Source organism: Lygodium microphyllum, unplaced genomic scaffold (genome assembly GCF_053477565.2).
Source record: "Lygodium microphyllum isolate KBCC unplaced genomic scaffold, Lygodium_microphyllum_v1.1.10 scaffold_31, whole genome shotgun sequence".
In the NCBI taxonomy this organism is placed as follows: domain Eukaryota; kingdom Viridiplantae; phylum Streptophyta; class Polypodiopsida; order Schizaeales; family Lygodiaceae; genus Lygodium; species Lygodium microphyllum.
This window is the reverse complement of record NW_028229514.1, coordinates 6,914,909-7,059,087: the sequence shown is the minus strand read 5'-3', so window position 1 is coordinate 7,059,087 and position 144,179 is coordinate 6,914,909.

Here is a 144,179-nt window from a genome sequence, read left to right as displayed (position 1 = left end):
CAAACTGCTAAGGAATGAATCCTTCCTTTCAAATGCGTCCAGCACTCAATCCAGGATGACTTGCAACTTGGAAATATCCCCTATATCCTGGGTTAGGGTGTACCCTATTAATCCAACTTGGTCAAACCTTGAGTTCATTGGTTACTTCAGTCAATCGACTGGTCTTTAGTTTCTAAACAATCTTCCTTACTCAAGAAGGATACTAAAGTATTCATCCTCTTGCAAGATAACTTTCGTAAGGATCCACCAACCCCATTGCGAGAATTTGGCCATTCTCTTGTGATCCAATCACAAGATCATATGACTCCGCATTTGCTATGCAAGCATCGCATAGAACTATGAGACAATGGAGTCATGAAACAATCTGTTTCACGTTCTTTAAGCTGACGTTGTTAGACCTAGGGTTTCCAAGCTTCATCTTTGTAAGATTCTGAGGGACAAACCCTAGTTCCTTTTACGATTACAATTCAATGTCCCTACGTTCAGGGAATGTGGGCAAGTATTTAAGGTATAGGCATTTCTTGGAATTTAACTCATTCCCAACAAGTATTTCGCAGCATAGGTGTTTTAAGTTTATGTCAATTTGGTTAACTCTAGAAGATAATTTCAAGATTACTTCCACATGATTCGTTGTCTATGCATAAATTGATTTTTCAATCCTAAACTTTATCGAATTGAGGTTAGGTCAATTCCAAATAATCTTCCTACACTTTGCGAACAAAAGTCATGCTAAACAACAACCTTTTACTTAATAATTTATGTTGTTGACAAACGATATTTTCCTAGAGTTTATGCATCATAAGAATCATTTTTTGCTTGCAATTTCCATGATGATTCATTGCAAAGAGGATATGGATTAATAGTAGGAGATGCAGTTTATAATTCTAGGCTTAATCGAAGTATACTATTTCAATGGATAATAATCTAATCTTATAATTCAGTTCAATGCATAAGCTATTTACTAGAAATGCTTTTATGCTTTCTTAATTCGCATGTTTCATTTAACCATATTGATGACTAAGTTCCTTCGTCGTGAACAACTAGAACGAGAATATATCCTATTTCTAACACTTAACCTTGCATGATTGAATTACAAAAATATCAAATAAAAATTAGGAAGGAAAACCTGGGTTTGGGGTGAGATATCCACATGGGTACCGGGAGATGACCCTCCCGTGGCTACGCCTTGGACTTTCTTAGGAGGCATCGCAATTGTAGTCTTTCGGACGTGGAAGCAGCTTTACACTCCTTTTCGGAATTCCACCATTGCTCCCTTGCACTTCAATACTCTTCTTCTCTTTTTCGAGTGGGGAAAAAACCAAAGTCCCAAGGGTATTTTGAAAAGGGCAAGGAACGGCTAAGGGGTTTAACCATGAGGAGGGGGGTAATAAGACCTTTTAAGGCCTTAGTACTTTTGGGGGGAAAAGGGACTTAAAAAGCCCAAGAAAAGGGGCTTATAGGTGGTTAAAGCATGGGGGGGGGGGGGTGAAAGGGTTTAAGCACGGGGGGTGAAAGGGCTTAAGGTTTAAACTCGGGGGGGGGGGGGGGGGGGGGGGGGTGATTCCAATATCCACGAAAAGGGGCTTAAGGGTTTATAAAAACACGTAGGGGAGCCCAAGGAAAGGGAGCCTAAGTGAACTTTACAATTCCGAGGGAGGGGTAAAAAGACCTTTTAAGGCCTTAAATTTTTTGGGAGGGCAAGGGGTGTTTCCAATATTCATGGGAAAGGGCTAAGGGCTTATGATGGTTTCAAACATGGAGGGGGGGGGGGAGGGAAAGGATTTCCAAGCCCATAAGAAGGGCCTTAAAGTTTTAAATCACAGGGGTTCCAACACGCATGCAAGAGGGAGCTTGAAACACGAGGGGGTGGTAATAAAAAGGGTTTCATACTGCACAAGAAGGGGGTGAAAGGCCCTTAAGAGGATCAAAACCAGGGGGGAAAATAATAAGGTATAGGAAGGGGGGTTAAGGACGCCCCCTCCTTGGAAGCTTCTGAGCTTCCAGACTTCCACGTGTGGGGGGGGGGGGGTAATTAGGCCGTGTGTTGACGGCGGTGACTCGGTGACTGGCGGCAGCTCACGGCAACTTCCCTTCCTGACCGTCGCAGCATCTCCGTCAGCAATTCGGAGACCTCCCTCCTCGAGGCATAGCAGGCGACAGCCTCTACCTCGTCCTCCCCGATCTCTGCTCCCCTTCTACTCAGGACGGTGTTGAGGTGGCCTTACTCCCTCCTCTTCGGTAGCAGCGGCAATGCCGACAATGGAAGCCCCTCCTCCTTTGTGATGGGCGGCAGCAACATCTTCTCAATCTCTACCCTTTCATCCCGTTTCAGCTTGCAGCCCCCCCCCCCCAATTATATAGGGGAGGGGATAAGGTCCTCCTCACCCTTGCGTGTCTGCATGCATGGCACTGCCACCTGTGAACCCCCACCGAGGAGCTTCAGCATGGTTTCTATTCCCCTCCCCTTCCAGCACGACAGTCGGCTGGGGAGGGAAATAATTTTTTTTTGCATTATCCTAAAAAAAAGAGCTATCTCATTATCCCCTTTACACAGAAGGGGGTTCAAGCGAAAGATAGAGTTTAGAATGTTACATTCTCTCCCCCCTAGAGGAATCAAGATGTCCTCATCTCGAGATAAACTGGGGATATTGATGGTTGAGAGTGCCTTCATCTACCCAAGTGGCATCCTCTTTGGGATAATATTTCCACTGGACGAGGCATTCTCTCAGGGTTCTAGATCTTAATTGTCTCTCCCTAACGTCTAAGATCTTGTCAGGCCTTAGCTCAAGGACTCCTTGACTAGGCATTACAATTTGTTGATCGTCAAGTACATGGTTAGGATTAGATACATACTTTTTCAATAAGCTGATATGGAATACATTGTGAACCCTTAGGTTCTCAGGGAGTAGCAATCTATAAGCATTAGGTCCTAGGCATTTGAGGATCTTGTACATCCCACAATACCTTGGACTTAGCTTCTTGCAATCTCCTAAGGATAGGGAACTCTTTTTAGGGCATACGCGAATGAAGACCATGTCTTCTTCTTCGAAGATTCTATCTTGATGCTTCAAATCCGCGTATGCCTTCTGTCTATCCTTGGCCGCTTGGATGTCCTATCTTATTGACTTTATTTGGTCATCCATCTCTTCCAAGCTTCAACCCTTAAGGTTGGATCTGAAAAGTTTAGGGGACTTCGACAGTCATGACCATATCATGCTTGAAAAGGGGTCATCCGAATGCTTTGTTGGTAAGAAGCATTGTAGGAAAATTCAACCAAAGGCAAGTATTGAATCCACCTCTTCGGCTCACGACAGCAGTATGCCCTAAGCATATCCTCGATGACTTGATTTACTCGCTCTGTTTGGCCATCCGTTTGGGGATGGTAAGCGGTGCTAAAATAGAGTTGAGTCCCAATAGCTTCAAAGATAGCTCTCCAGAAGTTTGATGTGAAGAGAGAATCATGATCACTAATGATTCTTCTGGGTAAACCATGTAGCTTGAATATCTCCTTGATAAACAATCTTGCAATGTCTGAGGCCTTATAGTTTGTCTTTACTGGAATAAGGTGTGCACCCTTAGTAAGCATGTCAACCACAACCATGATGGAGTTGTATCCTCCCTGGACTTGGGGTAGGCCTACAACAAAATCCATACTGATGAGTCCCCATTTCATTTGGGGAATGTCAAGCGGTTGCAGTTTCCCTGGCATCATGACATGTTTGGCTTTGATACGTTGGCAAGACAAACACTCGGTGACATATTTGAGAATGTCACCTTTGAGCCTCTCCCAATGGTAGCTCTTCCTAACTGCATTAAGATTCTTGGCATAGCCAGGATGTCTTGAGAAAGGGGAATCATGAGCTTCCCACAATATCTTCTGCTTAAGTGTCTGGCTTGCTGGTATATGTAGCCTTGTCCTATAATAGACAAGTCCATTATTGATAGAAAATTCATGATACTTAGCCTGCAACTTTTGATTTTGATCTTTGATAGAGATCTCCCTTAGCATTGTTTGGTAGGCCAAATCATGGCATGCATCCTCTCTAGCTAATTCAAGTATTGGATTGTTTGGCATAGATACTTTTGTAGCTAGAGATCTAGCTGTTGATGGGTTCTGCAAGATTAGGGAATTAAGGAACGCCTTGCGACTAAGTGTATCGGCAACTATATTCTCTTTCCCTGGTTCGTACTTAATTTCAAAGTCATATTCCTCCAACACTTCAATCCACCGACGTTGCCTCATGTTGAGCTCATTCTGGGTAAAGATCCATTTGAGACTCTTATGGTCAGTTACTAGAGTAAACTTGTTACCCAACAGGTAGTGTCTCCAAAGCTTTAGAGCATGGATGATAGCTAACAATTCTAGATCATGCGTAGCATAATTCTTTTCATGACTCTTCCATTTCCTTGAAGAGTATGCTACTGGATGACCTTCCTACATGAGTATACACCCCAAGGCAAGAATGCTAGCATTAGTTACTACCTCGAACTTCTTATTGGGGTCTGGAAGTTTTAGAATAGGTGCTGATACCAAACTTTGCTTCAATCTATCGAAGCTATTTTGTTCGGGAGTTTACCATATAATGGAAGTTTGCTTCTTCAGTAGGTCCGTCAGAGGTGCTGCAATCAAAGCATAGTTTTTTATGAAGACCCTATACCATCCTATCAATCCAAGAAAGCTACGTATCTCTTTGACAAATGTTGGTATTGGCCATTCAAACACATCTTTGACCTTGGCTGGGTCCACTGAGATTCCTTTTGCTGATACTATGAATCCCAGGTATTCAATCTGACGCTTGAAGAATGCACATTTATTCATCTTGGCATATAGCTTATGTGACCTCATTGTCTCAAGGACAATCCAAAGTTGGGGTTCATGATCTTCTTCTTGTTTGGAATAGAATAAAGTGTCCTCGAAGAAGACAAGCATGAAATCATCAAGATATGGCCTAAAGATATCCTGCATTAACCTGTTGAAGGTGGCAGGTGCATTCGTAAGTCCGAATGACATAACTAGGAACTCAAAGTGCCCATATCTTGTATTAAAGGCTATCTTTGGGATATGTTCTTCCGTGATCCTTATTTGATAATAACCTGACCTGAGATCAATTTTGGAGAAGATCTTTGCACTCTAAAGACGATCAAGAAGCTCATCTATTCTAGGGATAGGGTACTTGTTCTTGACCGTTGATTGATTCAATCCTTAGTAATCAATACATAGTCGAAGTGTCCCATCTTTCTTTTTCTGAAATAGTACTGGAGCTCTGCATGGTGAACTGGATGTAGCCCTGATCTAGCAGTTGCTTGAGTTATTCTTTCAACTCAATTACTTTTGGTATGGACATTCTATAAGGTCTCTTTGGAATTGGTGTAGCTCCTGGTACTAACTTAATCTCATGATCCACTTCTCTTTGAGGCGGGAGTTTAGTCAACTCTTCAGGGAATATGTCTGCATATTCCTTTAGCCAAGAAGGTCCTTCATTAGACTCTTGCTTTTGATCTAACTTGTTGAGTTTGATCAAGTGAACATGTAATCCTTTTCTGACTCCTTTTATGATCCGAGATACTTTGGCCAATTGGATTCTTGGCACTCTAGCATCACCTTGAGTTGTGACTAATTCCCTTTCAGAGTTTCGAAAGGAAACTTGACCCTTTCCACAATGAATGTGGGCGTCATTAGACCTAAGCCAATCCATTCCGAGTAGACACTCATGGATACCTAAATTCATGACTCTGAATTTGATCGAAGTCTTCTTTCCCCCTAGAAAGAATTCCACCTTAGCAGTTTGCTTGGTACAAGTAACCTCACGACCATTTGCCAATTCCACAAGCAGGGTAGGTGCTTCTACTGTGGCTATTCCTAATCTTTTTGCACATTTGGTGAGATAAAGGAATGTGTACTGCCACAATCAGTCAAGGTCTTGAAACTTTTACCTTGATAGTCCGATGGTGTCTGAATCATCGAGAACTAGCGATTCAGTCCTTTCTTGTGTAGAGCGGCATGGACTGTCGCCCTTTCAAATTCTGCTTCCATGGTTGGATCTTCTTCTTCTTCTTCTTCGCACATTTGCCTATTGGCAATGCAGGCAGTTCTTCCTCTTCCTCGGGTAATGGCTCCTTGACCACGGCCTATTCCTTGGAAAGGCGCTTGGCGATGTCCTCCACCAAGCTTGGGACATTGCCTCTTGAAGTGACCGGATTCGTTGCAATAGAAACAATGGAGATTTCAGACATTGCTTTGAGTAGGAACAAAGTTATTGACATTGTTAGTCCTTGCTTTCTTTCTTTGCCCCTGATTATGACCTTGAACTCTCTTCATTTGAGGTCTGAATGCTCCTCTGTTCGGGTCATTATAAGACCAAGCTTTGTTACCCCTTGGTCTAGCCTGCACCTCTTAAATTATAGGTGCCGCTCGAATGAGTGCGCTGCTCGAATGAGTGCGTCTTGAAGATCTGATGGACGCATAGATTCGAGACGGGTATTGACTGGTGGATTTAAACCCGCACAAAATTTAGATACCTGCTGTGTCATGTGCATCTGTGGTGCATACTTAAGAAGTGAGACAAATTTAGAATAGTATGCATCAAGCATGACCCCCAGCTGTTTTAGCTCGTAGAACTCATTCATCTTCTGCGTGCGATATGCAGGTGGCAAGTATCTTCCCTCCACGGCTTTCTTTAGCTTCTCCCAGGTAACGGATCCCTCCGCGATCCCTTGATCCTTGCACCATTGCTTCCACCAAAGCCTGGCTTCGCCAATGAGCTTTAGCTTGGCGAGCATAGCCTGATTGGCGGGTGCAATATTGGCTGCTTTGAAGTAATCCTCCATGGATTCAATCCCAATTTCAGCATCAACTTGGGTGATTCTGCCTCTCCCGTCAAACTCGGCTGGCTTAATCTGCTTGAGAAGAAACTTCTTCTCCTGGATTACAACAGTACTTGATGTAGGAGGCAAATTAGGAACCTGTACCTAGGGTTGTGCTTGGATAAAGGTTTCTTAACGTTATTATATGATAATCATTATTGATTTATATTACATCTTTAATTCAGCTATTACGTAAACAATGTAGCTATTTAACTTTTTATCAACTCTTATGCACAATCAGACATTGATAAAAAAAAGTTTTTATTTGTATTTATATGGCCATAGCCCTTTCGAATACAACATTTCTTGTGATGATAAGCCAATTGTTACATTTAGTTTGGGGAGAACAACGCTGTATTACATTTATCTATAGGAACTGTATAATAGTATGGTTTTGGGTCATGGATCTTCAGGGATCGGTAAGTCATTGGAAGTTCAGGATATCCTTTTCGTTGGAATCCATACTTCTCATGGTGGCCCAACACTTTAATCCTGTCAGCGGGGATTACACGGGTTACTTCCTCATATACATATGAGTTCATCTCAACCCTTCGACCTCGAATATGTAAAGTTGAGTTTATGTGAGCTTCCACAAAAATGAATAGCTTCACGACTTTCAGGTCTTCCAACCACTTGATCCTCTTTAGGTTGGTTTGTAGATAAGCAAACCGGTGGGCGGCTATATAGTACATTCCTGAAGCACCCGTCCATCTTTGTTCCATGTACAAAGGTGGTGGATTATAGATTTGCTCCAGGATGTTCATCATCCCAACACTTTGTCTATAATGCGGAGAATGCATTGCAGTCATAAACATGACTCGAAATACCAAGAACTTGTTCCACGCTTCGTAATTCTGCAAGACAACATTGAAGGTAAGGAAATGTTTGGACATCAATATTTTCTTTACTTCAACTTATTAAGATTTCAAAAAAAACAATTCCGTTGTTGGTCGGCTTTGATACCAACTGTAACATGTCCACTTGTATCTTCAGGACACGTCTTAGCAGTCCATCAGAAAGGGTATCTAGAAAGCTCCGCCCGGCACTCCCATGGAATGTTACAAGGTTTGCGATCTAGGGCTTTCTGCGTCTACCACGTAGCGGAAGCATTCTGGCCGTTCCCACTTAGGATCGACCTAAATTAGGGTTTTTCTTATTGGTCATTTCCTAACGGCAACTAGTGTCGGACCCAAGCAAACTACTTTACGCAAAAACGCCAGGTCCGAAGTGGATTCACGCTACACTTGGCTCAAGGAGAATGGGAAATGAGAGGGATGCAAAGCTCAACCTCGTTGCCATAAGGCATAGTCCCATTCGGTTCCCCTAAAATAGCGTAAATTGGGTTTAATAATAACTCTAGGTCAACGCTTTAGTTGTTCATATTCTTTGACGATCTTCCTGCTGTCCATCGTGATTTTGAGAAAAGTTCCTGGCCAACCGGGACCACCCATCTGTAGGACGGACCTATCGTCCATCCTCCACACTTTCCTGGGGTTGTTTTAGTTACTTAATTACCTAACACATTAGTTGGACATGTAACAACCAACTTCTTTAATTAACTCGTTACGCACTAGTTCCTTCACGTAATCCTATCACTTGACATAGAAAAACAATATCAAACAAGTTCCTTATTAACATGTTATCATATTTATCTTTGAAATACAAAGAGTCCAGCCCGTAGGCTTATCCACAATCCGCCCGAAGGCTATCCAGCAATCCATAGGGATCACTATTCCAAGTTTCTGCCCGTAGACTAGTATGCGGGCCTCGAGATCGAATACTGAGTCACGTTAGCCTCTTGTGCAGGACCTGGAAGGCGAGGGATTTACAGTCAGAGCCCCCCCTGGCACCCAAGCATCCTCCTGCTTCAAGTAGCGCTCAATGCAAAGACCTCTCACGGCGGATTCGGTCCACTATCCAAGGGCGGTCAACAACCCCCTTGGTTAGGGTCAGGCAGGTAGTAGGGGGTAACTGAAGCTGCCTCTCCCTTCAGGACTTCAACCTGAAGTATAGATATCCATTTATCTTTTAATTCATTGATCACCGAACAGTGCTTTAAAATCTATAGCAAGCACAAACATTTCCATTGATATTTTTTTGTTGTTGGCAAACTGCTAAGGAATGAATCCTTCCTTTTGAATGCGTCAAACACTCGATTCGGGATGACTTGCAACTTGCCAATATCCCCTATATCCTGGGTTAGGGCGTACCCTATTAACCCAACTTGGTCAAACCTTGAGTTCATTGGTTACTTCAATCAATCGTGTAGTCTTTAGTTTCTAAACAATCTTCCTTACTCAAGAAGGATACTAAAGTACTCATCCTCTTGCAAGATAACTTGCGTAAGGATCCGCCAACCCCATTGTGAGACTTTGGCCATTCTCTTGTGATCCAATCACAAGATCATATGACTCCACATTTGCTACGCAAGCGTCGCATAGAACTATGAGACAATGGAGTCACGAAACAATCTGTTTTAGATTCTTTAAGCTGACGTCATTAGACCTAGGGTTTCCAAGCTTCATCTTTGTAAGATTCTTAGGGACAAACCTTAGTTCCTTTTACGATTATAATTCACTGTCCCTACATTTAGGGAATGTGGGCAAGTATTTAAGGTATAGGCATTTCTTGGAATTTAACTCATTCCCAACAAGTATTTCGCAGTATAGGTGTTTTAAGTTTATGTCAATTTGGTTAACTCTAGAAGATAATTTCGAGATTACTTCCACATGATTCGTTGTCTATGCATAAATTGATTTTTCAAACCTAAAATTTATCGAATTGAGGTTAGGTTAATTCCAAATAATCCTACACTTTGCGAATAAAATTCATGCTAAACAAGCAATCTTTTACTTAATAATTTATGCTATTGACAAACGATATTTTCCTAGAGTTTATGCATCATAAGAATCATTTTATGCTTGCACTTTCCATGATGATTCATTGCAAAGAGGATATGGATTAATAGTACGAGATGAAATTTATAAATCTAGGCTTAAACGAAGTATACTATTCAATGGATGATAATCTAATCTTATAATTAATTTCAATACATGCGGGGGGAGGGGGGTGATTCCAATATCCACGAAAAGGGGCTTAAGGGTTTATAAAAACACGGAGGGGATCCCAAGGAAAGGGAGCCTAAGTGAACTTTAAAATTTCGAGGGAGGGGTAATAAGACCTTTTAAGGCCTTAATTTTTTTGGGAGGGGAAGGGGTGTTTCCAATATTCATGGGAAAGGGCTAAGTGCTTGTGATGGTTTCAATAATGGGGGGGGGGGGAAGGAAAGGGTTTTTCAAGGCCATAAGAAGGGCCTTAAAGGTTTAAATCACCTGGTTCCAACACGCATGGGAGAGGGGGCTTAAAACACAGGGGGTAATAAAAAGGGTTTCATATGGCACAAGAAGGGGGTGAAAGGACCTTAAGAGGATTAAAATCGGGGGGGGGGGGAAATAATAAGGTATAGGAAGGGGGGTTAAGGAGGCCCCCCCCTTGGAAGCTTTTGAGCTTGATGACTTCCACGTGGGGGGGGGGGGGGTAATTAGGCCGTTTGTTGACGGCGGTGACTCGGTGGCTGGCGGCAGCTCACGGCAACTTCCCTTCTTGACCGTTGCAGCATCTCCATCAGCAGTTCGGAGACCTCCCTCCTCACGGCATAGCAAGCGGTAGCCTCTACCTTGTCCTCCCTTATCTTTGCTCCCCGTCTGCTCAGGACGGTGTTGAGGTGGCCTTACTCCCTCCTCTTCGGTAGCAGCGGCAACGCGGACAATGCCAGCCCCTTCTCCTTTGTGATAGGTGGCAGCAACATCTTCTCAATCTCTGCCCTTCCATCCCGTTTCAGCCTCCTGCAGCCCCCCCTCAATTATATAGGGGAGGGGATAAGGTCCTCCTCACCCTTGTGTGTCCGCATGCATGGCACTACCACCTGCGAGCCCCCACTGAGGAGCTTCAGCATGGCTTCTATTCCCCTCCCCTTCCAGCACGACAGTCGATTGGGGAGGGAAATAAAAAAGATTTGCATTATCCTTAAAAAAATGCTATCTCATTATCCCCTTTACACAGAAGGGGGTTCATGCAAAAGATAGAATTTAGAATGTTACAGTATAAAAATAAAGAAATAGAGAGTAAGAGATAAGCAAAGAGAGAGAGAGAGAGAGGGAGGGAGGGATGCAAAGATATAGATAGATGGAGAGAAAAATAGAGAGAGGAAAGGAAGAAGGAGAGGAGGGAGGAGGGAGGGAGAGGGGAGGGGGGAAGAAATGAGAGAAGTAAAGATAGGGAGGAGGAGAGAGAAAGAGAAATAGATAGGGAGAGAGAAAAATAAAGAAAAGAGGAGAAAATGGAGAAAGAGAGAGGAATAGAGAGAGAAAACATATACACATACACACACACACACAAATATAGAGAGGGAGAGGTAAAAGAAAAGTAGAGAGAGAGAGAGAGAGAGAGAGAGAGAGAGAGAGAGAGAGAGAGAGAGAGAGAGAGAGAGAGAGTCTTCTTTCATGCATGATGGTAGAAAGAAGAGCCTACATGATATACTACATGTACCTTCTATTACCAAGAATCTACTGTTAGTTGGAGAGATGGTAGAGTAGAATCTGCAAGTCAGATTCAACATGGATGGTTGTTTTATTGAGTAATATGGCAATGGCTGTAAATTTATTGACAAAGGCAAGAGAGATGGCAACTTTTTTTCCTTGGATGCATCTATCTTGAAATTGAAGGCACCCATGTTTTTCCATGATATTGGAGCGATTTGTGATTTAGAAATCTGGTGCAAATGCATTGGTCCTGTTAGTGTACAAAAGATGAAACATATGTAGCAGAAAGAAGTTGTACTTGGCTTATTGAAGTTCAAGTAGATTGATCTTGGACATGTATGACATGTTATACAGATGCTGATTAGGCTGGTTGTGTCTATGACAGGAGGTCAACTAGTGGTTATGCTTTTAGTTTGGGTAGTAGTATGATCAATTGGAGTTGTAAGAAGAAACCTACCATTGCTTTATCTAGTACAGATGTAGAATATAGGGGTACAGCCTTAGCGGCATGTGAAGTAGTTTGGCTTGTGAAACTGCTATATGATTTGGGTATCAAGTTGGACAGCAAAGTCACAATGCATTGTGACAATCTCACAGTAGTGTGATGCTAGCTAGCAACTCCATCTATCATACTTGATCCAAACACATAGAGGTCTATTACCACTGTATCAAGGAAATGATACTTGTAGAACAGATTGATCTACTTCATGTGAAGACAGAAGACCAGGTAGCGGATATCTTTACCAAATCACTTGTGGTAAAGAGAAATTCATTCGTTTCAAGGAGCTACTTGGAGTACAATAGCTAGTTTGAGCTTGAGGAAGAGTGTTAAGACTTCAAGCTCAACTCATGTACATTGACATGACACCTAGTGTCCATATCTTTCTAGCATGTGAGTCGTAGTCAATAAGTCGAGTACACTTAACTTTGATAGAGTTAGTTAGTATGAGTGGTCATCAAGTCACTTAGACCTAGTTCTTTATAGCCATTCAGTATATGTGTGAAGTATATGGAATAATGAAGAATATGGGGGTTCATTGCTCTTCTTCTTCTCAGGCCTAATAAAGTGATGAAAAAGCTCCTTGAGTAATACCTTTTTGAATTGATTATACCTAGCTTTTGAAATAAGAGGATTCTTTTTTCTTTGTTGAAAATCTAATGCACAATTTTAAGACATTATGTGTAGGTGACATTGGCAAACTAATTATATAAGAATTACTGCATATAGCTAGAAGGGTAGCAGGGCTGCATGCCCTGCCACCTAGTTTTTTTCCCTATGTAACTCTCGCTATTTGCATTAGAAATTTACTTTGCAATCATTGCTATTGTGTCTCTATTATCATCGCTCTATGCATTTCTATTAGAATCACTTTTAGCATCTCTATTAGCATCGCTATTAGCGTATCTTTATGCATCGCTATTAGTGTTGCTAACCGAATTAGGGACGCAAATAGTGATGCTAATAGCAATGCATATAGCTACACTAATAGCAACAAATTTATTGTTTCAGTAATAGCAATGTGAATATAGCAATGCCAAATTTGTCCATTAATAATTCTTTCACTTTAAACGTCGCTATTGGGTCTATATGTTGTAGTGTATTTTTCAATAAGAAATATCATTACACAAAACTTCCATGATGGGTAGTTATCCTTTTCTATATTCTCAATAATAGGATTTCCACTATTCTTAGCATTAGGAAAAAGCTGAATATTAAGCACCAAGTAACTCTTGTGCAACCCTATGTTGGAAGAGAGGGAGAGAGATAGAGTGGAGCAGAAGATGAGTCTCAACTCATTGTTGTTATTCTTCCATTATTCTTCCATCATACACACTGAAAGAGACTTCCACACATTAGTATGACTAACCAAAAAACTATGGTTAAGTCACCGACTACACTGACTTATTGAATGTCACACACGTGTACAACTGTATCCAACTAATGTTGGTCACACACATAAAGGCAGACTGACTGAAGAGTAACGGGAGCTTGATATTCTAACACTCCCCATTGTAATATTCCCGTTTGAAAAACATTGCTAGTTCGACTTTCCACACCCCGCATGAAATTCATGCAAAGGTTAATTCCGACATTGGAGTTACCGGCAATTGATCTATAACCATACGCGAGAAATGGAGTACTCCGCATTGATCAACCGGGACCGAGGATCAAAAACCACATCATCTACGGGGAAACATCCTCTTGGGAGGAGGTTAAGAGGATAATGATGGAATTATTGCAAATTTTTTTATTTATCTTCCCCAGCCAATGCGTGACTAAGGGAAGGGGATGGGCTAGTAAGGGCAACATGAGGAGGTGGAAGGGAAGAAGCCATGCAAGGTACCATGTGGGGGGGGGGAGGTCCCCTCTCTCCCAGACTATAAAAGCCCCCTTTGTAGGGGGGGGGTAAAGGTAGATGTGGAAGAGGGGAGAGCTCCGATAGGCTACACGAGGGAAAAAAAGGAAGGGCGAAGCTACAAAAATCCGTGCGTGGAGGAGGAAGGAGCTGCCGCCGTGCTAGAGGGAGCCGCCAACTGAGAGAACGCCACCGCTTGAGGCCTAATAGCCGCCCCCGTTCCAAAAAAAAGAAAGCCACCATCAAGCCCTCCAAGTCGCCGTCTCCACGCCGCCACATGCTGCCAGAAGCTGTTAAAAGCTTCTTAGAAGCTTTTAAGGGGGCTTCTCTAAGCCCCCTTCCCATTGCATCCCCTAGAAGCCATTTCCCAGCCTCGGTTTTAAAGTCCCCCTTCCCGTGGATTCCCCATAAATCCCATTTCACCCCCAGGATTTAAAGGCCCCTTCACATTGGATCTCCATCAGTTCATTTTATCCCCTGAGATTTAAAGCCCTTTCCCATTGCATCTATCTCAAGCCCATTCCCTTGCCAGGTTTAAAGGTCCCTTCAAATTGAACCCACCAAAAGCCAATTCCCCCCCCCGGCGAGCTTCAAAGAGGAAGCCTATAAGGCGTTCCTACAAAATCCCTCACAAGCCCTCAATGCCTTGGGTCTTGTAGAGAAGAAGAGGGTTTCCTTAAACCCACTTTTTCATAAGATCTTTACCCTGATATTTTTAAAGAAAATAGGTATAAAGCCTTTTTGGGATTTAGAGTTCCCTTTTTCCGCAAGGCCCACAAAACCATTCCTAACCTAGGAATTTCAAGGTGAAGAATAGCTCTCAAGCCTCCATTGCCCAAGGGCCTTCACAAGAACCCTAAGGCCTTCCAAAGCCAAATTTTGCAAGTCAGTACTTCGGTCAAGGAAGCGGTACCTCAAAGGGAATTGCGTCTACGAGGGAGACGGGCCAAGAACATAAGACTGGGAGCCAAGGCAAGAAGTTCGAGATCCACAAACACAAACCGGAAGTCGAATTCACGATGGCCCTAAAAAGTCACAAGGTGCAACCACAGGAGGATCATCTCCTAATATTCATGTGGACATTTCACCAAACCCAGAAGTCCAAGTTTTCTTCCTATTTTTGATTTACGCGGAAGTATTGCAATTATGCATGGTTAATTCATGGAATTAGGATGCACTTATGCTTATCAAATCTACTTAGTTTGATGCGATTGAAATTCATTGGCTATTTTAAAAGAAGTAACTCACAATTAAAGATTGGTCATTTGTATTTTTTTATGGAATGAACGGAAAAGAACATAAGATGTCTATGCATTGTTAGCAAGTTGCCTTTGTGCATTGCAAAGTAACGAATCTAGAACAACTAATAACTATCATTACAAAGTCGAAATTATTGTAATACACTTTTGATTATGCATGGAAAGATTAAATCGCATGTCGCATTTTTAGACAAATCTTCTTCATGATTCATTAAAAAGTCGTTATCAACCATACGAAATTACAAGGCATGGAAATGATTCGAAGGGTTGCATGAAGTAGGTTAACTCTAGTTTCAAATGGCATAAATCTGATTTAACTACGTAGTAGTTAGGAAAGGTTGCGTAATGCTCATTCAGCGTATGAATATTTCATTCAAAAATGTAGTTAGGGAAAGGCTGCATGGTTCATTTTAACATAAAACCTTAAAAGCTTAGTAGCATGAATCGTGAATCCAGGTCCTAGTAGGATCAATGGAAGTTATGTGAATTTTAATAGGTGCTTGGTCTTAACAAGAAAAGTTAGGGATTGCGAATCTAGAGGAAATGAATCGTGTGCTTACGTGAATTATGATGCAATGCAACTAGTTTTTCCCCTTTTAGATCAAGACAACCTCTTTAGGAATGGCTCATCCTTGTCGTAAGACAAGTAAATTGGTTTACCCAAAACACCTAAACCACAAAGGATTTATTTAGGATGGTAAAATCGATACAATACACTCCAAGTGCTAACTAGGGTTTAGCACATTAAGGAGTTGACCTAGTCGCACTTATTGCCAAGTCGAAACTCTCATACCCTAAAGTCCTTCCCACATTCACGGAATGTAGGGACAGTTGGACGTACTTGCAAGAAACGAATTAGGGTTTTTGCCCTAAAGATCACTTGTTAAAAAGATGAAACTCGGATTGAGTGGAACCCCTAGGACCGACGATGTCGGCCTAGTGCAATCAGGAATGGATTGGATATGAAGACAACCTAAACATGTTTCGTATCTAATCATGATTCCGTGATTAGAAGACATCGTTTGATGGGTGAAATAGTCCCATGGATTAGATGTGACACTTGTGCAACAAGTTGCAACGTCGCATGATCTTGTGGTTTGATCACAAGAGAATGGCCAATTCCTCGGAATGAGATTGGCAGATTTTTGCGCAAGTTTAACTTGCAAGAGGATGAGTAGTCATCCTATTATATCACCTTTCTTGGGAGAAGTTGCCAAGATAAGGGAATTAGATATTTGCTTGGAAGCTAAGCACCAATCAATAATTTGGAGCAACATAGTCGCCATGATTTAGTGTTAATAGAACCTAAGGTATTGGTTAAGTTGGGTTAATAGGTTACGGCCCTAGCCCAAGGACATAGGGTTAACAAACAAAACCTTGGGGATCTTTCCGAGTCGCAATTGATCCCGGATCGAATGCTGGATGCATTCGGAGAGAAATATTCACTCCTTAGCAGTTGGCCAATTAACGACCATTGGAAATGATTGTGCTTGTAACATTTTAGAGAGCACTGTTTACTTTGTTTGCTCAAGGAACTATAGGATAAAAAGATATCTAATGCTTCAGGTTGAAGGCCTGAAGGGAGAGGCAGCCTCAGTTACTCTTGACTGTCTACTTGACCCTAACCAAGGGGGTTGTTAGCCGCGCCGAGAAGGTGGACCGAACCCGCCACGTGAGGTCTCTCTGTTGAGCGCTACTTGGAGCAGGAGGATGCTTGGGTGCCAGGGGGGGCTCTGGCCATAAATTCCTCACCTTTCGGGCCCTACACAAGAGGCCTGTTAGAATATCAAGCTCATTTAGTGTGTGTTGACCGACATGAGTTGGACACAGCTAGTATAGCCATAGTAGTTAGATACGTTAAATAAGTTGGTGCCTTTGGTGTGAATGGTCTTATGACCGTAGGTTGTATCTTTCACTATTGAGTGTGGTATGAATAATGGAGTGTGAGAGAGGAAGCTAGTTGCTTCACTCTGTCTGTCATCTATCTGCCTCTTTGAATTTGAACATGGTATCAGAGCCATGAATGGGCTCACTGATGGAATGCACTCAATAGAAGAAGGGTTGTGGCTTGCTGAGAAGTCTTCCAAGGACTGATTGAGCATCAGTGAGTGTATCATTGTCATGGTAATGAGCAAGATGTGCAGCAGCACAGATCTGTCTAGCCAGCGTGTTTGCGCCTGTTTCCAAGCTGAACTCCATGGCTGAGATTCAGCACATGGACTGCTTACCAAGGCTCTATTGAGCATCACTAGGAGTATAGCTTGTCTGGAGATTCACCAAAGCTCCGTTGAGCATCAACAAGTGGGCAAATCTGATCTGAATGTACTCTGAACAGTCTGTGTGGACTGTGCCTATGAACAGGCTGCTCTCATTGGCTGAGATTCAAGGAGTATAGTACTTGTCGGGTTGCATAGAGCTTGGATACATACCAAGGAAGGTTCTTGAAGGGTCTATCTTACTATTGCTCTTGTGGGAGCTCATGTGGGAGCTGTAATAGAGGTGTACAGATCTGAATACACAGGGCTGAACTGTCAGTGAACTTACAGTGACATTGTACACTTGGGAAGTCTGCATATTTGGATGCTCTTTGGCATGTACATTGAACTTGGATGTAGCACTTGATGCTTGGTAGAAGACATGTCATACTTCTTGGGTATTTTGACATAAACTTGGAGCTTGAAATGGCCTGATCTGAGAGCTTGTGATAGGCTGAAAAATTGAAAAAATTTGCAGACATAAAGCACAAATTGGTTATTTCTGAAGAACTAGTTGGCTGGGTTTGTTCCGTAGGCACTTGAAGACTCGGTCTATGACTGTTGAATGATTGAGCATTGGAAACAGAAGTAATGCAAATGGTTTATGGATATTTGGGACTGAAATTAATCCCTGTTGGCAGTGCATTGGCTATTTGAAATCTGGGAATTTATTTACAATATTCATATATGCTGGTTATATACTATTTTGAGGTTCTATGCCTATGCATGGCTTGACACATGTACCCGCAGTCAACTAAGCAGTTTTGGAACATGCATTACGTGTATCCAGGTAGAGTTTGACTTTGGAAAGGCTGTTGTAATTGCAGTTTACACGTTTGGACTGCATGCTTTTGAACCCTGGCAGTGGGTCTGCAAGAGTTAAATCTGAACCGAACATTAGGCATATGTATTGGTAGTTGTCTTTATGAGTTGGATCAATCGATTGTGACTTTGTTTGGGCTGATATTTGACTGAAATTTACTAGTTTTTTTCTACAATTAATTGCAGAAAACTGTCATAAACAGTTCCGGACTGAAGTTGAACTGTTAAGAAGATCTTGGTTTGCAGGTAGCTAGGCAAGGTCTGCAACATGGCAAATGCTGATAGAACTGATAATGTAACCCAGATTGTGGGACAAAAGCTTGATAGTAACAATTATGCAATATGGAAGTTCCGCATGGAGAACTTTCTGATAGGCAAAGGATACTGGGACTTAGTGACAGGTATTGAGGCTGAACCTGAAGTTCCAGATCGGAATCCTACCGCTGATCAAAGACGAGCGCATCGAGCTTGGACGGAAAGAGCTCGCAGAGTTTTACATTGGCTGTCATTATGTATCTCGGATGCTATGGTGATGCAGATCATGAACTGTAAATCCCCAGCAGATGCATGGAATATATTGGTCAGGTACTATGGCACAACTACGAGTGCTAGGAAGATACAACTGAAGCAAAAATTCAACAACATAGAGAGGAAGAACAGATCCATACAGGACTATGTCACGGAGATTAAAACCTTAGCAGATCAGTTCGCATCTGTTGGCTCACAGGTAGAATATGAGGATATGGTTGCAGTGACCTTAAATGGCTTGGGTCCGGAGTACAAGTCTTTTGACACTTCAGTATCTGTGCGGGCTGAGATGCCTGATTTTAATGAGCTAGTTGCATTATTGATTCATGAAGAGGTAAAGCTTGGCTTAGCTACAGGGTCAAGCAACTCAAAGAATAAGGATGCAATTTTTTATTCAAATCAACATGGTCGTGGTAGCCCTAGTAGAGGCTATGGATCTAGCAGAGGAGGCCAACAGAATGCATCCTATAGTAATAGCAATCAGCAGTCATCAAATGCAAGAGGTAGTGGCAACTTTCAAGGCAGGGGGAGATCGAACTCCCATGGCAGAGGCTCATGGCAGCAGCTGCGTCAGTTAGACAATCCAAATAAGGACAAGGATTGTCACTACTGCGGAAAGTATGGGCATATTGCAAAGGATTGCTGGAAGAAGCAGGGAAATCAGAAGGGCAAGCAGCATGGACATTATGCTACGTCCAGTCAGGCAGATGACTCTGGTGATAGACTGTTTGCCATGCAATATGTCAAAGATAAGGCTGCTAAAAATTCATTGGATGATGTAGTGTGGTACATTGAATCGGGGGCGTCGAATCACATGACCCCTCATGGTGATTGGTTCACGGATATGGTGGCTGAAAAGTATGGCTATGTATGCACAGGTGATGACACACAACATAGCATTGAGCATAAAGGCAAAGTGCCTCTGGTTGTACATGATGGCAGGAAGAAGAATCTTCATGATGTTTTGCATGTTCCTTCGATTACGAAGAACCTATTGTCTGTGGGCCAAATGACAGAGCAGAACTTGCAGGTTCGCTTCAATAAGCATGGTTGCTTTATTGAAGAGTTTGGCAATGGATGCAAGTTGATCGCGAAAGGCCACAGAAATGGAAGAATGTTCACTCTTGATGCTACACTGCCAAAGCTAAATTCCGCTATGTTTGCTCAGGGTTCTGGCACTATCAGGGACTTAGAGATTTGGCACAAGAGAGTGGGGCATGTCAATTTGCAGAGGCTGCAGACCATGCAGAAGAAGCAGCTGGTAACAGGGCTACCTAGATTCCAATATTCAGATATTGGTCATGTCTGCGAGGCTTGCCAGTTTGGTAAGCAGTCACGATTGCCGTCTGTCAGGCATGTAAGACAGAGTACACGACCACTGCAGTTAGTGCACTCTGATGTTTGGGGACCAGCTCATAATGCATCTATGGGGGGTTCCAGATACTATGTATCTTTCATTGATGACTACAGTCGATATACCTGGCTTTACATATTGAAAACAAAAGATGAGGTCTTTGCTATTTTTCAGAAATTTAAGGCACAGGTTGAGAAGGAATTTGAGTGTTACATCTCTTGCTTGAGATCTGATAGCGGTGGGGAGTATGTCTCCAATGAATTTGCTGATTTTTTGGCTGAAAATGACATTCGTAAGCAGCTAACCTGCAGCTACACTCCACAGCAAAACGGAGTAGCTAAAAGGAAGAACAGGGTTCTGATGGAAGCTGCTAGGGCCATGATGAATGAGAAGCATATGCCGCTTTACTATTGGGCAGAGGCTGTTGTGACAGCCGCATATATTCTGAACAGGACTCCCACTGCAGGCATTCATGACATGACACCGTTTGAGAGGCTCTATGGCTATAAGCCGGATGTAAGACACATGAAGGTCTTTGGCTGTCTTGCTTATGTGCACATTCCAAATGAGAAAAGGAAAAATTTGGATCCCAAAGCGCATAAGAGTGTGTTCATTGGATACTCGCAAGAGAAAAAGGCATACAAATGTTATGATCCCTCTACCAGGGAGACTTTGGTAAGCAAGGATGTCATCTTTGATGAGCTAGGCTCTTGGTATGTCTCACCAGTTGCAGTGCCATCTGATCTGCCTTCCACTCATGTCTCTACAGTTGATATGCAGCAGAGCACTGCTATGACAGGACCTATCAGTCAGACAGTATCCCCATGGACAGGGAGATTGAGGAGCTCACCGTCCACTGACATGGGTATGTCAGTGAGGGGGAGACATGATGTCTTGGACAGCAAAGGAAAAGAGAAAGTTATTGAGGATGGTATGATGACACCTGGCAAAATGACTTCGGGCTTTGAGTCTAGTGATACTTTAGACAACGAACTTGGTATTCCGACTGTCTATACGCCTGGCACGAGGCAAAACAGGTACATTCCACCTCATGAGAGAGGTGAATCGAGTAGTGCACCACAGCCTAGACGATCACAGAGGGTCAGATACCCTGTTGACAGGTTGATGTACTCTGGTTATTCTGCAAAGCATTATGCATACATGACAAAAGTGATGGAGATCAAAGAACCAGGTACTTATGCTGAAGCAGCAAAGGATGAAAATTGGTGCATGGCTATGGACGAAGAGATGAAAGCCTTGGCTGAAAATCAGACTTGGGATTTGGTACCACTGCCTGAAGGGAAAAAGCTTGTTGGCTGCAAATGGGTTTATAAAATCAAATGTAAGTTTGATGGTTGTGTGGAAAGGTACAAAGCAAGGCCGGTTGCTAAAGGATATGCTCAGTAGTATGGGTTGGATTATGATGAAACATTCAGCCCGGTTGCAAAAATGGCAACCATACGAATTGTTATTGCCTTGGCTACTGCCAAAGGCTGGAAATTGCAGCAGATGGATGTTAAGAATGCATTCCTCAATGGTGATTTAGTAGAGGATGTATACATGGTTCAGCCGGAAGGGTATGTGCACCCTGATTTTCAACATTATGTATGCAGGCTGAAAAAGGCATTATACGGGCTGAAATAGGCTCCGAGAGCCTGGCATGCTAGGATCAGCAGTTACTTGCAGAGTCTTGGATTCGTTGTTGGCAGGGCTGATCACAACCTGTTTACAAAGAAGACTGACAATGGCTTGGTAGTGCTGGTCATATATGTTGATGACCTGATAATCACTGGAGATGATGACATGGGAATTCAGCATGCTATGAAGATGCTGAAATCTGAATTTGACATGAAAGATCTGGGAGATCTGAAGTATTTCTTGGGTATTGAGGTCATACCAGCTGAAAATGGCTTATGGCTGATGCAGAAGCACTATGCCACGGAAATGCTTAAGAAGTATGGCATGGCTGAATGCAAACCACTGGATACACCTCTGGACCAGAATGTAAAGCTAGACATGAACACTGGGGCTGAAGTAGAAGATGTGACTATGTACAGGCAGATGGTCGGTAGTCTGATTTACTTGACCATCACTAGGCCTGACTTGAGCTATGCAGTAGGACTGATAAGCCAGTTTATGCAAAAGCCGAGAAAGCCGCACTTGGATGCAGTTAGACGCATCATGAGGTATGTTAAGTCCACTGTAGACTATGGGCTGTTCTATGTCAGAGATAAGTTCTTGATACTGATTGGATACACAGATGCAGATTGGGCAGGATGCTCAACTGACAGACGATCTATGAGTGGCTATGCCTTTGGCTTTGGTAGTGGCATGATCAGTTGGAGCATCAAGAAGCAACCTACGGTTGCTTTATCTAGTACTGAGGCAGAGTACAGGGGGGCTGCATTGGCAGCATGTGAGATTGCTTGGGTGCTCAAGCTTATGGCTGACTTGGATATTCAGGTTGATGCTCCAGTGAAACTGTTATGTGATAATCTGAGTAGTGTACTCCTGGCCATTAATCCAGTTTACCATGCCAGGACAAAACACATAGAGGTACACTACCACTTTATTCGTGAGATGGTCCTTGCAGGAAAGGTTGATCTTATGCATGTGAGGACTGATGAGCAGGTAGCAGATATCTTTACCAAGTCTTTGTGTAAAGATAAGTTCTATGGTTTTAGACAGCTACTTGGAGTACATATGCTGTCTTGAGCTTGAGGGGGAGTGTTAGAATATCAAGCTCATTTAGTGTGTGTTGACCGACATGAGCTGGACACAGCTAGTCTAGCCATAGTAATTAGATACGTTAAATAAGTCGGTGCCTTTGGTGTGAATGGTCTTATGACCGTAGGTTGTATCTTTCACTATTGAGTGTGGTATGAATAATGGAGTGTGAGAGAGGAAGCTAGTTGCTTCACTATGTCTATCATCTATCTGCCTCTTTGAATTTGAACAAGGCCAACGTGACTCCAGATTGGATCTCGAGGCCCACGTACTAGTCTACGGGCAAAATCTTGGATTAATACTCCTTGTGTATTGCTGGATAGCCTTCGGGCGGATTATGGATAAGCCTACGGGCTGGACTTTATGAATGTATTCCAAAGATAAATATGATAACCTGTTGAAAAGGAACTTGTTTGACACTGCTTTTCTATGTCAAGTGCTAAGATTTCGTGAAGGAATCGGTACCTAACGGGCTAAGTAAGGAAGCTGCTTGATGCATGCCCAACTAGATGTGGTAGGTAATTAGACAAGTAAAACAATCTGAGGAAAGTGCGGTGGATGTGGCCATGGGTCCGTCCTACGGATGGGTGGTCCTGGTTGGCCGGGAACTTTTCTCAATCATAATGGACAGCAAGGAGATCTTCTTAAAGGAAATGAATAGCAAGGGCGCTGACCCAGAGTCTAGGTTATAATAATCCCGGTTTATGCTATTTTAGGGGAATGGAATGGGACTATGCCTTATGCAGGGAGGTCGAGCCTTGCATCCCTCTTGTTTCCCATTCTCCTTGAAGAAAGTGCAGCGTGAATCCGCGTCGGACCTGGCATTTTTGTGTAAAGTAGTTTGCTCGAGGTTCGACCCTAGTTGCCATTTAGGAAATGACCATTAGGGGAAACCCTGATTCAGGTCAATCCTAAGTGGGAATGGCCAGAATACTTCCGCTACGTGGCAGACGCAAAAAGTCCTAGATCGCAAACCCTGTAACATTCCATGGGAGTACCAGGCGGAGCTTTTTAGACCCCCTTTCTGATGGATTGCTAAGAGTGTCCTGACAGGAACAGGTGGACACGTTACTGTTGGTATCAGAGCAAACTAATGAAGGATTTATTTTTAAGAAATCTTAATAAGATGAAGTAAAGAAAATGTTGCTATTGAGAACATTTCTTTACTTTCGATGGTGTCTTGCAGAATTATGAAGCATGGAACAGGTTCTTAGTGTTCCGAGTCATGTTTATGACTGCTATGCACTCCTCAGATTATCGACAAAGGATCGATATGATGAACATCCTAGACTGTATTTATAATCCATCACCTTTATACGTGGAACGGAGATGGATGGGTGACTCAGGAATCTACTACATAGCTACCCACTAGTTTGTGTACCTTAGAACCAACCTAAAGAGGATCAAGTGGTTGGAGGATCTGAAGATCGTGAAGGTGTTCATTTTTGTGAAGGCTCACGTAAAGTCAACTTTACATATCGAAGGTCGGAGGGTTGAGCTGAACTCATATGTATACGAGGAAGTGACCCGTGTAATCCTCGTCGACAAAATCAAGGTGTTGGGATGCTATAAGAAGAATGGGTACCAAAGGAAAGGATACCCTAATCTTCCGATGACTTACCGATTCCTCAAGATCCATGACCCGAAACTATACTATTATCCAACTCTCGTAGCTAAATGCAACACAACATTATTCTCCCCAAACTAATGTAACAGTTGCTTTACCATCCCAAGAAATATTGTACTCTGAAAGGGCTAGGCCCATATAAATGGAATAAGACTTCTTTTTATCAATGTCTGTCTTGTCTATGAGAATTGATAAAAAGTTAAGTGGCTAGGTTTCTTGGTTGATAGTTGAATTGGGTATGAAATATAAAATCATAATGATTAGCGAGTTATAACGTTAAGAATCCTCTATCCAGGCACAACCCCAGGTACAGATTCCGAGTTTTCCCCCTACATCAAGTACTACCGTGATCCAGGAGAAGAAGTTTCTTCTCAAGTAGATCAAGCCGCCAGAAATTGACGTGAAAGGTAGGACTGTCCAAGCGGATGCTGAGATTTGGATAGAGTCTATGGAAGATTACTTTGAAGCAGCCAGTACTGCACCTACCAACCAGGCTATGCTCGCCAACATCGACAAAGCAGGATTTGGTGGAAGCAATGGTGCCAAGATCAAGGGATCTCAAAGGGACCGTTACCTGGGAAAATATGAAGAAATCTGTGCAAGGAAGATACTTACCACCTATGTATCGCACGCAAAAAATGAATGAGTTCTACAAGATGAAACAGCCGGGATTCACTCTTGACGCATACCACTCAAAATTTTTCTCACTTCTTAAGTATGCACCACAGATGGACATGACATAGCAGGTGTCGAAATTTTGTGCTGGTTTAAACCCACCAGTGAATACCTGCCTCGAATCTATATGCCCAATAGATCTACAGGATGCACTCATTTGAGTTGTGCCCATAATTCAGGAGGTGCAGGCTAGGCCAAGAAGCAACAAAACTTGGTCTTATAATGACCATAACATAGGAGCATATAGGCCCCAAGTGAAGAGAGTTCAAGGTTAAAACCGGGGACAAAGAAAGAAAGCAAGGACTAATAATGCCAACAACTTTGTCCCTACCCAAAGCAATGGCTGAAATCTCTATTGTTTCCACTACAACGAGCCCGGTCATATCAAGAGGCAATGTCCCAAGCTTGGTGAAGGGCATTGTCAAGCATCTTTCCAAGGAACTAGCTATGGCTAGGGAGCCGTTACCAAAGGCACAGGAAGAACCACCTGTGTTGCTAATAGGGAAATGTGCAAAGAAGAATATCCGAGCATGGAAGCATAGTTTGAAAGGGCGACAGTCCATGCCGCTCTTCACAAGAAAGACCCAAATCGCCAGTTTTCGGTGATTCAAACACAATCAGACTATCAAGGTAAAGGTTTCAAAACCTTCATTGATTGTGGCAGTACACATTCCTTTATCTCACCAACTTGTGCAAGAAGATTAGGAATAGCCACAGTAGAAGCACCTACCTTGCTTGTGGAACTAGAAAATGGTCATGAGGTCACTTGTACCAAGCAAACTGCTAAGGTGGAATTCTTTCTCGGAGGAAAGATGACTTCGGTCAAATTCAAAGTCATGAACCTAGGTATCCATGAGTGTCTACTTGGAATGCATTGGCTTAAACCTAATGACACCCACATTCATTGTGGAAAAAACCAAATTTCCTTTCGAAACTCTGAAGGGGAATTGGTCATAACTCAAGGTGAGGCTGGAAAGTCGAAAATTCAATTGGGCAAAGCATCTTGGATTATAAAGGGAGTTAGAAAGGGACTATCTGTCTACTTGATTAAGCTCAATAAGTTAGATTAGAAGCAGGAGTCTAGTGAAGAACCTTCGTGGCTAAAGGAACACGCATATGTATTTCCTAAAGAGTTGACAGAACTCCTGTCTCAAAGAGAAGTGGATCATGATATCAAGCTAGTGCCAGGAGCTACGCCAATTGCAAAGAGACCTTATAGGATATCCATCCCGAAAGCAATTGATCTGAAGGAGCAACTCAAGCAACTGCTAAATCATGGCTACATTCGTCCTAGTAGTTCACCATGGGGAGCTCCAATACTGTTCCAGAAAAAGAAAGATGGAATGCTTCGACTGTGTAATGATTACAGAGGGTTGAATCAATCAACTGTTAAGAACAAGTACCCTATTTCTAGAATAGATAAGCTTCTTGATTGTCTTCAGGGTGCGAAGATCTTCTCCAAGATTGATATTAGGTCTGGTTACTATCAGATAAGGATCAAGGAAGAAGATATCCCAAAGATGGCCTTCAACACAAGATATGGACACTTTGAGTTCCTAGTTATGTTATTCAGGCTCACGAATGCGCCTGCCACCTTCAACAAGTTAATGCATGATATCTTTAGGCCATATCTTGATGACTTCCTACTCGTCTGCTTCGATGAAACCTTAGTCTATTCCAAACAAGAAGAAGATAATGAATCCCAACTTCGGATTGTCCTTGAGACAATGAGGGCACACAAGCTCTACGCTAAGATGAAGAAGTGTGCATTCTTCAAATGTCAGATTGAATATCTGGGATTCACCGTATCAGCCGAAGGAATCTCAGTGGATCCATCCAAAGTTAGAGATGTTCTAGAATGGCCAATACCAACAACTGTCAAAGAAATACGTAGTTTTCTTGGATTGATAGGATGGTATAGGGTCTTCATCAGAAACTATGCTTTGATTGCACCACCTCTGATGGATTTACTGAAGAAGCAAACACCCATTGCATGGTCAGCTATCGAACAATTTAGCTTTGATAGATTAAAGCAAAGTTTGGTATCAGCACTTATACTGAAACATTCAGACCTCAGTAAGGAATTCAAAATGGTAACCGATGCTAGCACACTTGCCTTAGGATGTGTGCTCATGCAAGAAGGTCATCCTATAGCATAAGAATTATGCTACCCATGATCTAGAACTGTTAGCTATCATCCATGCTCTAAAGCTTTGGAGACACTACTTGTTGGGTAACAAGTTTACTCTAGTGACGGATCATAAAAGTCTCAAGTGGATCTTTACCCAGAACGAGCTCAACATGAGGCAACGTCAATGGATTGAAATGCTGGAGGACTATGATTTTGAAATCAAATACCGACCTGGGAAGGAGAATGTAGTTGTCGATGCACTCAGTCGCAAGGCATTCCTTAATTCTCTAATCTTGCAAAATCCATAGATCTCTAGCCACAAAGGTATCCATGCCAAATAACCCAATAATTGAGCTAGCTAGAGAAGAAGCATGCCATGATCCAGCCTATCAAAATATGCTAAGGGAAATCCCCATCAAGGACCAGGACCAAAAGCTAAAGGCTAAGTAACATGAATTCTCTATTAGTAGTGGACTTGTCTACTATAGAACGAGATTATGTATATTGGCAAGCCAGTCACTTAAGCAGAAGATACTGGGGGAAGCTCATGATTCCCCTTTCTCAAGACATCTTGGCTATGCCAAGACTCTCAATGCAGTTAGGAAGAGCTACTATTGGGAGAGGCTTAAAGGTGATGTTCTCAAATATATCACCAAGTATTTGTCTTGTCAACGTATTAAGGCCGAACATGTCAAAATGCCGGGGAAGTTGCAACCACTTGACATTCCCCAAATGAAATGGGAATTCATCAGTATGGACTTTGTTGTTGGCCTACCCCAATTTCAGGGAGGATACAACTCCATCATGGTTGTGGTTGACATGCTTACTAAGGTTGCACACCTTATTCCTATCAAGACAAACTATAAATCCTCAGACATAGCAAGGTTGTTTATCAAGGAGATATTCCAGCTACATGGGTTACCCAGAAGAATCATTAGTGATCGTGATTCTCTCTTCACATCACACTTTTGGAGAGCTATCTTTGAAGCCATTGGGACTCAACTCTGTTTTACTACAGCTTACCATCCCCAAACTGATGGCCAAACGGAGCGAGTCAATCAACTCATCGAGGATATGCTAAGGGTACACTGCTGCAGTGCACCAGAAAGGTGGATTCAATACTTGCCCTTGGTTGAGTTTACCTATAATGCTTCTTACCAACAAAGCATTCAGATGACCCCTTTTCAAGCATTGTATGGTCATGACTATTGAAGTTCCCTAAACTTCTCAGATCCAACCTTGAGGTTTGAAGCTTCAAGGCAAATGCTGGAAGAGATGGATGACAAAATAAAGTCAATAAGGCAGGACATCCAAGCCGCCAAGGATAGACAAAAGGCATACACGGATTTGAAGTGTCAAGATAGAACCTTCGAGGAAGGAGAAATAGTCTTCATTCGCGTACGCCCAAAGAAGAGTTCCCTAACCTTAGGAGATTGCAAGAAGCTAAGTCCAAGGTATTGTGGACCATACAAGATCCTCAAGTGCCTAGGACCTAATGCTTATAGACTGCAACTCCCTGAGAACCTAAAGGTTCATAATGTATTCCATATCAGCCTATTGAAGAAGTATGTACCTAATCCCAGCCATGTACTTGATGACCAACAAGTTGTAATGCCTAGCCAAGGAGTCCTTGAGCTACGGCCTCACAGGATCTTAGATGTTAGGGAGAGACAACCAAGATCCGGAACCTTGAGAGAATGCCTCATCTAGTGGAAAGATTATCCCGAGGAAGACACCACTTAGATGGACCAACAATATCCCCAGTTCATCTTGAGATGAGGATATCTCGATTCCTCCAAGGGGGAGAGAATGTAATATTCCCGTTTGAAAAACATTGCTAGTCTGACTTTCCACACCCCGCATGAAACTCATGCAAAGGTTAATTTGGGCATTGGAGTTACCGACAGTTGATCTATAACGGTACGCGAGAAATGGAGTACTCCGCATTGCTCAACCGGGACCGAGGATCAAAAACCACATCATCTGCGGGGATGTAATGTGTCCACTTGCATCTTCAGGACATGTCTTAGCAGTCCATTGCAAAGGATGTCTAGAAAGCCCGCCCGACACTCCCATGGAATGTTACGGGGTTTGCGATCTAGGGCTTTCCGCGTCTGCCATGTAGCGGAAGTAATCCGGCCGTTCCCACTTAGGATCGACGTGAAGTAGGGTTTTCTTGATTGGTCATTTCCTAACAGCAACTAGCGCCGGACCCAAGCAAACTACTTTACGTAGAAATGCCAGGTCGGAAGCGGATTCACGCTACACTTGATTGAATGAGAATGGGAAACGAGAGGGATGCAAAGCTCAACCTCTCTGCCATAAGTCATAGTCCCATTCCGTTCCCCTAAAACAGCGTAAATCGGGTTTAATCATAACTCTAGGTCAACGCTTTTGTTCTTTGACGATCTTCTTGCTATCCATCATGATTTGAGAAAAGTTGCTGGCCAATGGGGACCACCCATCCATAGGACAGACCTATGGCCCATTCTCCGCACTTTCCTCGGGTTTTTTTAGTTATTTAATTACCTAACACATTAGTTGGACATGTAACAACTAGCTTCTTTAATTAACCCGTTAGGCACTAGTTCCTTCATGTAATCTTATCACTTGACATAGAAAAACAATATCAGACAAGTTCCTTATTAACAAGTTATCATATTTAACTTTGAAATACAAAGAGTCCAGCCTGTAGGCTTATCCATAATCCACCTGAAGGCTATCCAGCAACCCACAGGGATCACTAATCCAAGTTCCGCCCGTAGACTAGTATGAGAGCCTCGAGATCCAATCCCGAGTCACGTTAGCCTCTTGTGCAGGGCTCGGAAGGTGAGGGATTTACGGCCAGAGCCCCCCTGGCACCCAAGCGTCCTCCTGCTCCAAGTAGCGCTCAATGGAGAGACCTCTCGCGGTGGGTTCGGTCCACTATCCTGGCGCGGTCAACAACCCCCTTGGTTAGGGTCAGGCAGGCAGTCTGGGGTAATTGAAGCTGCCTCTCCCTTCAAGCCTTCAACTTGAAGTATAGATATCCATTTATCTTTTAATTCATTGATCAAACAAAGCCAAACAGTGCTCTAAAATCTATAGCAAGCACAAACATTTCCATTAATTGTTTTTGTTGTTGGCAAACTGCTAAGGAATGAATCCTTCCTTTCGAATGGATCCAGAACTTGATCCAAGATGACTTGCAACTTGGCAAGATCCCCTATATCCTGAGTTAGGGCGTACCCTATTAACCCAACTTGGTCAAACCTTACGTTCATTGATTACTTCAGTTTATCGGCTAGTCTTTAGTTTCTAATCAATCTTCTTTACTCAAGAAGGATACTAAAGTGTTCATCCTCTTGCAAGATAACTTGCGTAAGGATCCGCCATCCTCATTGCAAGAATTTGGCCTTTTTCTTGTGATCCAATCACAAGACCATATGACTCTGCACTTGCTGCGCAAGTGTCGCATCGTACTATGCGATAATGGAGTCATGAAACAATCTGTTTCAAGTTCTTTAGGTTGACGCCGTTAGACCTAGGGTTTCCAAGTTTCATCTTTGTAAGATTCTCAGGGAAAAACCCTAGCTCCTTTTACGATTACAATTCACTGTCCCTACATTCAGTGAATGTGGGCAAGTATTTAAGGTATAGGCGTTTCTTGGAATTTAACTCATTCCCAACGAGTATTTCGCAGCTTAGGCGTTTTAAGTTTATGTCAATTTGGTTAACTCTAGAAGATAATTTCGATATTACTTCCACATGATTCGTTGTCTATGCATAAATTAATTTTTCAATCCTAAACTTTATTGATTTGAGGTTAGGTTAATTCCAAATAATCTTCCTACACTTTGCGAACAAAATTCATGCTAAACAAGCAACCTTTTACTTGATAATTTATGCTATTGACAAACGATATTTTTCTAGAGTTTATGCATCGTAAGAATCATTTCATGCTTGCACTTTCCATGATGACTCATTGTAAAGAGGATATGGATTAATAGTACGAGATGCAGTTTATACTTCTAGGCTTAATTGAAGTATACTAATTCAATGGATAATAATCTAGCTTATAATTAATTTCAATGCATAAAGCTATTTGCTAGAAATGTGTTTATGCTTTCTTTATTTTGCATGTTCCATTAAATCTATTAATGACTAAGTTCCTTTGTCGTGAGCAACTAGGACAAAAATATATCCTATTTCTAACAATTAACCTTACATGATTGAATTACAACAAGGAAAACCTGGGTTTGGGGTGAGATATCCACGTGGATGCCCGGAGATGACCCTCCCGCAGCTACGCCTTGGACTTTCTTAGGAGGCATCGCAATTGTAGTTTTTCGGACGTGGAAGCAGCTTTACAACTCCTCTTTGGAATTCCACTGTCTCTCCCTTGCACCATCTATCGAAAGTAGTTTTAGAAGGCTCCCTTGAGGCTTTTGGCTGGGAAAGGAAGGTGTTAAAAAGCCCTCAACACTCTCTTCTCTTTTATGAGTGGGGAAGAAGAACAAAACTCCAAGGTATTTTGCGAGTTTGAAAGGAAAGGCTAAGGACAAATTCTCTTGGGGGAAAAAGGGCCTTATAGAATCCTAAGGGAGGAACTCCAAGGGGGGAAAAAAGTAGCCTTAAGGCTTTTGGAAAAAGGGGTGGTTCCAAAGCCTAAAGAAACAGGTTTAAGAATGATTAAATACCCGGGGTTAATAAGACCTCTACGCCCAACTCTTATTGGGGAAAAGGGGGCTTATAGAGCTTAACACGCGGAGGGGGATGATTCCGAGGCCAATGAGAAAGGCCTAAATGAAAATTAAAAACGGGGGGGTAATAAGACCTTTAAGGTCTTAATTCTTTTTGGGGGGAAAGGGCTTACAAAGCCCAGGGAAAAGGGCTTATAGGGGGTTAAAAACCGGGGGTGGGGGGTGGGGGTGGGGATGTGGTTCCAAGGGAAAGGGGGCTTAAGGTTTTAAGCACGGCGGGGGGAAAAGGGACTTATAAAGCCCAAGACAAAGGCCTAATGAGTTTAACACGTGGGGGGGGGGGGGGTAAATTCCAAGCCAAGGGAAAAGGGGGCTTAAGGGTTTTTAAAACACGGGGGGTGTGTGGGGGTATCAAGAGCACAAAAACGGGGGGCTTGGAAAGCCCAACCAAGGCCTCTTGAAGTAGCACGTGGTAGATGTGGAAGGCATCAATGATGGCAGCAAATAGCAGCTGGGGCACACGGACTGACGGCAGAGGTGATGCCGTCCTGGCTCAGCGGCAATCAGCGCCTCACCCCTCCCTCTCACAGTGACGACTGCTTCAACGTGGGGGGCAGCACTCCCTTTCACCTCCTCCAAGCGTCACGACTGCCCTCTCTCTCAGCCTCTATATCAATGGTCTCACACGCGTGATGGCAATCCCCTCCCTTCAGCAACACGACGGCGCTCAGCGTCCTCCCTTTTTCCATTTTCGACAGCAACCCCCCTTCTAGTTAAATAGGGGGGAGGGGAGGGATCCTCCCTCTCCTTCGTGTCAGCATGCATGGTCACTACCACCTGCGAGCTCCCATCGAGGAGCTTCTGACTCCTTTCTATTCCCCTCCCCTTCCAGCACAACATTCGGCTGGGGAGGGGAATAATAAAATTTTTTGCATTATCCTTAGGCAATTTTCAAAATTGATATATCATTATCCCCATTACCTAAAAGGGTTAGTTCATGCGAAGAAGAAATTTAGAACTTTACAGGGGAAACATCCTCTTGGGAGGAGGTTAAGAAGATAATGATGAAAATATTGCAAATTCTTTTATTTAGCTTCCCCGGTGGCTGATGCGTGGTTGAGGGGAGGGGATGGGCTAGTAAGGGCAAGATGAGGAGGTGGAAGGGAAGAAGCCATGCAAGGTACCACATGGGGGGGGGGGGAAGTCCCCTCTCCCTCAAACTATAAAAACCCCCTTGGGGGGGGGGGGGGGTAAGGTAGGTGTGGAAGAGGGGAGAGCTTGGACAAGCTGCACGAGGGAAGAAAAGGAAGGGAGAAGCTGCATAAATCCATGGGTGGAGGAGGAAGGAGTTGCCGCTGTGCTTGAGGGAGCCGCCAGTTGAGAGAACGCTGCCGCTTGAGGCCTGATAGCCCCCGCCATTCCAAAAAAAAAAAGCAGACATCAAGCCCTCCAAGTCGCCGTCTCCACGCCGCCACGTGCTGCCAGAAGCTGTTAGAAGCTTCTTAGAAGCTTCTAAGAGGGCTTCTCTAAGCCCCCTTCCCATTGCATCCTCCACAAGCCATTTCCTAGCCCCCGTTTTAAAGCCCCCTTCCCGTGGATTCCCCATAAAGCCCATTTTACCCTCGGGATTTAAAGCCCCCTTCACATTGGATCTCCATAAGTTCATTTTACCCCCGGGATTTAAAGCCCTTTCCCATTGCATCCATCTCAAGCCCATCCCCTTGTCGGGTTTAAAGGTCCCTTCCCATTGAACCCTCCAAAAGCCAATTTTTCCCCCTCGAGCTTCAAAGAGGATGCCTATAAGGCCTTCCTACAAAATCCCTCACAAGCCCTCAACGCCTTTGGTCTTGTAGAGAAGAAGAGGGTTTCCTTAAACCCCCTTTTTCACAAGATCTTTACCCTGAGATTTTTGAAGAAAATAAGGATAAAGCCTTTTTGGGATTTAGAGTTCCCTTTTTCCGCAAGGCCCACAAAACCATTCCTAACCTAGCAATTTCAAGGTGAAGAATAGCTCTCAAGCCTCTGTTGCCCAAGGGCCTTCACAAGAACCCTAAGGCCTTCCAAAGCCAAATTCCGCAAGCTTGTACTTTGGTCAAGGAAGCGGTACCTCAAAGGGAATTGCATGTATGAGGGAGACGGGCCAAGAACATAAGACTGCGAGCCAAGGCAAGAAGTTGGAAATCCACAAAGGCAAACTGGAGGTCGAATTCATGATGGCCCTAAAAGGTCACAAGGCGCAACCGCAGGAGGATCATCTCCTAATATTCATGTGGACATTTCACCGAACCCACAAGTCCATGTTTTCTTCCTATTTTTGATTTACGTCAAAGTATTGCAATTATGCATGGTTAATTCATGGAATTAGGATGCACTTATGCTTGTCAAATCTACCTAGTTTTATGCGATTGAAATTCATTGTCTATTTTAAAAGAAGTAACTCACGATTAAAGATTGGTCATTTGTATTTTTCAATGGAATGAACGGAAAAGAACATAAGATGTCTATGCATTGTTAGCAAGTTGCCTTTGTGCATTGCAAAGTAACGAATCTAGAACAACTAATGACTATCATTACAAAGTCGAAATTATTGTAATACACCTTTAATTATGCATGAAAAGATTAAATCGCATGTTGCATTTTTTGACAAATCTTCTTCATGATTCATTAAAAAGTCGTTATCAACCATAGGAAATTGCAAGGCATGGAAATGATTCGAAGGGTTGCATGAAGTAGGTTAACTCTAGTTTCCATTGGCATAAATCTCATTTAACTGCGTAGTAGTTAGGAAAGGTTGCGTAATGCTCATTCAGCGTACGAATATTTCATTCAGAAATGTAGTTAGGGAAAGGCTGCATGGTTTATTTTAACATAAAACCTTAAAAGCTTAGTAGCATGAATCGTGAATCCAGGTCCTAGTAGGATCAATGGAAGTTATGCAAATTTGAACAGGTGCTTGGTCTTAACAAGAAAAGCTAGGGATTGCGAATCTAGAGGAAATGAATCACGTGCTTACGTGAATTATGATGTAATGCAACTAGTTTTTCCCCTCTTAGATCAAGACAACCTCTTTAGGAATGGCTCGTCCTTGTCGTAAGAGAAGTAAATTGGTTTACCCAAAACACCTAAACCACGAAGGATTCCTTTAGGATGGTTAAATCGATACAATACACTCCAAGTGCTAACTAGGGTTTAGCATGTTAAGGAGTTGACCTAGTCGCACTTATTGCCAAGTCGAAACTCTCATACCCTAAAGTCCTTCCCACATTCACGGAATGTAGGGACAGTTGGATGTACTTGCAAGAAACGAATTAGGGTTTCTGCCCTAAAGATCACTCATCAAAAAGATAAAACTCGGATTGAGTGGAACCCCTAGGACCGACGATGTCAACCTAGTGCAATCGGGAATGGATTGGACATGAAGACACCCTAAACCATGTTTCTTATCTAATCATGATTCCGTGATTAGAAGACGTTGTTCGATGGGTGAAATAGTCCCATGGATTAGATATGACACTTGTGCAACAAGTTGCAACGTGTCATGATCTTGTGGTTTGATCACAAGAGAATGGCCAATTCCTCGGAATGAGATTGGCAGGTTCTTGTGCAAGTTTAACTTGCAAGAGGATAAGTAGTCATCCTGTTATTTCACCTTTCTTGGAAGAAGTTTCCAAGATAAGGGAATTAGATATTTGCTTAGAAGCTGAGCACCAATCAATAATTTGGAGCAACATAGTCGCCATGATTTATTGTTAATAGAACCTAAGGTATTGGTTAAGTTGGGTTAATAGGGTACGGCCCTAGCCCAAGGACATAAGGGTTAACAGACAAACCCTTGGGGATCTTGCTGAGTCGTAATTGATCCCGAATCGAATGTTGGATGCATTCGGAGAGAAGGATTTACTCTTTAGCAGTTGGCCAATTAGCGACCATTGGAAATGATTGTGCTTGTAACAATTTAGAGAGCACTGTCTACTTTATTTATTCAAGAAACTAAAGGATGAAAAGATATGAGGCAGCCTCAGTTTTCCTCTACTGTCTTCCTGACCCTAACCAAGGGGGTTGTTAGCCATGCCGGGAAGGTGGACCGAACCCACCGCATGAGGTCTCTCCGTTGAGTGCTACTTGGAGCAGGACTATGCTTGGGTGCCAGGGGGGCTCTGGCCATAAATCCCTCGCCTTCGGGGCCTTGCACAAGAGGCCAACGTGACTTCGGATTGGATCTTGAGGACATCATACTAGTCTACGTGCGGAATCTTGGATTAGTAATCCCTGTGGATTGCTGGATAGCCTTCGGGCGGATTATGGATAAGGCTGCAAGCTAGACTTTATGAATGTATTCCAAAGATAAATATGATAACCTGTTGAAAAGCAACTTGTTTGACACTGCTTTTCTATGTCAAGTGCTAAGATTTCGTGAAGGAATTGGTACCTAACGGGCTAATTAAGGAAGCTGCTTGATGCATGTCCAACTAAATGTGGTAGGTAATTAGATAACTAAAAGAACCTGAGAAAAGTGACGTGGATGTGGCCATGGGTCCATCCTATGGATGGGTGGTTCCAGTTGGCCGATAACTTTTCTCAATCATAATGAACATCAAGGAGATCTTCTAAAAGGAAATGAATAGCAAGGGCACTGATCCAGAGTCTAGGTTATAATAATCCCAGTTTATGTTGTTTTAGGTGAACCGAATGGGACTATGCCTTATGGCAGGGAGGTTGAGCCTTGCATCCCTCTCATTTCCCATTCTCCTTGAACCAAGTGCAGCATGAATCTGCTTCAGCCCTGGCATTTATGGATAAAGTAGTTCACTCAAGGTTTACTGCTAGTTGCTGTTTAGGAAATGACCATTATGGAAAACCCTGATTCAGGTCGGTCCTAAGTGGAAACGGCCAGAATACTTCCGCTACGTGGCAAACGTAGAAATTCTAGATCGCAAACGCTATAACATTCCATGGGAGTGCTGGGCAGAGCTTTCTAGACCTCCTTTCTGATGGACTGCTAAGACTGTCTTGGCGTGAACAGGTGGACACGTTACACCCCTCAAGCTCAAACCATCTGATAAACTCCAAGGAGCTGTCTAAAGTATATAAACTTTTATTTACCAAGTTACTTAGTAAATATGTATGCTACCTAGTCTTCAGTCTTCACATGAATCAAGTCAATCTGCCCTGTAAGAATTGTTTTTCTGATGAAATGGTAGTAAACTTCAATATGTTTGGATCAAGCTGTAAAGTTCTAAATATCTTCTTCGCGTGAACTAACCCTTTTAGGTAATGGGGATAATGATATATCAATTTTGATAATTGCCTAAGGATAATGCAAATTTTTTTATTATTCCCCTCCCCAGCCGATTGTTGTGCTAGAAGGGGAGGGGAATAGAAACGAAGCGGAAGCGCCTCGGTGGGAGCTCGCAGGTGTGGGAGATGCATGCCCATCGACACGTATGAGGGGGGAGGATATTATCCCCTCACCTATATAACTGAGGGGGGGGCCGCACAGCTGATAAGGGGGACGGGAGGGCAGAGATCAAAAGGACAACGCTGCCGCCATAACGTCGTGCAGTGCCACTGTCGTGAGAAGGAGGAGGAAGAGAGTGGGCTGCCGTGACGACTGATGGAGGAGGAGAACTCGAAAAGAAGGGAGGCTGCCGCTCTACTGCCACGTCCTGCGTGCCCAGGGAGGAGCTGCTGCCGTCATTTGCCTTCGTCGTCGACAGACCGTCCTATCACACCCCCCCACGTAACCTTCTAGAATTTTGGAAGCTTCCAAAGGGGGGGGCCTTCTTAGCCCCCTTTCCCCCTGGCTTTATTACCCTCTTCCCCGCCCCCCCCCCCCCCCCCCCCCCCCCCCCCCCCCACCCCCCCCCATGTTTTAAACTTTTTAAGCCCCTATTCCCCCCCAAAAGATCTAAGGCCTTAAAAGGTCTTATTATCTTCCCCCCTCCCCCGGTTTTAACCCCTATAAGCCCCCTTTCTCTTGGGCCTTGGAACCCACCCCCCTCCGTGTTGTATAAACCCTTAAGCCCCCTTTCCCATGGATATTGAAACTCCCCCCCCCCCCATGTGTAAAATCCCTTATCTCCCTTCCCTTGTGATGTATTGAAACCCCCCCTTTTTGTTTAAAGCTCATAAGCCCTTTTTCCCCTTAGCCTTCCATTGCTTCCTGTAGGCTTTGAAAACCCCGTGCTTATAAATTTCCTTAAGCCCTTTCCCTTGGACTTAGGGATTACTCCCCATTTCCCTCGGGGTTAAACCCCTTAGGCCGTTCCTTGCCCTATGCAAAATACCCTTGGGCCTTTGTTCTTTTTCCCCACTCGTAAAAGAGAAGAAGAGTGTTGAAGGTCTTATCGGCAAAAGATTTTGGAACACCCCTTCGTTCAAAATCCCTACTTTAAGGAGGGAGCCTTCTAAAACTACTTCCGACTGACAGTGCAAGGGAGCAACGGTGGAATTCCAAAGAGGAATTGTAAAGCTACTTCCATGTCCAAAAGACTACAATTGCAATGCCTCCTAAGAAAGTCCAAGGTGTAGCCGCGGGAGGGTCATCTCCGGGCATCCACGTGGATATCTCACCCCAAGCCCAGGTTTTCCTTCCTAATTTTTATTTGATATTGTTATAAATCAATCATGCAAGGTTAATTGTTAGCAATAAAATATATTTTTTTCCTAGTTGTTCATGATGAAGGAACTTAGTCATTAATACATTTAATGGAACATGCAAAATAAAGAAAGCATAAATGCATTTCTAGCAAATAGCTTTATGCATTGAAATGAATTATAAGCTAGATTATTATCCATTAAAATAGTATACTTCACTTAAACCTATAAGTATAAACTGCATCTCGTACTATTAATCCATATCCTCTTTGCAATGAATCGTCATGGAAAGTGCAAGCATGAAATGATTCTTACGATACATAAACTCTAGGAAAATATCGTTTGTCAACTACATAAATTATCAAGAAAAAAGTTGCTTGTTTGGCATGAATTTTATTCGCAAAGTGTAGGAAGATTATTTGGAATTAACCTAACCTCAAATCAATATAGTTTAGGATTGAAAAAATCAATTTACGCATTGACAACAAGTCATGTAGAAATGATCCCGTAATTATTTTCTAGAGTTAACCAAATTGGCATAAAACCTAAAACACCTAAGCCGTGGAATACTCATTCGGAATAAGTTAAATTCTAGAAAATGCCTATACCTTAAATACTTGCCCACATTCACTGAATATAGGGACAGTGAATTGTAATCGTAAAGTGAACAAGGGTTTGTCCCTGAGAATCTTACAAAGATGAAACTTGGAAACCCTAGGTCTAACGACGTCAGCCTAAAGAACCTGAAACAGATTATTTCGTGACTCCATAGTCTCATAATTTGATGCAGCACTTGCACAACAAGTGCGGAGTTATATGATCTTGTGATTGGATCACAAGGGGATGGCCAAGTTCTCGCAATGAAGTTGGCATGTCCTTACACAAGTTATCTTGCAAGAGGATGAATAATCATCCTAATTTAGTGGTCTTTCTTGAGTAAAGAAGATTGATTGGAAACTAAAGACCAGCTGATAAACTGAAGTTTCAATGAACTTAAGGTTTGACCAAGTTGGGTTAATAGGATACGCCCTAACCCAAGATATAGGGGATCTTGCCAAGTTGCAAGTCATCCCGGATCGAGTGCTGGATGCATTTGAAAGGAATGATTCATTCCTTAGCAGTTTTCCAACAACAAAAACGATCAATGGAAATGTTTGTGCTTGCTATAGATTTTAGAGCACTGTTTGGATTTGTTTGATCAATGAATTAAAAGATAAATGGATATCTATACTTCAGGTTGAAGGCCTGAAGGGAGAGGCAGCTTCAGTTACCCCTAACTGCCTGCCTAACCCTAACCAAGGGGGTTGTTGACCTCACTGGGAAAGTAGACTGAACCCATCACAAGAGGTCTCTCCGTTGAGCACTACTTGGAGCAGGAGGACGCTTGGATGCCAGGGGGCTCTGGCTGTAAATCCCTCGCCTTCCGGGCCCTACACAAGAGGCTAACGTGACTGTGGATAAGCCTATGGGCTGGACTCTTTGTATTTCAAAGATAAATATGATAACCTATTAATAAGGAACTTGTCTGATATTGTTTTTCTATGTCAAGTGATAAGATTACGTGAAGGAACCAATGCCTAACGGGTTAATTAAAGAAGCTGGTTGTTACATGTCCAACTAATGTGTTAGGTAATTAAATAACTAAAACAACCCGAGGAAAGTGCGGAGAATGGGCCATAGGTCCGTCCTACAGATGGGTGGTCCTAGTTGGCCAGTAACTTTTCTCAAATCACGATGGACAGTAGGAAGATCGTCAAAGAACACGAACAACAAAAGCGTTGACCTAGAGTTATGATTAAACCCGATTTACGTTGTTTTAGGGGAACGGAATGAGAATATGCCTTATGGTAGAGAGGTTGAGCTTTGCATCCCTCTCGTTTTCCATTCTCCTTGAACCAAGTGCAGCGTGAATCCGCTTCGAACCTGGCATTTTCTGCGTAAAGTAGTTCGCTTGTGTCCGACACTAGTTGCCGTTAAGAAATGACTAATAAGGAAAACCCTAATTCAGGTCGATCCTAAGTGGGAACGGCCAGAATACTTCCGCTACGTGGCAGACGCGGAAAGCCCTAGATTGCAAAACCCGTAACATTCAATGGGAGTGCCGGGTGGAGCTTTCTAGACACCCTTTCCGATGGACTGCTAAGACGTGTCCTGAAGATACAAGTGGACACATTACACTAGTATGGTAGACAGGATTGCTAGCCAACATAACACTGCTGAGGTTATCACAATGCAATCTCACTCTACTTTCTAGATGTATTTCCAAGTCTTTCAACAGTTTCATTAACCAAACTGCTTCGCAAGTCGCTAAGGTAGCTCCTCTCTACTCAGCTTCTGTACTAGACAATGCAACAGTAGGTTGTTTCTTACTCTGCCAACTAATCATACTACTGTCCAATCCAAATGCATAACTACTGGTTGACCTCCTGTCATAGGCACAACTAGCCCAATCAGCATCAGTAAACCCTGTTAAGTCAAGGGATTTTCCATATGCATAAAACATCCCATAATCTGTAGTACCCTTTACATATCTGATCCTCCTCACTGCATCTAAATGTGGTTTTCTAAGGCTTTTTCATGAACTGACTAATCATCCCCACTTCATAACATAAGTCAGGATGGCAAGTATATCAAGCTGCCCACCATCTGTCGATACATGGCCACATTCTCTATGTCATTCCCAACATCAATCTACAGCTTGACATTCTGATCAAGAGGTGTCTCCATAGGCTTGCATTCAGCCATACCATACTTCTATAACATATCATGAGCATACTGCTTCTGTAGCAACCATATACCTTGAGGCATAGAGACTATCTCAATCCCAAGAAAATACTTAACCTCACCAAGGTCTTTGACTTTGAATTCAGCCTATAAACATGATTTAATTTTAGCAATTCCTTCTTTATCATCTGCAGTGATAATAAGATCATCTACATAAACCAGTAGAAACACATATCCATGATCTGTCTTCTTCGTGAACAGACTGTGATCTGCATCACCCAATCTAAATCCATGTTGCTGTAGATAAGTATTGATCTGAGGATTCCGTGCTCTAGGTGCTTGTTTTAGTCCATATAAAGCCTTTTTCAGCTTATATACATGTGTAGGAAAGTCCGTGTGAACATAGCCTTTAGGCTGCTCCATATATAATTCCTCAACCAAATCACCATTAAAGAAAGAATTCTTGACGTCCATTTGCCATATTTTCTTGCCTTTGCATGCTGCCAAAGCAATGAAAGTTCTGGCTATTGCCATTTTAGACACCAGACTAAAAGTCTCCTCATAGTCAAGGCCCTATTGTTGTCCATACCCTTTTGCAACCAGGATAGCCTTATAACGTTCTAACAAACCATTTGACTTGCACTTAGCCTTGTACACCCATTTGCATCCAATGGGGACTTTGCCTTCAAGCAACTCAACTAATTCCCATGTCTCATTTTCAGCTAGGTGTAATGTGTCCACTAGAATCCTCTAGGACACGTCTTGGCAGTCCATCGGAAGGCTGTCTAGAGAACTCCGCCCGGCACTCCCGTGGAATGTTACGGGTTTTGTAATCTAGGTCTTTCCGCATCTGCCACGTAGCGGAAGTGTCCTGGCCGTTTCCCACTTAGGATCGACCGGAATTAAGGTTTTCTAGTTTGGTCATTAGCTAGCAGCAACTAGCGTCAGACCCGAGCGAACTACTTTACGCAGAAACGCCAGGTCCGAAGCGGATTCACGCTGCACTTGGTTCAAGGAGAATGGGAAACGAGAGGGATGCAATGCTCAACCTCTCTGCCATAAGGCATAGTCCCATTCAGTTCCCCTAAAACAGCGTGAATCGAGTAACAGGTAAATCTAAGTCATCATTCTCGTTATTTGCTTTGGCGATGATGATCATTCCTCTGTTCGTTGAAGATTTTTGAGAAAAGTTCCCGGCTAACCGGGACCACCCATCCATAGGACGGACCCATGGTCCATCCTCCGCACTTTCCTCGGTTTGTTTTAGTTATGTAATTACCTACCACATTAATTTGACATATAACAAACAGCTTCCTTGATTAACCCTATTAAGCACTGGTTCCTTCACGTAATCTTATCACAGGACATAAAGAAAACAATGTCAAACAACTTCTTTATTATCATTTTATCCTTTTATCTTTGAAATACAAGGAGTTCCGCCCGTAGGCTTGTTCATAATCCGCCCGAAGGCTATCCAGTAATCCACCAGGGATCACTAATCCAAGCTTCTGCCCGTAGACAAGTATGCGGGCCTCGAGATCCAATCCCGAGTCACGTTAGCCTCTTGTGCAGGGCCCGGAAGGCGAGGGATTTACGGCCAGAGCCCCCTCTGGCACCCAAGCGTCCTCCTGCTCCAAGTAGAACTCAACGGAGAGACCTCTCACGGCGGGTTCGGTCCACGTCCCCGGTGCGGTTAACAACCCCCTTGGTTAGGGTCGGGCAGGCAGTCGGGGGTAACTGAAGCTGCCTCTCCCTTCAGGCCTTCAACCTGAAGTATTTAGATATCATTTCATCCTTTAGTTCATTGAGCAAACAATGCAAACAGTGCTTTCTAAACTGTTACAAACACAATCAATTCCAGTGGTCGTTTTAGCTGGCAAACTGTTAAGGAGTGACTCCTTTTCTCCGAATGCAACCCGCATTCGATCCGGAATCAATTGCAACTTGGCAAGATTCCTATCGTCCTTGGGCTAGGGTCATACCCTGTCAATACTTTAGGTTTGGTTTATGGTAAATTCTGGCGACCATGTCGCTTTAGTTTATTGATTAATCATTTTCGTCCAAGCAAATGCCTAGCTTCCCTTAACTTGACAAAGTTTCCCTAATTAGGATAGAGTAAGAGGACGACTACCCTTTTCCCCTTGCGAGTTTAAACTGGCGCAAGAACCTGCCAACCTTAATCCACGGAATGGCAAAACTTCTCACGATCAAACTGCAAAGCTATGTGACATTGCAATTTATTGCACAAGTGTCGCCTCCATTCTAAGAGATCATTTCCCTTAATGAATGGCGTATTCAGGTCACGGAATTAACTTCAGGTGAGAAGGAGGGTTTAGGGTGTCTTTTACCCACCCATCCTAATTTCACTAAATTGACAGCGTTTAGTCCAACTCAAATCGAGTTTCATCATCTTGAACGCTTGGTCCTTAAGGTAGGAATCCTAGATTATTGTTTACATGAGCATCCAATTAGCTCAACATTTTGGGAATGTGGTTAGGACTATTGGCTTGAAAGTTTCGACTTCGCGACATTTGGAAAACTTGGCCGAATCCTTAACCTAGTTAGTGTTCGGGGTGTCTATCGTACCATATGATTCCTTTGTGGTTAGGTGATTTGGATAATTCATTATGCTTGTCTTGCGACAAGGATGAATCCTTCCTAGAGACAATAAACTAGATCTAAAAGAGGAAAAATAGTTGCAACTAACATATTACATGTAAACATGTGCTTCATTGCTCCCACGCATCACATGGTTCACAATAACTCTATCTTTCCTTGGTATAGTAAAAATGCATGATAATCTGGATACTAACCTTCCTAGGACATACTAGGACTTACATCAAATAATCATGCTTACAACCTTGTTGTCTACACTTTAGAATCTCATGCTTTGATAAACCATGCGACCTTTCCTAAATACGGCTCCTGATGAATGGAATTCCTGCACGATGACTACGCAACACGCAACTTTCCCCTAGCTACAATGTAGCTAATGAAGTTCATACCAACTAAAACTAGTGTTAACTTATTCCATGTTACATGCTACTTGCAAGTTCATAAGATCATTTTCGTATTCCTCTATTTCTTTCCGGATAATATCTTATGGGTGTTAACTTTTCCCCACAAATCATTACAAGGAAGATATTACCCAAAATGCGGCACACGCTTATTCCTACCATGTCTAGTAACCAAATGCACTTATTCAATTTCATTTCTTTGTCCTATATGTTTAGACTCATTACTTTGATAATGTACCAAAATAGCTACATGCAGCTAGTCTTCTAAGGCGGACAACTCGTTTCAATTTCATGTCATGCTTCAACCTTGCCTAATGTTTCAAGAGATACTTTATCCAATGTATTTTTACCACTGCCACATGCCTTAAAAATAAGCGTAAAATGCATTCTTCCTTATGGAACTAAGCGCACCTAATCATTTCTTTATGCGAAAATAAACTTGAAAGAACCTGGACTTGTGGGCTCGGGGAGATATCCACTTGTATGCTCGGAGATGAACCTTCCGCAGTCGCACCTTGTGTCCTTTTAGGGGCCATCGTGGGCGTGGTCTCGGCTTCTGGTTAGCCTTTGCGGTCTAGGAATTGACTTGCCTTGGCATGCAACCTCCCGACCTTTGCCTTTTTCCCTCGTACGCAGGAGATTCCTTTACGAGATTTTGGATAGATGGTGCTTGCGGAAGAGGGCTTTATGAGTTCTTTAGGGAAAACCCGGGTTGGCACGGAATTGATTCACGGATGGCTTGTGGGCTTTGAAGTCTTTTTGCGAAAAGCCTTTTACGAAGGTCTTGTGGGAGGTCTTTATGGGCTTCACCTTCTCCTCTTCAAAGTCCCGGGGAGGGGGGGTATGAATGGGTCTATGGGGGATGTAGTGGGAAGGGGGCTTAAGGAAGCCCCCCCTTAGAAGCTTCTTAAGAAGCTGCTAAGAAGCTTCTGAGCTTCTGCAGCGACGTCGAGGGGGGGGGGGGGGGAATCGTAATCCAGCGCGCGGCGACGGACTGAGGTGGCCTGGCGGTCTGGGGCGGCAGCTATGGCGGCTAGCGACTGGCGGCTGGCGGACTGGGGCGGCAGCGTGGCGGCTTCACGATGGCGACCTCCTCCTTCTCACAGCCCGCCCTCCTCTCTCCCTTCCTCCCTGGGGAGGGGGGGGGTTTTATAGGCCTTGGGGGGGTGGGGAAGAGGGCCTCCACACACGTGGAGGACTCCCCCTCATGCAGTCCAACTCACTCCTCCTTGGCCATTCCCCCCCCACACTCCCTCTCCTCCAGCCATGCATCGGCTGGGGGAAGGGATAATAAATTTTAAAAAATTTGCCTTGGATTTATCCAATTGCCCCTTCAAAAAGGGTGTTCCCATGCGGTTTTTACGGTCCTCAACCCCAACCTCTAATTTACAATGTGGCGGCCTCATTTTTGAGCGTGAATGGTATGGATTAAGCTACCAATAATACGATGTAGGTGATACCCTTGCACAGGATTTACACGGCGTGCGGGAAGTCAATATTTGCGGTACGCAGTGTGCGAAAATATTACATTCTCTCCCCCTTAGAAGAATCGAGATGTCCTCATCTCGAGAAAAACTGGGGATATTGAAGACTGAGAGAGCTTTCATCCATCCAGGTAGCATCCTCTTCGGGATAATCTTTCCACTGGACGAGGTATTCCTTCAAGGTTCTAGATCTTAGCTGTCTCTCCCTAACATCTAAGATCTTATCCGGTCTTAGTTCAAGGTCTCCTTGACTAGGCATTACAATTTGTTGGTCATCAAGTACATGATTTGGGTTGGGTACATATTTTTTTAAGAGGCTAATATGGAATACATTGTGAACTTTTAGGTTATCTGGAAGTTGCAATTTATAAGCATTGGGTCCTAGGCATTTGAGGATTTTATACGGTCCACAATACCTTGGACTTAGCTTCTTGCATTCACCTAGAGATAGAGAACTCTTTTTCGGCCGTACACGAATGAAGACCATGTCTCCTTCTCCGAAGACCCTCTCTTGGCGTTTCAAATCCGCATATGCCTTTTGTCTATCTTTGGCTGCTTGTATATCTTGTCTTATTGACCTTATTTGGTCATCCATGTCCTCCAACATTTGTCTTGAAGCTTCCACCCTTAGGGTAGGATCAGAAAAGTTTAGGGGACTTCAACAATCATGACCATACAATGCCTGAAAAGGCGTCATTTGAATGCTCTACTGGTAAGAAGCATTGTAAGCAAATTCTACTAACGGCAAGTATTGAATCCACCTCTTCGGCTCCCGACAGCAGTAAGCCCTAAGCATATCCTCAATGATTTGATTTACTCGTTCTGTTTGTCCATCCGTTTGGGGATGGTAGGCAGTGCTAAAACAGAGCTGAGTTCCAATAGCTTCAAAGATAGCTCTCCAGAAGTGTGAAGTGAAGAGAGAGTCTCGATCGCTAACGATCCTTCTAGGTAGCCCATGTAGCTTGAATATCTCTTTGATAAACACCCTTGCAATGTCGGAGGCTTTATAGTTTGTCTTTACTGGAATCAGGTGTGCAACCTTAGTAAGCATGTCAACTACAACCATAATGGAGTTGTATCCTCCTTGGACTTGGGGTAAGCCCACCACAAAATCCATACTGATGAATTCCCATTTCATTTGGGGAATGTCAAGTGGTTGCAATTTTCCTGGCATCAAGACATGTTCAGCCTTGATACGTTGGCAAGACAAACATTCAGTGACATATTTGAGAACGTCACCTTTGAGCCTCTCCCAATGATAGCTCTTCCTAACTGCATTAAGAGTTTTTGCATAGCCAGGATGTCCTGCGAAAGGGGAGTCATGAGCTTCCCATAATATCTTTTGCTTAAGTGACTGGCTTGTTGGTATATATAACCTTGTTCTGTAATAAACAAGTCCATTATCAGTGGAAAATTCCCGATACTTAGCTTGTGACTTCAGATTCTGCTCTTTGGTAGCTATTTCTTTTATCATGGTTTGGTAGGCCAAATCATGGCATGCCTCCTCCCTAGCTAGTTCGAGTATAGGGTTGCTTGGCATGGATACCTTTGTAGCCAGAGATCTGGCCGTTGATGGATTCTGCAAGATTAGGGAGGTTAGGAATGCCTTGCGACTGAGTGCATCGGCAACTACATTCTCTTTCCCTGGTCGATACTTGATCTCAAAATCATACTCCTCCAATACTTCGATCCATCGACGTTGCCTCATGTTGAGCTCGTTCTGGGTAAAAATCCATTTGAGACTCTTATGATCTGTTACTAGAGTAAACTTGTTACCTAACAGGTAGTGTCTCCAAAGCTTTAGAGCATGGATGACAGCTAATAACTCCAGATCATGCGTGGCATAATTCTTTTCATGACTCTTCAATTTCCTTGAAGAATATGCTACGGGATGACCTTCCCGCATAAGAATACACCCCAAGGCAAGAATGCTGGCATCAGTTACTACCTCGAACTCCTTATTGAGGTCGGGAACTTTCAGAATAGGTGCCGATACCAAACATTGCTTCAATTGGTCGAAGCTATTTTGCTCGGGAGTTGACCATGTAATAGAAGTCTGCTTCTTTAGTAAGTCGGTAAGAGGTGCTGCAATCAAAGCATAGTTTTTGATAAAGACCCTATACCATCCTGTCAAGCCAAGAAAACTGCGTATTTCTTTGACGGATACTGGTATTGGCCATTCAAGCACATCTCTGACTTTGGCTGGGTCTACTGATATTGCTTCTGATGATACTATGAATCCTAGATACTCAATCTGACGTTTGAAGAATGCACACTTCTTCATTTTTGCATATAGCTTATGAGACCTCATTGTCTCAAGGAAAATCCGAAGTTGGGGTTCACGATCTCCTTCCTGTTTGGAATAGTCTAGAGTGTCATCAAAGAAGACGAGCACAAATTTTATCAAGATATGGTCTAAAGATATCCTTTATTAACCTATTGAATGTGGCAGGCACATTCGTAAGCCCTAATCCAGTAGTTGCTTGAGTTGTTCCTTCAACTCAATTGCTTCCGATATAGACATTCTATAGGGTCTCTTCGCAATTGGCGCAACTCCTATTACTAGCTTGATCTCATGATCTACTTCTCTTTGAAGCGAGAGTTCTGTTAACTCTTCAGGAACTACGTCCACGTATTCCTTCAGCCAAGTGACCAAATCACTTTACTTCTTTATCAATATTCATAGTCAAGACAATCGGAAAAAAAAGTTTTATTCCATTCATATCAGCATAGCCCTTTCGGGGTACAATTATTTCTTGGGGTGATGGAACAAGTTAATACATTAATTCGAGGAGAATAAGATATTATTGCATTCAGCTACAGGAACTGAGTAGTAGTACGGATTGGGGTCATCGATTTTCAGGAATCGATAGTTCATTGGAAGATTAGGGTATCTTTTCCTTCGATATCCATTCTTCTCATGACGCCCCAAAACCTTGATTCGGTCGGCAGGGATTCTTTGAATCACTTCCCTGTACACATACTTATTCTGGTTAACCCTTCGACCTCCAACCTGTAGGGTCGCGTTTGCATGAGCCTCAACAAAGACGAACAGCTTTATGATCTTCAAATCCTCCATCCACTTGATTCTCTTCAAGTTAATTTGAAGGTACGCAGGTTGATAGGCAGTTATGTAATAGATCCCTCTAACACCCATCCATCTCCGTTCCACGTACATAGGCGATGGATTGTAAATGCGGTCTAGGATGTTCATCATCTTAACCCTTTGTCGATAATCCGTGGAATGCATCGCGGTCATAAACATGACTCGGAACACTAAGAACTTGTTTCATGCTTCATAATTCTGCAAGACAACATTGAAAGTAAGGAAATATTTGGGACAGTAGCATTTTCCTTACTTCGTAGAATTTTCTAAAAACAAATCCTTTGTTGGTTTGCTCTGATACCAACTGTAACGTGTCCACTAGAATCCTCTAGGACACGTCTTGGCAGTCCATCGGAAGGCTTTCTAGAGAACTCCGCCCGGCACTCCCATGGAATGTTACGGGTTTTGTAATCTAGGTCTTTCCGCGTCTGCCACGTAGCGGAAGTGTCCTGGCCGTTTCCCACTTAGGATCGACCGGAATTAAGGTTTTCTAGTTTGGTCATTAGCTAGCAGCAACTAGCGTCAGACCCGAGCGAACTACTTTACGCAGAAACGCCAGGTCCGAAGCGGATTCACGCTGCACTTGGTTCAAGGAGAATGGGAAACGAGAGGGATGCAATGCTCAATCTCTCTGCCATAAGGCATAGTCCCATTCCGTTCCCCTAAAACAGCGTGAATCGGGTAACAGGTAAATCTAAGTCATCGTTCTCGTTATTTGCTTTGGCGATGATGATCATTCCTCTGTTCGTTGAAGATTTTTGAGAAAAGTTCCCGGCTAACCGGGACCACCCATCCATAGGACGGACCCATGGTCCATCCTCCGCACTTTCCTCGGTTTGTTTTAGTTATGTAATTACCTACCACATTAATTTGACATATAACAAATAGCTTCCTTGATTAACCCTGTTAAGCACTGGTTCCTTCATGTAATCTTATCACAGGACATAAAGAAAACAATGTCAAACAACTTCTTTATTATCATTTTATCCTTTTATCTTTGAAATACAAGGAGTTCCGCTCATAGGCTTGTTCATAATCCGCCCGAAGGCTATCCAGTAATCCACCAGGGATCACTAATCCAAGCTTCTGCCCGTAGACTAGTATGTGGGCCTCGAGATCCAATCCCGAGTCACGTTAGCCTCTTGTGCAGGGCCCGGAAGGCGAGGGATTTACGGCCATAGCCCCCTCTGGCACCCAAGCGTCCTCCTGCTCCAAGTAGAACTCAACGGAGAGACCTCTCACGGCGGGTTCGGTCCACGTCCCCGGTGCGGTTAACAACCCCCTTGGTTAGGGTCGGGCAGGCAGTCGGGGGTAACTGAAGCTGCCTCTCCCTTCAGGCCTTCAACCTGAAGTATTTAGATATCATTTCATCCTTTAGTTCATTGAGCAAACAATGCAAACAGTGCTTTCTAAACTGTTACAAACACAATCAATTCCAGTGGTCGTTTTAGCTGGCAAACTGTTAAGGAGTGACTCCTTTTCTCCGAATGCAACCCGCATTCGATCCGGAATCAATTGCAACTTGGCAAGATTCCTATCGTCCTTGGGCTAGGGTCATACCCTGTCAATACTTTAGGTTTGGTTTATGGTAAATTCCGGCGACCATGTCGCTTTAGTTTATTGATTAATCATTTTCGTCCAAGCAAATGCCTAGCTTCCCTTAACTTGACAAAGTTTCCCTAATTAGGATAGAGTAAGAGGACGACTACCCTTTTCCCCTTGCGAGTTTAAACTGGCGCAAGAACCTGCCAACCTTAATCCACGGAATGGCAAAACTTCTCACGATCAAACTGCAAAGCTATGTGACATTGCAATTTATTGCACAAGTGTCGCCTCCATTCTAAGAGATCATTTTCCTTAATGAATGGCGTATTCAGGTCACGGAATTAACTTCAGGTGAGAAGGAGGGTTTAGGGTGTCTTTTACCCACCCATCCTAATTTCACTAAATCGACAGCGTTTAGTCCAACTCAAATCGAGTTTCATCATCTTGAACGCTTGGTCCTTAAGGTAGGAATCCTAGATTATTGTTTACATGAGCATCCAATTAGCTCAACATTTTGGGAATGTGGTTAGGACTATTGGCTTGAAAGTTTCGACTTCGCGACATTTGGAAAACTTGGCCGAATCCTTAACCTAGTTAGTGTTCGGGGTGTCTATCGTACCATATGATTCCTTTGTGGTTAGGTGATTTGGATAATTCATTATGCTTGTCTTGCGACAAGGATGAATCCTTCCTAGAGACAATAAACTAGATCTAAAAGAGGAAAAATAGTTGCAACTAACATATTACATGTAAACATGTGCTTCATTGCTCCCACGCATCACATGGTTCACAATAACTCTATCTTTCCTTGGTATAGTAAAAATGCATGATAATCTGGATACTAACCTTCCTAGGACATACTAGGACTTACATCAAATAATCATGCTTACAACCTTGTTGTCTACACTTTAGAATCTCATGCTTTGATAAACCATGCGACCTTTCCTAAATACGGCTCCTGATGAATGGAATTCCTGCACGATGACTACGCAACACGCAACTTTCCCCTAGCTACAATGTAGCTAATGAAGTTCATACCAACTAAAACTAGTGTTAACTTATTCCATGTTACATGCTACTTGCAAGTTCATAAGATCATTTTCGTATTCCTCTATTTCTTTCCGGATAATATCTTATGGGTGTTAACTTTTCCCCACAAATCATTACAAGGAAGATATTACCCAAAATGCGGCACACGCTTATTCCTACCATGTCTAGTAACCAAATGCACTTATTCAATTTCATTTCTTTGTCCTATATGTTTAGACTCATTACTTTGATAATGTACCAAAATAGCTACATGCAGCTAGTCTTCTAAGGCGGACAACTCGTTTCAATTTCATGTCATGCTTCAACCTTGCCTAATGTTTCAAGAGATACTTTATCCAATGTATTTTTACCACTGCCACATGCCTTAAAAATAAGCGTAAAATGCATTCTTCCTTATGGAACTAAGCGCACCTAATCATTTCTTTATGCGAAAATAAACTTGAAAGAACCTGGACTTGTGGGCTCGGGGAGATATCCACTTGTATGCTCGGAGATGAACCTTCCGCAGTCGCACCTTGTGTCCTTTTAGGGGTCATCGTGGGCGTGGTCTCGGCTTCTGGTTAGCCTTTGCGGTCTACGAATTGACTTGCCTTGGCATGCAACCTCCCGACCTTTGCCTTTTTCCCTCGTACGCAGGAGATTCCTTTACGAGATTTTGGATAGATGGTGCTTGCGGAAGAGGGCTTTATGAGTTCTTTAGGGAAAACCCGGGTTGGCACGGAATTGATTCACGGATGGCTTGTGGGCTTTGAAGTCTTTTTGCGAAAAGCCTTTTACGAAGGTCTTGTGGGCGGTCTTTATGGGCTTCACCTTCTCCTCTTCAAAGTCCCGGGGAGGGGGGGTATGAACGGGTCTATGGGGGATGTAGTGGGAAGGGGGCTTAAGGAAGCCCCCCCCTTAGAAGCTTCTTAAGAAGCTGCTAAGAAGCTTCTGAGCTTCTGCAACGACGTCGAGGGGGGGGGGAATCGTAATCCAGCGCGCGGCGGCGGACTGAGGTGGCCTGGCGGTCTGGGGCGGCAGCTATGGCGGCTAGCGACTGGCGGCTGGCGGACTGGGGCGGCAGCGTGGCGGCTTCACGATGGCGACCTCCTCCTTCTCACAGCCCGCCCTCCTCTCTCCCTTCCTCCCTGGGGAGGGGGGGGGGGGTTTTATAGGCCTTGGGGGGGTGGGGAAGAGGGCCTCCACACACGTGGAGGACTCCCCCTCATGCAGTCCAACTCACTCCTCCTTGGCCATTCCCCCCCCACACTCCCTCTCCTCCAGCCATGCATCGGTTGGGGGAAGGGATAATAATTTTAAAAAAATTTGCCTTGGATTTATCCAATTGCCCCTTCAAAAAGGGTGTTCCCATGCGGTTTTTACGGTCCTCAACCCCAGCCTCTAATTTACAATGTGGCGGCCTCATTTTTGAGCGTGAATGGTATGGATTAAGCTACCAATAATACGATGTAGGTGATACCCTTGCACAGGATTTACACGGCGTGCGGGAAGTCAATATTTGCGGTACGCAGTGTGCGAAAATATTACATTCTCTCCCCCTTAGAAGAATCGAGATGTCCTCATCTCGAGAGAAACTGGGGATATTGAAGACTGAGAGAGCTTTCATCCATCCAGGTAGCATCCTCTTCGGGATAATCTTTCCACTGGACGAGGTATTCCTTCAAGGTTCTAGATCTTAGCTGTCTCTCCCTAACATCTAAGATCTTATCCGGTCTTAGTTCAAGGTCTCCTTGACTAGGCATTACAATTTGTTGGTCATCAAGTACATGATTTGGGTTGGGTACATATTTTTTTAAGAGGCTAATATGGAATACATTGTGAACTTTTAGGTTATCTGGAAGTTGCAATTTATAAGCATTGGGTCCTAGGCATTTGAGGATTTTATACGGTCCACAATACCTTGGACTTAGCTTCTTGCATTCACCTAGAGATAGAGAACTCTTTTTCGGCCGTACACGAATGAAGACCATGTCTCCTTCTCCGAAGACCCTCTCTTGGCGTTTCAAATCCGCATATGCCTTTTGTCTATCTTTGGCTGCTTGTATATCTTGTCTTATTGACCTTATTTGGTCATCCATGTCCTCCAACATTTGTCTTGAAGCTTCCACCCTTAGGGTAGGATCAGAAAAGTTTAGGGGACTTCGACAATCATGACTATATAATGCCTGAAAAGGCGTCATTTGAATGCTCTGCTGGTAAGAAGCATTGTAAGCAAATTCTACTAACGGCAAGTATTGAATCCACCTCTTCGGCTCCCGACAGCAGTAAGCCCTAAGCATATCCTCAATGATTTGATTTACTCGTTCTGTTTGTCCATCCGTTTGGGGATGGTAGGCAGTGCTAAAACAGAGCTGAGTTCCAATAGCTTCAAAGATAGCTCTCCAGAAGTGTGAAGTGAAGAGAGAGTCTCGATCGCTAACGATCCTTCTAGGTAGCCCATGTAGCTTGAATATCTCTTTGATAAACACCCTTGCAATGTCGGAGGCTTTATAGTTTGTCTTTACTGGAATCAGGTGTGCAACCTTAGTAAGCATGTCAACTACAACCATAATGGAGTTGTATCCTCCTTGGACTTGGGGTAAGCCCACCACAAAATCCATACTGATGAATTCCCATTTCATTTGGGGAATGTCAAGTGGTTGCAATTTTCCTGGCATCAAGACATGTTCAGCCTTGATACGTTGGCAAGACAAACATTCAGTGACATATTTGAGAACGTCACCTTTGAGCCTCTCCCAATGATAGCTCTTCCTAACTGCATTAAGAGTTTTTGCATAGCCAGGATGTCCTGCGAAAGGGGAGTCATGAGCTTCCCATAATATCTTTTGCTTAAGTGACTGGCTTGTTGGTATATATAACCTTGTTCTGTAATAAACAAGTCCATTATCAGTGGAAAATTCCCGATACTTAGCTTGTGACTTCAGATTCTGCTCTTTGGTAGCTATTTCTTTTATCATGGTTTGGTAGGCCAAATCATGGCATGCCTCCTCCCTAGCTAGTTCGAGTATAGGGTTGCTTGGCATGGATACCTTTGCAGCCAGAGATCTGGCCGTTGATGGATTCTGCAAGATTAGGGAGTTTAGGAATGCCTTGCGACTGAGTGCATCGGCAACTACATTCTCTTTCCCTGGTCGATACTTGATCTCAAAATCATACTCCTCCAATACTTCGATCCATCGACGTTGCCTCATGTTGAGCTCGTTCTGGGTAAAAATCCATTTGAGACTCTTATGATCTCTTACTAGAGTAAACTTGTTACCTAACAGGTAGTGTCTCCAAAGCTTTAGAGCATGGATGACAGCTAATAACTCCAGATCATGCGTGGCATAATTATTTTCATGACTCTTCAATTTCCTTGAAGAATATGCTACAGGATGACCTTCCCGCATAAGAATACACCCCAAGGCAAGAATGCTGGCATCAGTTACTACCTTGAACTCCTTATTGAGGTCGGGAAGTTTCAGAATAGGTGCCGATACCAAACATTGCTTCAATTGGTCGAAGCTATTTTGCTCGGGAGTTGACCATGTAATAGAAGTATGCTTCTTTAGTAAGTCGGTAAGAGGTGCTGCAATCAAAGCATAGTTTTTGATAAAGACCCTATACCATCCTGTCAAGCCAAGAAAACTGCGTATTTCTTTGACGGATACTGGTATTGGCCATTCAAGCACATCTCTGACTTTGGCTGGGTCTACTGATATTGCTTCTGATGATACTATTAATCCTAGATACTCAATCTGACGTTTGAAGAATGCACACTTCTTCATTTTTGCATATAGCTTATGAGACCTCATTGTCTCAAGGAAAATCCGAAGTTGGGGTTCACGATCTCCTTCCTGTTTGGAATAGTCTAGAGTGTCATCAAAGAAGACGAGCACAAAGTTTATCAAGATATGGTCTAAAGATATCCTTTATTAACCTATTGAATGTGGCAGGCACATTCGTAAGCCCTAATCCAGTAGTTGCTTGAGTTGTTCCTTCAACTCAATTACTTCCGATATAGACATTCTATAGGGTCTCTTCGCAATTGGCGCAGCTCCTATTACTAGCTTGATCTCATGATCTACTTCTCTTTGAAGTGAGAGTTCTGTTAACTCTTCAGGAACTACGTCCACGTATTCCTTCAGCCAAGTGACCAAATCACTTTACTTCTTTATCAATATTCATAGTCAAGACAATCGGAAAAAAAAGTTTTATTCCATTCATATCAGCATAGCCCTTTCGGGGTACAATTATTTCTTGGGGCGATGGAACAAGTTAATACATTAAATCGAGGAGAATAAGATATTATTGCATTCAGCTACAGGAACTGAGTAGTAGTACGGATTGGGGTCATCGATTTTCAGGAATCGATAGTTCATTGGAAGATTAGGGTATCTTTTCCTTCGATATCCATTCTTCTCATGACGCCCCAAAACCTTGATTCGGTCGGCAGGGATTCTTTGAATCACTTCCCTGTACACATACTTATTCTGGTTAACCCTTCGACCTCCAACCTGTAGGGTCGCGTTTGCATGAGCCTCAACAAAGACGAACAGCTTTATGATCTTCAAATCCTCCATCCACTTGATTCTCTTCAAGTTAATTTGAAGGTACGCAGGTTGATAGGCAGTTATGTAATAGATCCCTCTAACACCCATCCATCTCCGTTCCACGTACACAGGCGATGGATTGTAAATGCGGTCTAGGATGTTCATCATCTTAACCCTTTGTCGATAATCCGTGGAATGCATCGCGGTCATAAACATGACTCGGAACACTAAGAACTTGTTCCATGCTTCATAATTCTGCAAGACAGCATTGAAAGTAAGGAAATATTTGGGACAGTAGCATTTTCCTTACTTCGTAGAATTTTCTAAAAACAAATCCTTTGTTGGTTTGCTCTGATACCAACTGTAACGTGTCCACTAGAATCCTCTAGGACACGTCTTGGCAGTCCATCGGAAGGCTTTCTAGAGAACTCCGCCCGGCACTCCCATGGAATGTTACGGGTTTTGTAATCTAGGTCTTTCCGTGTCTGCCACGTAGCGGAAGTGTCCTGGCCGTTTCCCACTTAGGATCGACCGGAATTAAGGTTTTCTAGTTTGGTCATTAGCTAGCAGCAACTAGCGTCAGACCCGAGCGAACTACTTTACGCAGAAACGCCAGGTCCGAAGCGGATTCACGCTGCACTTGGTTCAAGGAGAATGGGAAACGAGAGGGATGCAATGCTCAATCTCTCTGCCATAAGGCATAGTCCCATTCCGTTCCCCTAAAACAGTGTGAATCGGGTAACAGGTAAATCTAAGTCATCGTTCTCGTTATTTGCTTTGGCGATGATGATCATTCCTCTGTTCGTTGAAGATTTTTGAGAAAAGTTCCCGGCTAACCGGGACCACCCATCCATAGGACGGACTCATGGTCCATCCTCCGCACTTTCCTCGGTTTGTTTTAGTTATGTAATTACCTACCACATTAATTTGACATATAACAAATAGCTTCCTTGATTAACCCTGTTAAGCACTGGTTCCTTCACGTAATCTTATCACAGGACATAAAGAAAACAATGTCAAACAACTTCTTTATTATCATTTTATCCTTTTATCTTTGAAATACAAGGAGTTCCGCCCGTAGGCTTGTTCATAATCCGCCCGAAGGCTATCCAGTAATCCACCAGGGATCACTAATCCAAGCTTCTGCCCGTAAACTAGTATGCGGGCCTCGAGATCCAATCCCGAGTCACGTTAGCCTCTTGTGTAGGGCCCGGAAGGCGAGGGATTTACGGCCAGAGCCCCCTCTGGCACCCAAGCGTCCTCCTGCTCCAAGAGAACTCAACGGAGAGACCTCTCATGGCGGGTTCGGTCCACGTCCCCGGCGCGGTTAACAACCCCCTTGGTTAGGGTCAGGCAGGCAGTCGGGGGTAACTGAAGCTGCCTCTCCCTTCAGGCCTTCAACCTGAAGTATTTAGATATCATTTCATCCTTTAGTTCATTGAGCAAACAATGGAAATAGTGCTTTCTAAACTGTTACAAACACAATCAATTCCAGTGGTCGTTTTAGCTGGCAAACTGTTAAGGAGTGACTCCTTTTCTCCGAATGCAACCCGCATTCGATCTGGAATCAATTGCAACTTGGCAAGATTCCTATCGTCCTTGGGCTAGGGTCATACCCTGTCAATACTTTAGGTTTGGTTTATGGTAAATTCCGGCGACCATGTCGCTTTAGTTTATTGATTAATCATTTTCGTCCAAGCAAATGCCTAGCTTCCCTTAACTTGACAAAGTTTCCCTAATTAGGATAGAGTAAAGGGACGACTACCCTTTTCCCCTTGTGAGTTTAAACTGGCGCAAGAACCTGCCAACCTTAATCCACGGAATGGCAAAACTTCTCACGATCAAACTGCAAAGCTATGTGACGTTGCAATTTATTGCACAAGTGTCGCCTCCATTCTAAGAGATCATTTCCCTTAATGAATGGCGTATTCAGGTCACGGAATTAACTTCAGGTGAGAAGGAGGGTTTAGGGTGTCTTTTACCCACCCATCCTAATTTCACTAAATCGACAGCGTTTAGTCCAACTCAAATCGAGTTTCATCATCTTGAACGCTTGGTCCTTAAGGTAGGAATCCTAGATTATTGTTTACATGAGCATCCAATTAGCTCAACATTTTGGGAATGTGGTTAGGACTATTGGCTTGAAAGTTTCGACTTCGCGACATTTGGAAAACTTGGCCGAATCCTTAACCTAGTTAGTGTTCGGGGTGTCTATCGTACCATATGATTCCTTTGTGGTTAGGTGATTTGGATAATTCATTATGCTTGTCTTGCGACAAGGATGAATCCTTCCTAGAGACAATAAACTAGATCTAAAAGAGGAAAAATAGTTGCAACTAACATATTACATGTAAACATGTGCTTCATTGCTCCCACGCATCACATGGTTCACAATAACTCTATCTTTCCTTGGTATAGTAAAAATGCATGATAATCTGGATACTAACCTTCCTAGGACATACTAGGACCTACATCAAATAATCATGCTTACAACCTTGTTGTCTACACTTTAGAATCTCATGCTTTGATAAACCATGCGACCTTTCCTAAATACGGCTCCTGATGAATGGAATTCCTGCACGATGACTACGCAACACGCAACTTTCCCCTAGCTACAATGTAGCTAATGAAGTTCATACCAACTAAAACTAGTGTTAAATTATTCCATGTTACATGCTACTTGCAAGTTCATAAGATCATTTTCGTATTCCTCTATTTCTTTCCGGATAATATCTTATGGGTGTTAACTTTTCCCCACAAATCATTACAAGGAAGATATTACCCAAAATGCGGCACACGCTTATTCCTACCATGTCTAGTAACCAAATGCACTTATTCAATTTCATTTCTTTGTCCTATATGTTTAGACTCATTACTTTGATGATGTACCAAAATAGCTACATGCAGCTAGTCTTCTAAGGCGGACAACTCGTTTCAATTTCATGTCGTGCTTCAACCTTGCCTAATGTTTCAAGAGATACTTTATCCAATGTATTTTTACCACTGCCACATGCCTTAAAAATAAGCGTAAAATGCATTCTTCCTTATGGAACTAAGTGCACCTAATCATTTCTTTATGCGAAAATAAACTTGAAAGAACCTGGACTTGTGGGCTCGGGGAGATATCCACTTGTATGCTCGGAGATGAACCTTCCGCAGTCGCACCTTGTGTCCTTTTAGGGGCCATCGTGGGCGTGGTCTCGGCTTCTGGTTAGCCTTTGCGGTCTACGAATTGACTTGCCTTGGCATGCAACCTCCCGACCTTTGCCTTTTTCCCTCGTACGCAGGAGATTCCTTTACGAGATTTTGGATAGATGGTGCTTGCGGAAGAGGGCTTTATGAGTTCTTTAGGGAAAACCCGGGTTGGCACAGAATTGATTCACGGATGGCTTGTGGGCTTTGAAGTCTTTTTGCGAAAAGCCTTTTACGAAGGTCTTGTGGGAGGTCTTTATGGGCTTCACCTTCTCCTCTTCAAAGTCCCGGGGAGGGGGGGTATGAACGGGTCTATGGGGGATGTAGTGGGAAGGGGGCTTAAGGAAGCCCCCCCCTTAGAAGCTTCTTAAGAAGCTTCTAAGAAGCTTCTGAGCTTCTGCAGCGACGTCGAGGGGGGGGGGGAATCGTAATCCAGCGCGCGGCGGCGGACTGAGGTGGCCTGGCGGTCTGGGGCGGCAGCTATGGCGGCTGGCGACTGGCGGCTGGCGGACTGGGGCGGCAGCGTGGCGGCTTCACGATGGCGACCTCCTCCTTCTCACAGCCCGCCCTCCTCTCTCCCTTCCTCCCTGGGGAGGGGGGGGTTTTTATAGGCCTTGGGGGGGGTGGGGAAGAGGGCCTCCACACACGTGGAGGACTCCCCCTCATGCAGTCCAACTCACTCCTCCTTGGCCATTCCCCCACCACACTCCCTCTCCTCCAGCCATGCATCGGCTGGGGGAAGGGATAATAATTTAAAAAAAATTTGCCTTGGATTTATCCAATTGCCCCTTCAAAAAGGGTGTTCCCACGCGGTTTTTACGGTCCTCAACCCCAGCCTCTAATTTACAATGTGGCGGCCTCATTTTTGAGCGTGAATGGTATGGATTAAGCTACCAATAATACGATGTAGGTGATACCCTTGCACAGGATCTACACGGCGTGCGGGAAGTCAATATTTGCGGTACGCAATGTGCGGAAATATTACACTAGGGTTGCATACTCCTCATCCATGGAAGCACAACAATTATCATCTGCAACTGCATGGGTTGCATACTCCTCATCCAAGGAAGCACACCAATTATCATCTGTAACTGCATCATCAAATTTGTAGATTCTTTGGAACTTGTAACACTAGCGATATATGCATAATGGTGGGCTGAATAACCAGTGTATGTGAACTTGTCAACTAGTTTTTTGACTCTCTCAGATCTCCATAACTGTGGCTCACTTTGAGCTTGCCTCTCATGAGGCGGTACATAACGAATCTCCCTTGCTCCAAGCGTCATAACAGACGGAAGGCCCAACTCACTATCCAAACTATCACTACTGGATTATTCATAACCTGCTGTAAGTGAACCTGTCACATCCTCAAGTATATTTTCTTTTCCCTTATCCGATCTCCCCCTCATTGACATATATGTGTCAATGGATGTAGGACTGCGACTCTGCAAGCATCCTGACCAAGGACTTACTGTAGGTGACCCATCACGTATAGGACCACTCATAGATGTACTCACTATAGGTGTATTTTTAGCATTACTAGTGTTGGCTCATCCACTACAATAGGATTACCATACCACGATGCTAGCTCATCAAAAACAACATCTCTACTAATCAATGTCTCATGTGTAGATGGTACATAACATCAGTAGGAGCCATTGCAATAGGATTACCATACCACGATGCTAGCTCATAAAAAACAACATCTCTGCTAATCAATGTCTCATGTGTAGATGGTATATAACACTTGTAAGCTTTCTGGTCTTGTGCATAACCAAGAAACACACTCTTGACGGATTTAGGATCCAATATCTTTCTCTTTTCATCAGGAACATGCACATGTGTAATGCTGCCAAATACCTTCAAGTGTGAAATGCCAAGCTTATGACCGTACAACCTCTCATATGGAGTTACATCATGAATTCCTATTGTAGGGGTTCTATTCAACACGTAGACAATAGTCACTACTGCTTCAACTCAATAACCATTTGGCAAACTCTTCTCATTAAACATAGCTCTTGCCAATTCCATTAGTACCCTATGTTTCCTTTTTGCTACACCATTTTGCTCTCATTTTGCTGCAGTATATAGCTACAAGTAAACTATCTTCTGATCCCATGTTTAGCAAGATACCTGTCAAAGTAATTAGAGACATATTCTCCACCTCCATCTGATCTAAGACATAAAATTTTACAGCTCAACTTATTTTCAGCATGCTTCTTGAAGTCCTTGAATGCATCAAACACATCATCCTTATGTTTCAGTATGTAAAGCCAAATATGCATGCTGGCTGAAATCATCAATGAAGGATACATAGTAATGATCACCACCAAATGAAGCATTATGAGATGGACCCCATACATCTGAATGTACCAACTGCAAGGGTCGTGAGCTATTCTGTACATGTCTCATAAATGGAAACTGTGCTTGCTTTCAAAACTGACATGCATCACATACATGTCCAAAGTCATGATGCTTGAACTTAGGCAGTCCAAGCACAATCTCCTTTTGTTTTATATATTTCAGCTTTTATACATCCACATGGCCAATCTGCTCATGCCATATCTCAATATCCCATATAGCACCACCATCATGTGCAAACATGGCTGCTTTCAATTCTGGAATTGATGCATCAAGAGTAAATATTCTGCCATCTCTTCGGCCTCTAGCAATCAATTTGCAGCCATTACCATATTCTTCAACAAAGCATCCATCTCTATCAAATCTCACTTGTAGATTTTATTTTGCCATCTATCCATCGACAAAAGATTCTAGGTTATTTTAGGTACATGTAGTCCATCATGCAGGCTCTTTTTCTTGCCATCAAGCATCAACAATGGAATAATTCCTGTGTGTTGAATGTCATGTTGGGTGTCATCCCCAATACACACATACCCATGTGAACCTGCAACCATCTCATCAAACCATTCTCCATGGGGTGTCATATGATTTGAAGCCCATGAATCAATGTACCATGACTCATTTGTGTTTTGCCTAGATGCATTCTTAGGGACATGCTGCATGGCAAACAACTTGTCACCCTGATCATCAAGAAATTCGCTAGATGAAGTATAATTTCCATGCTATCTACCCTTGGCTGTCATGTCAGCCTGCTTCTTATGAAAATCTTTGGCTATATTCCCATATCTAGCACAATAATGATAGTCCTTCTCTCTATTTGACTGATCATTTGATTGGCATGAACCAGATCCACCACCTCTACCATGGGGTTATCTTCCCTTGCCTCTGAAGCCGCCAAATCCATACTAGCCCTATGTATTTGTGCCATGCCAGGCATTCTGCTAATGTTGTCTATAAGTGGTTCAAGTGTCTCCTTGACCTTGAAAAGAGCCACGACCTCTGCCGCCTCTACCATGCTAGCTAACATAAAGAACACTATCTCTACTTTGAGATGTACTAGAACCTGTATTTAGCCCAAGCTTAACTTCCTCATGCAGTAGCAAAGGAATCAGCTCATCCTAATCAGGGGATTCAGCTCTCATAGAAATAGACGTATCAAATGCTTTATAATCTTTGCCAAGTCCATTCAATGCCATTGCAATCATATCATCCTCAGACACTGAAGATCCAATGGTGGAAAGCTTGTCCATTATATTCTTGATCTCTATAGTAGTGTAGGCCTGAATGCTTCTGCCATTTCTAGAAATGTTATTGAATTGTTCCTTCAGTTGAATCTTTCTTGCATGTGTTACATTTTCATAATTCTTCATGAATATGTTCCATGCATCCTTTGGGGAACTACATCCAGTAATCTGTATAACCATAGCATCTTATATACATAAGGAAAACCAATGTAACACCTTGCATTCTCTCTCAATCGATAGCTTATGAGCCATTTTCTAGTCATTTGTTGGATTCCTTTTAGGCATTTTAGGTTCAACCTCATCACCTGTACATAAGTCCCAATAACCTCTACCAACCAAAAAATTCTTCATACGAAATTTCCATAAAGAAAAAAATTTGTTGTCCAGCTTTTCTCCCACAATTTGAATGATATTGTTAGTGCCTTGAGCATTTTGCCATAGTTGCAGCTTAGGTATTCATTGATGTATACAACCTGTAAGTATCTGACTCCTTTTCCTACAGTTCAGGACCAGTTTCATGCTATTCATGATAGTTTCCTGTAATTCAGGACAGTTTACTTGACAACCTACTTGCTATAAATTGCATTCCAACAATGAAAAAACACAATCAATTGAGCATAAACCAAGCTCAAATCAGTTCCAAACATTCTACAGTAGTGGCAAAACATCTCAGCAACAAACTGTCCATACAAGTATCAACGTTTGTACTGTATGCAAGTAGCAGTACCAAATACAGCCTGCTATAGCAGTATTTTCTCTGTTAAAACAAGATTATTCAAACCTCAAAAATCCCCCAAAACATCTCATTCAATTGTCACTCTATCCAAGAGTTGATACATGTTCAACCAGTTAGAATATATTGCATGTATGTCAAGTGAAGATGATAGGTATCCTTCCTACAGACAATAACTCGTCAATACCCTTGCATAACCAGCAACAAATCAGTCCCTACTTTGGACTTTTAGCACTCACAATATCCCAAAAAGCATCTACCACTCAAGTAGTATAATCCAAGAATTTTTCAGTAGCAAATAAGCATCGCAGATACTTCAACCCTATAAATATATTGTTTCCAAATTCAGGACATCAACCAGTTCACTGTTTCCAGCTTGCAAATAAGCTCCAAAACTGAGCATTTAACACTCCAATATCATGCTTAAATGCATGATAATAAGGGCTTATACATTGTTAGGATGAAAGCCACCAGTGCCTTGGAATCACCTAATGTTTACTGCAGTAAATAGCTAGTCTACACAGGTATGTGCTGAATATCTTAAAATCTGTGAGGAATTTGAAAAAGCTTTCTTCTGCAAAGTTGTAGACCACGTCGAAATGGCTAGGTTTCAAGGCCATTTCTCCAAAAACCATTTTAGTAGCAAGATATAGGTTTTGGAAAAAAACGGGCTGCAAACATAGTCTCCTTTGATGATGTTTTCTTCAGATATGATGTCTTGATGTCGAATAGCCACTACCAAGCCTCCATGCTTCAAGTGTTCAAGCTCTAATACCATGTTGGAAGAGAGCGAGAGAGATAGAGTGGAGCAGAAGATGAGCCTCAACTCATTGTTGTTATTTTTTCATTATTCTTCTATCATACACACTGAAAGAGACTTACACACATAAGTATGACTAACCAAGACTAACTATGGTTAAGACACTAACTACACTCACTTATTGAATGTCACACACATGTGTAGGTGTATCCAGCTAATGTCAATCACACACATAAAAATAGACTGACTGAAGAGTAATGGGAGCTTGATATTCTAATACCCTACACATAATATGCACAATAATAACTAGGGCAATCTTTTTTATCGAGTGCTCAATAATACATACAATTTTCAACCTATTTGCAAATAAACCTTTTGTTTTACTTCATGAAAAATACCTCAAAACTTTTAGATTTGAAATTCTATGCACCAAAGAACGGTTGATAGAGCCAAAATTACAATATGCCTTGAAATTGTTATTCTTTGCAACTCTATAAAGCTAAAATGGGATGTGAAATAACCTCATATGGCTGAAAATGTAGGAGCTAAGTCCTAAGGGGCTAGTCTTTCAAAATATGCGTCATTCTACTTGCTCACCAATTCTCATAGAGTGATTTGGGATTTTTGCTTTGCCTTATTTTCTATGCCTCCATAGATACTATCCAAATAAAAGAGAGAGAGAACGAGAGCTTCTTACTGATCACTTCCTTGCTTGAATCCTTGCACCTTGTCATTCATTTAAAACTTTAAAACAAACCTATCTCAATGGTGCATCTCTACTGATACCATGTCATGAATCATGTGCTAATGTAACGTGTCCACCTATTCCCTTTCTGGACACGTCTTAGCAGTCCATCGGTAAGAGAGTCTAGAAGGCTCCGTCTGGCACTCCCATGGAATGTTACGGGGTTTTCAATCTAAGACTTTTTGAGTCTTCCAGGTAGCGGAAGTATTCCGTCCATTCCCACTTAGGACTGACTTGAATCAGGGTTTCCCCTAATGGTCACTTTCCTAAACAGCAGCTAGCGCCGAACCCCAAGCGAACTACTTTACAAAGAAACGCCAGGGACAAAGCGGATTGACGCTGCACTTGGTTCAAGGAGAATGGGAAACGAGAGGGATGCAAGGCTCAACCTCTCTGTCCATAAGGCATAGTCCCATTCCATTCTCCTAAAACAGTGCCCTTGCTGTTCATTTCCTTTTAGAAGAGCTCCTTGCTGTCCATTCCGATTGAGAAAAGTTCCCAGCCAACCGGGACCACCCATCCGTAGGACGGACACATGGCCACATCCACTGCACTTTCCTCAAGGTTGCTTTTGTTGTCTAATTACCTATTACAATTAGTTAGACGTGCACCAAACAGCTTCCTTAATTAGCCCGTTAAACACTGGTTCCTTCACGTAATCTTAGCACTTGACATGGAAAAAAAATGTCAAACAAGTTCCTTTTAACCAGATTATCATATTTATCTTTGGAATACATTCATAAAGTTCAACCACAGTAGGCTAATCCATAATCCACCCGAAGGCCACCCGAAGGCTATCCATAATCTGCGCGAAGGCTATCCAGCAATCCATAGCGATTACTAATCAAAGATTTCACCCGTAGACTAGTATGCGGGCCTTGGAGATCTAATCCCGAGTAACGTTTGCCTCTTGTGCAAGGCTCGGAAGGCAAGGGATTTATGGCTAGAGCCCCCCTGGCACCCAAGCGTCCTCCTGCTCCAAGTAGCGCCCATCGGAGAGAGCTCTCGCTATGGGTTCGGTCCTCATTCACGGCGTGGCTAACAACCCCCTTGGTTAGGGTCAGGTAGACAGTCAGGGGTAACTAATGCTGCCTCTCCCTTTAGGCTTTCAACTTGAAGCATTAATTATCTTTCCATCTTTACTTCCTTGAGCAAACAATGCAAACAGTGCTCCTAAACTGTTACGAACACAATCAATTGAGTGGTCGTTTATTTGGCCAACTGCTAAGGAGTGAATCCTTCTCGCTGAATGCACCCAGCATTCGATTTGGGATCAATTGCAACTTGGCAAGATCCCCAAGTGTTTGTTTGTTTTACTCTTTTGTCCCTAGGTTAGGGTCATACCCTGTCAACCCAAATTAACCAACACCTTAGGTTTCTTAAGTTAAGATAGTAAATCTTGGCGACCATGACTAACTTGATTGATCCTTTGCTTATTAAGCAATGCATAGCGTCCCTTAACTCGGCAAATCAGCCCAAGAAAGGTGATGTAACAGGATGTCTACTCATCCTCTTGCAAGTTAGACTTGTGCTAGAACCTGCCAACCTTATTCCAAGGAGTGGCAAATTTAGATTGTGGTTAAACCACAAAGCCATGTGACGTTGCAACTTATTGCACAAGTGTCGCATCTAACCCATGGGATCATTTCACCCATCAACGGTGTTTCTTGACAAGGAGTATGTTTAGTCAAGATGTAGGGTTTGGGATGTCTTGTTACCCAACCCAACCCTAATCCTACTGGGACAATAACGTTTGGGCCTAGGGTTTCAAACTCAATTGGATGTCGTTCGATCCTTAGGGTAAAACCCTAGATCGTTATTACATGGGCGTTCACTTAACCCAACCATTTCGTGAGTGTGGGTAGGATCCTTTAGGTTTGAGGGTCTTGACTTGGCGACCAAGTGCGATACTAGGCAGAATTTCTAATGCGCTAAACCCTTCCTATGTAAATCCTTTGCGGGTTAGGTGACTTAGGTAATTTGATCTACTTCTCTTGCGACAAGGACGAACCATTCCTAGAGATGTTAACTTGATCTAAAAGGGAAAAACTAGTTGCATTACGTCACAATTCATGTAAGCACATGATTCATTGCCTCTACGTACGACTAGATTCACAATCCCTAACTTTTCTTGTTAAGACCAAAACGCATGTTAAATTTTGGCATAACTTCCATTGATCCTACTAGGACTTGCATTCATGAATCATGCCACTAAGCTTTTAAGATTTTATGCTTAAATGAACCATGCAGCCTTTCCCTAAATACAACTCTTGATGAATGAAATTTTTCGTTGTACGATGAATGTGCAACATGCAACCTTTTCCTAACTACTATGTAGTTAGATAAGATTCATGCGAATTGAAGCTAGAGTTAACCTATTTCATGCAGTCCTTAGAATCTTTTCCATGCTTTGCAATTTCCTACGGTTGATAACAACTTCCTTAATGAATCATTACAAAGAAGATTTGTCTAAAAAATGTGACATGCCATTAGTCTTTCCATGCCTAATCAAAGTGCTCTTTCATAATTTTGACCTTATAATGATAGGCATCAATTGTTCTAGGCTCGTCACTTTGCAATGCACAAAAGGCAACTTGCTAATAAGGTCCTAAAAATGCATAGACACCTTATGTTTTTTTCGTTCATTCCATTGAAAGTACAAATGACCAATTTTGTATCATTAGTTCATTCTAGTTAATTCTAGTTAATTCTAAATAGTCAATTTATTTTCAATTGCATTTAACTAGGTGGATTTGACATGCATAGGTACATCCCAGTCCATGAAATTATCGTGCATAATGCAATATTTTTATGTGAAATCAAAATAGAAATAAAACCTGGACTTGTGGGCTCGGGAGATATCCACGTGAATACTAGGAGATGAACCTCATGCAAGCGCGCCCTGTGACTTTTTAGCGGCCATCATAGACATGATTTTGGCTTCTGGTTTGCCTTCGCAGTTTACGAATTACTCGCCTTGGTGCACAGCCTCAAGATCTTTGTCCTTCTCCCTTGTACGGAGGAGATCCCTTTTAAAGTACGGATCCTTGAAAAAAATATTAGCTTGCGGGATTAGGCTTATGGAAGGCCTTAGGGGTTGGAGCTTGGGCCTTTTGTGGGAGAGCTGTGGAATTGTTGGAACTTAATGAGTGCTTGCGGGAGTTGGGTTTTCCACGAGTAGGCTTGAGGGAATTTAAGCTTGTTTGCGGGAATGGGGTCCCTACAAAGTTCTTGGGAATGGGGCTTCTATGAATGGAGTTTCGGAAATTGAAGCCTTATGAGGGGGTTCGCGAAAAGGGCTCTTGTGAACGGCCTTGCGGAAATGGAGGCTTTGAGAGTTCTTCTTCTTCTTCTCTTAAAATCCCGGGGCTAGGAATGGACTTATGGGGGGAATTAGTGGGAATGGGGATTAAGAAAGCCCCTTAGAATCTTCTTAAAAGAAGCTTCTAAGCTTCTGGCTGCTCTGGTCAGCCCCCACGTGGAAGAGGGAGGGGGTAATAAATGGCGGAAGATGAGGTCGCTTTGGGGGGTTGATCGACTTCCTGTAGTGACGTGGATCCTCAGCGCTACCCAATGCAACGGTGGCAGAAATAGAGAGAGTGGCGACAGTGTGCTCGCGTGGCGGCTGGTGGCGGACTTGGTAACGGTAGCAGCGGCGCCCTCCGACTCGTAGCAGCCTCCCCCTTTGGCCAAGGCACAGTAGCCTCTCGGTCCTTAACTTCTTCTACCCTCTCACAACTTCTCCTGCAGCCTCCTCCTTCCCACCCACTAAGGGGGGGTTTTAATAGGCCAAGGGGGGAGAGGGGACCTCCCCCACGTGGCCACTGCATGGCATCCCCTCCTCCTCATGCAGTCCACATCTCACTGCATGGCATCGGCTGGGGGAAAATTAGTAAAAAAATTTGCAATTATTTGCACATTATCCACTTAACACCCTCCCAAGAGGGTGTTTACCCGCGGTTTTTGGATTTTGAACCTTCGGGCTCGCTTTGCTAATGCGGAGGTCTCGATTTCTCGCGTGCGGGTTATAGATTACCCTGCTGGAAATAACAATACGGAAGATAACCTTTGCACTGGGTTTATGCAGTGTGTGGAAAGTCGGGTTTAGTAATATTTTTCAAACGGGAATATTATATTCTCTCCCCCTTAGAGGAATCAAGATGTCCTCACCTCGAGAAGAACTGGAGGTATTGTTGGTTGAGAGTGCTTTCATCTATCCAAGTGGCATCCTCCTCGGGATAATCTTTCCACTAGACGGGGCATTCTTTCAAGGTTCTGGATGTCAGTTGTCTCTCTCTTACATCTAAGATCCTTACAGGCCATAGCTCAAGGACTCCTTGGCTAGGCATTACAACTTGTTGGTCATCAAGTACATGGCTAGGATTAGGTACATACTTCTTCAATAGGCTGATATGGAATACATTATGAACCTTTAGGTTCTTAGGGAGTTGCAATCTATAAGCATTGGGTCCTAGGCACTTGAGGATCTTTTATGGTCCACAATACCTTGGACTTAGCTTCTTGCAATCTCCTAAGGATAGGGAACTCTTCTTTGGGCGTACGCGAATGAAAACCTTGTCTCCTTCATCGAGGGTTCTATCTTGATGTTTCAAATCAGCGTATGCTTTTTGTCTATCCTTGGCAGCTTGGATGTCCTGTCTAATTGACTTCATTTGGTCATCCATCTCTTCCAGCATCTGCCTTGAAGCTTCAACCCTCAAGGTTGGATCTCAGAAGTTTAAGGGACTTCGATAGAGTCATGCCCATACAATGCTTGAAAAGGGGTCATCTGAATACTTTGTTGATAAGCAGCATTGTAGGCAAACTCAACCAGTGGCAAGTATTGAATCCACCTTTTTGGTTCACGGTAGCAGTGTGCCCTTAGCATATCCTCGATAACTTGATTGACTCACTCCGTTTGACCATCAGTTTGGGGATGGTAGGCTGTACTAAAATAGAGTTGAGTCCCAATGGCTTCAAAGATAACTCTCCAGAAGTGTGATATGAAGAGGGAATCATGATCACTAATGATTCTTCTGGGCAACCCATGTAGCTTGAATATCTCCTTGATAAACAACCTTGCAATGTCTGAGGCTTTATAGTTTGTCTTAACAGGAATAAGGTTTGCAACCTTAGTAAGCATATCAACCACAACCATGATGGAGTTGTATCCTCCCTGAACTTGGGGTAGGTCAACAACAAAGTCCATACTGATGAATTCCCATTTCATTTGGGGAATATCAAGTGGTTGCAACTTTCCTAGCATTTTGACATGTTCGGCCTTAATACGTTGACAAGACAAACACTCGGTGACATATTTGAGAACGTCACCTTTAAGCCTCTCCTAAAAGTAGCTCTTCTTGACTACGTTGAGGGTCTTGGCATAACCAGGATGTCCTGAGAAAGGGGAATCATGAGCTTTCCACAGTATCTTCTGCTTGAGTGACTGGCTTGCCGGTATACATAATCTGGTTCTATAGTAGACAAGTCCACTATTGACACAGAATTCATGATACTTAGCTTGTAGTTTTTGGTCCTGATCCTTGACAGGGATCTCCCTTATCATCTTTTGATAGGTTGGATCATAGCACGCTTCTTCTCTAGCTAGCTCAAGTATTGGGTTGTTTGGCATGGATACGTTTGTGGCTAGAGATCTAGCTATTGATAGATTTTGTAAGATTAGAGAATTAAGGAATGCCTTGCGATTGACTGCATCAGTAACTACATTCTCCTTTCCAGGTCGGTATTTGATTTCAAAATCATACTCCTCGAGCACTTCAATCCACCAACGTTGCCTCATGTTGAGCTCGTTCTGGGTAAAGATCCACTTGAGACTTTTATGATATGTCACTAGAGTAAACTTGTTACCCAATAGGTAGTGTCTCCAAAGCTTTAGAGCATGGATGACATCTAACAATTCCAAATCATGGGTAGCATAATTCTTCTCATGGCTCCTTAGTTTTCTTGAAGAGTAAGCTATAGGGTGACCTTCATGCATGAGCACACATCCTAAGGCAAGAGTGCTAGCATCAGTTACTACTTTGAACTCCTTACTGAGGTCTGGAAGTTTTAGGATAGGTGCTAATATCAAACTTTGCTTTAACCTATCAAAGCTAGATTGTTCGACAGTTGACCATGCAATGGATGTTTGCTTCTTGAGTAGATCCGTCAGAGGTGCTGCAATCAAAGCATAGTTTTTTATGAACACCCTATACCATCCTGTCAATCCAAGAAAACTGCATATTTCTTTGACAATTGTTGGTATTGGCCATTCTAGAACATCTTTGACTTTGGCCGGATCCACTGAGATTCCTTCCGCTGATACGATGAATCTCAAATATTCAATCTGACATTTGAAGAATGCACACTTCTTCATCTTAGCATAAAGCTTGTGTACCCTCATTGTCTCAAGGACAATCCAAAGCTGGGGTTCATGGTCTTCTTCCTATTTAGAATAGACTAAGGTGTCATCGAAGAAGACGAGTACAAAGTCATCAAGATATGGCCTAAATATATCTTGCATTAACCTCTTAAAGGTGCCAGGTGCATTCGTAAGCCCGAATGACATGACTAGAAACTCAAAGTGTCCATATCTTGTGTTGAAGGCCGCCTTTGGGATATCTTCTTCCTCGATCCTTATCTAATAGTAACTAGACCTGAGATCAATCTTGGAGAAAATCTTCGCACCTTGAAGACGATCAAGAAGTTTGTCTATTCTAGGAATAGGGTACTTGTTCTTAACAGTTGATTGATTCAACCCTCTGTATTCAATACACAGTCAAAGCGTTCCATATTTCTTCTGGAACATCACTGGATCTCCTCATGGTGAACTGTTGGATAGATGTAGCCCTGATCTAACAGTTGCTTGAGTTGCTCCTTCAACCTCAGCTTCCATGGTCGGGTCTTCTTCTTTGCACATTTTCCTATTGGCAACACATGCGGTTCTTCCTCTGCCTTGGGTGACGGCTACCTGGCCACGGCCAATTCCTTGGAAAGGAGCTTAACGTTGTCCTCTGCCAAGCTTGGGACATTGCCTTTTGAAATGATCAGGCTCATTGCAATGGAAACAACGGAAACTGCGGCCACTACTTTGGGTAGGGACAAAGTTATTGACATTATTGGTCCTTGTTTTCTTTCTCTGTTCCCGGTTTTGACCTTGAACTCTCTTTGCTTGGGGCCTATATGCTCCTCTGTTCTAGTCATTGTAAGACCAAGTCTTGTTACTTCTTGGCCTAGCCTGCACCTCCTGAATTATGGGCGCAGCCCGAATGAGTGCGTCCTGTAGATATGTTGGGTGCATAGATTCAAGGCAGGTATTCACTGGTGGGTTTAAACCGGCAATAAATTTTGACACCTGCTGTGCCATATCCATCTGTGGTGCATACTTCAGAAGTGAGACGAATTTTGAGTAGTATGCGTCAAGAGTGAGACCTAGCTGTTTCAGCTCGTAGAACTCATTCATTTTATGCATGTGATACGTAGGTGGTAAGTATCTTCCTTGCACAGCTTTCTTCAGCTTTTCCCAAGTAACGGATCCTTCGGAGATCCCTTGATCTCTGCACCATTACTTCCACCAAAGCCTGGCTTCGCCAGTGAACTTCAGCTTGGTAAGCATAGCCTGGTTGGCGGTTGCAGTACCGGTTGCTTCAAAGTAATCTTCCATGGACTCTATCCAAATCTCAGCATCAGCTTGGACAGTCCTTCCTTTCCCATCAAATTCCAGTGACTTGATCTGCTTGAGAAGAAACTTCTCCTAAATCACAGTTGTACTTGATGTAGGGGACGGACTGGGAACCTGTACTTAGGGTTGTGCTTGAATAGAGGATTCTTAACATTACAACTCGCTAATCATTATGATTATATTTTGTACCCAATTCAACTTTCAACCAAGAAACCTAGCCACATAACTTTTTATCAATTCTCATAGGCAAGACAAACATTGATAAAAAGAAGTCTTATTTCATTTATATGGGCCTAGCCCTTTTCAGAGTACAATGTTTCTTGGAATGGTAGAGCAATTGGTACATTAGTTTGGGGAGAATAATGTTGTGTTACATTTAGCCACAGGAACTGGATAATAGTATGGTTTCGGGTCATGGATCTTCAGGAATCAATAAGTCATTCGAAGATTAGGGTATCCTTTCCTTTGGAACCCATTCTTCTCGTAGCGTCCCAACACCTTGATCCTGTCGGCAGGGATTATGCGGGTTACTTCCTCGTATACATATGAGTTCAGCTTGACCCTCCGACCTTTGACATGTAAAGTTGTGTTTACGTGAGCCTCAACAAAAATGAACAGCTTCACAATCTTTAGGTCCTCCAACCACTTGATCCTCTTTAGGTTGGTTCGAAGGTACGCAAACTCGGTGGGTAGCTATGTAGTAGATTCCTGAGTCACCCGTCCACCTTCGTTCCACGTACAAAGGCGGTGGATTATAAATATGGTCTAGGATGTTCATCACATCGATCCTTTGTCAATAATCTAATGATGCATTGTGATCATAAAAATGACTTGGAACACTAAGAACCTGTTCCATGCTTCATAATTCTGTAAGATAGCATCGAAAGTAAGGAAATGTTCTTAACAGCAACATTTGCTTTACTTCTTGTTAAGATTTCTTATAAAGACAAATCCTTTGTTGGTTCGCTCTGATACCAAAACTGTAACGTGTCCACCTGTTCCCTTTCCGGACACGTCTTAGCAATCCATCCAGAAGAGAGTCTAGAAGGCTCCGCCCGGCACTTCCATGGAAGGTTACGGGGCTTGCAATCTAGGACTTCCTGAGTCTGCCACCTAGCAGAAGTATTCCGGCCGTTCCTGAATCACGGTTTCCCCTAATGGTCACTTTCCTAAATGGCAGCTAGCGTCGAACCCCAAGCAAACTACTTTACGCAAAAACGCCAAGAACGAAGCGGATTCACGCTGCACTTGGTTCAAGGAGAATGGGAAACGAGAGGGATACAAGACTCGACCTCTCTGCCCCTCTGCCCATAAGGCATAGTCCCTTTCCGTTGCCCTAAAACAATATAAATCAGGATTTTTGTAACCTAAACTCTAGGTCACTGCTCTTGCTGTTCATTTCCTTTGAGAAAAGCTCCTTGCTGTCCATTCCGATTGAGAAAATTTCCCGGCCAACCAGGACCACCCATCCATTGGACGGACCCATGGCCACATCCACCGCACTTTCCTCAAGGTTGCTTTAGTTGTCTAATTACCTACCACATTTAGTTGGACATGCACCAAACAACTTCCTTATTTAGCCTATTAGACAATGGTTCCTTCATGTAATCTTAGCACTTGACATGGAAAAACAATATCAAACAAGTTCATTTTCAACAAATTATTATATTTATATTTGGAATACATTCATAACTTCCAACAAGCATGCTAATCCATAATCCACCCAAAGGCTATCCATAATCCGCCCGAAGGCTATCCAGCAATCCATAGGGATTACTAATCCAAGATTCCGCTGGTAGACTAGTATGCGGGCTTGGAGATGAAATCCTGAGTCACGTTGGCCTCTTGTGCAGGGCCCGAAAGGCAAGGGATTTACAGCCAAAGCCCTCCCTGGCACCCAAGCATCCTCCTGCTCCAAGTAGCGCCCAACAGAGAGACCTCTCGCGGCGGTTTCAGTCCACGTTCCCAGCGTGGCTAACAACCCCCTTGGTTAGGGTCAGGTAGATATTCGGGGGTAACTGATGCTGCCTCTCCATTCAGGCCTTCAACCTGAAGCATTAATTATCTTTCCATCTTTAGTTCCTTGAGAAAACAATGCAAACAGTGCTCCTAAACTGTTACAAACACAATCAATCGAGTGATCGTTTATTTGGCCAACTGCTAAGGAGTGAATCCTTCTCTCCGAATGCACCTAGCATTCGATCTGGGATCAATTGCGACTTGGCAAGATCCCCAAGGGTTTGTTTGTTTTACCCTTTTGTCCCTGGGTTAGGGTCATACCCTGTCAACCCAAATTAACCAACACCTTAGGTTTCTTAAGTTAAGATAGTAAATCCTGGCGACCATGTCGCTCTAACTTGATTGATCTTTTGCTTATTAAGCAATGCATAACTTCCCTTAACTTGGCAAATCAGCCGAAGCAAGGTGATGTGATAGGATGTCTACTCATCCTCTTGCAAGTTAGACTTGCGCTAGAACCTGCCAACCTTATTCCAAGGAGTGGCAAATTTATCTTGTGGTTAAACCACAAAGCCATACGACGTTGCAACTTATTGCACAAGTGTCGCATCTAACTCATGGGATCATTTCACCCATCAATGGCATTTCTTGACAAGGAGTATGTTTAGTCAAGATGTAGGGTTTGGGATGTCTTCTTACCCAACCCAACCCTAATCCTGCTGGGCCAATAACGTTTGGGCCTAGGGTTTCAAAACTCAATCGGATGTCGTTTGATCCTTAGGGTAAAACCCTAGATCGTTATTACATGGAAGTTCACTTAACCCAACCATTCTGTGAGTGTGGGTAGGGTCCTTTAGGTTTGAGGGTCTTGACTTGGCGACCAAGTGCGATACTAGGCACAATTTCTAATGCGCTAAACCCTTCCTATGTAAATCCCTTGTGGGTTAGGTGATCTAGGTAAGTCGATCTACTTGTCTTGTGACAAGGACGAACCATTCCTAGAGATGTTAACTTGATCTAAAAGGGGAAAACTAGTTGCATTACATCACAATTCACGTAAGCACGTGATTCATTGCCTGTATGTAAGACTAGATTCACAATCCCTAACTTTTCTTGTTAAGACCAAAACGCATGTTAAATTTTGGCATAACTTCCATTGATCCTACTAGGACTTGCATTCATGAATCATGCCACTAAGCTTTTAAGATTTTATGCTTAAATGAACCATGCAGTCTTTCCCTAAATACAACTCTTGATGAATGAAATTTTTCGTTGTACGAGGAATGTGCAACATGCAACATTTTCCTAAGTACTACGTAGTTAAATGAGATTCATGCGAATTGAAGCTAGAGTTAACCTATTTCATGCAGCCCTTAGAATCTTTTCCATGCTTTGCTATTTCCTACGGTTGATAACGACTTCCTTAATGAATCATTACAAAGAAGATTTGTCTAAAAAATGCGACATGCCATTAATCTTTCCATGCCTAATCAAAGGTGCTCTTTAATAATTTCGACCTTATAATGATAGGCATCACTTGTTCTAGGCTCGTCACTTTGGAATGCACAAAAGGAAACTTGCTAATAAGGTCCTAAAAATGCATAGACACCTTATGTTTTATTCATTCATTCCATTGAAAGTACCAATGACCAATTTCGTATCATGAGTTAATTCTAGTAAATTCTAAATATCAAACTTATTTCCAATTGTGTTTAACTAGGTGGATTTGACATGCATAGGTGCATCCTAGTCCATGAAATTATTGTGCATAATGCCATACTTTTACGTGAAATCAAAATAGAAAGAAAACGTGGACTTCTGGGCTCAAGAGATATCCACGTGAATACTAGGAGATGAACCTCCTGCAAGCGCGCCTTGTGACTTTGTAGGGTCCATCGTAGGCGTGGTTTTGGCTTCTGGTTTGCCTTCACGGTTTACGAATTACTCGCCTTGGTGCACTGCCTCAAGATCTTTTCCCTTCTCCCTGGTACGCAAGAGATCCGTTTTAAAGTACGGATCCTTGAAAAAAATACCGGCTTGTGAGATTAGGCTTATGTAAGGCCTTAGGGGTTGGAGCTTGGGCCTTTTGCGAGAGAGCTGCGGAATTGTTGGAACTTAATGAGTGCTTGCGGGAGTTGGGATTTCCACGAGCAGGCTTGTAGGAATTTAAGCTTCTTTGTGGGAATGGGGCCCCTACAAAGTTCTTGAGAATGGGGCTTCTATGAATGGAGTTTCAAAAATTGAAGCCTTACGAGGGGGTTCTTGAAAAGGGCTCATGTGAACGGCCTTGCGGAAATGGAGGCTTTGAGAGTTCTTCTTTTTCTTCTCTTAAAATCTTGGGGCTAGGAATGGACTTATGGGGGGAATTAGTGGGAATGGGGGTTAAGAAAGCCCCTTAGAATCTTCTTAAAAGAAGCTTCTAAGATTCCGGCTCTGGTCAACCCCCACGTGGAAGAGGAAGGGGGTAATACATGGCAGAAGATGACGTCGCTTGGGGGGGTGATTCAATTCCTATAGCGACGTGGAGCCTCAGTGACACCCACTGCAACGGCGGCAGCAACAGAGAGAGTGGTAGCACCATGCTCGCCTGGCAGCTGGTGGCGGACTTGGTAATGGCAGTAGCGGCACCCTCCGACTCACAGCAGCCTCCCCCTTTGGCCACGATGCAATAGCCTCTCGGTCGTTAGCTTTTTCTTCCCTCTCAGGATGTCTCCTGCAGCCTCTCCCTTCCCACCCACTAAGGGGGGGGGGTTTATAGGCAGAGGGGACCTCCCCCACGTGGCCACTGCATGGCATCCCCCTCTCCTCATGCAGTCCACATCTCACTAAGCCCATCCCCTTCCCTCAGCCACGCATCGGCTGGGGGAAAATTAGTAAAAGAAAATTTGCAATTATTTGCACATTATCCAGTTAACCCCCTCCCAAGAGGGTGTTTACCCGCGGTTTGTGGATTTTGAACCTCCAGGCTCGCTTTGCTAATGCGGAGGTCTCGATTTCTTGCGTGTGGGTTACAGATTACCCTGCCGAAAATTCCAATACCGAAGATAACCTTTACACTGGGTTTACGCGGTGTGCGAGAAGTCGGGTTTAGTAATATTTTTCGAACGGGAATATTACAGATAAGGAGACATGCTTGAGTTGATATGCCAAACACACATAGTATATACAAGAGGAACCTCACTAAAGAACACAAGAAGAGAGAGAGGCCTTTTTTTTTTGCTAGTTTTTTCTTCTTTCTTCCTTTTAGAATACAATTTACAAAAAGTGTAGAGAAGATACAATATAAAGAAAAGTGGCCAACTAAGTCAAAGAGTGCATAATTGATTATATTAATCAACTAGCACTATAGTTATTCCAATTGTAGGTAGGTGCAACAAACCAAATCTAATAAGTGATACATATAGACCGCTGACATACTGAGTATAGATTTGCAAACCCAACTAACTAGATAGTTCGTCATCAATATTTTCATGTATTGATCTTGTGATCCAAACATGTTGTGTTTATAGATATCCACCCACCTGGCTGTAGTACTAGGTGTTAGCCATGGCTTAACACATCGAAAAGAAAGTGGAAAATATTCTTCATTAATTTCAATTAAGGTATTTTAAAAATTATATTCTTTTCTTTTTCTTGCTCCTCTAGTTCTTGTTTCTTAAGTTCCCTGAACACCATGAATGTTTAATGTTCATTCTCTGTCTTTTAATAATTTTGGTAATTGTATTCTATATTCTATTTCCCTTTCTTGCATAAGAGTATATATTAGAATATAGGCTACACAAGTGCATAAGCCAATGTAGGCTAGCCATACACATTATCTAGGCATAACCAATAGCTGCACTAGGCATAGACTTGGGTAGATTAGGCTAGGCTATGCTTAGGTTTCATGAGCAATACTATTAATAGAAGAAACCCAAACTCAAAATTGCATGTTCAACTTGTTGGTATTGTAGAGAACATGATATGTGCAAAGAGTATGAAATATATACTTATGCGAGCTTAATTTTGCATAATCATGTTTTTCATTTGTTTATAATTGGAGCAATAGTTATTCATATAATGTTATGGTGAGAGCAATCCTTCTATGCGGGATCATTTTTTGTATCTTTGAATTTTTTGCAAATAACACTCTACAATTTGCAAAATTAAGGAAATGTTAGGAATCTAATAGTTGCAACATTGCTCAAACTAGTAGCTCCGTAGCTTTGTTCAATATCAGTGGATAGCATGTCTATAAACATGTTATAAGCACTATGATAGGCACTTTTATAATCACATTTATAAAAGTGTTTAGATAGTGTTTACTTACTTGCTTGATATATGTAAATAAATGCAATTTTAAATACGGTTCACTTAATACATGCATAAGAAAGCTAATAGATAGTTCATAAACTTTGTCTACTTAGTCATCTATAAGGCTATGCCACAAACTAAGATATATGTTATACATTAATTATATTAAATATACTAGTGCATTTGTGAAGCAATAGGCATGCATATACTAATGTAAAAGATTAATAATAACAGGCAAGTGTGTAAAAATGAAGCATAAACCGTGTAAATTCTGTTAAGGATACCTTTTCTCTTTTGGATACTTCTATGATCCAAAACATATACATCCCAACATTATGAGAAGTAATAAGTAATTAAAGTTCTAAACTATGGCTAAAGTAATGAATATCCAAGGAGTAATTGATCCAAAAATACAACTACAAAGGGACATAAATATGTCACTTATGACTCCAAAAGAAGGATTAGTTGCAAAAGAAAATATAAGATTAAGATCACAAATTCAAAATTGGATAAATGTTTATCATAGAGGCACTTGCTTACCTTATCTAATACTATTGGTTGATGCTTATAGAGTCAATAAAAAAGTTCAAGGCCATTTGGGGTTACATCAGGCCAAGGGTTGTTATATCACCAAACATATGGAGCTTTTAAAGCATTCTTATGACATCTGAGATGATCAAGCTATCCAAAAATCTTGCCTCATTGATCTTCATGCATGCACTTTTGCACCTCCACAAAGAGAGAGAGAGAGAGAGAGAGAGAGAGAGAGAGAGAGAGAGAGAGAGAGAGAGAGAGAGAGAGAGAGAGAGAGAGAGAAGGTGAGTTGTAGAGAAGGGGATTGTAAGATGTTAACTTCAAAGGAAGAAATGGATGGAAGATAGTGAGATAAAGTAACTTACCCTATCTTGGAGATATTTTGCAATGAAAGAAACTCAAATAGAACCGTCCCCACCTTGAAAATTATTTTAAATCTTCTAGAGGCAATGACTTGGATTGTGGAAGTTTTGACATAATCACAACCACCTCACACTACAAGCCTAGTTCTAGCCTATATCTTAGCTCATCTCAAACCACAGAGGTACTTCCTAACTTCTTTCCATCATTGATCATGCACTTGGGGAATGATTGATAGAGCTAAAGGGCCAAATATGCATGGCTCTTTATTTCTTGTACATGATACAAAATCTTTGAAAATGGTTTCTCCTTTAAATACTCTATCTCTTATATTGTGCAAAAAGGGCAAGAACATAACATCGGACTCAATCTTATCATCATGATTCACACTCTTATATTCAACATGACTGATTTATTATCAAGACTTTGATCTTCACATCACTCACACCATTCTCTCTTCCATGACTAGTTATTGTTGTTGGACACAATAGGCCTTCATGACTACATCATTAAGATGGAATAGTGTCTATTCATGCCATCATTAATGATTATGATTCAAACTAAACATTATGAGGTGTCAAGAATACCAATACATTTCCTTAGCATAGGTTAATGGGGCATTATCATCCTACAATACTTTTATCTCATAGCAAAGTTAATATCTTCATGGTAATGTTCACACATGTAATTTTGTTTATACACCTTATGTTCACATTAGGATTGCTAGATTTTTCTTAAGTTTATCCATGAAGCAATTCAAGTTCTTATGAATCCCATGTTAAAGGACTAGAATTTGAATCATACAACAATTACTAATGTTGCAATTTTCTTTATGTCGATTCATAGTGGTGCCAAAACTGTCGACATTTCAAAAAAGTCTAAAATAGTCAAAATTTTCAATGTATGTAGAATTCTATTGATTTTAGAAATTCTAGCCAATGTGATACTAGTACTTCTAGATTTTAGAAAAATTAATGTTTTGGAGTTATGTACTGTTCACATTCATACTAACATTTTTTACTTCTATGCACATTATTTATGGACCAAAAGTACTGATGAGAATGCAAGTTTTAGGCCCATAAAATATGGCTAGAATAATCTATGCAATTGGAATCTCAAAGATATGTAAATATAGATCAATACCTCACTAATACAATAAAGAAAAATCCTTGTTTCCCTTCATATTTCAAATTGAAAATGTGTTGAACTTGGGCTATCATGCATGAACTTAACCATCTTGATTCTACAAACTTAGGCTATGCCACAAACTTGCTCAAAATCTATAAGAGTAGCCGTAAACTTATATGTATTAAGCCAAAAAAATTTAAAATTTTTTAAATATACTTCAATGCCATCATTTAAATTGTGTATATTGAAGACTCGATCAATAGTGCTAGAACAACAACTTTGACTTGTCAAAAGCATAGTGTAATTCACCTTCAAAGGCTCAAATTGCAACGTCATCCATATCTGTACTTCAGTGCCATTAACCCATACAACCTCAATGAGGCTAACTCCATTGCCACTAGGCAAATCCTCTATAGAGCCTTACCTCTTTGAAGTATTTTTTTCGGCCCATCATCGTGCTAAAGATTATTCCCTTGCACACGTGGTTAACAGGACCTAGTTGTCTACTACCTCATTGGAGAGAGCTAATCTTACTTCAACAGGTAGCAACCAAATGGCCAAACTTCCCACAAATATCACATTTAACATTTGGAAAATTTATAGGGTAGTGCTGGCCACCACACGATTTACAACTAAATCTTGAAGGTGCACCCTCTTCAGGGTGCCTACTTCCTATCAGATTCTGTTGTTTTTTAAGGAAACTTACATCAACAACTATTTGCTGATATTGTTTGGAAATCATGTTTGTGTAGTGCTTCATCATATCCTTAACTTTGTCAAGGACATTCAATGCACTTGACTCATAGCCATGATCCTATATCTGTCATTCCATTGGCCTAACAATTTTATTGGGCATTGGTTGTTATTGACTCATAGGAACAACGTTAGGGTTCGATGCTTGGCCTCCAACATTTGGTGGAGCCATCTGACTAGCCATAGGCATAGTCATCGTGGGAGGAGCTAGCAATAAAGACACATTTTGGACCATGCTTTCTCTAACATTCGGGTTAGTCATAGTAGCTATCCCTTTACTTCCATTGCCATTGGTCAATACCAGATTATTTTCCAAAACTAGAACCATATTAACATTGGTTCGAGAGGCATACACCGCTTGTAGTTGGGATTCTACATCTTGTGCTTGTCTAATGGGAGTGTTTACATCTGACAAAGTGAAATTACTCAGCTGCACGTGAATATTGAAATCCATACCATGTAAAAAATATTGTAGTTGGGTAGTTGTTGGGATAGGGATAGATGCTTGCAATTTGCGAAAGAGCTCTTTTAACTTCTTGGCATATGCTCGAATATCCTCATGTGGCTCTTCGACATGTCACATTTAGTACACGTAGCCAATATTGACCACCCCTTTCAAGGGAAAACTTCCTTTGAAAGGCTTTGAAAAATAAATCAAAAGTGGTTATGGTTCCGGCTTCTAGGCCGTGGTACCATATGGCAACTCTTCCTTTGAGAGTCATGTTAAAGAACATCATTAAATGTCCTTCATCCTCGATAGGATAGTTGAACATCAGCTTCTAGAATTCATTAATGTGCACTTCCACATCCTCCTCCACTAACCCATTAAAGATGGGCAGGGGGAAATCTAAAGCTGGCAAATCTGCCATTCTAATAGGTATAGAAATAGGTTTGTTGCCATGGTAACAATCAGATTCGCTACTACAGGAATTCGAATAACCAGAACTAGAGCTTTACTCAACATGGAGTGACTAACTAGAAGGGGGGAAGAACTAGAGCTTCCTCCCCCTAATGGACTATAAGTCGAGCTAGGGTTATTAAAACCCCACCCTTGCAAAGATATCGGCCACTCCTTTGTGGAGAGTATCTTTTGTTTATCTCAGTCGGACATCTAGCTCGTTTAGCCCTTTCTTGATTTTGGAGCTCCACTTCATAGTTTGGTGAGTCTAAATCACTAATTTTTGGCATACACTAGAAAATAGGTCCCAATCAACCAAGGCACGGAAACTGCCACTTGTAGACAACTCCCAAAAAATTCACGAGCTGTTGAGACCTAAAACGGCCTAACATATGCTATAGGCACTAGCCGGTCTCTAACATTCACAAGACAACCCCACACAGCCTCACGACTAGGAGTGTCCAAGGGACACACTACCCTAATTGCTAATGTAGATATTGTGTCTGTAATAGAACATAGTCCAACAATTGTCCTCCTTACTTCTCAGAGGAAGATCCCACACATCTTGGTGTAGTATACCAATGTAATACAAATATAAAGGAGGCACCCCTCCAGCTGAATGCCGTGGCCCCACTGCAACAGCTCTCCTACACCGAGAGCATTGGCCCCCCGATATGCAGCTCTCACATAAAGAACATAGAAAAAATCTCTACTCTTATATATTTTGAATGATCTAGGAGATTTGATATTTCCTTACCAAGCTTATACCACAAAAGTGTTCGTCTACCCTACAGCTCGGATTTTCTTTCACACTCCACGTAGATCATGTAATTGGCAATCAATTTCTATGCATCCAGGAGTTACCATGTTATATGCATAACCCAATTGTGGATGACCATTGTGCTCAAGAATTTTTATCATTAGAAACCAGCTGAGTGAAGTGCGAAAACAATCCTTCAATGATTTTTCAACTAATCGTATGTGCCGCATTGATAGAGACTCACACCGAAATTCTTCGTGCTACTAGTCCCCTTAATTCAAACAATAATCCATTCTATATGTTGTGCATAGACAAATCAATCAGAATTTGAAACATTTTCAACAAGTAACCACTTTCACAAACCCTCTTTCCTCCTACCGATTAGGTTTTGCATTCGTTGGGTAGGTGTAGGGTTCATTTTTATGCACTTTTTCATATAAAAATCTATAAAAACACACTATAACATAGAAACAAGGCTTGACTGAGGCTTAATCCTCATTCTCCAGCCTTATTATGAGGTCACAAACATAAAATGTATTTTTTTCTAAATTTTTAGGTGTAAAAATTAAAATTTTTCTTTTTTTCCTATTTTTTCATATATTTCTTCATTAAAACGAGATATTTGAGAATTATGAGTTCTTAATAATCAAGGACACTCAACATTATTTTCATATCAATTTCTGTCCCATATGACCCCAAAACACTTAACGAGAACCCTAAATTTCATTATTTTAATAAAAACCATAACTTGCGAGTTTTGTGAGAAATTATTATATCATTGTATTTTTTAGTTTTCTTTCATATTTCAGAAAAAATGCAATATGAAAAATCAAGAACAAACAAAATCAAGCACTTTCTCCAACCATTTTTCATAAAACAAAAGAATCACTCACTTATGCATAGAAACTGCTATTCCGAGGCTCCTAGCTCATAATGGGAGCACGCTTCTTCTTTGCTATTGACTTACTCTCTTAGCTTGCGGATCTACATTCTCCATCGCTCCAACATCATCATTTTCTCTAGATTCTTCATCAGAACCCTCCCTCTTCTCTCTTGGATTGATGCATACGAACAACCGCAAAGAGGAGAGAGAAATATTAAAAATTTAGATTTCTTAATCCTCCATGAAAATGGGCAAGATTACAACCCTCTCCTTTCTCTCTCTATTTGGATCGAGAATCTTTCTCTCTCTCTCTCTCTAAATGGATGTGAATCAAAGATGCATCGATGTGATTTTAAGAGGGCGCAAAAAAATTTTGCACCCCCCTGTTCCCTAGTTTTTCTATTAATTTGAGGCTTCTTATTAAGCCTAAGGTTAAAACCTTTAAAATACCGGTTCATCTCTTTATGTTCACACTGTCCAGCAAGTGGATATTTTGATTTTGTATGGGCAAACAGACTCAGATTCGAGATCCATCTAGACAGATGGCTTTGTGACTTTGAAATCTATAAACTTGAGACCCGCCACACATTTTTGGTTCTTGTATCCAGTAGCTGCTTCATACCGCCAAACCTTGTAGTAAATGGGGGGGTCAAATGACCTCTGATCAACGAACCAAGACTTGTCAAAATGCATCTAGGAAAACTCTAGCACCGCCATCTGCCACTATTTTATTTTTCATGAAAATTTGGTCTTTGACATTTTCTGAGTACTTGCTCCAAAAATGGCCTCAAATGATTCTGGATGTCAAAATGCATCTAGGAAAACTCCAGCACCACCATCTGCCACTATTTTTTTTCATGAAAATTTAGTCTTTGGCACTTTCCGAGTACTTCTTGCTCCAAAAACGGCCTCAAATACTTCAAGTACGGCTCAAAATCGGCTCCCAAAATCCAGCTCTCAATGTGTCAGCCACAACTAAATTCCATTGTGTGTTAGTACCTTTCCATGGTGTTACATCTTTAGCATGATCGTTGGTTGATGCCATGGCTGCCACCACAAGTTCCAACATGCATGTTGCATATCCTCTAGGTTGATGGATGGTTGTGCACAACCTTTCTTGAATAGAGACTGCACTGAGGTAAACCTTGGTCCTTGCCATCATACTAGAGGATGGACTGCCAACTAGGGACTTACTTTCCATGTTATATATAAGTCATCTCTTGTAGAGGATTCAATCTTTATGTAATTAATTAGGTCTATTAGGAGATTTTGAATAGGGCACGCCAAGTATTTGAGAACCTAGGAAAAACCCATTTTACAAATACTTTAGTGCAGCCCTCATAGATGAGGTTATAAATTTTAAGTCCCTTTTGAGTCAAGGTTCAAAAAGTGCCACTTATTAGTGGCTCCCGACAAATGCACAACCTATTGGGACTTAAAATGGGCCATGCTCCGAACAAAACTTTGCATTTGTATACTTTTGAAATCCAACAGATATCCTTCTCCACACTCCTCAAAGGGAGTCCCTACACATATTGGTGTAGTACACAACCTAAACACATACAAAGGGAGGGCCCTCATCTAATTATTGTGGGTCTGCTATAACAGCTATTCTATACCTCAAGGATTGGCCACAAGATGCATTGTGAACACATAGAACACATTCTAAATATAATAGATAATAAATAGTCCTCACTAAATATCCCCCAAGGAACCAAACCTCTAACCCTATGGCTTAGGGGACCTCACATTCTCAAAGTAGGTCATTCCTCATAAAAAACAAGTGCTATGCATCTAGGATGATACCATATGGTGCGTGCAATGCAATTGTGTATGGCTGCCATACTCATACAAGTTTATTCATTAACAATTAGTATTGTGAAAGTGCAAAAACAATTCTTTTCATGTCTTTCTTCTAAATCATGATTGCTATGTTGCTTAGGGCTAGCATTGAGCATCCTCATGCTACTAGACAACAACATACCCTATATGCCATGCATCATAATACATCATAATTTAGAGTATTTCAAACACTCAACAATCCCCTTCTCCCTACCATTTAAAGTTGTATATTCAAATAGTTTTAAGGCATATTCTTCATGTATTCAACAACCCCCTTCTCCCTACCATTTAAAGTTATATATTCGGGTAAGTTTAAGGCATATTCTTCATGTATGTTTCTTTCAAGAAAGAAATAAAAACCTACTTTAACATAGAGATAAGGCTGAACTGAGGCTAAACCTTATGCTTTAGCTCTATCATACATTGAACAACATAAATCTTTTTTCTTTTTATTTTTTAGATACAAAAATCAAAATTTTCTTACTTTTTGCTATTTATTTATAGATAATTATTGATTTACTAGTTTAGATTGATTAATATTATTGAGAATGATTTTCTTATCATATTTCAACCGATAGGAACACTATACACACGATAAAACTGCAATATTGCGTGTTTTACGTGTTAAGCATAAAATTATTATACGGCCGATTTTTCTTGATTACTTTAGCATTGCTAATAAACTAGAGCATTCGTAACCAGATAGAATCATTTTCAACCATTTTCAACAAAAACTTATCATAAAACAATGAAATCTATGACTTACTCATGACATCACGTCTTATGATGTACATATTTCGTAATTGGAGGTCCGTTGATGCTTCCCAATAGCTGTCGCACAATCCTTTCAACACTGATCTATGCTTCTTTGCACTCCCATATCATCACATGATCAAAATCTTTCATCTCAACTCACCCCCTTCTCTCATACATTAACCCATATAAACGTACAACAATAGGAAAGAGGAGAGAGAGAGAGGAGAGAGAATGACTAAAATCAGATCTCTTAATTTAATGCATCATTTTCTGATTAATTTGTGGTGATGGATGGTGAAGAAGTTGAGTATCTTGCTACCCTCTACATTTCTCTTAGTTCCACTATATGAAAATGTCATTTTTAATCATTTTTTGGGACGCAAAAAAAAAGGCGCTCCCCCCCCCCACACACATTTCATATTTGTGGCCTTTGGATTCTCATTAAGCCTTAAACAAGGCTTACGCTTTACACACAATAACTAGTTCAAAGTTTTTCATGTTCACACTTAGAAAAAGTGGATTTTCATTGAATGGAGCCCCAAACGAACTTCGATTCAAAATTTGACTGGTTGGCCAGCTTCACAGCATCAAAATATATATACTTGGCCTTTGTCATACACTTTGTGGCTCTTCAATCACATAGTTACTTTATAATGTTAAACTTTGCGAGGATTAAGTGGGGTGTCAAATGAACTCCAATCGACGAACTGAGACTTGGATTGGACTCCTGACATTGAACTCCATCTAGGAAAAATCCAACTCATCAATCCACAATGCTTTTGTTTTGCATTAAAGTTGGTCTTTCACATCTCCTCGGGCCACTTTTCTGCTCAAGAACGTGCTCTAAAGAATTCACTCTCATGCCCAAAGTTGGAGAGACTCTGTAGTCTTGAACAAGGAAGCATTGTGCTCATAGTTCTAACTCGATAGGATCGATGCCCAAAAGTTGGAGAAACTCGGTAGTCTTAAACAAGGTGATGCTACATTCTAGATCTATATAGCTTAGTTTAAGGTCTTGAGTGAATGGATGTTTTCAAACACACAACCCGTTGGTGAAATGGTGCACTCTCTATATGTGCAAGGCTTTAACTAGGATATCCATAAAGCTCTCGCTTTGAAAGATCTATTTGAGTGCAACATGAAGTGTTTCTACCAATACACCATTTGCATTGAGATGTTTTTGGCTAAAGAAAAGTCAAGAAAAGGAAAAAATATTAGCCACTAAAACCATTGATAAGCCATGTCATATAGAGTCGAGTGACTTTAATATGGATTTAGAAAGAGAGTAGCAATAAGGAGGAGAAATCTAAGGATGACAATTTTCGAAGCTCATAAATTCTAAAAAGAACGACAAGTCCCACAAACCCTCATAAGGCACTCGAAAACCTATAGCTAAAACTATCGAGTATAAATTTGAGCTTTGATTTAAGCTTAGGACATTTGACATTGGTTGTTAGTTACTTCATTGAATACTTCAAAGGTCTATGACCTTATGGGCTTGAGGCTTTTATTGGGTCTTATGCTCTTGGCTTTATACTTGATGTATCTTGGATGCTTGGATGTCACTCACATGAGGATTTGAGCTTTGTTTGCTTATCTGACATCTGATTTTTGTTCCATTGGGAGCTCCTTACTTGATCCTTGGATGCTACATTGAGCTTTGGATTTTATTCATAGTTGAGCTTGAGCTACTTCAACTTGTACGTGTGGTGTGTTGTAGACTTTTGTATTATCTACGAGAGCAATCCCCTCCACTTAATGCTATTTTGATCATTTTTTGTGGATAGCTCATTATTTGGTCCGTACCTCTTATTTTTAGCTTGTTTTGGCACTGGTTTTGGGGCTATTTGCAAGTGTTACAATAGCTTGTTTGGTCTGTATTGTGCCTCTTTTTCCTATAGTAGTATGGTTGGTCATTCAAATGATAGTGCCATCTTCAACATTGAAAATTTGGATGGTAGCAAGTAGCCTATTGGAAAACCCAAATTTGGTAGGTTTAGATGTAGATATCTCAGATTAGGCTGATCAACATTTGGTAGGTTTAGTTGTAGATATCCCTTGAGAAGCAGCTTTATTATAATGTTGTCACACATGGGTAGTTTTCATGGGATCTTTGGGAGAAAATTTGTAATCTCTATGATAATGAGCATAGCCCTACTTATCAGATGTATAGGCTAAAGTAGCTTATGGACCTTTGTATGAAGGAAGATACTAGTGTTTCTCAACATTTAAGCACGTTTTATGCTATCATTGGTTAGGTGTTATCATAGGATATTGACTTTAAGGGCAATCTTCCACCTTTTTTCTTGTTGGTCATGTAGCTTAAGTTTTGGGACACATTTTTTACTACTATGTGTGTAAATATGCCTAAGAATGGACTCAAATTGTTTGATGTAGAGGATGCACTCCTGACCAAAGGAGATAAATAGGAAGAACGTGGATGCTTCTCATACTTCTTATGCTTTGATTGTTTGGGGTCATTGTGATGGCAAGAGCGGGAATGATTGTTGTTGTAGAGACTTGCAAAAGTCTCATTCTAAGTCTGTGGATAGTCTCGTTGTAAGTCCCATGGATGTAAGTTTGATTCCACATGCTATTATTGTGGGAAAGCATGACATATCAGGCCACACTATCATAAAAGGCCACACTATCATAAAATGCACGATGATAAGCACAAAGAAAAGAGCAAAGGGGAGTCACATGATAAGTTTGATGATTGTAGCATTGTCCCTACTAAGTCCAATGTTAAGATCGAAGAGATCAATGCTAGCATCCCCTACCAAGTCTTGCTCTTCTTGCCCAAGTAGTGCACCAATTGACTCTTATGATGATTACGTACTCACAGCTTCTTCTTTGGATGAGTCATTGCTTGACTGATGCCTCACCTGGTTTTACTTAGTGTTTGTTGGTTGATGGATTCAAGGGCTCCTTTTCATGTAGCCCCTCATAGATAGTGATTCTACTGTAGATAGTTGGTATTGCTGATATGTGATTGCAGTTTGGTTTAAGCACTATGTTTACTTTTCATAATGTTTGATATGTAGCAACTCTTACAAAGAGTTTTATCTCTACTAGCACACTGGATGATGAGGGTTGCTTTGTTTATTTTGAGGATTCTTCTTGTTTAGAAGATCACCCATCGGAACCTTGTTCTAGCATGTGGTGTTAAGGCTAGCACTTTATATCCCTTGGTTGTAATTGGATCCATAGATCATGTTTGTATGTAGTTAGTGAGATCTGTAGTTAGCTATAATTTCACATGTATCTCTTTGTCATTGTCATCTTGGGCACATGTCCTTAAAGGGAATGAAATTACTTACTCATTTGTAGTATCTTCTTTCCCTTGACTATAAGTGTTTTGAGTCATGTGATCATTGTTTGTATGCCAGGTAGACATGTAGTATGCATAAGAAGTCTAGCATTCTTTCTATGCATGGGTGAGTCTCTTACTGTAACGTGTCCACCTGTTCCCTTTCAGGACACATCTTAGCAGTCCATCGGAAAGAGAGGACTTCCCACGACCTGAATCAATGTTTCCCCTAATTGTCATTTTTCCTAAACGGCAGCTAGCATTGAACCCCAAGCGAACTACTTTATACAGAAATGCCAGGGACGAAGCGGATTCATGCTGCACTTGGTTCAAGGAGAATGGGAAACGAGAGGGATATAGGTCTCGACCTCTCTGCCCATAAGGCATAGTCCCATTCCATTCCCCTAAAACAACATAAATCAAGATTCTAGTAACCTAAAATCTAGGTTAAGCAGTGCAAACAAGTTCCTTTTCAACATGTTATCATATTTATCTTTGGAATACATCCATAAAATCCAGCCCGCAGACTAATCCATAATCCACCCGAAGGCTATCCATAATCTGCCTGAAGGCTATCTAGCAATCCACAGGGATTACTAATCTAAGATTTTGCCCGTGGACTAGTATGCAGGCCTTGAGATCCAATCCTCTTGTGTAGGGCCCAGAAAGCAAGGGATTTATGGTCAGAGCCCCCCGTGGCACCCAAGCGTCCTCTTGCTCCAAGTAGTGCTCAACAGACAGACCTCACGCGGCGAGTTCAGTCCACGTTCCCGGCGCGGCTATCAACCCCCTTGGTTAGGATCATGCAGACAATCGGGGGTAACTGAAGCTGCCTCTCCCTTCAGGCCTTCAACCTGAAGCATTAAATATCTTTCCATCCTTTAGTTCCTTGAGCAAACAATGCAAACAATTCTCCTAAACTGTTACAATCACAATCATTTCTAGTGGTCGTTTATTTGGCCAACAGCTAAGGAATGAATCCTTCTCTCCGCATGCATCCAGCATTCGATCTGGGATCAATTGGGACTTGGCAAGATCCCCAAGGGTTTTTTTTTTCTCCTCTTTGTCCTTGGGTTAGGGACATACCCTGTTACCCCAACTTAACCAATACCTTAGGTTTTATTAACAGTAAATCCTGGCAAGCATGTCACGCCAAATTATTGATTGGTCCTTTGCTTCCAAACAAATACCTAATTTCCCTTAACTTGGAAAATTTTCCCCAAGAAAGGCGATGTATCAGGATGGCTACTCATCCTCTTGCAAGTTAAACTTGCGCAAGAACCTGCCAACCTCATTCCAAGGAATGGAAAAACTCTCTTGTGACAAAACCACAAGACCATGCGACGTTGCAACTTGTTGCACAAGGTCGCATCTATTCCAAGGGATTATTTCACCCTTTAACATGTGTTTTTTGGTCAAGGAATTATGATTGGACAAGAAGCAGGGTTGAGGGTGTCTTCTTACCCAATCCAACCCTAATTGCACTAGGCCGATTCCAAACTCAAATTGAGTTTTAATATTAGGTCGAATGATCCTTAGGGTAGAAACCCTAGATCGTTATTAGCATGCACGTCCAATTGTCCCTACATTCCGTGAATGTGGGTAGGGCCTTTGGGTATGAGGGTTTTGACTTGGCAACAAGTGCAAAACTAGGTTGAGTCCTTAACGTGCTAAACCCTAGTTAGCACTTAGGGTATTTATTGTATTGATTGAACCATCCTATGCGAATCCCGTGCGGGTTAGGTGATTTAGATAATTTGATCTACTTGTCTTGCGACAAGGACGAACCATTCCTAGAGATGTTAACTTGATCTAAAGGATAAAGCTAGTTGTAACATCTTACAATTCTCGTAAACACGTGATTCATTGCTTCTATGTATTGCTAAATTTGCAATAATCCTGACTTTTCTTATTAAAATCAAAACGCATGATAAATTTCAGAATAACTTCCATTGAACCTACTAGGTCTTACATTCAAGAATCATGCCCACAATTATTTTTCTAAGCTTTTAAGATTTCATGCTTCTAATGAACCATGCAGCCTTTCCCTAAATACACTCTTGATGAATGAAATTTTTCGTACGACGAATGTGCTACATGCAATCCTTTCCTAACTACAACGTAGTGAAATTCATGCCAAAAGAACTAGAGTTAATCTATTCCACTTTACAATCACATGCCACATGCAAGTTCATAGAATCATTTCCGCGCTCTTCTCTTTCCTACGGGTGATAACGACTTTGCCTAATGAACCACTACAATGAAGATTTGCCTAAAAATGCGACCTACGCTTAATCTTTCCATGTCTAGTCAAAGGTGCACTTAACAATTCAACCTTATAATGATAGGCAACAATTGTTCTAGGCTCATCACTTTGAAATGCAAAATGCATAGACAAATTATGTTTTTTTTTCGTTCATCCCATTGAAAATACCAATGACCAATTTCATATCATGAGCTAATTCTAGTAAATGTTCAAATAGCCAATTTATTTCCAATTGCATTTAGCTAGGTGGATTTGGCATGCATAGGTGCATCCTAGTCCATGAAATTATCGTGCATAATGCAATACTTCTACGTGAAATCAAAATAGGAAAAAAAAACATGGACTTGTGGGCTCAGGGAAATATCCACATGAATACTAGAGATGAACCTCCTGTAGGCACGCCTCATGACTTTTTAGGGGCCATCGTAGGCATGATTTTGGCTTCCGGTTTGCCTTCGCGGTTTACGAATTTACTTGCCTTGGTATGCAGCGTCAAGATCTTGTCCTTCTCCCTCGTATGTAGGAGATACCTTCACGGAACTTTGGATCTTAAAAAAGCTGGGCCTGTGAGACCTGGGCCTATGGGATTGGGTGTATGGGATTTGGAGCTTTGCGAGGGGGTTTGCGGAAAGGCTCTTAGGAATGGTGCTTGCGGAAAAGGAGACTTTATGAGCTTCTTTAGAAAAAATCAGGGTGGCTAGGAATGGGATTACAGATGGCTTGTTGGATTTGAAGCCTATTTGCGGAAAAGGGCTCTTACAAATGAAGCTACGGGAAATAAGCCTATGGAAAATGGGCTTTAAGGGAGGCCTTTTAACCCCCAGAATAGACCGGGTGTGCACAAGGTCTTAGGCCTTGCTTTTTCTAAAGAAGCTTCCAAAGCTTTAGGAAGCTTCTACTTCCCCAGGAGAACATGGATCAGCGAAATGATTGGGGGGAGGGAAAGGAATCTCACGACAGCAATGCCGGCTTCAAGTCATGAGGTGGCGGCGGATTCGTAGGCAGCAGTGGTGATCCTTGGACTCGCAGCAACCTCCCCCTTTGGCAACGACGTGGCAGCCTCTCCACCTCACAGCCTTTTTCTCTCTCTCTCAACACCCTCAGCACGGGTTCAACTGCTTCCTCCTTTCTCACTCCATGCAGCCGGCAGATCTGTGCTTCCTCCTTCTTACCCCCCCGCAAGGCTTAGGGGGGGTTTATATAGCCCAAGAAGGGGAGAGGGAAGCTCCATCACGTGGCCATTGCATGACATTCCCCTCCTCCTCATGCAGCCCACATCTCTACTAAGCCCATCCCCCCACACTCCCTCTCCTCCAGCCATGCATCGGCTAGGGGAAGGGGATAAATATTTTTAAAAAATTCTTTAATAATATCCATTTTTCCCCTCCCAAGAGGGTGTTTACCCACGGTTTGCAGATTTGAACCCCCGAGCTCGCTTTGCCAATGGAAAGGTCTCGATTTCTCATGTGCGGGTTACAGATTACACTACTCGAAATTCCAATACGAAAGGTAACCTTTGCACGAGGTTTACGCGGTGTGTGGGAAGTCAATATTCATGAGAGGGAATATTACATTCTCTCCCCCTTGGAGGAATCGAGATGTCCTCATCTCAAGAGGAACTCGGGTATTGTTGGTTGATATTTCTTTCATCCATCCAAGTGGCATACTCCTCAAGATAATCTTTCCACTGGACGAGGCATTCTCTCAAGGTTTTGGATCTCAGTTGTCTCTCCCTAACATCTAAGATCCTGTGAGGCCGTAGCTCAAGGACTCCTTGGCTAGGCATTACAACTTGTTGGTCACATCAAGTACATGGCTAGGATTAGGTACATACTTCTTCAGTAGGCTGATATGGAATACATTATGAACCCTTAGGTTCTCAAGGAGTTGCAGTCTATAAGCATTGGTTCCTAGGCACTTGAGGATCTTGTATGGTCCACAATACCTTGGACTTAGCTTCTTGCAATCTCCTAAGGATAGGGAACTCTTCTTTGGCCGTACGCGAATAAAGACCATGTCTCCTTCCTCGAAGGTTCTATCTTGACGTTTCAAATTTGTGTATGCCTTCTGTTTATCCTTGGTGGCTTGGATATCCTATCTTATTGACTTCATTTGGTCATCCATCTCTTCCAGCATCTGCCTTGAAGCTTCAACCCTCAAGGTTGGATTTGAGAAGTTTAAAGGACTTCGACAGTCATGCCCATACAGTGCTTGCAAAGGGGTCATCTAAATGCTTTGTTGGTAAGAAGTATTGTAGGAAAATTCAACCAGTGGCAAGTATTTAATCCACCTTTTTGGTTCACGGCAACAATGTACCCTTAGCATATTCTCGATGACTTGGTTGATTCGCTCTATTTGACCATCGGTTTGGGGATGGTAGGCTGTACTAAAACAGAGTTGGGTCCCAATGGCTTCAAAGATAGCTCTCCAAAAGTGTGATGTGAAGAGGGAATCATGATCACTAATGATTCTTCTGGGCAACCCATGTAGCTTGAATATCTCCTTGATAAACAACCTTGCAATGTCTGAGGCTTTATAGTTTGTCTTAACAGGAATAAGGTGTGCAACCTTAATAAGCATATCAACCACAACCATAATGGAGTTGTATCCTCCCTGAACTTGGGGTAGGCCAACAACAAAGTCCATACTGATGAATTTCCATTTCATTTGGGGAATGTCAAGTGGTTGCAACTTTCCTGGCATTTTGACATGTTCGGCTTTGATACGTTGACAAGACAAACACTCGGTGATATATTTGAGAACATCATCTTTAAGCCTCTCCCAATACTAACTCTTTCTAACTGCATTGAGGGTCTTGGCATAGCCACGATGTCCTGAGAAAGGGGAATCATGAGCTAGTATCTTCTGCTTGAGTGACTGGCTTGCCGGTATACATAATCTCGTTCTATAGTAGACAAGTCTACTACTGATAGAGAACTCATGATACTTAGCGTGTAGGTTTTGGTCCTGATCTTTGATAGGGATCTCCCATAGCATCTTTTGAAAGGTTGGATCATGGTATGCTTCTTCTCTAGCTAGCTTAAGTATTGGGTTGTTTGGCATGTATACCTTTGTGGCTAGAGATCTAGATGTTGATGGATTTTGCAAGATTAGAGAATTAAGGAATGCCTTGCGACTGAGTGCATTGACAACTACATTCTCCTTTCTAGGCTGGTATTTGATTTCAAAATCATACTCCTCCAGCACTTCAGTCCATCGATGTTGCCTCATGTTGAGCTCGTTCTAGGTAAACATCCACTTGAGACTTTTATGATCTGTCACTAGAGTAAACTTGTTACCCAACATGTAGTGTCTCCAAAGCTTTAGAGCATGGATGACAGCTAATAGTTCCAGATCATGGGTAGCATAATTCTTCTCATGGCTCTTCAGTTTTCTTGAAGAGTATGCTTCAGGGTAACCTTCTCGCATAAGTACACATCCTAAGGCAAGCGTGCTACCATCAACTACTACTTCGAACTCCTTACTGAGGTTTGGAAGTTTCAGGATAGATGCTGATACCAAACTTTGCTTTAATCTATCAAAGCTGGATTGTTCAGCAGTTGACCATGCAATGGATGATTGCTTCTTTAGTAGATCTGTTAGAGGTGTTGCAATCAAAGCGTAGTCTTTGATAAAGACCCTATACCATCGTGTCAATCCAAGAAAATTGCGTATTTCTTTGAGAGTTGTTGGTATTGGCCATTCTAGAACATCTCGGAATCCATAGAGATTCCTTCCACTGATACGATGGATCCCAGATATTCAATCTAATATTTGAAGAATGCGCACTTCTTCATCTTAGCATAAAGCTGGTGTGCCCTCATTGTCTCAAGGACAATGCAAAGCTGGGGTGCATGGTCTTCTTCCTCGTGGAATAGACTAAGGTATCGTCAAAGAAGACGAGTACAAAGTCATCAAGATATGGCCTAAAGATATCGTGCATTAACTTGTTGAAGGTGGTAGGTGCATTCGTAAGCCCGAATGACATGACTAGAAACTCAAAGTGTCCATATCTTATGTTGAAGGCCGTCTTTGGAATATCTTCTTCCTTGATCCTTATTTCATAGTATCTAGACCTGAGATCAATCTTGGAGAAGATATTCGCACCCTGAAGACGGTCAAGAAGCTCATCTATTCTAGGTAAAGGGTACTTGTTCTTAATTGTTGATTGATTCAATCCTCTGTAATTGATACATAGTCGAAGCGCTCCATCTTTCTTTTTCTGGAACAGCACTAGAGCTCCCATAGTGAACTACTAGGACAGATGTAGCCTTGATCTAAGAGTTGCTTGAGTTGCTCCTTCAGCTCAATTGCTTCTGGGATGGACATTCTATAAGGCCTCTTTGCAATTGGCGCCACTCCTGGCACTAGCTTGATCTCATGATCCACTTCCCTTTGAGGCGAAAGTTCTGTCAGCTGTTTAGGAAATACATCTGTGTACTCCTTTAGCCATGAAGGTTCTTCACTAGTCTCCTACTTTTGATCTAGCTTATTAAGCTTAATCAAGTAGACAAGTAGTCCCTTTCTAACTCCCTTTATAATTCGAGATGCTTTGGCCAATTGAATTTTTGGTTTTCCAGCCTCTCCTTGAGTTGTGACCAATTCCCCTTCAGAGTTTTGAAAGGAGACTTGGCCCTTTCCACAATGAATGTGGGCGCCAATAGGTTTAAGCCAATCCATTTCGAGAAAACACTCATGGATACCTAGGTTCATGACCCTGAATTTGACCGAAGTCGAGTTTTCTCCCACGAAGAATTCCACCTTAGCAGTTTGCCTGGTACAAGTGACCTCATGACCATTTGCTAATTCCACAAGCAAGGTAGGTGCTTCTACTGTGGCTATTCCTAATCTTATTGCACAAGCTGGTGAGATAAAGGAATGTGTATAGCCACAATCAATCAAGGTTTTGAAACCTTTACCTTGATAGTCTGATGGTGTCTGAATCACCGAAAACTGGCGATTCGGGCCTTTCTTGTGAAGGGCGGCATGGACTCTTGCCCTCTCAAACTTTGCTTCCATGATCGGGTCTTCTTCTTCACACATTTCCCTATTGGCAACACAGGTGGTTCTTCCTTTGCCTCAGGTGGCGGCTCTTGGCCACATGCATTTCCTTGGAAAGGAGCTTGACGTTGTCCTCCACCAAGCTTGGGACATTTCCTTTTGAAATGAGCGGGCTCGTTGCAATGGAAACAAAGAAGATTTTGGCCATTACTTTGGGTAGGGACAAAGTTATTTACATTATTAGTCCTTGCTTGCTTTCTTTGTCCTTGGTTTTGACCTTAAACTCTCTTCGCTTGGGGCCTATATGCTCCTCTGTTCTGATCATTATAAGACCAAGTCTTGTTACTTCTTGGCCTAGCTTGCACCTCCTAAATTATGGGCGTAGCTCGAATGAGTGCGTCTTGTTGATCTATTGGCTGCATAGATTCGAGGCGGGTATTCATAGGTGGGTTTAAACCGGCATAAAACTTCGACACTTGTTGTGTCATATTCATTTGTCGCGCATACTTCAGAAGTGAGACGAATTTGGAGTAGCATGCGTCAAGAGTCAGATCCAACTGTTTTAGCTCATAGAACTCATTCATTTTCTGTGTGCGATACACAAGTGGTAAGTATCTTCCTTGCACAGCTTTCTTCAGCTTTTCCCAGGTAACGGATCCTTCCGAGATCCCTTGATCTCTGCACCATTGCTTCCATCAAAGCCTAGCTTTGCCGGTGAGCTTCAGCTTGGCGAGCATTGCTTGGTTGGCGGATGCAGTACCGGCTGCTTCAAAGTAATCTTCCATGGACTCTATCCAAATCTCAGCATCCGCTTGGACTTCCTTTTCCATCAAATTCTGGCGGCTTGATCTGCTTGAGAAGAAAATTCTTCTCCTGAATCACAGCAGTACTTAATGTAGGGGACGGACTGGGAATGTGTACCTGGGGTTGTGCTTGGGTAGGGGATTCTTAGCATTAACAACTGGCTAATTGTTATGACTATTTTTCATACCCAATTCAACTTTCAGCCAAGAACCCTAGCCACTTAACTTTTTATCAATTCTCATAGACAAGACAAGCATTGATAAAAAGAAGTCTTATTTCATTTATATGGGCATAGCCCTTTCAGAGTACAATATTTCCTGAGATGATAGAGCAACTGGTACATTAGTTTGGGGAGAATAATATTGTGTTACATTTAGCCATGGAAACTGGATAAAAGTATGGTTTCGGGTCATGGATCTTCAGGAATCGATAAGTCATTGGAAGATTAGGGTATCCTTTCCTTTGGAGCCCATTCTTCTCGTAGTGTCCCAACACCTTGATCCTGTCGGCGGGGATTATGCGGGTCACTTCCTCGTATACATATGAGTTCATCTCCACCCTCCGACCTTCAACATGTAAAGTTGTGTTTATGTGAGCCTCAACAAAAATAAACAGCTTCACGATCTTCACGTCCTCCAACCACTTGATCCTTTTTAGGTTGGTTCGAAGGTACGCAAACCGGTGGGCAACTATGTAGTAGATTCCTGAGTCACCGTCCATCTCCGTTCCAAGTATAAAGGCGATGGATTATAAATACGGTCTAGGATGTTCATCATATCGATCCTTCGTGATAATCTGAGGAATGCATGGTGGTCATAACATGACTTGGAATACTAAGAATTTGTTCCATGGTTCATAATTCTTCAAGACGGCATCGAAAGTAAGGAAATGTTCTTAACAACAACATTTGCTTTACTTCTTCTTATTAAGATTTCTTATAAAAACAAAGCCTTTGTTGGTTCCCTGTGATACCAACTGTAACGTGTCCACGTGTTCCCTTTCAGGACACGTCTTAGCAGTCCATCGGAAAGAGAGTCTAGAAAGCTCCGTCGAGCACTCCCATGGAATGTTATGAGGTTTCCGATCTAGGACTTCCTGCATCTGCCACGTAGCGAAAGTATTCCGGCCATTCCCACTTAGAACCGACCTAAATTAGCATTCCTTGTAATGGTAACCCCCTTGGTTAGGGTCAGGCAGACAGCCGGGGGTAACTGAAGCTGCCTCTCCCTTCAGGCCTTCAACCTGAAGCATTAAATATCTTTCCATCCTTTAGTTTCTTGAGTAAACAATGCAAACAATGCTCCTAAACTATTATAAGCACAATCATTTCCAGTGGTCATTTATTTGGCCAACTGCTAAGGAGTGAATCCTTCTCTCCAAATGCATCCAGCATTCAATCTGGGATTAATTGTGACTTGGCAAGATCCCTAAGGGTTTGTTTGTTCTCCACTTTGTCCTTGGGCTAGGGCCATACCTTGTTACCCCAACTTAACCAATACCTTAGGTTTTATTAACAGTAAATCCTGGCGACCATGCCGTGCCAAATTATTGATTGGTCCTTTGCTTCCAAGCAAATACCTAATTTCCCTTAACTTGGCAATTTTTCCCCAAGAAAGGTGATGTAGCAGGATGGCTACTCATCCTCTTGCAAGTTAAACTTGGGCAAGAACCTGCCAACCTCATTCCAAGGAATGGAAAAACTCTCTTGTTACCAAACCACAAGACCATGCAACATTGCAGCTTGTTGCACAAGTGTCGCATCTACTCCAAGGGTTCACCCTTTAAACGGTGTTTTCTAGTCAAAGAATTATGATTGGACAAAAAGCAATATTTAGAGTGTCTTCTTACCCAATCCAATCCTAATTGCACTAGGCCGACAACAATAGGTCTTAGGGATTCCAAGCTCAAATTGAGTTTTAACATTAGGTCGAATGATCCTTAGGGTAGAAACCCTAGATCATTATTGGCATGCACGTCCAATTGTCCCTACATTTTATGAATGTGGGTAGGGCCTTTGGGTATGAGAGTTTCGACTTGGCAACAAGTGCGAAACTAGGTTGAGTCCTTAACGTGCTAAACCCTAGTTAGCACTTGGGGTATTTATCGTATCGATTGAACCATCCTATGTGAATCCCTTGCGGGTTAGGTGATTTAGATAATTCGATCTACTTGTCTTGCGACAAGGACGAACCATTCCTAGAGATGTTAACTTAATCTAAAGGATAAAGCTAGTTGTAACATCTTACAATTCTCGTAAACACACGATTCATTACTTCTATGTATTGCTAAATTCGCAATAACCCTAACTTTTCTTGTTAAAATCAAAACGCATGATAAATTTCAGAATAACTTCCATTGAACCTACTAGGTCTTACATTCAAGGATCATGCCCGCAATTCTTTTTCTAAGCTTGTAAGATTTCATGCTTTTAATGAACCGTGCAATCTTTCCCTAAATACATTCTTGATGAATGAAATTTTTCGTATGACGAATGTGTTACATGCAATCCTTTCCTAACTACAACGTAGTGAAATTCATGCCAAAAAAACTAGATTTAAACTATTCCACTTTGCAATCACATGCCACACGCAAGTTCATAGAATCATTTCCGTGCTCTTCTCTTTCCTACGGGCAACTTTTCCTAATGAGCCACTACAATGAAGATTTGACTAAAAATGCGACCTACGCTTAATATTTTCATGTCTAGTCAAAGGTGCCCTTAACAATTCAACCTTATAATGGTAGGCAACAGTTGTTCTAGGCTTGTCACTTTGAAATGCATGAAAGGCAACTTACTGATAAGGTCGTAAAATGCATAGACAACTTATGTTTTTTTTTTCGTTCATCCCATTGAAAATACCAATGACCAATTTCATATCATCAGCTAATTCTAGTAAATATTCAAATAGCCAATTCATTTCCAATTGCATTTAGCTAGGTGGATTTGACATGCATAGGTGCATCCTAGTCCATGAAATTATTGTGCATAATGCAATACTTCTACGTAAAATCAAAATAGAAAAAAAAAACCTGGACTTGTGGGCTTGGGGAAATATCCACGTGAATGCTGGGAGATGAACCTCCTGTAGGCGCGCCTTGTGAATTTTTTGGGGCCATCGTAGGCGTGATTTTGGCTTCCAGTTTGCCTTCGTGGTTTAGGAATCTACTTGCCTTGGTATGCAGCCTCAAGATCTTGACCTTCTCCCTCGTACACAAGAGATACCTTCATGGAACTTCAGATCTTTAAAAGGCTGGGCCTGTGAGACTTGGGTCTATGGGATTTGGGTGTATGGGATTTGGAGCTTTGTGAGGGGGTTTGCGTAATGGCTCTTATGAATGGTGCTATTCTAGGGGTGGTTAGGAATGGGCTTACGGATGGCTTGTGGGATTTGAAGCCTATTTGTGGAAAAGGGCTCTTGCGAATGAAGCTGCGGGAAATAAGCCTATGGTAAATGGGCTTTAAGGGAGACCTCTTAACCCCCGGAATAGACCCCATGTGCACAAGGTCTTAGGCCTTGTTTTTTTTTTAAGAAGCTTCCAAAGCTTTAGGAAGCTTCTGCTTCCCCAGGAGAATGTGGATCATTGAAATGATTGGGGGGGGAAGAAATCTGACGACAGTGATGGCGGCTTCAAACCGTGAGGTGGAAGCAGATTTGTAGGCAGCAGTGGTGATCCTCGAACTCAGAGCAGCCTTCCCCTTTTGCAATGGCGCAGCAACATCTCTGCCTCGTAGCCTTTTTCTCTCTCTCTCCATGCCCTCAGCATGGCATCAACTGCTTTCTCCTTTCTTACTCCATGTAGCCGGCAGCTCTCTGCTTCCTCCTTCTTACCCCCCCACAAGGCTAAGGGGGGGTTTATATAGCCCAAGGAGGGGAGAGGGGAGCTCCACCACGTGGCCATTGCATGGCATCCCCCTCCTCCTCATGCATCCCACATCTCCACTAAGCCCATCCCCCCACAGTCCCTCTCCTCCAGCCGTGCATCAGCTAGGGGAAAGGGATAAATATTAAAAAAATTTGCTTTAATAATATCCATTTTTCCCCTCCCAAGAGGGTGTTTACCTGCGGTTTGCGGATTTGAACCCCCGGGCTTGCTTTACCAATGCGGAGGTCTCGATTTCTTGCGTGTGGGTAACAGATTACACTGCTGGCAATTCCAATACGGAAGATAACCTTTGCACGAGGTTTACGCGGTGTGCGGGAAGTCAATATTCATGAGCAAGAATATTACACTTGCTCTTGTTCATTCTAATGTTTGTGAACCTATGCATTGTCATGCATTAGGAGGTGGGAAGAACTTTATCACATTCATTGATGATTACTCACATAAGGTCTAGGCATATATTGATAAAGTTGTATTCTAATGTTTGGCTACCTTTCATTGTTGGCTTGCATTGGTTGAGAACTAGTCTAGGTTAGGTTGAAATGCTTATAGCCGGATAATGGGGGTGAGTATGTCTCTAAAGATTTTAAGGAGTTTCTGAAATGAGAGGGGTATTAAGCGTCAGTTGTCCGTCCTGTACATCACATCCTAGAAAGGTATGGTTCAATACACAAACAAGACAATATAGGAAAGGATCCATAATATGCTAAGCCAGAAAAGCTTACCATGGCAATTTTGGGTTGAGGCAATGTACACTTGATCAATCGATCTCCTTATAGTACTATTAACTTTCAGGTTGAAGAGGAGGTGTGGTATAGAAACCTCCCTTCGTATGCTCATTTGCATGTCTTTAGTTATGAGACTTTCTAGCATGTACACAAGGACAAGTGCACAAAGCTGGATCTTAAGTCTATGAAATGCATCTTTCTTAGTTATGGGGATGGACGTGAGGTGGACTATCACCTATGGGATCCATAGGCTTGGAAAGTCATCTGCAGCCATGATGTAGTTTTCCATGAGACGAAGATGCATAAGTAGTCTGTGCAAATAGTCAAGGTATGTAGGGTTATATTTCAAGAGGAGCCTCCTACTCTCATACAATGAGCCAAACATCCTACAATAGTAGGTGGTGCTCGAGTGCCCATGACCATTATGGTAGACAAAATATGCAAGCTCCTTAGCCTTGAGGCACTCTGCTAGAGTTTGAGTTTTTATAGAAAAATCATACATGGGAGTTGGTTCCTTTGCCTGGTGGAAAGTGTGCATTGCCATGCAAGTGAGCATACAAGTTGAAGAGTACCTCTAGATGGCCCAAGCTTGCCTATAAGGCGATATTGGTTACTAAGGGTTTTAAATAGGAGAATGGTGTTGACTTCAAGGAAGTATTTTGTCTTGTAGTCAATATGACTATCCTAACCTCATATTAGCCTTGGTTGCTCATTTAAATCTAGACCTTTATTAGAGATAGGTGTTGTTTTATGTCAAAAGGGCCCCTCTAAATTAGATCAACCAATCTATTATGCAAGTCGAAAAGAGACTGACCGAGAGTGGAACTACACAGTGACAGAGCTTGAGTGCTTAGCAATGGTGTTTGCATTGGAAAAGTTTTGACACTGTCTATTGTCAATGCATTTCAAGTTCTACGTGGATCATGAAGCCTTGTCCTTCCTGATGAACAAAGCAAATGTTAAAGGACGAATGATGAAATGGTTTCTCTTGTTCCAAGAGTTTGATTTTGAAGTAGTCATTAAGCCTGCCGGCAGTTCCAAAGTCCTAGCCAATCATCTATCACGGATCTCTCAAACTACAAAAGAGGAATAGGATGATCCAAACATTCTTGGTGCTTCCTTGTTTATAGTCAAAATAGTTACTCCATGGTATGGAGACATAGCCAACCTCCTGGCAACTCAACAATATCCTCCTTGCATCTCAAGCCGTGAGAAGAAGAAGCTTCTGTTCGAATCAGTCCCCTACACCTTGCTAGGCGGTGCACTATACAAGAAAGGCAAAGATGAAGTGTTGCGAATATGTGTTGCAAGAGACGAGATTGGGATTATTCTTAAGGCTTGTCATGACGAACCATGTGGTGGAGACTTTGTAGGAGAAGCGACAGCTAGAAAGGCTCTGCTCTCGCAGGATACTGGTGGCTGACCTTCCACAAGGATGCTTATGACTACTGCAAGAGATGCGATGCTTGCCAATGAATGGGGAAACCCACCAAAACAAGTGCCATGCCACTACATCCTATCCTTCCCCTAAAGCCATTAGAGAAGTGGGGGATTGATTTTGTAGGTCCCATTGACCCACCCGCCAAACGGAAGCAGAACAGATACATCCTAGTATGTACGGATTATGTCACAAAGTGGTGGAAGCTAAAGCTTTGAAGCAAGATGATGGTAGCAGGCTAACAGCATGGCCTTGTTGGTGTATGAAAACATCATCACCCATTTTGGCAGTCCCGTAGAGCTTGTAAGTGATTGAGATACTCATTTCCTTAACAAGATCATGGAGGAGTTGACATAACTTTATAAGATCCGCCATCACAAGTCCACTCCTTATTACCCCAGAGCCAATGGCCAAGTTGAAGTCACCAATCGCATCGTCTACTTGAGCCTGACAAGGACGATTGCCACACATCATTGCAATTGGGATGATCAACTTATAGAGGCCCTTTGGACATACAGAACCTCTTATAAGGCAGCTACAAGACAAACTCCTTTCTAGTTGGTTTATGGCACTGAAGCCGTCTTCCCTATTGAGTTGGAGTTGCCCTCTTTGTGAGTGGTAGTTAAAGAACGCCTTGGAAATGATGAGTCCCTCCAGTGCCACCTGCTGCATTTGGAATGTTTGGATGAGATTCGGTGGATAGCCCTACAGTGCATGGAAACCACTCAAGCGCGACGCAAGGCCTATCATGACAGCTTCATCAAGCACAAGGAGTTCAAAGAAGGTGATCTTGTCCTAGCCTATGATTCGCGATTTGGAAGGTTTCCTGGCAAGCTTCAACAACGTTGGATGGGTCCCTATAAGGTACTTGTTGTCAATCCTAATTGCTCTGTCCAAGTGCAGAGTGTTGATGCCTTTGATGATTCCTTTCTGATCAATGGCTATCGCTTGAAGAAGTACTTCCCTCCCTAGGGATCCTAACAATCACAGTCGGCGCACCCTTTCCCTTGTGGGCATCGCACTATCCTTCTCCTTGTGCTTCTGATAGCCCTTATAATCTTCCTCATGAGGCGGTCTCATTCTGCTAGCCCCTCCCAGTCACCTCCCATGCTTACTATGTTCTCCTCTCGTATGATCCAACAGCGGTAATGTGGATGGTTCTGCCACATGGTATTTTTACCATACTCTTTATTTTTTAAAATAAAAAATAATAAAAATAAAAAACAAACAAAATATTATGGGAGAAAAGGAAGCGATTCCGTGTCATAGTAGGCCTCGTTCCAAGAAAATGTGGCAAACACCCTTGGGCGGGATGTTGGCTGTGGAAAAGGTGGTAACACCTAGCAGTCTAGAAAGTTGATCCATTAGTTGACATCTCTAGGACCCAGTTCCCAAGCCACCTCCCTTGGTGCGCTGTGTCCTGCGCCTCTCTGCCAAGCGTCCGACAGTCTTCTAGCAGACAACATGTTCTATATCCGATACACAGTTCCGATCTATTGGCTATCTCCCTAGGTATGCCTCTTCATCAACAGACGAAGCGATCTTCATCAACAACCCCCTAAGTGATGTGAGTTTTCATCCTAGCCAGATGGGGATGTGAGTATGGTTTGCCCTCTATATCTATCAGTGAGCGTGAGACAGAGGGTGGGGTGAGTGATCAATGCCTTCCCTTCAATTCATTTGAGAGGTGCGATGCATGAATGGAGTGTTGCACACACGGGTTGGGCCTCTCAATGCATAAAGAACAATTTATTTATGCACACTTCACTATAGGGCTCCCCGGACTTCCTTCTAGCACCGTATGCTAGCATAAGGTGGGATGCACAGTTGCACCATCAATTGCGCACAAGGCATATAACAATTCTGCACAAGTGAATGTGAGGATTACATCAATGAGTGTAAGGAATGGGCTGCCCTTTGTATCTTTCAACAGAGTATGAGACAGAGGGTGGGCTGAGTGTGACTAGTGTTTCTTCTCAATCAATTCTGAGAGGTGAGATTGAGAGATGTTACGACAATTGGAGTCAGGTACATTTTCGTTTCCCTTTACACACATGGGACAGGTCTCTGCCACCATCACAAGCCATGCCACCCTATTCTGTACATTGCATGATAAGGCTCCCTAGACTTCCTACTTGCACCTATGGCAGATGGGTGGAATGCATGAATGGACCATCAATTGTGCACACTGGCATACTCCCTCCCAATCACTTTCCCCTTATTCAATTCTACACCGGCCATGAGTTATGGGATCTCATGCTTATTCATTAAGCGATGTGCGTCATGGGGTGAACGATTGTTCTATCATCCTCTTGATTGCCCGTGAGCTGAGAGTTCTATTCTTTGTTATCGGCAATTGAATCAACGGATTTTATTGATAAAGCTACCTCCCTGGGTGCGGTTGCATGGTCCGTGCCATGCTGGACATGTTCTATGGCGCACCCTGGTCCCTCTTGCCGCCCAACGACGGCTTCAATCTTTTTGCATCAACAACGATGGTTCCCTTCAACCATCCATGAAATGGGCCAAGTGTTCCTAACCCTACTTTTTTGTTTGCAAGTGCATGTTATGTCTTAAGTGTGGGGACGTCAGCGTTTAGTTAGTTGACAAGTCCGCGGCCGTGTCGATCAATCTACCCTAACTGGTAAGGCCTTAAGTATGGGGACACGTCCCTACGCATCTGATGTGCATACCCCTTGCATATGTCATTACCCAATCATGTGTGTCTACCACATCCCAGTTTTTCCCTGATGAGGTCCCTTCCTCATCCACCCACCCTTGTCTCCCCTTTTGTCAAGGTTGTTTCCCTTGTGGTTGCTTTTATTGCGTAATTTTTCATTTTTCTGTGTGAATATACCCTACGTTCACCAAACTCCAGATCCAACCTTATAGTCCTGTTCATCCCTTCGAATGACACACTTTTTCTTTTTACATCCCCTTGTTTCGGCTTACCATTTTTGCGTTATTAAATTTTGAATCTTTTCTTGCACATTTGAATGTATTTCCATGCAAACGCACCCTTCTCGCTTCAGAATAGTGATCCAACATACTAGCCCTGTCCTATGCTTTCCCTTGGATATATTTTTTTAAAATCACTTGTCATTCTATCGTACGATTTGTCCGTAATTAATTTTTGTGTGGTTTCGTGTCTTTTTTTGCGTACGTTTTTAACCTTTTTTCATGTGAACCTATCCTATTCTCCTCAGAGTTCAATTCTGACTAGATAGCCTTGTCCGACCACCCTTCTTGCACAATTCTCATTTTCCCTCTGCCCTGTTTCACCCTTTGAATTTTTTGTAATTAATTTTTATTGGTGTTTTTTAGCTCCATTTTTTGGTTATTTCCATGTGAACGCCACCTAACCCCATCCCAACTGAGCTTTGATGTGACTATCCTGAATATTATATATGTCCTGCCATTTTTTCTTTTTCCTACCCTTCATTCCGGTGCACAAATCATTCACTATTAATTTTTGAATCCTGTTTCGGATATGATTTTTGGGTTTTTTCCATGCGAACGGAGGTTCTCTTGCTCGGCACTGTGTTCTGATGTGATAGGATTGTTGAGTATAATTTTTTGCACATTTTTTATTCTTCCCTCACTTCATTTCGGCCAATGGATTTTTTGATACTAATTCCAGTATGCGTTTTCGGGGTCAATTTTTGCTTTTTTCGCATGCAAACCCCTCCTTATTCCCTTGGATATGCATTTTATTGTGCTCACCCTGTGAATCCCCTTCCCGAAGACATTTTTCCTTTTTACTACCCTTAGTTTTGATGCCGAGATCTTTTTATATTAATTTTTGTGTCCCATTTTCGGGATCCTTTTTTGGTTTTTTCCAGGTCGGAATGGTGTTCTGACATGATAGGCCTGTCTGACTTGACTTTTCTCACAACTTTTCCTTTTCCCACGTTTCCATTCGGCAAATGGATTTTTCGATATTAATTATTGTATGTGTTCTCGGGCCTGATTTTTGCCTTTTTCCCATGTGAACGCCCTAACTTGATCTTGGACAGCAGCACAGTGTTCCTTTTTACAGCATCATGTTTCGACTCACAATTTGCCTATTATTAAATTTTCTTTGTTTTGTCGTGTCCCCTCGTGCCTCGCCTTGTGTGTGAATGCGCATGTTTTTGCTTTTACACACCTGGTGACGCCCCCGTGGCATCCGCGCCTTCTCCGTCGCCCTCCCGTCCCCTATTGCTTCTCGCCATTGTAAATTTTTTTACCTCGCCCCGCGCATAAGCGTAGGACGAGGGGGTTTTTTTCATTTTTATCTTTATTTTTTATTATTTCTTTTTTTTAAGTTAAAAAAAAATCAAACTACCCCCCCAACGGTTCCCCCCCTTCCTTCTCCTCTCTCTCTCATTTTCTTTCTTTCTCTCTTCTTCTTCTTCTCTCTCCCTGACCCCTCTCTCTCTCTCCCCTCTCTCCCTGCTTCTTCTTCTTCTTCTCTACCCATCTTCTCCCTCCCTTCCACCTCTTTCTTCCTCCTCCTCCTTTTCTTCCTCCTCCTCCTCGTTCTCCTGCTCCTTCTTCTTCCTCCTTATTCTCCTCCCTCTTCTCCGCCCCTGGCCGTCGACGCCCGCCCTGGCTACCTCTTGGCCCGCCTACAACCTCCTTCTCCTCTCCCGCCTGCTCTCCCCCACCTTCGTGCCTCCCACCACGCTTCTACCCCACCCTCCCTACCTTAACCCCACCCCCTAGCTAACCCAACCCCCCTACCCTTTCTCGTAGCTCCCCTTCCCACCACCCCAATTCTCCCCTTAACACCCCTCCTAATTCCCTGTTCCCACCCCCCACCACATTGCAGAAACCCCCTTTTTGGCCCCCGTCCCCCCCGTCGACACTCATTGAACCACCCCCACAGTAACCCGCCGTCACCCCCGGTACCAACCATTCCTTCCCCCACCCCGCTTACGCATGTTTGTGATGGTGTGTGCGCGAGTCGCTGGTGCGTTTGTATTGTGTTCAGGCATCGCCCTTACGTCTTCACGCGCGAGGATGCGCATTTGGTCTTCTTTGTGCGGTGGTCCGTGCCGTCCGAGCACACGCTGATGTTCACACGCTGCTCGAGTACTTTCTTTTATTTTTAAAAAACCCATTAATACAAAAAAAAACACATAACACCCTAAAAAATCATAAAAATTTAATGAAAATTCAATTAAAAATAGAAAAATAGCAAAAAATTCTAATTTTTTGGTTTATCTTCCTAGTTATAATACAGAGAGTCAATTGCAAAAAATTTAAATCCTTCAAAATTCATTGAAAAGTGAAAAAAAATCAATAAAATCAGAATTAAATTCAAAAAAATCACAAAAAATTCCATCAATGCATTTGACTACTTCTGAAATATTTTTTTAGGATGAAAAAGTCTTGGCACATGATCACCCTATTATTTTCAGGCCAAAATATTAAATTTTTACCTAAATTTATAGAAATTTTATTTTAAATTCCAAAAATATGCTTAAAATTTACTGAAAAATGCAAATCCATTGTTGAAGCCTAATGGTTCAATTCTCACTCACGGTTGATTGCCAATAGCTAGTTATTAAATTTGTTTTAAAAAACCATAATAAAGCAAACATAAAAAATTTAAAAAATAATTAAAACACAAACCACGAAAAAAACACATAAAAAACAATAAAAATGATAATAACACCCAAATACTAATCCGAATTAACTAAACCAAATATGACCCAACTAACCTCACGTTCATATTTCGTTTTTTAAAAATAAGGTGTTTCATTTTTTTTCAGTAGTGGCTTTTGTTTTTTTGTTGGACTCATTGCATTTTGGGATCCATTTGTGTGCCCTCAATCTCTTGCATACACACCCTTGTAAAGCATTTATATCTTCTACTTTATTTATTTATTTTTGTTACCCCTTAACCATGGTTAATGGTTAAAATGAACTTAAATCACCCACTTTTCCACGCCTACTCGTGCCAAACACACATTTTTCTAAACAATTAAAAATGAATGAGCCATTCACTTAGTACGTGCTTCCTGTGCTACAAACACATCTAAGTTTATTAAAAATGAACATGTTGTTATGAATGCACGTACTACACAAAAATTGCTAAACACACACTTAATTTTTAATCAATGAATATGCATTTAGAGACTCAATCTGGGTATCGAAGTTCGGGATTCGTTAAAAGCACTGTTTCACCCTAATAATTTGTAGTTAATATTTTAAGAAGGGACCACTATTTTCTTATTAAGATTTACAACTTAATAAAATTTCACCCATTTTTAATAATTTATTAAAATGAACCCTTCACTAAAATCATTTCCCTCATTGCATTTTTTTTCCCTTTTCAATAAATGTGCTTCGTGGGATGGGTACGTGCAGTCTTTTGAGCTATCATTGCTTACCAAAGTTCTGGTTATGTCCTGAGAGGGTTATTGAGGTATTATGGTTTGCTTATATGATACGATTCCAAGTGCGGTCTGTAGTTTTATTTTCTACCTCATACGGGCCTCGACTGCATGTTTGTTGCATAGCATGAGGCTTTCAGTCGCATATGTGTAGAGGTCATGTCGAATTTTTTCTAGAATGTGGATTGTTTGGGGTGGTCAGTCAGTTAGTCACGTTTGTGTGTGCTTATTCTTGTCGATTTATTTTTTATGGATATTCTGTTGCTTTGCAGGCATTGCCTGTGATTGTCTCTGTGTGTGTGTGTGTGTGTAATCTATCTGAATGGCATCTCAAGCTCCTCCTCTAGTCAAGTAGGTTCCATTGGTCTCTCACGATTATTCTTTATTGCTGGAGTCTAAACTTATTGGCAAAGCAAGCTTAACAAAGTTCATCGCACTTTCATTACCACTCATTTCACAGGATATTGATATTTGTGCTCAATTTCTAGTCTCTTACAGTAAGAGGTGTGGTCCTGTCAGAGGAATCGTTGTCCAATTGATTCCTAAAAGTTTGGGCAAGGCTCTATCGATACCCTATCAAGGAGACTCTTTCCCTACTGCTAGACAATTGTTCTCGAATGAGGATATCCTTAAATTTTTGCAAAACCAAACACAGGATGTGTTGGATCCCAAGAAAGTTCTTACCAATTCTAGCATCAGTGTCTCCATGATCTCCAATCTTGTGTGGAAGTAGCTATGCCAGTTCCTTTAGGACAGGTTTAGGCCTGCCAAGAAACCCTCTAATTATCTTTCAAAGGAGTTGTTTACAGCTTCTAGAATCGTGTAAATAGGCATAACGATTGATTGGAGGTCCTACCTTTTGTCCAAAATGGATCAACACTTTGTCAGAGCTACCAAGGGTAATGTCACTAATGTTACATTTTGATCCTAACTTTCTGTCTTTTTGGTATATGCCGCCCCTTGGAAGGAAGTTCCTATCTTGATAGTTGATCCACCATATGCTCCTCCCCATGTTGAACACTCTAATGTCATCATTGAGGATCTTGATCCTATCCCTCCTATGGTAGTTGAGAGGAAACACTTAAAATGAGTGGCTGAATTAGCCCCAGCTCCTCCTACAGTTTTCATTCCTGATCAATCTAGCAGTCACCTACCAGTTTTTCTCACAAAGTCGAATCTTTTCAGAGCACATCATGGGGGTACTCTGGAGATTTCCATCCCTTTAGTGCAACACTTGGTAACTGGAGATGCGATTTCCTTCCTACGTCAAGATGTTCAGCATTCTATTGAGCTCTCAGTGACTGCATGTATCCAACAGCTCTATTCCTCTTGTTATGATGAAGTCCAATCGACCAAAGAAGAGCTGACAAAAGCAAATGCAGAGCTAGCTTCTACTCATGAATACTTTTCTGATCTTTGTATCCAAAGGGAGCAACAGACTAGGATCATTGATGCTCAAAAAATGGAAATTTCTAGTTTGTACACTTAGTTGGCTGACATTAACACTCAAGTGATTAATGTAACTGAGGAATGAGATAGATTGTTGAAAGAATCTCATGAGATTCAGGCTTTGTTAGCCGCCCAGAGAGAGGAGGTTACAATAGCAAACACCACCTTAGACCAGAGCCGAAACCAAATTTAGCACCTTAATGAGAAACTGGTCTACTCATGTTCTTCTTCACAGAGCCCTATTGTGAGACAAGTTCATTCTTTGCCCCCTACGGACTTGGCAGTTCTCCAAAGACAGGCCACATTAGGTCCATTGTTTTAAGCTAAAGTGAAAATATTACAGCCTAAGATGGATTTATTATGGTGTAAATTTGAGCAATTTTAGGAGTATGTTTCTCTCAGCCATTCCTTTTTTGTCCACTATCAGCTGCAGAAGTTGGCCTTCTATATTAAGCTCTCAATGATGGATCTAGCTCTTCCAGAGGATGGTTGGAGTGGAACCTGGTCTTTTGATTTTCTGACAGAAGAGTTCCGTATGGTCTTTGAAGATTCTGTGACTTTGGATACCATGCTGCTGTCTTATATGTATCTACGAGGTGATCTATTAATTCCAGATGATGTAGATCTGGCTTGGTATATAGGGAATGTGGTCTTACAAGCTGCTTTATATGTCAACCATTTGGAGTTGAGAATAAATGAAATGTTCCAGTGCTATTCTTCTAATACGGCTGCTTGTCCTGACACTTTATGGCATTCAATGATTGATTCTATAGTCCAGAACCAACGACAGAATACAACCTCTACTCATGTGCACAACACTAACCAACTGAGGGTGGATCTTTTAGCTTATCTTTCCAAGAACCATCCATTTGATTCATCCTTCCTTGATGTCTACCATCGACGATCTGTTCTAGGTCCCTCTGTTCGTAGCTTATTTTATTATCAACAAATGGCCCATCGCTATGATGCTTATTTTTCCCTTTATTAATCCAACAGCAATCATCTTACCTCTCCTTTTCCAACCTCAGGGTGCTTCTCAAATTCCAATCTTTACCTATTGTTCTTTCATTAAGGATCAAGTCTTTTCCCCTTCTTCGCCTTGTCCTTCCCCATCTATCCATATAACTTCTACTTTTCATGCTTGTAAATTAACAACTTTCTTAACTATTTCACCTAAATTTTTAGCTAATCCTTCTTTAGCTTATTCCTCATTTTATGATTTTGCATACCCATCTCTTCATCCTCTTTTACTCATTCGTCTTCCATCTCCTTCCACTTCTATTTCTCAACCCCATCAGTTGGTTAGTGGGTATGAAGGATTTGATCAGCAGATTCCAAGAAGAAGAGGATGGAGCTCAACTAATTCTCTTACGAGACCACAAATTAATTGGCCCTTAATTCCAGGGGATTGGACAACTATTAGTCAAGCATACCAAAATTATCTCCATTTTTCCCAACAATATTCACAATCTCTAGATCCTTCGGTGAGGTTGACAGCCCATTTTGCTTGGTATGTAGCATATATGCATAGGCATTTCCATAACGATCAAAAGGCCATTCCCAAGCTTTGTATGAATGTCAATGTGAACATTGATTCCCAACAACTGGATGTTTTATATTTTCATGCCCTTTGTCTACCTAGCAGATACCTCGTTTTGCTAGAAAGATGTGCTGCCTTCAATTCTTTCAAAATCCTCTAAAACCTTTTGTAGATGAATCCTTGTCCATGGATTGTTTTCGTAATTATCAAGCTTTCAAGAGGGAACATCTTCACTGATACCCTTGAATGTATCTTCTATGCTTCTTACTAATATATTTCTTTTTTTTTTAAGGTTCCACTCAGATGGTTGTTTTGTGTTTGTGTTGTATTAATTTTTATGTGATGAGTTTGTGCTGGTTGAATAATGGATTTGTTTGAGAGCTCTCTTTTTGACTATTGACACTGATGGTGTGTTGAGAGCATGTTGAACAGTGTGTGAGGGAGACAAGGAACGGAGGAAGAGAGAGGAGAAGAGAGACATGAGACACCAGAAGTGGAACCCCAAAAGTATGTCAATTGAACACACATGATAGGAATATATAGATAGACTATATATAGCTAACACCCTCACTCCTAAATATACAACATGTAAAATAAGGATAAGCGACATCACTGCAAAAGATAAAATCTCCAAGAAATTCCTTCAACTGAACTTTGGATGTAAGCAGTATATCTGTCACATCAAAACTTAAAGAAAAACATTACAGTGACATTAGAACAACACAAGGTCTATAGAGATGGTTTGCGACGCCGCTCTATAGACAACATAACACATGTGGGGCCCCATGAACAGAATATAAATAAAACAATTTGTCACCAGCTGGAATATAGATGCTCATCAGCTGGAAAGAATATAAACGAAATAATGTGTCATCAGCTGGACTATAGACCCTCATCAGCTGGAAAGAATATAAACAAAACAATGTATCATTAGCTAGAATATAGACGCTTATCAATGGAATAACAAACGAGGACAAGCTTCATGACGATGCATAACCAGAGGAGATGGTGCTACCATGCTCAGGGTGACCAGCTCAAACAAACTCAGGGTTGATCCATCCATAGCTCTCACCATTTGAAAAACTGTATAAAGAAGTCTAGTGCATGCAGGATGATGAGAATTTGCATGGTAAGAGATCCTTGTTTCAGTATCCCTGTCAAAATCTTCCGTTGGGCATAGTTTTCACATTGACATACATCAATGATAGGAAACATGTCCCGTGCCATAGCTGATTGACTGTAAAGATGTGTCTAAAAGTTGGTGACCTAGTGCTGAGGGCCCCCGCCTCAATCCCTCAAATTTTATGCATATGAGGGAAATACACTTCCACAAGGATCAGATGACTGCTCCTGTAGCATTTTCAATGTCCTCTCCAAAACAATCAGGCTTGAGAATGTAGAGAAGCTGTTTCCAACAAAAATATCAGCTCGCAAGCAAACTTCATAATCAATGGCTGATTGAACAATATAAGAGGTGGAATGTGGGTCTTGAGTCAAGAGTTTCCATCCTACAGTCTCCAGGTCAGTAACAATTTAACATTCCTTGTAATCCCTCATATGTTGCTGAGAGAACAATCTTATGGTTTTGTTCCTTTACAGAACCGTCATCTTCTATAATTGCATGCTCTATGTCTACATTCCGTTGAGCATTGCTTGAGGTGTTGACCTCTTACAGATGTACTAACCCAGCTTCAAGTGGTGAAGTTTCTTTTGCAGGTTCCTCTATTTACATCCCTAAATCATGATCTTTGCCATGTAAATCTGCCATAAGAGAATTGTCTAACACCTCAGATTCAGCGACAGTGGGAACTGTAGGAGAAGGAAACACGTCATTTGAACAAGACGAGTTACGAGGCATGTTTTCTATCTGATGTTCCACAAATAATTCCTCCAACTCTCCTGCAATTTCCACATGTGAATCCGTATCTTGCAGGGTTTCGTGAAACAAAGAAGCATCCCAATCCTCTTTTTCCTCATCTTCTTCTATTTCAGAAGGTTCATTATAACCCTCATCGTGCGGCTGACTCTTATCTTCCTGAAGGATCAGCAATGACAATAAAAGGAGACTTGTTCCTGTCATCGGTGGTAATTTCTTCTTCGACTGATGATCCTTCCATGGGGATGAATGAGTCCTATTTTTAGCTGCGTTTCCTACTACGGTTAACAGGAGCCTGGGACGTTCGAAGTGGAGAGGCTGGAGGGTGCCATTGACAGAGTTGGGGGGCTTTGCACATGCCCCGATGGATACGCGCACAAAGTGGAAGTCATGTGTCCTGATCTTGGAGTCGAAATAGGAGCCCGGGATGTTCGAAGTGGAGAGGCTGAGGGTGCCATTGATAGGGTTGGAGGGCTTTGCACATGCCCCGATGGATCTGATCAGAGAACAGAGGCAGGCCATGGCTGTGTTTTGGAAGACGACGGAAAAACCCCAAAGCACGTTGTTCCTTAAAAGAATGGCAAAACCCTAAAGCAAACTCAAAAGCGGGCGTCATGGAGTTAGCAGTAGCATCATGCAAAGGATGCTGCTGGAGCGAAGCCATTATTTCTTCAGTTGAGCTGATCTAAGGAGAGGCGAGATGAGGGTGCCGTTGACATGGATGAGGTCGCAGAGCTGTAGGAAAGCCACAGTAGAGCGTGCGAGGTCCTTTGAGAACTCGACACAGATGTGGTGGGTGGTGCCACTGCAGCTACCATCATGAGCATTGTAATGACCACCGCCATGAGCATCATCATGATAAGGCCCAAGTTAGAGGATCTGGACAGCCATGGCGTTGGGAAGGTGAGGGGGGCGGCGGAAAAAGGAAGCCACGGTCCTCATACAGAGGAACAAGGCAGCGGAGCCAAGAACTCATCCTCCAACAACAGCGCCAGCAGGCTAGGGCTTCAACTCTGATACCATGTTGAGAGCATGTTGAACAGTGTGTGAGGGAGACGAGGAATGGAGGAAGAGAGAGGAGAAGAGAGACATGAGACACCGAAAGTGGAACCCCAAAAGTGTGTCAACAACTGAGCACACATGATAGGAATATATAGAGGGAACCTAGGGCTCTATATATATAGACAGACTATATATAGCTAACATGGTGATGGCGGATGGAAAACCTATTATGCAACGTTGAAGAACCTCTTATATCCTTTACAAATTTGTGATGACTTTCGATGTGTTAATGCATAACGGTGTTTTCCTTTAGTTGTATTCTTTCTTAGATACATGTGATAAGTTGGGGTCGTGGGTTGGGGTGATTATTGAAGACGTTAAAAAAGCACAAATTTAATTCTTTAATAAGCTTATATTCTTATTTTCCTTAGGTCGCGAGGACGCTTCCTTTCTAAGTGTGGGGATATGTTGAGAGTGGAAAATGACTCATTTTGTGGTTGATTTTTTGTTGTTTGTGAGGCCTGAATGGTTTGTTTTGATGGATTTTGAGTGATGATTGGTTGATTTGAAAGTGTTTTTGGATGAAATTTATTATGTTTAGGAAGCTCATGATGATTTTCAATGGAAATATGAAGCTTGTAATGTTCTGATAGATTCTGTTGAGGTTCTAATCGATTCTGACACCTTCTATTTAGCTTCTGTTTTGTTCTGATTTTCTTCTATATGAAGTATGGATTGATGATTGATGAAGGTTGAAATCTTTTGAAAGCTTATTGAATAGTTTTTGATAGTTTGTAATGGTTTTAGTATGAGTTATGAGGTTCTGTTGTTCTTTGTTGACCTTTTGTAACCCTCTAATGAACTTCTGTAGAGCCTCTGTCTCTATTCTGTTTTAGTTGTGTTCTGTTCTGTAGATCTTTTGTAAGTGTTCTGTAGAATGTAGGTGTGACTTTAGGAAAGTTTTCTAACTTTCAAAACGGATGAATCTAAGTTTAAAAGAGCTAAAACAAATGGAAGAAATAGCTGTTGAAGATTGAAGAGCAGATTGGAGTGACAGAGACAGAAGCGAGATATGAAGGGTTACTGTAGTGGCTCTCGTGCCTCTTCGACACAGACATGCCTCTTGGGAGGTGCATCCATGACCTAAGACGGATTATTGAGAGTTATTATTGAGTATTGTAGAGAGGAGATGATGTACTATTTATTGAGAGAGAGCGAGAGAGTCAGAGATAGCCAATTCTATCAAAACAATGTGTCTATCTATAAGAGATTGAGAGAGAGAACTATGAAGACAATGAAGATGAACACTATGTGATTATTTCCATTAAAAAATGGTGTGTTCTTTTGTGTTTCTTGTTCTATTGATGGATTCTATGAAGATGTTGAAGATTATGATTGATTCTATCAAATCCGTGGGAGATATCTACTATGATGCTGCGTGAAGATTTGTTATTTTCCTTGTTGTGGTTCTCAAAAGAATGAAATAAAAGCTTTTTTATGTTACAAGATATCTACTATGATGCTGCGTGAAGATTTGTTATTTTCCTTGTTGTGGTTCTCAAAATAATGAAATAAATGATTTTTGATGTTACAAGATAGATTTTATTGTAGTAGAAACCCCTTTTTCTTGGTGTTCCTCTTGAGGCTCCATGAGTGCACGTGCATACATAGATACTACATAGTTAGAAGACTACTGGTCTGGTTTCTCGTAGCAATGTGTGGATGAAGCAAGGGTTCAATGGGGTGGAAAATTTTGTCAATCTTGAGGAGAAGTACACATGAAGGCTTCATGAGACATCATTTGTGATTTAAACAACACGATGTAGCATAACTAAGCTCATTGATGCCAGAGCCTTTGGTAGTTGGTGGCTATGTGTATTGTTTGAAGAGTACGGTGTATTTTCCATGGTCTTTCATGCCTTTCTCACCACTATTAATTGAAATGGTATTGAGGTGGAGTGAGAAAAAGAATTGTGTAAATGGGTCAGGGTGAGAGGTCAAGCAAGACAAGCTCCCTAGGTATGTCCTGCCCTTGATGTGCCCTAAACAATTGTGGCCGATGTGTAAAGGGCTAGGGGACTAGGGACAGACGGAGTAGTAGAGCCAACTGAACAAGGTCACCAAATGTACCAAATTTGAGAACCCCTAATGTTGTGCTATAATCGTGAGTGCTTTTTTTCTTTTCTCTTCTATTTGGGATAAAATGAATACAACCAATGCAATATATTGAGGCTATTAGTCTTTCATTTGGATTGAGAAATGTTGAGATCCAAAGGCTGTGAAAGATGAATATTACAAAGATGATTCTATTACTAGCCTCAATGCTAGAGGAACAATTGTTGAGATGGAGAGATAAACATGATATTTTGCAAACCTCTTTGTAACATGTGAGACATCGGTACAGTTGAGCTAGTAACTAGAGTGAGCTGTGCATGGAGAAGGAACGGAGCATCTGGTGAATTGAATCCTGGTTGATGAAGAAATGTTTGTCATTGCTCAGAGCGTGGCTCCTACCCTGACGTAGAGTTTGGCCAAGAAAGATAGAGTAGCCAATGACTATGCTTTAGGTCATGCTCAAATGCAATGTGTACTTTTTGCAGGTGTGATTTTCTCTTCCTATGGGGACAGTGGCATAAAGGTGGACCTGATGGACCATTGCCAACACTCTTAATGAGGTCGAGAAAACATATGGGGGATCATGTATTGATGTCTTTCTTTGCTCAGCGAGTATCATTAGTCAGTGACCAATTTTAGCTACCGAGTACCATTTCTGCACAAAGTCACCTTGTCCTTTCCCTTTTCGTTTGATTTCTTTGAGCTTTTCCTTGTTTGTCATACATTGAGTAGTACAGAGTGAGGGTATCAAGGGCAATTCTCTAGCTCTGCCTTTTATGATGTCCTTTATAGCTTCTTCAATGTGACAGCTACATAGCAAGAGCAAACAGATTGTTGCTCATCCCAAGTTAGGGGTTCAACTATGAGCTTTTTTGTGCTTTGGTGTTGGCCTTCCAATTTCTACATGGATGTATGTACGCCTGATGGGTGTCAGCTTGTGATGAAGCTTCATCAGGCACTTCATCTCTCATTCATTGGTTAGGTGCACCATCTCCTTGGCCAAATCTTTGAGAGATTTCTCCTCAAGCCTAGGCTTTAGGTGCTTTGGAAGTGCTGGAGGTGTCAAGGATGTTGGTTGCGACATCTCTTCTGCACGTGAATTGCTAAGGACATGTTCCAAAAGGGGCATCGTCATGGCCAAAGGTTGGGACTGCTATGATTCTTGATGATTGGAAGTAGTAGTGGCTAATTCATTGGACTGGCTACTGTTGGTAGATTGTGGTGTCAAGTCCTTAAGTAGATCAAAAGTGGTCATGTCTTTTGTTACCCTTTGTGCATTCACTTGTGCAAATAGAGCATCCATTGAGCTAGTCATAGTGGATTGCACAGGCATATCCTTAGGTTGAGGGCTAAGGGTGTTGTCATATCTCGCATCTTGGACATTTGGAAGCTCAGATGGAGATAGAGATTGGGATTGAGCAGTTCTACTTGACAACTATTGTTGTGCTTTGTGCATCTGTTTAGGGAAAGAAGGTGTAGGAGATGTGGGACTCTTAGGTGGGCTCGATATTGGCTAGAAGATTTGCTTATGGCTATTAGAGGATTCTGCCATTTGCTTTGTTGAGCAATTAGCCTTATCATGAGCAATGTTGTGCCTGTGGTGCTCCTTATCCTCTTGGAAAGTCAAAGGATCCTTGGGAACTAGTGTTCTTTGTGCACACTTGATGATTACATCTGATATTTGCTTGTAAAGCATGCTAGCCTAAGGATCTACCTTTTGAATAGGCGTGTTTGGTTTCTTGATTTCAATCATGAGGGGTTCAATCACTCCAATGTTGTTGACTAGAGACTTGGATTTTTGTTTAGATTTCCTCTTGCGCTTCTTTGCTTTTGATATGACCTGGTCTTCATCTAATAGAGGTGATTTAGTAGGGGGTTTTTGTATCCAAATCCATTTATTACTTGCGTAATACCCTTGAGCATGTAGCAACACTTTGGATATCCATCGTGGCATTGTATTGGCTCTCCATTCATACCTTCGTCTATAAGGCTTGGGCTTTTTTTGTGGTTTTTTACGATATTTGTAAGTCCAAAGCCTATCCTTGGCATTGTCTTATGACCTTCTTGTTTCAAGCATGGACTTGCTCATGGTTCTCTCTGTTTAACATGCGCTTGTATCAACTCTTTCAACAAGTCCTTGCTCTCGTTACTAGGCTTGCCTGGTATGTCAGAATGTTCCTTATCTTTCCCTTGAGGTTTGATGAGGTCACCCTTGCTAAAGGTTTTGATTATCCCTATCCCCGGTAGTGTCAAGTCTATCCTCTATGCTACATAATTGGCCTCACACTTCCTTGCCCTTTTGAAGAGTCTTCCTAGGAGGGTTTCCTTTTCATGATTAGCATTATTTGGAGGAACATGTAATAGGATAGGCAAGCTTTTAGTCTCAATAGTTACAATGATTTTTCATTTCCCTATAAGCGCTTGTAGGTGTCCCTAGTAAGGATTAAGAGTTGCATTATTTGGTGTGATCTCTGGTCCTCTAGTCATTTCCATGCTTCATAGGTCAAGATATTGAAATCTGCTCCTTTATCGATGAGAGAATTGATACTATGCTCTCTTTTTGCAGTGAGTTTGACCCTAAGATAAGAAATCAGTACTATGTCTTCATCTTCCAGGTCTTGGCTTAGAAATTCAAGCCTTCTGATACATGCCTTTGAGTCCCCAACTGCACAACCATATGTGGATTCTCTACTCATGTCTTGGGTCATCTGTGCAATGCCGTTTAAGTGTATCTATCATCAAGACCTGTCATGTGTAGTCATCCTCGCAGTTGTAGCTTGATGTTGTTGCATTTTGCTTTGACTAGATGAAGTTTTAATGCAACATATACATGTTTTTGTGATGTGGCCTTTTTTCCCTTGTTGACTACATTGGCCCATTGAGATTCTACGGTTTCTATTTGTCTTTGTTTGGGTATGGGATTTTGGTTGTTGTTTTGCAAGTGAGAATCTATGCTTGTGTAGAGCCATTACTATACTAGGATCTAATTTGGAGGCCCTATTATGGTGCATATTTTCTCTCCAGCCTACTTTGGGGAGGTGCGAAGGGGGTAGAGCCCCCTCTACGGAGGCCCGGGGGGGAAGGGGCAGCCCCCCCGACCCACAGGACTGTTACACTAAATACCATGCGCTATTTGAAGGACCGTTCATAGCCAAGTTTTAAACTACTTGCTCTAGATCTCAGTCCAGTGAAAGATCTATGATGTTCTTTTAGGTCTATATGGCCTCTTGTCACTCCTATGGATTGTCTGGGGTCTATGCTTCTCCCTCTATGCTCTATCAAGGTTGGATTATAGTCTAGATGTCAACTTTGGGCTACAAGTCTAGTCAGCCAGGCTATTAGAGGTTGCCTCTAGGCCATTCAATTGGGATTTTTGCTAGCTTATGGCTTTGACATGCCAGGGTGGGCTTCTAGGGGTATTTTGGGATCCAAGATAACTGGCTAGGAGTTGTGGATGTGGTCCTGGATTAGTTCTTTTTGCTCTAGTTTGTTGGTCCGATGCCTAGAATTGGACTTTGGGTGGTTCGACTTTCAGAGTCGAACAGTCCGACTGGGTTGGTCTAACTCTGAAAAGTGGTCCAATCATTGCATAGCTTGGTTTGATTCCAAATGATGGTTTGATTCTTAAGATGGTTCCATTGCTGACTATGCGCATCTGACTAGAATGGGTGTCCAATTGGACAATTGGTTTGAGTTGTGACGTTGGTCTGATTGACGATTGGGTGTTCGACTAGACAGCCTGCTATCCAATCAAAGTAAGGCATATGGTCTAACTCTTGCAATCACATGGTCTGACTTTCCCAGTCAGATGGTGTGATTGCCCGATTCTTGGAGTCGTACCAGGACACAGTGGTCTGAGTGCAACTGATGGGACACAACACAACCATTCTTGACGATTTCTTCATGCTTGGTTCACGGTTGCATGCAAGGCTTTCCACATCACATCTATGCCAAGAAAGGAAGGGTTTTGCATACCTAGATCAAAGGAAAAGCTCCAAAATTGAATGCCATGATCTCCTCTAGTCAACAAGTCTCTCTCTCTCTCTTTCTCTCAGCTCTCCTTAATCTCTCAAATTCAAAATGAGGTCTCCCTTGCCACTCCTGGCCTCTAATTGCCTTGCCCAGTTCTGCATTCACCTAAATCTTGCTCCTCTTACCAGCATATCCTACCTAATGCAAGTAAAAATCACAAGATAATGTTCATGCTTCTTTAAAATACTCATCTACATATCCAAACCCAAAAATACTTACTTGTTTTCAATTATTAACACTCCTAAATCTCCTATCTACCTCAAGCACTGGTTCAGGAATGAAACCCTGCTACCATATTCGAGCGCTCAAGGCTTGAATCCGTTGGCCTTTGCAATGGAACCAAAATGAAGGGAGCTCTCTCGCTCAACCCACGAGACATTCGAACTGCTTATTGGTCAAGCATTTTGGGCCAAGCGGCCATGGCTACCTCTCACATAGCCGACATGCTCTCCCTACCCATGGGGTGTAGTGAGCTTACCTTGATGCTCGATCAAGTACCCTCCTCTTACTTGCACACTGGTAGCTCCATGATCCTCAATGCAAGCTCGAGCAACCTCAATCCCTGTCCATCAAGCTCCATCCTCTATAGCCACACGAGATAAGAGAAGAGAAGAGAAGAGAAGAAGATGAAGAGAGGAGATGGGGAGATTCTTCCCCTTGATCCCTCACTTTGACAAACTCACTCCCTCACTCTCTTACACTCCCTCACTCTAACACTCAAGCACACACAAGAAGACAAGAAGAAGAAGCTTTTTGCCACACACCAAGAATGAGCTTCTCATTCACTTTTCAACTTTATATACAAAACCCGAAATCCCTTTTGGGCAGTCATCCCTTTATCCTCTTTTTTACATGGGTGGTCGTGGTCTAGGCCCTTATTCTCATTGTCCTCATATCTTCCTAGCTTGCTTCCTACGGCCCATTTACCTTTACAATTTGCACCGGTGAGAGCCCGTCTCTCTTAAAATAAATCATGATGCTCCTTGCTCTCTTTTACAAAAGTATTGACTTGCACTTTTTCTTTTGGTTCCATGTTATTCGAATCAGTTTGCTAGCGAGTCTGCAAACTTTGCTTATAAAGAATACATTTTTTTCCATTGTGGTCTTGGTTCGGATATCTCTATTAATGATGAGATAGGACCCAGTTGATTATGGGGGCTTTTATTAGAACATGCCTTATATGGTAGGCAATGGCTAGTATGCGTGATGTAAAGAGTGGTCAAGACCCATTTGCCTTCGTTATCTTGGACCCATAGGTTGGTCAGACAACATGTTATGTGTATACCTCTTGTTATTTATGTAGGAGACATGGGTCACAATCTGATGCATTTAGTTTAGGGCAGGAGTTCTATTTCCTCCTTGGGATAGAGCACCTTATTCTATATTACCTAGACTTCAAAAGGGAAAAATATATACGAGCTATTTTGTTTTATTCCATTAGGCCAAGAGGGATGGGTTTTTTTAGGGTTTTAATGCTTGATTTTCATTAGGCCAAGAGGGCTAATTTCTATCGAGTTTAAATATTTAATTCCATTAGGCAAGAGGGCAAGCTAGGTTGCAGTGAAATATTTTGTTTCATTAGGCCAAGAGGGCCATATGTCTATTTGATGCAAGTATGTTTAATGGTTTTCTATTTTAGTAATTGCATCACACAGGTTTACGAAGTATGGAAACCCTAAATGAAAAATGCGTTATTAGATGAATATGATGACCAGGCTATAGGAGTCCTCGCCTAGTAGGAGGTCCTAATCCAATTATCCTAAGTTGGACAGGTAGTTCACACCACCATTAGGATGACCTCTTTTATAGGCTTTTTAGCCAGTTCGTGTTCGAGCAATTCGTTAGAGACTCACTCTATTTTTTCTGTTAGATTATGTTGGGCTTATCCCTTGTAGATTTTCATGCCTTGATTTTGCCAGGGAGTTGGGTGAGAGCTATGGAATGTTTTGTTGTGTTTTTCTTGTCTTAGCTTGATGCTTTTTATGGTTATGCATGTGCAAATCTATTGGTGAGATTCGACGGGGTGAGTCACCATGTCTTGTGGTCGCCAATGAGAGTAGGATTTTAGGAGATGATTTTGATCCATGCTATTGGTGGGATTCGACAGGGTGAGTCACCCTATCCCGTGGTCACCAATGAGAGCAGGATTTTAGGAGACAATTTTGAGCTCTTCTTGAAACATTTGAGGCCATTTTTTGAGTAAGAAGTACCCGGCAAGCACCAAAGACCAAACATTTATGAAAAATCAAATGGTGGCGGATGGCCAAGTTGGAGTTTTCCTAGATGCATTTTGGCATCAAGAATCCAACACAAGTCTTGGCTCATTGATAGAAGGTCCTTTGACCCCCCCCCACCCCCCCCCCCATTTAATCCTCACAAGGTTTGACATTATAAATGAGCTACTAGATACGGGAGCCAAAAAGTGTGTGGTAGGTCCCAAGTTTATAGATTTTGATATCATGAAGCCACCTATCCAGATGGATATGGAGTTTGAGTCCGTTTTCCCACCCGAAATCGAAATATCCACTTGTGGGACAGTGTGAACACAAAGAGATGAATCAGTTATTTTAAAGGTTTTAACCTTAGCCTTAGTAAAAAGCCTCAAATTAATAGAAAAAATGACAAAGAGAGGGGGTGCAATTTGTTTTGCACCCTCTCAAAATTAGATCGGTGCCTCTCATATTCACATCCATTTAGAGAGAGAGAGAGAGAGAGAGAGAGAGAGAGATTCTTGATCTAGACAAAGAGAGGAAGGAGATGGAGTAGATAGACATGGGATACAGAGGAGACATTGTTTCACTTAATTTTTGTATTGTATTAGTTCTTGTAGGATTGGAGGAGAACAACTAAAGGAGAAGTCAAGCATAAGGATTTTAAACTTCACGTGCATTGGCCATGTAATTGTCCTCTAGCTACTAAATTTCCCATTTGAGCATATTGAGAACCAAAATGATAGTGTAGCTGTTCACTATGACGAGTCATTGTAGTGGCTCTAGTGCCTTGTTGGATCAACCTTACCTCTATATTAAAATAAGTAAGTGGCCTATGAAATAGTGCCAAGAATAACTTTACAATGAGACTATGCTAGAGTAGAACCACGTCAATTGTTGTCCCATTCGTAGAAAGAAAAGGAAACCTAAATCTGATAGAACTATGTAATGTGGTAGAGACTATATGCTATAGCTGATCTCAAGGTGTGCACATGATCTCAACTATGATGCAATCCCTAAGTGCTCCACTGATATGCCTAGTGGTGAGTCTTCGATGTCTCATGATAATGGCTTTGATCGCCTCGACTATGGTGTGGCCTCCTTGGGCATTGGTCTTGGTAGACGGGGTTGTGATGCTTGACGAAGTAAAGTGGCTTTAACCAATGTGATTCCAAAATGTGGAATGGAAGGTGACTAGAGGGATGGCTCTTTCTCTTTGCAAGGCTAGTAACATTCATAGGGTTGGACTTGTGAAATTTTTTTGTCACTGCTCTTTGGTTGGGTCCCTCTAGGTAAGTTGGCCTCCTATCTAGAGTAGGCTATAATCTTGCCCATTTTCATGGAGGATTAAGAAATCATGTTGAGTGTCGTTGATTAGTAAAAACTCATAATTCTAAAATATCTCATTTTTATGAAGAAATAAATAGTAAGAAATAGAGAAAATTTAATTTTTGCACTTAAAAAATTAGGAAAAAATACATTTTATGTTTGTAGCATATAACAAGGCTAGAGAATGAGGCTGAAGCCTCAGTCAAGCCTTGTCTCTATGTTATAGTGTGCTTTTAAAAATTTCTATATAGAAAAGTACATAAAAATGAACCCTACACCTACCCAACGAATGCAAAACCTAAGTAGGAGGGAAGAGGGGTTTTGAAAGTGGTTAGTTGCTCAAAATTTTTCAAAATTTGATTTATTTCTCTATGTACAACATATAGGATGGATTATTGTTTGAATTAAGGAGACTAGTAGCACGAAGAAATTTGGTGCTAGCCTCTATCAATGCAGCACATATGATTAGTTGAAAAATCATTGAAGGGTTGTTTTCACACTTCACCTAGCTGGTTTCTAATAATAAAAATGCTTGAGCACAATGGTCAACCAAATTGCTTATTCATATAACATGGTAACTCCTAAATGCATAGCAATTGATTGCCAATTACATGACCTACATGGAGTGTGATAGGAAATGGTGCATAGATCGGACACCGTGCGCGCGCGTAGTTAGAGTTGGAAGGTCCCCAAGAACAAAAGAACTCTACTTTTGCACAAAAAAACAAGGAAGAAAGCTTGCACGACATGAAGCAAGAGACTAATTGGGTACAATTTCCCCCCATACCTTGTGTGAGCGCTCCACAAAGCATGTATTTTATATATTATTGATCTTCAAGCTCAAAAAATAGTCCAATTTATAACTAGCACCCTTTGGCTTTTGTGTTTGCTTTTGTGCCACTAAAGAATTAAAGCTATTGGTGGGCGCCTAGGGAGTCAGGCGGTACCCAAATACAATGTCCAATACAAATATTTAAATCGTGCGTCCATGCGTATACAAAAGTAATAAATAAATATCAAGCACTTTAATAAATTAGCACGTCAAATATTGGCGCTATGCCTAAGATGCGTGCCCCTCAAAAATTGATAATAATTTGAATACAGACTATCCTCCAATGCTTCCTAATGCCACCGCTGCTTGCTCTACACATCAACTGAAGCATTCACAATTGTTAGAAAAATAATACAATTAAACCGAAAAAAGTGAATACCTAGCAGTCTTCAGCTACAAAATAAATAAATTGGTTAGAACTCAATCCTAACCTTAATTTATTATGAGTGCACACTCTAAACTCATAAATGTTTATTAATTTAAATATGTATTTTACGGAATCACCCGTTATGGAATCACCCACTTACACATTAAATTAACAAGACGCCCGAAAAGGATAGGCGTCCCCATCGACTTTTCCCACAAAGAATCCACCTTATGTATGAGCCCCGGTAATAAAATTTTACGGAATCCACCACAAAACCTCACGGAATCCACCGTGGAATATGCCTCATGGCATCATACCCCCAAGGTGGGATAGCAATTGTCCTCAGTTGCTATTAGCTCAATGTGGAGCTAATAGTGTGGGAAAAGCACTTAGGTCTCTAGCATGCATCCATTGGGCCTCTTCAACAGGATGATTTTTAAACTTAACCAAATATCTAGAATATCTATGGCCCGTTCTAGTGGTCATAAAGGCAGTATCTATAATAGTTTCAGGCTCAAGAATTTCAGTTTCTTTGTCTAGCAAAGGAGGGTTTTCATAGACACGGTGTACAGGTAGTTGTCCTCTAAAAGGTCGTAATAAACTGATATGAAAGGTGTTGTGGATTTTCTAATGTTGTGGTAATTCTAGTTTAAATGCATTGTCATTGATTTTGTGTATGATCTTGAATGGTCCATAAAATCTAGGTGCTAATTTTACAATGGGGTGTTTATCTACACTTTGTAATCTTCGCTTTTCAATTCGTAACCAAACATAATCATCAACTTCAAAACTCATAGCTTTTCTTTTCTTGTTTACTTGTTTTGTGTATGATTGCTAGGCTTTGGCAATCATATCTTTAACTTCATCAAAAATAGTAGCATGCATGTTAGCAATATCATGAGCAGTTTGAATTTTGTTTGACAATGATATAACAGGTGTAGGCAATCGATATCCATAAATAATTTCAAATGGTGCTTTCTTTGTAGCTGTATGTGGTGTGTTATTATATGCAAATTGAAGTAAATATAGATATGTATCCCATGTGTGCGGTTTTGAAATTGTGTAGCACGCAAAAGATCTAAAATGGTACTGTTATTAGCTTCTGTTTGACCATTTGTTTCAGAATGAAATGCAGATGAAAAATCAATTTTTGTTCCTAAGTTAGCAAACAAAGTATTTCAAAAATTATTGCAGAATCTAGAATCACGATCAGAAATAATAACTTTTGGTAAACCATGGCTAGCGAAAACAGTTTTCAAGAACAGTTGAGCAGCTTGAGATGCAGTTAAGGTTTTCCTTCATGGAATAAAATATGCTTGTTTGCTAAACCTATCTACAACAGTCCAAATCATATCATGATTAGCTTTAGTATTAGGTAAACCAGTGATAAAATCCATTGAAATCTGTTCCCATGGTCGTGATGGAATGGATAATGGCATTAATAAACCATATTGTTTACCATGGTATCTTTTAACTCTTTGACAAATTAGGCATTCTGATACAAAATTAGATACATCAGTGTCCATGTGTGGCTAATAAAAATCTTCAATCAATGTACACAAAGTAGATATAATTCCTCTATGACCTTGATATGGGGGACAATGAATTTTATGCAAAACAAATGATCGAAATGGAACAGTCACACATAATCTTTTTTCATAAAACATAAATCCATTAGCATAAGACAATGAATTAATAGGAATCCAATTATTTGCAACTAGTTTATTCCAATTAGCTTGAAAAGTAGGATCTTGGTGATAAGTATCTTTCATAGGGATAAGGGAATCAAATGACATCACATAAATATTGTGAATTGTCGGTCTTCTACTCAAAGCATCAACAACAACATTCTCTTTTCAAGGTTGATATTGTATAAGGGGATGATAACTTTGAATAAAAGCATCCCATTTAATGTGTCGGTCAGATATTTATGGTTGACTAAGGAGATGTCTAATGCTTTGTTGGTCAGTTTTGATCATGAATTTAGAGCCCATTAAATAATGTTTCCATTGACGTAAGGCTTGTACTACGGCTAGAAATTCCTTATTGTAGGTAGAATACTTAAGTTCAGTTGGTTTGAGTTTGCAGCTAGAGTAGGCTATGGGATGAGAATCTTGCATAAGGACTGCTCCTATTCCAGATCCACTAGCATCAGTAACTACTAAGAAAAATGGTCTATTGAAGTCAGGTAATTGTAATACAGGAGCATGAGTTAAAGCATGTTTCAGCAAATCAAAGGACTTTTGTTGATTGTCAGACCAATTATACACGATCCCTTTCTTTAAGAGTTTTGTCAAAGGTAATGCAAGTAATGAGAAATTCCTCATAAATTTTCTGTGAAAGCTAGCAAGACCTAGGAAAGAACGTAATTCATGCACATTTTTGGGTATTGGCCAATTTAATATTTCTTCTATTTTTTTAAGGTTGACTTTAATACCTTCTGATGAAATACTATGTCCTAAATATTCAATTTCTGTTTGGAAAAATACACTCTTTTTTGGATTAGCATATAATTGATTGTCTTTTAATAATTTAAAATCTAAAGATAAATGTTCATAATGCTCATTCTCATTTTTACTAAAAACTAATATGTCATCAAAGAAAATAATGACACAATGCTGATGTTTCAGAAATATGCGATTCATTATACGACTGAATGTGGCTGGTGCATTAGTTAAACCGAAAGGCATAACCATGAATTCATAGTGTCCAAATTGTGTTCTAAAAGTAGTTTTGAATATATCAGATTTGTCCAATCTTACTTGATGATATCCAGATTTAAGGTCTATCTTGCTGAATATGGCAGATCCTTGTAGTTTGTCCATAAGATCATCTACCCTAGGAATCGGGTATCTATTCTTAACAGTAACTTTATTTAGGGCACGATAATCAATGCACATGCGACAGGTATTATTTTTCTTCTTCACTAATAAGACAGGTGCACCAAATGGAGAGCTACTAGGTCTAATTAGTCCTCGGGTTAGCAATTCGTCTATTTGGTTTTGAATTTCTTTCTGTTCAATTTGGTTATGTCTATATGGTGCTTTACATGGTGGTTGTGATCCATGAATTAAATCTATCTTATGATCTTCAGGTCGTGTAGGTGGTTATCCAGGTGGTAAATCAGCAGCAGCAAAACAATCTTGGAATTGGGAAAGAAATTGCACATGCCTAGGATGCATCTGGTTTTCTTTAGCTTTAATTTCATTCACCCATATTAAATAGGATTTGCTACTTTTACATAATGCACGTTTAGCCTGAGTATGAGTAAGCAATGGAAAATTATTGGAAGTGTGCATACCATGCAGTGTGATTTTATTGGTGTCACCAAGGCATTCCTAAGATAATGTCACTAGACTGCAAAGGTACAACTAAGAAATTTATTTGTTCAGTATAATCACCAATTTTAATTTCTAAATTATGCACCTCTTGTGTTCCATTATATCTCATATCTAAGAATGCAGCCTTGATGCGATAATGTGTAGAAACAATATGTAAATTCAATTATTTGATCAATTTTGCAAAACTAAAGTCGTATGTGCTTCCATCATCATGTAAAATAGTTTTTTCTTTACCATGCACAAAACATTTAATTGTTAATAAAGAATGGGGAGTTGGCATACCTGGCAAAGTATCAGAAGTAGTACCAATGTCATCACCATCTTCCGTAAAATCCGGCATCTCTTCACGTTCTTCATCTTCTATTGCTTCCAAATAATTGATATGAACATATGGCTTTTTGGATTGACAATTGGCTGCTATATGTCCAGGTTGATGACATTTGTAACAAACTATGGGTTTTGCCTTATAAACATTATTGGTAATGGCAGGAAGTTTAGGAATGTTGGGATTTGACTGAAGAGATGGCTTAGGGTTTGGATTTGTGTTTGATGGCAAGGCAAGTGGTCGTGTCCAAGATTTACGAAATGAAGATGGAAGAAAATGACTTTGATTGAATCTTCAAAAATTTGAATTGAATTGTTTGGAACCGAAATTACCATTAGTTGGAAATTGTTGTGGTCGCTTATCTCGTCCGCGAATTTTGTCTTCAGTGTCATGGGCCAAGGAAATTGCATTTTCAAGGGTTGTTGGCTTGAACATATTGACCTCCGCATAAAAATGTCCAAGTAAGCCAGACATAAACTTGCGTTTATGAGTTGCTTCAGGTACATCTTTGAGCATTCGTAGTTGCAATAAAGCATTCCAAAAATGCTCAGTATATTGTGAAATAGGTTCACGATCCCTTTGTTGTAGAAGATCCCATTGTTTGATTGCTTTTTCATGGAATTGGGGTGGAAGGAAATTCTACAAAAATTTCTTTTGGAAAGTCTCCCAAGTAGTGGGCGTTGAGATATCGAGCTCCACTCGTGATATGCTAGGGTGACCGTTGTGCAGTTATGTCACCGACTTGTTAGCTGCAGATGCGGTTGGTACACCGCCCATGAATAATAGCTAGATGATAGCTATCTTTATCTACTCTAGTTCGTGGCTCTATTAGTATGCCACCTTAGTTAGTTGAGTTTGGTTTGAGACCCATATATAGGGCTCTTCTATTTCTATGTACTTGAGTTCTTTTTAGCTTACACAACTAAGAAGAGGAAAACTGTTTTCAGCCTCCACCTTTGTGTGTATTTCCCCATTGTGCAAGCAAGAAAGCTACAAGTGAGACTCCTTCCTTCTCTCCCACAATCATGACAGTGGGACAATCAACACTTTTGCGGACAAAAATCCACCATAAAGATGCTCGGTCAACTAGATGGTTAGTGACACATTTAATTTTGTCTTTCTTAGCATATGATTCTTCATGGAAATAATCATCAAATTGACTTATAAAAGCAACTACAGTCTTTCCATCGCGTGATCCATTGAAAGTACGAAATTTGAAGTTTCTTTTACTTATCTTTATTTCTTTCTGAATAGATTGGGCTTCAAGTGTTGCATCGATCGTACGTCGTATAAGATCTTCAGGTTGTGATGCATCTTGGTCGGTGGTAGATCATTGTAGATTGGCCAATTGAGCTTGCAAAGTTTGTCCTGCTCTTTGTTCCTTGAAGCTGCATCATAATCAAATCCAATTTTTGCTCAATTGTTGGTTCGGGTAGATCACCTTCAGCCATAAAATCTTCCATGGTTTGATCAGACATCCTGCAAAATTCCAGAAGACCTCACACACTCGAAACCTTGTTAGCGGGATGAGCATAGCTCAAAGGTGGGTTTACAAGGCTTATATATATATATATATATAGTTTGGCTTTTGTAGTATTTCTCCTTTACGACTGTGAAATTCGATGTCACTGTCGTCTTGAAAGAAAATAATTTTGTGTATAGACTGCATGTTGCTGATTGTTTGCTGGAATCTGATTCTGTCAATTCACAGGTGTGAACAAGGGCTTCCAGAGAGTAGTAAGCAGGTTCGTGTATTGCCGAATAGGAACTGCCTCTATGGTAGTTGATTAAGATTGGAGCTTAGGATCTTTAGGACCTTTGGAACTTATAGCTTTTAGTTTTTTTTTAAAAACTAATCGTGACTTTGAGGACAAGAGTATGTAGTCATCCATTTCAGCGATGTGCAGTACATACTGCCGGCGTCAATGGATTAAAAATGAAATTTGAAGCTTTTATAAAGCTTCTCTTTAAGCCTTCCAAGCTTAACTTTGAAGCTTTAAGAGCTATGGTGGAAATTTACTTATCTGTTGAGAAGAAACCAACGACTTGATGTAGAATCTTTCCGCATGGTTCTCCGTCTCAGAGGCTGGTCCCTCACGATATGAGTATACAGCAAGGGGTTCTTGACTGCTAGGAACACGCTGATATCGGCCGTTTGCCACGAGACTGACTGTAGAGATCGATTGTTCCAGGTGCTCCGCCTTTACGCAAGATGGTAAGCGATTGGAAGCTCTCGATCTCAGCTTCGCTCTAATACCACTGGTGCACAGATTAGACACCGTATGCGCGCATAGTGAGCATCAGAAGGTCCCCAAGAACAAAAGAACTCTAGTTTTGCACAAAAAAACAAGGAAAAAAGCTTGCACGACATGAAGCAAGAGACTATTTGGGTACAATTTCCCCCCATGCCTTGTGTGAGTACTCCACAAAGCATGTATTTTATATATTATTGATCTTCAAGCTCAAAAAATAGCCCAATTTACAATTAGTACGCTTTATCTTTTGTGTTTGCTTTTGTGCCACTAAAGAATTAAAGCTATTGGGCACCTAGGGAGTCAGGCGGTACCCAAATACAATGTCCAATACAAATATTTAAATCGTGCACCCATGCGCATACAAAAGTAATAAATAAATATCAAGCACTTTAATAAATAAGCGCGTCAAAATATTGGCGCCATGCCTAAGATGCGCACCCCTCAAAAATTGATAATAATTTGAATACACGCTATCCTCCAATGCTTCCCAATGCCATCGCTGCTTGCTCTACACATCAACTAAAGCATTCACAATTGTTAGAAAAATAATACAATTAAACTGAAAAAAGTGAATATCTAGTAGTCTTCAGCTACAAAATAAATAAATTGGTTAGAACTCAATCCTAACCTTAATTTATTATGAGTGCGTACTCTAAACTCATAAACGTTTATTAATTTAAATATGTATTTTGTGGAATCACCCGTTATGGAATCACCCACTTACACATTAAATTAACAAGATGCTCGAAAAGGATAGGCGTCCCCATCGACTTTTCGCACAAAGAATCCACCTTGTGTATGAGCCCGGTAATAAAATTTTACGGAATCCACCGCAAAACCTCACGGAATCCACCATGGAATATGCCTCCTGGCATCAGGAAATCTGAGCTGTAGGGTAGACAACAGTTTCTTGGGGTAAGCTTGGTAAGGAAATATCAAATCTCGTGGATCATTCAAAATATATAAGAGTGGAGATTGTTCATGTGTTCTTTATGTTAGAGCAGCACATTGGGGGGTCAATTCTCTCGGTGTAGGAGAGCTACAGTGGGGCCACGACATTCAACTAGAGATGTGCCTCCTTTATGTTTGTATTACATTAGTGTACTACACCAAGATGTGTGGGATCTCCCTCTCAGGAGTAAGGAGGACAATCATTGGACTATGTTCTTTTACAAATACAATATCTACATTAGCAATTAGGGCAGTGTGTCCCTTGGATACTCTTGGCTGCGAGGCCATCTCGAGTTGGCTAGTGAGTGTTAGAGGCCCGACTAGTGCCTATAGATAGTGTCAGGACCATTTTAGGTATCGACAAACATCCCATGTGGTTGGTCACCATGCTAAAATATTAAACCTCACAAGGATGTTGGAAGCCTTAGTTGTTAAGGGAAAGCCATTGCTCAAAAGACCCGACCCTCAAGCTCTAAATAATGTTGATATATTTACTTTTGATGAAGGGTAAAAGACCTTGCACAGATCCATTATGGAATAGCCTTTGAATGGGCAAGGTATGGAAGATTCTGTGAGGAAAGATGTGAATGATATGCTAAAAGTCATAGGACTCCCTAGACTACCCTATGAGCTAGGATAATGGGAATTCCATGGAGCAAGTAACCTTTCCACATCGATAAGGGTGGAAACGGAAGAGATTAGGGGCCCTAAGATGTTGGAACCAAGTCAATATAAAAATGAAGACCTTGATGACCCAGTGTTGATCTTAGAGAAGAGGACTAATTGCCCTCCTCTTTATAGGGATCTCCTAGTGTTTTATGGGATGTTGGATGTGGATCTAATGCTACACTTGAAAGAATATGGCCTAACTTGCCTTGCAAGTGGTTTTAATTATCTACATTGGATGCTTGTGTTAATGAGTGAGTACTTGAGGGAGAGGCTAGGAAATGGTACTGGAGCCTCCCAAAAGGGTCAATTAAATCATTTGAAGAACTATGTGATAGATTTTTGGATGAATATGAAAAGAAGGTTTCCATGACTCAGGTCTTGGGACAACTTACATAGATTTAGCAAGAGTTATATAACTCCATCAAAGAGTACACAAGAGCCTTTCGATGACATTTTGAACCTTTCGCGCAAGGAAAAATGAGTCAAATACCAGAAGACGTGCTTGGTGAACTCTTTGTCAGTGGCTTGGAAATAAATATGTAGTTCCAAGTTAGGATGAGAAACCCTAAGTCATTGATGGAGACAAAGGTTTATGCAGATAATTATGAGAGTCTATGTATTCATAGATGTTGGGAGAGCTATTAGATTTTTCCTTACACCCTTGAAATCCATAAAGATTGGCAACATGTACGGAGAATGTTAGTCATGCTGGAGGTGCAAATGACAGGTACACTAGGGAGCATGGCATAACTATAATGATCCTAAGACCTAGGAACCCTAACATCCTAGTGTAACCAAATCCCACATTCCAAAGCCATGAGCTAGATGGAAATTGGTGTAGACCTAATAGGAAAAGTAGAGTGGTTAAGCAACCTCGCAATGGTTTAAGTTTGAAACAAAATCAGGTCAATGACATGACCTCCCAAAACACAATTGATATATGCTACCGTCATGTGGACGTGGTCTCAACTATTGAGAGCCAAAGTGATAGGGAACCTAGGGTTTATAATGGTCAACATCCACCTAGATTTGGATCTAGTAAAAGGATCTGATCTAGAGAAAATGATAGGCAGCAAACAATCTGAGATACGGTCAACATGAAAGAATATAAAAATATGAGTGGAGGTAGCCAATCGAGCCATGAAATAATTAAAAGGAGATGGGTTTGGAGGCCCAAAACCTCTAAAACTATGGTTGGTGTGTCAGATGAGAAGCAAAGAGTTCCAAGTGGATATACCATGGTCAATTCCTAAGTGAATGAAACTAGAGGCCATAATGATACATCTAACAATATGCACCGCTCTAGGATGCATTGATGTGATGGGCCTAGGATTAAAGCCCTACCTAGTTGGGTGGTAACAATGACACATTGAAAAATCCAAATGGGGAAGGCTCAAATGACCAAAAATGCACAGATCTCTCTATAGAAATGGAACATCTAGTCTATTCGAATGATAAGACACTTGAACCCAAAGAGGTCATTTGTTTAGCTAATAACACACAAACAAGAATAGCCCATACTAAGGTTATATCAATAGGAAGGCTTGGACTTGTGGATATAGAAAAAGTCTAAATTTAAAACTCAATGATGGAATTATAGTGAGTTGGCATTCATATGTGGTATGAGGCTAGCCCTCGCACCTTATGTCACTTTGGTTTAACTTGGTTAGTCTTGGATTCCCCCATGATTGGGGACTAGTTTGGACTGAATCTAAGTAAGAATTTCATTCTTGAGAATCTCCTACATGCCAAGTAGACCATATTTGGTTAGGGAAAAATGATTGATTTTTTGTTAGGTCAAGAGGACCGGTTTTGATATCACAATGTCATTTTTCTCGTTAGACCAATAAGGCCATGTGTTTTTTTGGTGCAGACACATTTAATGGTTTTTTGTTTTAGTGACAGCATCACATAGGTTTGAGAAGTGCCTGGAGTGAGCCTTTGCTGCATGGGAGCTTCTTGTGGTGGCCATTCTAGGTGGTGTCATTGCCTTTTTGAGTTATTTTTCTAAAGCTGATTGTGCTATATGTGTTTGTGGGGATTATTTTTATTTTCATTTGTTTAGGGGACTGGCAATCAAGGCATGAAGTCCTAGGGTCAGGCTGGGTATATCTGAGGGAGGTTCAAGTAGCTGTCTACCTCCTGTAATGACATTGCTAGGCATTGAAGATCTATTTTAGAAGGCACTACTAGTGACCTTGTTCTGTTGGCTTGCTAGGTAGTTGTTCTAGGAGTCCCTGCTAGTGCGAGGTAGTTAGAGAAGCATGCTTAAAAAATTTTAAAAATATATCTGAAATATAAAACAATACAAAGGTGTGAAAAAAGGGGTTCTAACCCCTAAAATAGAAAAAAAGAAAATAAAAATCTTATAAGCAGTTGATTATTGCCATGCGAAGGCCTGGTAGGTTCTTGGGGATGAGTCACCAATGCCTTATCTCCCTAGAGATGACATCTAGCTAGAAAAGAAATAATGAAGGTTAGAGTGAAAATAAAAGTGAGCATGGGAAAAAAAGGATTAAGTGCCACCTTGTGAGAGCTTGATAGGTTCTTTTGGGTACTGAGTTAGGAGGTCTTGGTCTAGTTGACCTAAGTTAAGTAAGTAGTTCGGGCCACCACTAGGATGACCTCTTTGATGGTTTCATTTAGCCAGTCTCTGTTAGAGTAGTTGGTGTGCGACTCGCTCTCGTTTTTTGTCAAATTATGATGGGCGCATCCCTTGTAGAGTTTCATGCCTTGATTATGTCAAGGGGTAGGGTGTTAAGAACTGTTCTTGTACTTTGATGAGTATTATTTTTTGTGTCAACTAGATGTTTTTTATGGTTTTGGTTTATGCAGGTTAGCTTGTGGGATTTGACAGGCTTAGTCGCCCTATCCTATAGTTGCCAAATTAGAGAAGATTTTTAAATCCTATTTTTGAGTAGAAAAGTAGTCGGGGAGTCGTAAAAGACATGCAAAATGAAATTGTTGCAGATCGATGAGCTAAAGTTTTCCTAGATGGAGTTCAATGCTAGGAACCCAACGCAAGTCTGGATTCATCGATCAAAGTTTGTTTGATCCCCCATTTAACCCTCACAAGGTATGGCATTATAAAGCAGCTACATGATTCGGCAACCCAAAAGTGTATGAGGGAGGCCAACTTTATAGATTTCGATGGTGTGAAGCCAAATGGCTAGTCCGATTTCGAATCGGAGTTGGTTTGGGCCTCCATTTGGTGAAAAACCACTTTTTCCAAGTGTGAAGATAAATTTTTTTGAACTAGTTATTGTGTTTAAAGTGCAAGCCTTGTTTAAGGCTGAATGAGAATCCAAAGGGCACAAATATGAACGTGGGGAGAGGGGGAATGCCTTTTTTTTTGCATCCCAAAAAATGATTAAAAATGATATTTTTTAGTCTTAGTGAGACTGAGAGGAATGGTGAGGGCAGAAAGATACTCAATTTCTTCACCATTCACTGTAACAAACTAATCAAAAAATGATGCATTAAATCAAGAGATTTGATTTTAGTATTTCTCTCTCCTCTCTCCTCTTGTTGTATGTTTCTATGGGTTAATGTATGAGAGAAGGGGGGGGGGGGGGGGGGGTGCTAAGATGAAAGATTTTGATCGTGTAATGATGCGGGAGTGCAAAGAACCATAGATTGAGGTTGGAAGGATTGTAAGCGGTTTTTAGGAAGAGTCACTGGGCCTCCAATTATGAAATACTACATTTTAAGAGGCATGATTTCATGAGTAAGTTATAGATTTTATTGTTTTATGATGATAAATTTTAATTAAAAATGGTTGAAAATTATTGTATTTGGCTACCAATTCTTCGATTTATCAGCAATGTTAAAGTAGTCAAGAAAAATCAATCATATAATAAATTTATGCTAAATACACAAAACTCGCAATATTGCGGTTTAAGGAAAATTATGTAGTTTTTTTGCTTTTGTGGTGCGTATAGTGTTCCTATGGGTTGAAATATGATAAGAAAATTATGCTCAATAAGATCAATCAATCTATACGAATAAATCAGTAAATATAAGTAATTATCTATATATAAATAATAAAAAGTAAAAAAATAGAAAAAATATGTTTTTTGGATCTGAAAAATAATAAAAAATAAGATTTATGTTTGTAAATGTATGATAGAGCTAAAGAATGAGATTTAGGCCGAGTTCAGACCTATCTCTATGTTAAAGTGGATTTTTATTGCTTTCGTGAAAGAAAAATACATAAAAAATATCCCTCAAACCTACCACCTAATGCATAACTTTGACTGATAGGGAGAAGGGGTTTGTTGAGTGTTTAAAATATATTGAAGTTTGATGTTTTATGATGCATGGCATGTAGGATACATTGTTAACTAAAATTAAAAGGGTCTAGTAGCACGAGAATGCTTGGTACTACTAGCTCTAAGCAATGTAGCAATTGAAATTTAAAAGAAAGACATGAAAAGAACTATTTTTGCACTTTCACAATGCTAATTGTTAATGAATAAACTTGTTTGAGCATGGTACTCATACACAATTGCATTGTATACACCATATGGTGGGATCTTGGATGCATAGCAATTGTTGAATTTTGTTGAATATTTTGCTTAACCCGCTCCGAAACTTGTCCTCGGAACTTTGGGTCATACCAACAATTAATTGTCAAATGACCATCCTTTTCATAAATGTCACAATGACACTACAAGGGAATGGGTCAATAGCGACGGCCATTTGTGACGCAAAAAAGTGGTGTTGCTAAAAGCATCGGTAATAGACACTAATAGTGATGCAAATAGCGATGCTAATAGAGACGCTAATAGCGACACTAATAGTGACGCATATAGCGATGCTAATAGAGACATGGATTATGCGTCGATGCTAATAGAGACATGGATTTGAGAAAAAAGTTTCAAAAACTCAAGCGTGACATTTTTCAAGAAAACATTTGCGAGAAAGAATGAAAGAGAGAGCGAGAGAGCTTAAAGCTTTGAGAGGGAGAGAGAGAGGAAGAGGGAGAGATAGAGAGAAAGGGAGCTCATCACCATCGTCACCGCGGCTGGCGCTATACACAAAGAAGAAAGAGAAGTGTACAAGGGAGAAGGGAGGGAAGGTGCAAAGAGAAGGTACAAAGGGTTTCATCTTTAGGTCTTTGAGGTAGGTACATTGCCTCTTCTTGCTTTATTTTTGTGTTCTCTTCTTTTCTTTTTTTGTTTTTATTTGCAAAGAGATACATGGAAAGAGAGGGAGGGAGGAAGGTACGGAGAAGAATGAAGGGAGAGGAAGAGAGAAAGAGGGAGAGAAATGAGAGATGAAGGGAGGGAGAGAGAAGGATGAGTGAGAGAAACAATGAGAGAGAGAGGGGAAGAAATAAAGAGAGAGAAAATAAAGAAAGGGAAATAGAGAGAGAAAGAGAGGGGGAGAGAAATAGAGAGAGGGAGAGGGAATGAAGAGAGGAGGAGGAGGTAGAAAAGAAGGGTGAGGTAAAGAGAGGAAGGAGAGTGAAAAGAAGAGAGAGAGGGAGAAAGAGCGATAGAGAGAAAAAATAGATAGCGAGAGAGAAATAGGAAAACAATGAGAAAATCAGAGAGAATGTTAATAAAGAAAAGTAAAGGGAGAGGGGGGAGAGAGAGATAAAGAGAGGTGGGGTGGAATTTCTTTCAATATCTTTATTTTTTAAGCTTTTTTTTTCTATCTTTGATTGTCTTTGCAATGAGATGACTTGAGTGAGAGTGGGGAGGGAAGGAGGGAGAGAAATAGAGAGAAGAAGGGATGGGAAGGAAGAGAAAGATGAATAGAAATAAAAAATGGGAGAGAGAGGGGCTTCATAAAAAAGTGTCAAAACCTGAGCATGGCATTTTATAGGTTTGTAAACAAGCAAAAGAGAGAGAGAGAGAAAGAGAGAGAGAGAGAGAGAGAGAGAGAGAGAGAGAGAGGCCACCACTACCGTCACCATCCACGAAGAGGGAGGAGACAAGTGTAAAGGAGAAAGAAGGAACTCGTGAAGGAGAAAAAAAAGGATCGAAGTATGAAGGGATTCTTCTTCAATCTTTGAGGTAAGTGCATTATCTCTTATCTCTTTTTTCTCTTTTCTTTACTTCTCTATTTTTTTTTGTTGATGAAGAGTGTATAGAGAGAAGAAGTGAGAGCGATCAACGTGCGCAATGGAGATTGAGAGAGAGAGAGAGTGTGTGTGTGTGTGTGTTTGTGTGTGTGTGTTGAGAGAGAGAGAGAGAGTACGAGAGAGATACACAAGACATGCTCCCAAAGAATGATTCATATTGATGTAGAGTTAGTATATATAGGTGAGACCCAAGTCAAGTGAGAGATGATATATATAGTTGTAACATCCCCACTCAAACAAAGGTCTTTGGCTGCGAGTGAAAAAACCCTTGGGGAGAACAATGGAAAAACTCGAGCCCCTACACATACCTACGATACAAAAATGATTTACTATAAAGTTTTCTTGAATACAATGATACATGCCTCAATCAGTGAGACAAGAACTTGGAACAATACCAAGTTCATGTCTTAATGAGCTAAAGCGAGCTTCACTAAGAGCTTTTGTGAAGATGTCTGCAACCTTTCTTGACTCCATGTCAAACATAATGATAATGAATAGCAATATGCTTTGATTTACTATGTTGTATATAGTCTTTGGTAAGACTAATAGCACTTTGGTTATCGCATCAAAGAGGTGTACTAGATGATGAAGGATGTCCCAAATCTACAAGTAGTTGTCGAAGCCAAACTAGCTCACGAGCTGCTAATGATGCAGCAACATATTCGCCTTCAGTTGTAGAAACTGCAACACATCGTTGTTTCTTGCTGGACCAAGAAACCAAACATCCATTTACAAAGAAACAATTCCCACTTGTAGATCGCATGGATAAGTGTGAACTTGCCCAATCAGCGTCTGTATATCCAATAAGGTCAAGAGAAGTTGAAGAAGATAAAGAAGAATCCTCTCGACGACGATAAATAAGACCAAATTCCTTAGTACCCTTGAGGTACTTAAGAATACGTTTTGCAGCACTCCAATGAATAGTGGAAGGGGAAGAAAGATACTGTCCCAAAAAGTTAGCTGCAAATAAAATATCTGGTCTTGTGTTTAAACCAATAAATTGAAGACAACCAACAAGATTAGCAAAAGGTTGATGAATGGCTGATTCTTCATTGCGTGTTGTAGATGTACCCTTGGTAGAGCTTGAAAGAATGGGAGTGTTAGCACAGTGCGCATTTGTCAACCTAAACTTCTTAACAATATCATCAATAAACTTTTTCTGGCGAAGAAGAAGAATGCCTTGTTGCCGGTGTCGTTGAACTTGAATACCCAAACAAGAATGTATCTCACCAAGATCCACCATATCAAATGCAGTCGATAAAAGCTTCTTCATAGCATCCAAGAAAGCAATATTATTTGACACAAGAATAGTATCATCAACATATAGAGCAAGAATAATAAAATATTTGTCCTCCCTTTTGATGTAAAGATTTGGGTCAGCAAAACATGCAACAAAACCTTTAGATGTGAGGAACTGATCAATCTTAATATACCAAGCACGAGAGGCTTGCTTCAATCCATATAATGCACGATGAAGCTGACATACAAGATGCTCCTTTCCTGCAATCATAAAACCTTCAGGTTGCTCCATATAGATTTCTTCTTCAAGATCTCCATTGAGAAAATCCGTTTTAACATCCATTTGGTGAATTTCTAGATCAAATAGTGTTGCAAAAGCCAAAATCATACGAACAGTTGTGGAGCGCACAACGGGAGAAAATGTTTCTTGATAATCTACTCCTGCAATCTGTGAGTAACCTTTTGCAACAAGTCGTGCTTTGAACTTATCAAACGAGCCATCAGCTTTGGTCTAGGTTTTATAAACCCATTTACATTTGATAGGAACACGATTTGGGGGGAGTTCAGTAAGAATCCATGTACCTTTGGAGATTAAAGAATCGTACTCAGCTTGCATAGCTTCTTGCCATTGATCCCTTTGAGACGAATCAATAGCTTCCATATACGATAATGGATCCTCTTGGACAGACATAGCATCATCAAAGACATCATATTCAATAGAATAGAATCCATGCTCTATCTCAATAGGAAGATCAACATAGATCTCCAAATTTTCATCAATCTTCTTTGGAGGTGAAGGAGGTTTATGATCATCAGAATTAGTAGAATCACAAAGCAAGTAAGGAAATGCACCAAGCAAAGATTGTGTATCATCTGAAATATCTGACGACCATGTGCCACCCATAGTCTTCTCATCAAATATAGCATCATGACTAATGATAACCTTTTGAGAAGAAGGATCATAAAATTTGTAACCTTTGGAATGATCTGAATAACCAAGAAAAATAACCTTCAAACCTGGCAGTGTCCTTGGGCACATGAATATAAGCAATGCAGCCAAATGTGCGAAAGTGAGAGACTGAAGGTGTCTTCCCTATCCAAATTGTTATAGGAATTTTACCAGTAGGTGCAGTAGTTGGAAGATGATTTTGAATAAAAACAGCTGTTAGAAGTGCTTCAGTCCAAAACTTTCGAGACAAACCAGAGTGTATAAGCATGCAATGTATAGCGTTAAGAATCGTGCGATTTTTGCGCTCAGCAACACCATTTTGCTGAGGAGAATAAGGAACTATAAACTCATTATGAATACCTTGATCCTTACAGAAGTCATCAAATAGATTGGATACATATTCACCGCCGTTGTCACTGCGAAGCGTCTTTATAGAGAATCCAGTTTGAAGCTCCACACTTATCTTGTATTGTTTAAATATAGATAAAGCCTCAGACTTATGTCGAAGAAGATAGACATGTGTGTACCGTGAGAAATCATCAATGAAAGTTATAAAATATCGATATTGAGACTTTGAGGCAGGAAAATGACCGCAAATATCGGTATGAACCAAATCCAAGAGAGCACAGGAATGTGATGAAGTAGAAGTGTGGAAAGGCGAACGATGGTGTTTTCCAAAAGCACAGTACTCACATATTCCCATACGTGGATGAGATTTAAGATCCATACCTTGCACAAGACCATGACGATGAAGATAAAATTTTTTGGCAAAATCGGAGTGTGCAAATCGTTGATGCCATAATTTGCAATTTGCATCTCCAGGGGCAGTAACAACATTTGCAACTGTATCATTCAATGATAGCTCAAATAGATTACCATGTCGAGGAGCCAGTGCTATAGTATGCTCGTCTTTCTCTATACGACATTGATTATGATCAAAGCCAACAAACAAACCAAGATCAACTAGACGAGCAACAGAAAGAAGATTTCTTTGCAAATCTGGAACATGAAGAACTCCTCTTAATATTCTAGTGGA